The following is a 144,179-nucleotide window of genomic DNA, read 5'->3' as shown; positions in this document are numbered from 1 at the left end:
GTAATATTATGCCTTTTTACTCTTGGGTTCATTTAATGACGAATGATTTATAATATCAACAAGCTCATACAGTAGGAATTACTCAGGGAAGGTTTTGAAACAAGAATTAATTTTTACTTATAAAACTTAATAGTTTAGAATTTACTGAAAATTTTTCAAATTTTAATTATTATAAATTATTATGACAGAGCTTATTCACGAATCCAAATATCACAACATTATTATCAAATTAATGCAACCTAGAATAAATATAACTAATACGTATAAAAAACATAACCATAGACCATCTTTGCTCAATAATAGCCTATATAAAATGATAATTATTCTATAAATTTTCCTATTAATTACTATCTATTTATTTATTTATATATAGATAACAAAGGTAAGCAATTATGAGTTTTAGATTCTGAATGAAGTGAGGAATGTATTGACTTTACAATGATGCATGTTCTATGTAACTGTTATCACGATTAGGAATAGAAATAATGCTTTGCTTTTTTACTTCAGCCCCTCTTTGAAAAGGAAAATTAATTTGGTTGGTACTGTAGAGGGTCAAAAGTAAAAAATTTCTAGTTTTTTTTGAAAGTGTCTGGAAAAACTCTGAAAAAGTAACGAAAAAACAGTAAATTTTATGCATAACCACTATTCCACAAAAACAATTTTTTGATTTTACTGTAACTCAAAAACAAATCATGGTAAATACTTGAAATTTTCACAAAATATTTATATTAGCGTTATATATTTCAAAATATTTTAACCTTTTATAAGCTATTTATAAACCGCTGAATTTTTTGATTTTTTTCTAAATTTGTTTTCTTGAAATGACGTTAAAAAAAATTTGGCTTTCCAAATATCATTAAAATTTAATACAAGGTTTATTATAAGTTGTTATTATTGTAGTGAAAAAAAATCAAAATTCGTTAGTCACAATTTATGTTTCTAAGCATTAAAAGTTCAAATGTTTACTAAATATATCAAGATCGCGAAATATAAAAGGATTTTTGAAGATGAAAATTCATTAATGTTAGTAATTTATATCTACGGTTATAAAACCCAACACAAAGTTTTTCGTATATTTTTCTTCAAATAACTGTAAAAAAAAACTCCAGCGTCAATATAGAAACAATTTTATGAGCGTATGAAATTTAATTTTTACGAAATCCAGTAAAATAACGATATATTACAAATTTAAAATATAAGTAATAATATAATATATCCTGCTATTTATCCTAGACCGACAAATCATCTCCAGTAGTGAACTACTCTCCATCCCTACTAGACAGCAGAGCACTACCCACTTGACCAGCTTATTTAATTAATTTAATTATAAAAAACTACGGGCACTGAAGATATTCGGTATCAAAATTTATAAATTTTAAATTGCCAACAATATTTAGTTTTATATTCTGTCTCAAATGATGATATTATATTTGTTAATCGAAAACATGATGTTTAAATTGAATTAGAATACAAGAATTTTCTATATTGTGCAAATTATACTTTATATTTTTACATTCGTTAAAAGTTAAAACATAATTTACAATAAATATTAAATTTAATATGAAATAGAATATTATCATGTAAATTTGTAAATTGATCACTAATTAATTTATTAATTTCTATCTCATTAAAATTATAAGCAAACATAATTGCAGTTTTATATTATTCTATCATTATGTTATCAAAATAATTGTATTTCTAATTCTGTATAGCTGCAATGAGTAAGTTCATTTTCTTTCATTCTACTAATATATTTCATAAGTGCTATTCTAAATCAATGTTGAACTATAAGAATGAATTACTAATTCTAATTATTTATTTTATTTTATTTAGAAAAATTAAGAGGTACGTTGTTTTAAGTCAAAAAGTCTACTGCCTTTATTAATATTATTTTATTTATATATCAATTATATTTTTTTTTTCAAACCAATTTACTTAAAATAACTTACAATACTAAAGTACGTTTAGCTTCTTTGAATGCTACGTAAAATTGGTTTATCACAATAATTTTTGAAATAAGTTTCACATTATTCACTTTCCATGTATAGGTTTTTACAATATAAATGTTTATAACAATATTTATGTAATTATTAAGTAGTACCTATTTTTTTTTCCAGAAATTTTTCGTACGTATAATGTTGATGTTTTTGTTTTTTTGTTTAAATGAATATTCAGTTATATTTCAAATTTATTTCATAAGATGAATGATTTTATCTTTATTAACGATTGGCTATAATTATAAAATAAATTATGCAATAAATTTAATTTTAAACATAACACATTACTGTGTATAATTTAAAAATTAAAAATAATTCTATATTTCACTATATATTTTATGCAGATGAAATGAGTAAATATATTTTATATTTATTATATTTAGTATTTTTACTTATTCCTCTTCGGAACGACCAGATGGCAAATAAAAATAATATTTTTTATTAAAATGACTTTTTTGTAGAAAATACATTTTCATTATTCCAATTAACTGATTGGTCTAGTTGATATAGATTATTCGATGACATTTGTATCATTCTATCATGTCCTATTATGAATTGATAAAATATTAAATTCATTCTGCTGCAAATACTATTTTAAATAGCATTGTGACATCTTCAGAAGTGACGTTATAAATTGTTTCAGATTTATTTATTTTTACTATAGAATTTTTATTATAAATTATGCATTGATTATTTAATATTAGAATAACTAAACATTTAATGACAATCTAAAATACTTTATTTCCCAAAATGTAAATGTCTTACTTTAACTGTGATATAAAAAATACGCATAGCTATAATATGGTTTTAAAAATATCGTGTACTTAATAATATAGTTTTAAACTGACTAAAGCTCTCTGTTAAAGGATCAACAAGTATGTACTAATATTTTTTTTCCGAATGAAAACCTAATACTTTTATTATTTTATAGATAATGACATTATGTAATATGTGATCTTAATTTTACACCTTAGAACAGTCAGAATACTTAGAGACATCATTTAGACACAAATTTGACGATCATTACCAAAGCCAAAATAAAAATGTATAATAGAAAAATATTTATAAATATATACGCTGGTGAGCTGTATTAACAAGAAATTATAAAAATAAATTATCAATTTGAACTTTTTAAATGATACTTTATTATATATCTCCAACATTTAGAATATATTTTTTTAATTTAAATGGATTTTCAATGAATTCAATTTTTAAACATAAATTACAGTGATAACTGATAAGTCACAAACTTATAAAATTAATATCTCATAGAACACATAACAATTATTATAATTCAATATACAGTATACATTGTCCATAACATATTTTAAGTAATAAATTATGATGAATTTTTTTTTAGTAACTCGGAGTATGTATTCATTGTTGTTTTACTGAACATAGATAGTCTTATCATTTTAAATGTGTTGAATTTGAAATTAGTATAAAAAAGTAGGAAGATAAATTGTTTGCACAGTGCTTCAAATAAATATCATTATTTTACAACAAATTAATTATCACAATATATTTATCATTACATTTAAAACAATCTATATATTATAATATTATGATTGATGTACTCGTACATTACAACTATGATATAATCATTACTTATTGTTTTATTATTTTTTCCAGATGGTATGTATCAAATATTATTTACGTTTTTATTTATTAATATGTATAAAACTTCATTATTCTAGATAACTCATTAGATGTTATACAATAAAAATATTAGCTGATATTTTCCTTTTTTTTACTACATCTATATTAGTTCACCTATACTGTGACTTTATTATAATATTTTTTCGAATAAAGACTTAATAATGAACATTGTCTATATTTGTATCGTATCAATTTCTATTAAATTTAAAATTTGATCTTTTATTGAATATTTTATAATATATTTAAGAATTTATTACACAATTCCCTAAATTTTATTATTCAATATCATTTTAATATATTTTAATAAAACTAATAAATTACAACCGATTATAATTTTCCAGCTATCCCATTGACTTGTAAGATTTTTTTCTTTTTATTAATAAGTTTATTTTGTACATTTATATAATCTAAATGTTAAATTTTGTAAATTAAGTTTAAGTCTTCTATGCGTGTAGCCTGTATATGAATTTCATATTCTTGATCTTTGTAAATTGTTCAATGTATGTATTAAGTCTATTCTATAGTTATTTCATATCATGTTCCCTTCTATAATTATGTATTTTAAAAATCCTTCATTTTGTATTATGTATCCTATTTCTCCATTCCGTCTTCCTTCTATATTTATATCTCTAATATTCATAATAGCTTTACTATTTAATTTTTTAAGTACTTTTTTATCGACTATTTGTCTATCAGCCTTATCTTTTACATGTTCCAATACAATGGTGGTCAAACGGGTTGTTAGGGAGGATAGATCCTTCCATGACTTTTTTCTTTAATATTTATAACAATTACTTTTATGTATATTGTACTATAATGTCAATGTATTACATTTTGTTTTAATTTTTTCTCAAAATAACGCTTATGAACGTATATTATTATTATCTAGATTCTAGACTCATTCTAAGAACAAGGCTGTTATTATTATAAATATTTAGTAATTAGTTGCTTATACAAAATATACGGGAATCGCCCTGCTCGGTGAACGTTAATATTCAATTACAACCACTCCTCCCTTGACCGGTCCATCGGCCGAAACGTATTAAGTGTCGTTATAGATAAATTTACTCTAATTTTAAAGCTAACATCACAAAATGTGTTCTGCTGAAATAAAATTTACTATGATCTACATTAATAAGACAGAGACAACACATACAGGTAGAACGTCCTCTTAATACAATAGTACGTAGTCTGAAAAGCGCTCCATTACCGAAATACGAAGGGAGGCCCACCGGAAAGTGCCCGATTTCCTAGTAGGCCTATTTGTCCATGTATATAGTCTATTTTATAATGTCTAATAAAAGAAAAATTTCCACCTATTTTACTTGCTCTACTACAAAACACTTGGACACGGATGAAAAAAATATAGTATGGTCCCTAAGATCATTACAGAAAATGAAGTTGTGGACTTGCCGATAATATTTGTTTAACTAATTAGTGTAAAATGTTTGATTTATAATATAATTATCTTATATAATCTTAATGTTAAATTTTGTAAATTAAGTTTAAGTCTTCTATGCGTGTAGCCTGTATATGAATAATAATTCATTTCATATCCTTCATCTTTATTAATTGTTGAATGTATGTACTAAGTATATTCTATGGTTGTTTCATTTCTCGTTTTCTTCTATAATTACTTTAAAAGCTCTTAATTTTGTATTATGTATCCTATCTATCCATTCCGTCTTCTTACTATATTCATATCTACAATATTAATTCTAATAGCTTTACTTCTGAGTTTTTGAAGTTCTTCTTAATCAATTATTTTTTCTATCCGTTTTATCTTTTACATGCCTCTATAATACTAATATTTGAATGATCCAAGTATTTTATAATGTACTTCCACTGCAACCGTTCAAGTTTTGTAGGTAATCAAACGAAGCCCTTTTCTTTACTTCTGTTTCTCTATAGTTCTCAATACTAGTTTTTACACTAAATATGGTATTCATTATTTTTAAGCCACGGGTAGATAATCCTATTATTCCTATCCGTGATAATAATATTATAGTGAAAAATTTATAAGAATTGAATACTTACTGTTTTTTTAAACTTTTATTCCAGCTACAAATGGTGAGTAAATTGTACTAAGCCTTTTTATTTTTAAATGTATGTTGAATATAACATTTATAAATAAAAAGGCTTTCTGTAAATTTAAATTATAGTTTGTAAACCATAATTACTAAGTTGAAATAAATGACTCAATAATTGTTTATTATACTTTCTTAAAAGTAATTTTATTAAAAATGTCGATAGAAGTTTGTATGTGGTTCACTTCGTTGTCAACCAAAAAATAATGTGTTACATTATACTTATGATAGAAAAGTACGAATATTATTCAGAAAATGTAACATAAAAAATTTTGATAATTCCCTTATAAATTATAAAAAAAAATTGGTTATTAATAATTATTAAGTATTTGTTTGGCAAACAAATCGTCTACCATTGATAGATCGTTTAAAATATTACCTATTACAATATATTTTATGTGACAATCCTCAGTATTCTCCTAAGTGATCCTCATTCTTAAAGTGTATAATTAAATCATAATGTTTAATATAATATTGTTAATTAATAGTATACGTACCTATTGTTTTTTTTAGATAATATTTGTAGGTATAATTTAAATTATTAATATTTTTTTTTTATTAATAAATGTAACTTATTAATTTGTGAGATTGGTATCTGATAATTTTTGTATTGTTGATAATCTTCAATTGGTCAATTGATCTTTAAATTAATATGTATATGCCTGAGTGTATTTTATATTTTATGGTTGAATTTTCTAAAATTAGATCACATTGAATAACAAATTATATTCATATCTTATTTTAGTAAAAGCAGTTGAGAGTAAGTAGGTTCTTAGTAGAATATAATAAGTATATAATTTATATATAGCCATTTCCACGAAATGTTCAACGTATAATAATATTTTGAAAGTATGTTTTTAAAAATTATTAGACAATGATGCATTTAATCATTTATAATTTATTTAAACCTTATTAATTAGACAATAGAATTTAACAAAAATCTAAAAATTAAATAAACTTTGCATTATTGTTTTTCTAATATATTATAAAAGTAAAATAATTATTTTACTTTATATTTTTAGTAATATATTTTAATATTATTCTATGATTATCACAATTATAATAACTGTTGAAACACTGTTTTTAAATAACTAATATACTTCGTAAATTAAACATTATACATTAACACATTGCATAGGGATAAAATATGAGAAACAGCTTTATGACTAAAAGTATAAATAATGTTATTGTATTGAATCCTGATACTTTTGATATTAAAATTACATTTTAATTATATATTTTACACATAAAATAATTTTTTAATATACGTCTATTTTTTTAAAAATTAAAACTTCATCAATTAATATGAAAACGTTAAAATGTTTTCTCGATATTTTTTATATATTTGATAACCCTGTCAATGTAGTTCGTCAGATAACTAAAAAGGTAGACAATTAAAAATTCGTATAAATGGTATCTGAAGAATAAAAACACTTTTGAGTAAACTATAAATGTTAATAATATATAATTTCGATGGATATAGTACATTAGTTACATATAGTCTTTTTCTATTATTATTATAGAGCTTGCAGAAATTTACCAACTATGCATCAAAAATAATAGACGTATGTATTACTGTGCATTAAAATTTATAAATAAAATTTAATATTCAACATCAATTAAAGCGTGATTAATCGTATAATACGATTTTGGTGTTTGAATAGGTTTGAATACTTAAACAATACATTTTTTTATTGCTAAGTTTATTTTAAATACTTATTTAATAATTAAAAAAAATATAATTGGGTTAGTTTGGATGCCCGCCTTGTATAAGACTGGATGGTACTGTGAACTAGAATACTATCAGTGGGGATTGGCTGTAGGACAAGGTTAAAATAATTGTCTATAATCTTACCTAAAAAATAGGAATGCGGTGAAAATACGCTTACATTTTTTACAGCTTAAGTGAAGAGGTTACAACAATAGACAATCGCATAATATCGTGAGTCAGATACAAATTTTCGATGCCGAAGGGGAAAGTCCTTTGCTCCTTTCAACTAAAAATGACTATCCTCTTTTTACCAATGTCATCACTTCGATTAAATTATATTAAATAGATTGAAGTACTTTCCTATTTTTGTTTAAGCATAATATCAATTTTTTCGTTTAGAGTTGCACGTTGAACATTTTGTGAAGTACTGGTTTAAAATAAGTTTAATTAAACCATTTAACATAACCCATTGATCATTGTGCAAAAACGACTTGTAATACTCTTCAAAAATATAATATAATGTTTGTGAAGATGAAAATATTTTATATATTATTTAAAAATGTGTGTTTGTGAAGATACTCTAAAAATAATTATGGTATAATATAGTTATATTTATTTAATTTGTTGTTATAAGGTTGTCAAAAAAAAATTTTATTTTATTGTTATTTATCTATAAAACATGATTTTCTATAGTTGATTATCAAGATTTAATAAACTCATATCAACTTAAATCTCCTCTATTATATTGTATTGTTAGGATTAATTTTTTTTTTTATTAAAAATCTTTTACTTCCTGATCTTTAGGAAAGCTTTATAAATGAATAATATTTTATTTAACATATACATCAATTTAGATTTACATTATACAATTATTATTTGAATTTATTTATGGAAATATAATTTTTTAAATTATATGATTTTTAATTTTATTTATATAAACATCATATATTTTTAGAAACTAATAAAAGCTGCATCTTCTCAGTTCTCCTATTATTTTGGTAAATGACTTTATTAAGCTAATTGTGAGACAGTGCTTTCCATAATATGGAATGAGAAACCGTGACCGAACATAATCCATTGTTTTATGTAAAAGAGGAAATTACTTCATCATATATGGTAAAAAGAGGATGTGAAAATAAAAGTAGCACCCAATACCGTGGTTTTTTGTGTTGGACATTTTATATTGTTAGTATTTTAGACTACGAATTTAAGGTAAAACAATTTAAGGACATAAATAGATTAAATATTGCTGCAACTCATTTACGCATAGCGAAATCAGCTATTTACATATAATAAACGGATCACTCGTTTGCGCACAACGACACATACACACACTTGTATAAATCGTTACAGACTACAGTACAAATTATCAAATTTTTGCTAGCCATTAAATATAATTATATTACTTTATTTTTCAGAACTTCAAACCATTAATTCATTCTGTAGAGGGAAAATTAAATTCGCTAATTTAAAAGTTGTATTTGTAATATTGGGGTTGTTAGATGAAGCAAGTTCGACAAATGAATCAATTACGACAATTGAATCAATTATGACAGATGAATCATCAGATGAAGATTAAATTTTTGTAAAATTTTTCATGGTAAATATAATTTAAATTGTTTAATATGATAATATGTTAAATTTAACCTAGTTATGAAAAGCAATAATTTGAAGTTCATATCTAACGTATATCTGTACTTACATAATACTATTGTTATAACATTTACAACGTATAATTGACACAATAAATAACATGATATTCTACGATAAGAAAATTCTTATTTCTTTGTCATTGGGTGGTATAAAACGTCAGTGACAAGTGTTTAATTTATATTGCTGAGGGATCAATCAAATTTCTCAATATCATTTATAATAATGTATTATTACGTGAATAGCGAGCCCATGGTTCTCGAAACTCGTAAAATATATTTTATTAAAAGTGCTAGTGCGTGAACAAAGAAGTTCTTGCCATACATTGTATCGAAAATTCTCAAATAACAAAAATATAATAAATTGTTAGGCCCTTAATGATATATTTACATATATCATAGTAAGCCTCAACTAATGCGGAACGTGATCAAACTATGACAAATCCATGCTGGTTGGTGACAACAATTTTCGAAGGACGTAACTGCCAGGCCGTGGACAATCTTATGGACTTGCGATGTACTATAGCCGTTTAGTACTTTAGTACGCCGATCGTTGTTTCATTATTGTTTTATAAAGTACCTACTTTGTGAAGCGGTTAAATTTTTAATACGATCAATGTCAACGTTGAATATTAAATAATAAATTTATATATTATTAAATGTGATTTAAATAAAACAGTGAGCGGTCGGCGATCACTGCAGTAATACGGTTATATTTGATTATTCGATTTTTGTTGTATTATTTTTCGGTTATCATTTGTTCCACTGTGGTTGATAATATTATTACTATTTATATTATTTCTGAGGTGGAGTAAAATGATTTACATTACGTAGTAATTTTTATTTTGCATAGCAGTTGGACGACAAAATTACTATACCATGATATACAGTCCACTTATTTAATTATTCACAACACAATAATGTGTATAGATATAGGTGAAAGTGACATGTATTACTGAATATACATTAATTCAATTTCGTTAAGTTCCAAAAACCGTACAACTTGAACAGGAAAAAACTAGAAATAGTTATAAAATAAAAGTACTTTGACGACAAGACAAAAAACCGTCCAGTGGTATTTAAAATAATTATTTATTGCATGTATATATATCTTCTTCTTCTTCTTCTTCTTCTTCTTTCTTTATATAATAAAACGCTAAAAATGGTCACGTTCACAATAACCAGTATCGGGGTAGTCGCATAAAAAAAGGCCTATCATGTGCTATGTCATAGAGTAATATTTTTACTCTAGATACGGTCAATGTGCGGTCGATTATATTGATTATTATTATTGTTATATTATTATTTCGATTGACGCGATGTTTCGAATATTTTCCACTTTTCACAGGATTTTAAGACTGAGTTTTTCCAACCCGTTCTTTTCTCGTAGAATTCTCTCAATTTAAACATATATCCGCCGTTTGCGTTCGTAGCGGTCGCGATCGAGTACGACCGCCGATGACGGTCCTCCGGACGTTTTCCTTCGTTCTTTTTATTTTCGCCGATATTTTATTGTTTTTGCTTAAATTTACACCAACTATATTCTATTAAGTAGAGCACTTATGTTTGATTCGAAGCCCATTTATCGATATACAAATATACAATGCTGTTTTTTTTTTTTTATTCAATAAATTGCATTTTATCGTATTTATATTGTTTTGTTGTTCTCTGTAGCTTTAACGGGTTTTGATGTGTATCATAAAAGTGTTTCTCGACGAAGTTTGTGTCGCACAGTACTGTATTCTTGTATTTGGGTGTATATTTAATAACACATGATAGGTTTTTTTGTAGGAAAATGCATTTTTATTTACGGATGCATTTTGTAAGGGTAATGAAGTGCAGGTTTAGCTATTATATAAATATGTATGTGTATATATTAAGTCAACCGATTTTTTTGTGCACAGTTCATATTCACTATTCACACTTCACAATTTCACATTGCTCCGAAAATAACGATAGTGATTAGTAATCTGAGTGTCTTTAACACAAAGGTTGCTTATAAAATATTATCTATTCGTATGAATTAAATTATGATCGTGTAGTTCAGGTTTGGTGCATAGCAGAAGTCCTTGCTTGATGTGCTACAAGATTCTGTGCAAAAATCACGTAGAAAACACCAGGTTCACCCAATAAAAATTAAAAATTAAAAATTTAGACGATTTTATGTTAAAATGAACGTAGTTTTATTAATGTTTAGTATGTTTGTAATATTTTATGAATTAATCAAGAAAAATATTTTTAAACGATTTCGTTAGTTCTTTTCCGTTTTTAGAAATATTGAAGTCTATAGTAAAAAAAAACTAAGTTGTTATGAGTAAGATTATAAATATAATATAAATCCGTCGGATCTTTGTATGAAAATGCGTGCAGTTGAGCCATTTTTTCGTTGTTGTTATGCAATTTAGAAGTATCTCTCAGTACAAACAGGGATGGACAAGATACTCATCGATACTCGATACTTACATTTTAAATACCTATTTAGTTATTCGATATTCGACACATTTGAAAAAAATAGTCATAGACGCATAGAATTTTTTTTAAATTTTATTTATACACAATTACCTAGGTAAGTTGTGAATCTAGACAAATGCATTTAACTTTAAATATTAGTTAAGTATACATTTATTATAATAAGTCAATTATTAAATTAGATAAATAATAATAAAAATATCATATCATATTCTTATTTCCTTTTAAAAATACTAATTTTTCAAAAGTAATGTCTGATAATTTATTCCTGGTAGGATTATGAATAAATCCTGGATATAACTTAATAATATTATTATAGCTAATAGGTTGAAAAAGAATTGCATACAAGTTGTACTGCAGTTAAATTTATATTAATATTAAATTCACAAATTTAAATTTGCTGCGCATATTATTTTACACATATTAATATAGTATTATACAAATACATAGTCCACAGTTGCGGTTGGTATATATGCGCGTAAAAATAATCCTAAAAAATTGACTTTTCAAAGTATCGAGTATTATTCGATAAAATTATTTTATGAAATACTCGATACATTGACTAAAAATCAATCAATCAAGATACTCAACACTTCATATAATTGTATCGAGATACAAGATACATGATACAATTGTATCTAAGATACGTATCTTAGATACTTGTATCGAAGATACTGCCCAACCCTGAGTATAAACTATTTCACTGAAATGGATGTGTTATATTTTAAAATAAGAATAAAATATTGTATCTGATGAGAAATGATTCTAAATGTTTATCATACGCTTAAGTATAAAAAAAAATAATTTTGACGAATTAAACTTCAGTTGTTATAAAAAAGATATTGTGACTATATTTTTTAACATATTTAATTGATCTGAAAAAAACATGTGAAGTACTTATATTTATTTTAAATGTTCTATATATTTTAATATGTTTTTAAAAAGATAATAGGTTTTAATACAAAAATGTGTGTTCAAAATTTTACAACAGGGTATATAATATAAGATTTAACAAATGATCCAAATATAAAATAAAAACATGACGTAAATTTGTTTTTTAAATGCTATTATACAGCATTCATATTAAATGATAAATTCAAAAAAAAACTACTAGATTATATTAAAATAAAAATGTTTAAAAGACAAAATTAATGAAATAAAAATGCAGGAATAATTAATCAATTTGATTTTATAAAATTGTCTGATACATTTTTACTATCACGATTTTGATTTTGTTATACAATATTTTATTTTTATTTATATTATACGATATCTATTTTTATAATCGATTTATAAAAAAAATTAAGGACCCAACTAGTGTAGTACATAAAATAATCCGGGACCCAGCTAGTATAGTAATTTTTAAAATTCGGGACCCAAATCAGATTTAGCCATATATTTATAAATATAGAAACTATACCTAATATAGGTAATAATAATAGATAGCAAAAAAAAAAAGATTAAAGATGACAAAAATATAGAATATATTCATGACTTCATGAGTAAAAACTAAAAAAAAATTAATATAATTCATAACCTACTTAAATACATTTATCATAAGTTATTTATTGATACTTACGTCAGTAGCGCCTCGTGCGTAGTTGAAAAGGTGCAAGCGCACCTGCATAACCCATTTTATCAAAATTATATTTTATTTTTTTTAGAACTTAGTCGCTATAGACTGTTGTAAGAATATCGGGATTCTAAGAAAAGAAATTATTCAAAAATGTTTTTCGGTAAAGAATTACTATATTCACGAGACCATATTATTTCTCCTAAAGTAAAAAGAGTTATGAAATATGCACACACCAATTGGTGCGCAAAATTGTGATAGCACAATAAAATACGTATAAAATACGTGTAAAATACGTATGGTTGATGAGTGGAAGATCGCAAAATACAATGCAGCTTGGTGCGCAGTTACTACTGCAAACCAATTTTTAAAATAAACGTTATCTACGTTAATTTTGAGGTTTTTCAACCCTTTTTTTTTATTCATAATTAAGTTATTAATGTAACTATTAAATAAAAATATTGTAATATAGTTATATATTAATATAATTAAATGATTTACATATTAATAAGATACATTCATTTAAAACAGTAAAAACGTGTTACATTATAGTCAATATAATTGTTAATTTTTATTTAGCGCACCACTTATTTTTAACACCACGAGCCAAAAAAATCTATAATTTTTGTGGTTGTGTTAGTGTTTTCCTTTTCCACACGCATTAATATATTAAGTGGCGGATTTGACTTGTAATTCGAGATGGATTTTTTTTAAATAAAATACGTTTTTATATAAAGTATTAAGTTTAAAGTTTTTTGTGTTAAGTGTTACTCATCATAAGAAATACCAATGTCATCCGATTAGACTAACATCTTATAATAGTAGTCAAGATCGTAGCATCTGTTTTTTGTTTTGGTTCTAAGTTTCTAAGTCCGTATAGAACCTGAACAAATCAAAATGTTTGGAGTTTTACGTACAGTGCGTACACATATTTAAATAACGTTTTAGTCTAATCCTGATGAAGAATAGATTTTACTACTGTAAATCGATATATGGTTATACGAATTGGTCCATTACTCGTAAACTATTATAGTGCGTATTACAAGCCAAATCTACAAGACAAATCCAAAATGTATTTTGGAAGACTTAGATTTTTTCCATTTGTAACTACTATTTAATTATTATCTTACTATTATTAAAAACTAATAAGGAACTTGGCATATAACATGGTACAGGTTTTTCTTTTGGCGAGTATTGAGTAGCCGCAGGCACGGATTATTAAGACCTACGGGTTCGCAGACTGTAAACAATTTGGTACTCATATTTTCATAGGTGACTCCGGGGGGGGGGCTAGCGGTCCGCCACCCTACCAAGCCATATTTAAATTAAATATAGCAATGGTAACTTTTTTAATCCTGTTATGCACAAACGTAGGACAAATTGTTCAAACTGGATAACAAGTAATCTAAAAATATCGTTTATACATAACACGGACTAAGATATGATGGACTGGTATCGAATAGGCTGGGGGAGTATCTTAGTCCTTGATACATAGTAAGCAATATAAGATTCTATAATATAATATAAGATAATGTAGTCTTATTATTATGTATTATTTGACGTGCACGTGAATTTGTATACTAAAAACGATTATAAGTCTACCAATTATCATTACGTACTTTTCATAATATGTTTTTTTAATATTAAATTGTTTTCACTAGTATTTTACATTAGGTAGATTTTACTTTATGGAATACATAACGTTTATAAATATTTATATAATACAATAATCCTTCTGAACTATTTTACTCAGTCTTAAAAAATTGAAAATAGATTGGTGGTGCAAATTTAAACAAGTGGAGAAATTACATAGTATTGAGTTCGTGATGAAAGTGCATAAATTTAGAGTACTACAAGAGTCGACTTTTTCGTAGATTATAAAGGTTAAGTTACAGGGATCTGTCCCAATTATGCGCTATCTTATGTCCATTTATTGATGGAGAGTGTCCAAAGAACATTTATTTCGTTGACCTTCCTTCATTCTGACTATTCTGATTATGCACCAGTGAAACAAGAGCTGAGTTTATCTAGTCTTAAATATCACTGATTTGTGACTTACCATTAATTCCTTTCAAAATTGCTGTCTAATTATACTAATTACTCTTTCTGAAGTAAGTTTAAAAAATTCCACGCATTCTACTAGAAAAACTGCTACTAGTCATAATCGATGTATCATAATATTATTATCATATTATATGACTATCCTAAATCACGGTACCGTATTCTAGTATATATCTAACGTAGAATAAATAGAACCGTTAAGAGATATAATAGTCATCGTAAATTGGCGTGCTATTCTTAATACAAAGTCAATTATTTTCAATGATATTCATTAAATCTAGTGATTATGATGAATCTCAAAATGCCACAATGTTCGAACAGATCACTGTGAGAATTTAAACTTAAAAATATATATATCAATATCTATATATTTTTTTTTAAATGTTAATTTTATAAATACTATAGTATAACAATAATAATAATTTACTTACGCATAACATCATCTTTATTGTTAAATATGATATCATAGTATGTGTTAATCTATTAGTTTATACTGAATCAACAAAATTATGTAAACATTAATAATATGGTCTAAGAATGGATGGGTTAAGAACGAATCACTAATAAAAGAACTGGCAAAGTATAATTTTATTCAATTCATAGTATTTAACGTTCATATAATTTTTATTTTTTTATAATTAAGAAATAATTAGAAAATGGTCTTTCATAAGAAGAGTTTAATTCCTATGTCATTTATAGTTATTGCAATTTGTGCTATGCAAGTTTATTCATTACTGAATAATGCCGATATACAACTCCTACGAAGTAAATGCTTATATAATTAAATAACATAGAATAATTGTTGTAGTTTTTAATTATAGAATAATGTATACTAAAAAATCAAGAAGATGGTTTAATTATTGTAAGAAATAATAATGTAAAAATTATTGTTTTGTAATTTTTAATAATTTTGTAGATAACAAATAATGATTACATTATTTTTTTAGAACGTTGTATGGGTAATATTTCTAATTAATTATAAATATTTAACAAATATTAAAAATAGAGTAGTTATAATATAAAGAATGATTAAAAAAAAAGTTAAAAGATTGATATATCGTGGTTTTTAATTGAAATCAATTTAAGACTAAATTTAAGACCTATTTCATGAAAATAATAATGTCAAATATATTTATGATTGACATTATTTATGATTTTAAATTCTACTTCCGTATTAATAAATTATCTTATACAATATTATATGACTATATATCACTCATATATTATAAGCACTTATTAGGAAAGTATAATAGGTACTTAAAAAGGTATAAAATTAAATTTTCAAATTTTAATAGGCTCCAATTAATAATTAATAAAGTATTAGTTATACATTTCTTTTACATCCAAGAAACCACATGACAAATTTGTTTGATAGGTACCTACTAGATTGTTTGACCAATTACTAAACATTTAATGATCCAATAAGAATTTATGCTCCTTAAAACATATTTTAAAGCTCGAATCATATCTAGTTACATTATAATTAGCTAATGAACAATAAGTAATATATAATATTATAATATTTATAATTTTTATTTAATTGAATTTTAAAATTCAATAGCTCTACTAGATAATTATGCTGGATTTAAAAGTAAGAATTATAATTCACTGGATGTTATTTTATTTTAACGAACATTAACATACGAAGTATTTAAAATAAAACCAAATTTCGTTAATTATCGCAATTATACAATCTTTACGTAACCTTACAATATTCGTGAAAAGACGCTAGTTAAATTCTAAAAAGTTACTAAAGCAGCCACTGAAATTCAATAAATCACAAAATCAGTTGAGGTGCAAATTATGTTCAATATGATAATTAATTATTATAATATGATATTAAATTTCCAGAGTAATCATTGTCACTATCATATATAAATCTACAATATATTTTATAATTTATTATTGTCCACAACCACAGCTAACGTGTTAAACAAATTACATCAATTTTACTGTTTACTGAAATAAAAAACTTAACGTTTTTTTCAGGTGAAGGTGTTGACAAAATAATGGATTATGGAGGTAGTTGAATGATTAGTATTTTAAATATTACCCACTGTGGTTAAATACTAAAAATTTGCTTTGTTACGTATTTATAATTTTTAAAAGTCTCAAAAAAAGATCAATCACAAATTAATAATCACCAAAGATTCTTGGATGTGACGATAAGAAACTATGTTGAAACTATCTATATGAAATTAAATCATTATTTATTGTTCTAAGATTTTAATTGCACACATAGATATTAAATTATTGACTAAGCACCTTTTTTCAATTTGAATAATTTCTTAAATGTATTTATAAATTTAAATAATTGGTTATATTTATTTTTAGAAAATTTAAGTATGTATTTTCTATAGTTTTTTTGCCAATAATATTATTAAATTTCTCATTCAACAATTAACCGTATTATGATTCAGCTAAAAAAATTGGTTAGCACAACTGCCTATTAATACATGGACTTAAAAAATTATACTATAAAAATATAGAGTTTGTTATTGTTTAAATATACCATACTCTCCAAAGTACTGATTAATGTATATAAAATACAGTGGTCGCCGCTTATTGTAATCACGGTTAATGTTATCAATCGTTTATTGTTATCTAAAACAATAAGTACGGGTCGGATGTATACTATACTATACTTATATGTGTAAATTACGGTGGTTATTATAATCAATACGCCGCATAATGTTAACAGTTTGAGGTCATAAAATTAACATTATGTACGAGAAATTGTTTTAAACATGGAGGTTTTGCAGAAAGTATCGAGTAGGAGAAAGAAGAAGAATTGATGAAAATATACCTATTACATCAAAATTTACCGAAAAAGATATGCTTTAGTATGCATAATATGCTTTATTACAAACATATCAACTTGAAGAAATTGAGCTTTAGCCATAAATGGATACCTACGGACAAATCTCCAAGTTCTTTTGAAATAAAAGAGGCCTACGAGTATTACGAAGAGGAATGAAACATCACTCGTCAAATTTTAAATTAAATTATAAATATGAACATTTTATCAATAATATTTTAACGATACGAAAAAAAATAGACATAAATAAAAAAATATTATTCAAATTAGTAGTAGTTAATATAATATGTACATATGTATTTCATTTTATTTTTTTTTAACAATTTTAAATTTTGTATATCTACCCACATACTTTAAAGTAATAATCTTTAGAGTAGTAATAAATTATAATTATTTATAAATAATAATATTTGTTAATAACTATGTGTGTTTTAATTTGATACAAAATAACATGACTTTTTTTTTAATTTAAAGTATGTTTTATTTTTTTCAACTTCGTTTAGTGTTATCATTCGGATTATATTATCAATAATGTCCCTTACCACAGTGATTACATTAAGCGGCGACCACTGTAACTATATTTCAAATGTCTGTAATTGAATATCAAGTGTTCAATAACCTTATCAAATTCACTTATTGTGATATAAAGTAGTAAGATTCAAGCCGTAATAAATTTCTAGTTCTTTTACAAGTCAGACATCTGTAATTTGAATGTATTATATGTAACTTTATCCATGTTGACTATTGGTATGTTTTTAACTATAAATCATAATCAATTTTTAATTAATAGTAAATCCTATAGCTTTCAGACTTCAGTAGACACCTAATTTAAAATAATAGTTATTATTTTTATTATTTGAAAATTATACATTTATTTTATGAAATTGTTTAGCAAATATTATTTTCATTTTTAAAAGTATGTAGTACTGTAGTAGTGCATTAATATATGTCCATTATATATCATTTTATAGAAAATATTGAAAGTATGTATTTGTATTTTCATATACTTAGATTTTATTAAATGTCATGTCATACGCGTCAAATTAGATTTTTTTTCATATTAAAGTCATCTAATGATCACCAACCTTTTACCAAGTCATGATAGCCTCACACATCACACTTTTCAACCTTATTCAGTACATAATACAATCAGTATATCCATTATAAAATAAGAAAAGAAGTTTATGTTATTTGATACAGTAAAATAATAAAATCTTTTATTAATTCTAATATTTTCGATTTGATTTTATACAAATGAATGTAACTTATAATTACAATTATGATTATGATTATAATTTATAAAAAATATAAGATACATATAGTGTCTCTCATACATAAATTTAGTCTAAATTTCATCTCATAAATTAAGTGTAACATGCACATAACTACATTCAAAATATTATTCTAAATGTCTGGGACTAGCAAAAGTTATATTATATTAAAACATTCAAAATTGTTTATAAGCCATGTTAAGATTATTTTGGTAGTACTTAAGTATAGCTATCCTAAGAAAATTAGAAGCCCCTGAAAAAGTAAAGTACGATAATATATTATATAATAAAATACTATGCCTTTTTACTCTTGGGTTCATTTAATGACGAATGATTTATAATATCAACAATCTCATACAGTATAGGTATTACTCGGGGAAGGTTTTGAAACAAGAATTAATTTTTACTTATAAAACTTAATAATTTAGAATTTACTGAAAATTTTTCAAATTTTAATTATTTTAAATTATTAATACAGAGCTTATTCACGAATCCAAATATCACAACATTATTATCAAATTAATACAACCTAGAATAAATATAACGAGTACGAATAAAAAACATAACCATAGACCATCTTTGCTCAATAATAGCCTATATAAAATGATAATTATTCTATAAATCTTCCTATTAATTACTATCTATTTATTTATTTATATATAGATAACAATGGTAAGCAATTATGAGTTTTAGATTTTGAATGAAAAATGAGGAATGTATTGATATTCCAATTTGTGTCTTTCATCACGATTTGGAGTATAAATAATGCTTCCTAATCAGCCCCTCTTTGAAAAGGAAAATTCATTTGGTTACAATTGTAGATGGTCAAAAGTAAAAAGCGTCTGGTAAAACCCTGAAAAAGTAACGGAAAAGTGGTAATTTTTACGCACTTTTCCGTTTTATGATTTTGCTGTAATTCAATAACGAATCACTGTAAACACTTGAACATTTTTACAAACTGTTTATATAAGCATTATATATTTACGATTAAATTTTCAAAATATTTTGACCCTTTTAAAGATACTTATAGACCATTGAAATTTTTAATTTTTCTATATTCAGATATCGTTAGTCACAAATGTTGTTTATAAAAATTAAAAGTTCAAATGTTTACTAAATGTGTCAAAATCGCGAAATTGAAAAAGAATTATGAAGTTGAAAGCTCAATAAACTATAGTAACTTATATCTACGGTTTTAAAACCCAACACAAGGTTCTCCATAAATTTTAATTCAAATAACTGTAAAAAAAAACTCCATCGTCAATACGGAAAAAATTTTATGAACGTATGAAATTTAATTTTTACGAAATCCAGTAAAATAACGATATATTTCAATTTAAATATAATTAATAATATAATATATCCTACAATTTATCCTAAACTGACAAATAATCTCCGTGTTCGGAATTGTTTTTCGTATACAATGTTACCTGTCATTGCATCCAAATTTAACACGTCAATTATAGTGACCTACTCTCCATCTCTCCGTTATCATCTGGTGATACCCACTTGCCCAGATTTTTTAATTAATTTAATTATAAAAAACTACGGGCACTGAAGATATTCGGTATCAAAATTTATAAATTTTAAATTGCCAACAATATTTAGTTTTATATTCTGTCTCAAATGATGATATTATATTTGTTAATCGAAAACATGATGTTTAAATTGAATTAGAATACAAGAATTTTCTATATTGTGCAAATTATACTTTATATTTTTACATTCGTTAAAAGTTAAAACATAATTTACAATAAATATTAAATTTAATATGAAATAGAATATTATCATGTAAATTTGTAAATTGATCACTAATTAATTTATTAATTTCTATCTCATTAAAATTATAAGCAAACATAATTGCAGTTTTATATTATTCTATCATTATGTTATCAAAATAATTGTATTTCTAATTCTGTATAGCTGCAATGAGTAAGTTCATTTTCTTTCATTCTACTAATATATTTCATAAGTGCTATTCTAAATCAATATTGAACTATAAGAATGAATTACTAATTCTAATTATTTATTTTATTTTATTTAGAAGTATTAGGAGGTACGTTAATTTTAAGTCAAAAAGTCTACTGCCTTTATCAATATTATTTTATTTATTTATCAATTATATTTTTTTTCAAATCAATTTACTTAAAATAACGTTTAACTTCTTTGAATGTAAAATTGGTTTATCACAATAATTTTTGAAATAAGTTTCACATTATTCACTTTCCATGTATAGGTTTTTACAATATAAATGTTTATAACAATATTTATGTAATTATTAAGTAGTACCTATTTTTTTTTCCAGAAATTTTTCGTACGTATAATGTTGATGTTTTTGTTTTTTTGTTTAAATGAATATTCAGTAATATTTCAAATTTATTTCATAAGATGAATGATTTTATCTTTATTAACGATTGGCTATAATTATAAAATAAATTATGCAATTAATTTAATTTTAAACATAACACATTACTGTGTATAATTTAAAAATTAAAAATAATTCTATATTTCACTATATATTTTATGCAGATGAAATGAGTAAATATATTTTATGTTTATTATATTTAGTATTTTTACTTATTCCTCTTCGGAACGACCAGATGGCAAATAAAAATAATATATTTTATTAAAATGACTTTTTTGTAGAAAATACATTTTCATTATTCCAATTGACTGATTGGTCTAGTTGATATAGATTATTCGATGACATTTGTATCATTCTATCATGTCCTATTATGAATTGATAAAATATTAAATTCATTCTGCTGCAAATACTATTTTAAATAGCATTGTGACATCTTCAGAAGTGACGTTATAAATTGTTTCAGATTTATTTATTTTTACTATAGAATTTTTATTATAAATTATGCATTGATTATTTAATATTAGAATAACTAATCATTTTATGACAATCTAAAATACTTTATTTCTCAAAATGTAAATGTCTTACTTTAACTGTGATATAAAAAATACGCATAGCTATAATATGGTTTTAAAAATATCGTGTACTTAATAATATAGTTTTAAACTGACAAAAGCTCTCTGATAAAGGAAGAACAAGTATGTACTAATATTTTTTTTCCGAATGAAAACCTAATACTTTTATTATTTTTATAGATAATGTCATTATGTAATATGTGAGGTTAATTTTACACCTTAGAACAGTCAGAATACTTAGAGACATCATTTAGACACAAATTTGACGATCATCACCAAAGCCAAAATAAAAATGTATAATAGAAAAATATTTATAAATATATACGCTGGTGAGCTGTATTAGCAAGAAATTATAAAAATAAATTATCAATTCGAACTTTTTAAATGATACTTTATTATATATCTCCAACATTTAGAATATATTTTTTTAATTTAAATGGAGTTTCAATTAATTCAATTTTTAAACATAAATTACAGTGATAACTGATAAGTCACAAACTTATAAAATTAATATCTCATAGAACACATAACAATTATTATAATTCAATATACAGTATACATTGTCCATAACATATTTTAAGTAATAAATTATGATGAATTTTTTTTTAGTAACTCGGAGTATGTATTCATTGTTGTTTTACTGAACAGATAGTCTTATCATTTTAAATGTGTTGAATTTGAAATTAGTATAAAAAAGTAGGAAGATAAATTGTTTGCACAGTGCTTCAAATAAATATCATTATTTTACTACAAATTAATTATCACAATATATTTGTCATTACATTTAAAACAATCTATATATTATAATATTATGATTGATGTACTCGTACATTACAACTATGATATAATCATTACTTATTGTTTTATTATTTTTTCCAGATGGTATGTATCAAATATTATTTACGTTTTTATTTATTAATATGTATAAAACTTCATTATTCTAGATAACTCATTAGATGTTATACAATAAAAATATTAGCTGATATTTTCCTTTTTTTACTACATCTATATTAGTTCACCTATACTGTGACTTTATTATAATATTTTTTCGAATAAAGACTTAATAATGAACATTGTCTATATTTGTATCGTATCAATTTCTATTAAATTTAAAATTTGATCTTTTATTGAATATTTTATAATATATTTAAGAATTTATTACACAATTCCCTAAATTTTATTATTCAATATCATTTTAATATATTTTAATAAAACTAATAAATTACAACCGATTATAATTTTCCAGCTAGCCCATTGACTTGTAAGATTTTTTCTTTTTATTAATAAGTTTATTTTGTACATTTATATAATCTAAATGTTAAATTTTGTAAATTAAGTTTAAGTCTTCTATGCGTGTAGCCTGTATATGAATTTCATATTCTTGATCTTTGTAAATTGTTCAATGTATGTATTAAGTCTATTCTATAGTTATTTCATATCATGTTCCCTTCTATAATTATGTATTTTAAAAATCCTTTATTTTGTATTATGTATCCTATTTCTCCATTCCGTCTTCCTTCTATATTTATATCTCTAATATTCATAATAGCTTTACTATTTAATTTTTTAAGTAATTTTTTATCGACTATTTTGTCTATCAGCCTTATCTTTTACATGTTCCAATACAGTGGTGGTCAAACGGGTTGTCGAGGGGTGATAGATCCTCCCATGACTTTTTTCTTTAATATTTATAACAATTACTTTTATGTATATTGTACTATAATGTCAATGTATTACATTTTGTTTTAATTTTTTCTCAAAATAACGCTTATGAGCGTATATTATTATTATCTAGATTCTAGACTCATTCTAAGAACAAGGCTGTTATTATTATAAATATTTAGTAATTAGTTGCTTATACAAAATATACGGGAATCGCCCTGCTCGGTGAACGTTAATATTCAATTACAACCACTCCTCCCTTGACCGGTCCATCGGCCGAAACGTATTAAGTGTCGTTATAGATAAATTTACTCTAATTTTAAAGCTAACATCACAAAATGTGTTCTGCTGAACAAAAATTTACTATGATCTACATTAATAAGACAGAGACAACACATACAGGTAGAACGTCCTCTTAATACAATAGTACGTAGTCTGAAAAGCGCCCCATTACCAAAATACGAAGGGAGGCCCACCGGAAAGTGCCCGATTTCCTAGTAGGCCTATCCGTCCATGTCTATAGTCTATTTTTTAATGTCTAATAAAAGAAAAATTTCCACCTATTTTACTTGCTCTACTACAAAACACTTGGACACGGATGAAAAAAATATAGTATGGTCCCTAAGATCATTACAGAAAATGAAGTTGTGGACTTGCCGATAATATTTGTTTAACTAATTAGTGTAAAATGTTTGATTTATGTCGTCTCAATGGCTTATCCACTATGGCTGTTCATCGTGGGATTATAAATATAACCTCTAATGAAGTACTGGATGAATTGGCAAAAAACTAACAAAAAATTGATTTAATAATACAGTACAAATATTGTTAATATTACATTGTTATAAATAATGTACCAATTTACCTTAATTTAATAAAATTGATAATAGGTATAACCATAATTAAACGAAATACTTTTCTTTAGTTCTATTTCTCTATTGTTCTCAATACTAGTTTTTGCACTAAATATGGTATTCATTATTTTTAAGCCACGGTCGGATAATCCTATTATTCCTATCCGTGATAATATTATTATACTGAAGTATTTATAAGAATTATATGAATTACTAAATTTTTTTTTAAACTTTTATTCTAGGGTCAAATGGTAAGTAAAATGTTATGTTCAACATACATTTATAAATAAAAAGGCTTTCTGTAAATTTAAATTATAGTTTGTAAACTATAAATACTAAGTTGAATTATATCGTTAATTATACTTGATTAAAAGTGTAAAATTAATCAATCATTTTGATAGAAGTTGGTATACGGTGCACTTTGTGGGCAACCACCAAATATTGTGTTAGATAATACTTACCATAGAAAAGTACGAATATTACTCAAAAATGTTGATGATTCTCTTATAAATTATAAAAAAAAAAAATGGCAATTAATAATTATTAAGTATTGCTTTATTGGCAAACAAATCGTCTAACATTGATAGATCGATTAAAATATTACGTATTACAATATAATTTATTGATAATATTTAATCATCCTCATTATTAAATCATACTGTATATTATAATATTATTGTTAATTAATTAGTATACGTACACTTTTTTTTTTTTAGATAGAATGTGTGGGTATAATTTAAATTATTACTATTTTTTTTTTTTTTACAAATGTAATTTAACTTATTAATTTGTGAGATTTGCGTCTGATAATTGTTATACTATTGATAATCTTCAATTTGTAAATTTTACTGTAAATTAACATGTATATGCTTGAGTGTTATTTATTTTATGGTTGAATTTTCTAAAATTAGATCACTTTGAACAACAATTTATATTCATATAATATTTTAGTAATTGCAGTTGCGAGTAAGTATGTTCATAGTAGAATTATGTTTTTAAAATTTATTACTCAATAATGCATTTAATCATTTATAATTTATTTAAACCTAATTTAAACAATAGAATTTAACAGAAATCTAAAAATTAAATAAAATATGCATTATTATTTTTCTAATATATTATAAAAATAAAACAAATTATGTAGGTACAAGCACTCATTTATAAATTATAAAAATAAAATAATTATTTAATTTTTAATTTTTAGTACTAGATTTTACTATTATTCTATAATTATCACAACAATTATAACTGTTGTGACACTATTTTTGAATAACTAATATACTTCGTAAATTAAATATTATACATTGACACATTGAATAGGTATGAAATATGAGAAACAGCTTTATAACTAAAAGTAAAAATAATCTTATTGTATTGAATCCTCAAGCTTTGATATTAAAATTTCATTTTAATTATATATATTTTACCGACTAAAGAGGAAATGGTGCCGCAACCTACAACCTACTCCTTGACTAACTCATAAAAAAAAAAAAAAAAAGCCGGAGTGTCACCAGTGGGCGGCTTCTCCACTCAAGCCCTTATGTTAAATTTTGTAATTCTTTTTATAACCATCTATTATGCTTATTATACTAAACACTGTATAGATTGTATAAATAAAATAAATGTTAAAAAAAAATGTATATATATATATTTTAACCATAAAATAATTTCTTAACATACGCCTATTTTTTTCAAAATTAAAACTTCATCAATTAATATGAAAATGTTACTATGTATTCTCAATATTTTTTAATTATTTGACTCACAAATAATAATGTTGCCAATGTAGTTCGTCAGATAACAAAAAAGGTAGACTATTTAAAATGCCTATAAATGGTATCTGAAGAATAAAAACAGTATTAAGTAAACTATAAATATAAATAATATATAATTTCGATGGATATAGTACTTACGTTAAATATATTCATTTTCTATTATTATTTCAGAACTTGCAGAAATATACCAACAATGCATCAAAAACATTTTTGGTATGTATTACAGTGTATTAAAATTTAACAAAAATACTTAAATCATGTAATTCAACATCATTATAGCGTGATTAATCGTATTAATACGATTTTGGTTTTTGAATATGTTTGAATACTTAAACAATAATCTTTTTTATTAATAAATTTATTTTAAACACTTATTTAAAATTTAAACAATATATATGGATTAGTTTGATTGCCCATCTTGTCTAAAACTGGATGGTACTGTGATCTAGAATACTAACAGTGGGAAGTGCCTGTAGGACTAAGTAAAAATAATTGTCTATAATCTTATTGAAAAAAGAAATGCAATGCGGTGAAAATTTTAACAATTTAAGTGAATAGGTTATTTTAGTCTAAGCATAATATTATTTTTTTCGTTTAGAGTTGCATGTTGAACATTTGTAATTATTAGAGACTAATAAAAGCTGCCTCTTCTCATTTTTCCTTTAATTTTGGTAAATGGCTTTAATTAACTAATTGTGAGACAGCGCTTTCCATAATATGGAATGAGAAACTGTGGCCGAAAATAATCTATCGTTTTATGTAAAAGAGGAAACTACTTCATCATATTTTTAGTAAAAAAGAGGATGTGAAAATAAAAGTAGCACCCAAGACCGTGGTTTTATGTGTTGGACATTTTATATTGTTAGTCTTTTAGACTACGAATTTAAAGTAGAACAATTTAAGGACATAAATAGATTAAATATTTTTGCAACTCATTTGCACACATCGAAATCAGCCGTTTACCTGTAATAAACGGATCATTCGTTTGCGCATAACGACACATAGACACACATATGTATAAATCGTTACAGACTACAGTACAAATTATCATATATTTGATACCCTTTAAATATAATTATAATTTATTTTTCAGAATTTCCTATGCCATTGGTTGCACCATTCTGTATACAGAAAATTAATAAAAATACTATTGAAGTTTTAACGATAATGTTGAGCACGCTAGATGAATCAAGTTCTTCAAATTTATCAAGTTCGGCAAATTGAATAAATTGACGTTTAAATGTTTTGTAAAATTTTTTACGAAAAATGTAATTTGAATTGTCTATTACAATAATATGTTAACTTAAATCTAGTTATGATAAACAATAATAATTGCAAGTTTATATTTTCCGTTGATCTGTACTTACATAATACTATTGTTATAAAATTTATAGCGTATAATTAACACAATAAATAACTTGATATTCAACGATAAGAAAATTCTTATTTTATTGTCATTGGGTGGTATAAAATATTCTTTTCTGTTTAATTTCAACTTACGGTCCGCCCCCCTCCCAAGCTATATTTAAAAAAAATTGCATTTCGCGTAACTAAACATTCCAAGTAGTTATCCAACTGCTTAGGATCGCGGACAATGTGAACGCATATAGGTTAAATATTGTATATATGAAATATGTGACATGTGCACCGTACTGATGCTTAAATATTATTAAAAAGTTTAAAATTCACATTGATTTACAGAAATGCATATTATATATACACGAGAGTAAAGTTAAATATTTATCATGTTTAGTAGTTACTATTTAGTCGAATATATTTGGTGAAAAATTCAAAACTGCAGTAATTCGCTTTGGAATTACAACAAATAACAAAATCAATTTTGTCGATAACTCGTTTCGTATAAATATTCCCATAGTTTTTCCCGATAGAATAGTACGGCATTACTTTAAGTCTAAAAAAAAACAATTTGATTTTCGAGACGAGGTCCTTTACCTTATCACTTAATACTTACTAGTTATATCACTAACGTTTAACCAAGGTTATAAGCAATTAAGTTTTTTAAATTTTCAAGGTAGCTATTTTGTTGATTTAATTTTTTAAAACAGTTAAAAAAAACTGTATTAAAATTGAATAAAAATCGACCAAGTTAGAGCAAATTATGTTTTTGAATTTCTTAGAATAATAGTTATATTACCTAGGTACCTAAAAAAAACATGAATTGCATGATTTAATCAATCTCGATTGGAACGCTGATTTTTTATGAAAATCTGTAAACACCTAATAATTATTAGTGAGGCTTTCAGTTAAGATTTAAAAATTTTCAATTTTTGATAACCAGTATTTACCATTTTTTATACTGTAGTTTCATAATTCAAAAAAAAAATAATCATTTCGCATTTTACCTATCATACAATATACATTTAAATAATATATTATTATGTATATTGTTTTACATAATATACTTGGCCAGACATAAATTATTGCCGGCGTATACTATAGGCAAAATAGGTACATTACTGCCATGTTCAACAATATTGTCTAAAGTTACATTTTAACTCATCGCCAATTCATTAGCGCCCAAAACATTGTGTCCCACACAAGATACATACGTCGTAACCCACCGTAAATACATAAAACACCACTTATAATCACAAATAATATGCGTGGATTAACCAAAAATTTTCTCGGCGAACAAAGTGTAATATATGATATTTGTATCTGATATTGCGTACACGAACAAATACAAAAACGTGTGGACACATTTAAAACTTGATAAGACAATGTAAGGTAAGTCCATGCAATTTTCAAAACACATTTATGTAAATATATAATATATAAAAGTTTCATTTTAATAAGCCGAAGAACTTGGTTATTGGTATGTTTGAAGAAGTACAGTGTTATTATATAATATTGTTTTATAATGAATTAAGACAATTTATATAATATTAATGATAAAAAAATAAAATAATCGTTTATCATGTTGCATAGATAAAGGTAGGTATATTGCTATATTGGTTGGACACTGGTCATTTTGGTATACAATCTTAATAAGGATGGAAGGACGTCAAATATCTATGCGTCTACGTGTTGACCGTGACGGACAGCGAGCAGATAAACTATGCAATATTGTGTTGACGATAATATTATACAGTGGTATGTCGAACGTTTATTAACTATGATGCAAAACATATTTATTTCACCTATCCACCACTTTTTCAAAAGACACATTCATGCTATTTGTTTGAAAAAAAAAAGTGAAGAAAACTGAAAACTAATAAAGATTTAAATACCTCTAATCCGCCTATTTATATTTTACTAACTCTTACCTGGAAATACAAAATTCTAAAATGTTTTTCCTTATTTTATCAATTGGTTTACCAAAAATAACAATTTAACACTTGTTACCGGTTTTTCTTGTATCTATATAAAATGATTATAAATATAATATACATATAATATGTACAATTTTATTTTATATAAATTTGATGTTCAAACATTTCCAAAATCCTTCAAATTCACCAAAAACATCCAAACTATAATTATTTTAGATTTTAAAACTGAATATAAAGTTCTTTTATAAACAACTGATACTAAAACTAAAAATAAAAATAATTATTTGTTATATAATATATTTGTAATTTAAATCTGAACAAAATTAGGTAGGTACGTTTTTTATTAAGAATAATTCCAAAACATTATTCGTAAGGACATCAAATTGTTACTGTTTTATGAATTTTATCATACGTAATCACATTTCAAAATTTGTAGATTAATTTTAAGATAAGATTACGTATCTATTGATTTTATGAATCTAATCACATCGTTTTAGGATAAGTTTGTGTTTGCTCAAATTTAAAATAATTTACTATCATATAAATATATATTATAATAATAATTAAATGCTTATAATATGGACATATAAACCACGTAAAAAAGCATGTTGTTATTAGAAATTTGCTGTGGTTTATGTCAAATAAGAAGAATCTAACCGTGAAGCAATGTCAAGCAGAATAGTCATAATTAATAAAAATTGTATAGCCCTAAAAACTAATTCTAGATTTTATTTTCTAATTTTTTATTTAATACTTATACAAAATCAGCATACCCATTTATTTATAAACGTACATTCATTATTTTAAATATACCATTGGATGTAATATGCTTAAAATAATATATGACGAAATCCTATGTACACCTACTTTTATTTGTTTTGTTAAAAACACGATAAATATAACAATTGGTAAGTTTTTTTAATCCTATTTTGCACTAACGTACGACCAATTGTTCAAACTGGATGACGCGTAATCTAAAAATATCGTTTATACATTGTATGCAAATTTAAGATTCGGAATAGGGTTATTAATTTAATATTTATACAATGATCTATCTCTGTTTTTTTTTTTACATATGACGACGTTATTAAAGAAACATTTAGTATAAAGTATCACACATGTTTTTCTTACACTATTTAAAAAATAATAAATGTGAATAATCATAGTTTTTTTTATAAATATTTATGTTTAAATTTGTTAAGATTCTGGTTTTACATCAATGAGGGATATTCTACTCATGTGGCGTTCATATTATTAATATAAAATTGATTGCTATCTTACTTATCTATATAATATGAAAAAATAAAATGACACAATATTTAAATAATTTATTTTTAATAAAGTATACAGATAATGAGATAATGTAGTCTTATTATTATGTATTATTTGACGTGCACGTGAATTTGTATACTAAAAACGATTATAAGTCTACCAATTATCATTACGTACTTTTCATAATATGTTTTTTTAATATTAAATTGTTTTCACTAGTATTTTACATTAGGTAGATTTTACTTTATGGAATACATAACGTTTATAAATATTTATATAATACAATAATCCTTCTGAACTATTTTACTCAGTCTTAAAAAATTGAAAATAGATTGGTGGTGCAAATTTAAACAAGTGGAGAAATTACATAGTATTGAGTTCGTGATGAAAGTGCATAAATTTAGAGTACTACAAGAGTCGACTTTTTCGTAGATTATAAAGGTTAAGTTACAGGGATCTGTCCCAATTATGCGCTATCTTATGTCCATTTATTGATGAAGAGTATACAAAGAAAATTTCTTTCGTTGACCTTCCTTCGTTCTGAATATCCTGATTATGCACCAGTGAAACAAGAGCTGAGCTTATCTAGTCTTAAATATCGCTGATTTGTGATTTACCATTAATTCCTTTCAAAATTGCTGTCTAATTATACTAATTACTCTTTCTGAAGTAAGCTTAAAAATTCCACGCATTCAACTAGAAAAACTGTTACTATTCATATTACTCTATACTTAATAACCAAATTTACTAGTCTTTTGTTCAATAAATGTTGAACCAATGTATTTATTTTCTTAAAAAAATAACTGTATAATGGTTTCAGTCTCTCTAATTATTCTATGATCTATTATTCCACTATTATTACTTGGAAAATCTTACAGGTAGAAACCCATAGCAATTTCCTCAAAAGTCAACATCTTATTTGAGTCATTGGTTCTATTTTTTAATGATGAACAACATGGTATTTTTCGGGACGAGCAAAGAGTTTCCCTATCAAGTAAATTTACATAACCATAAAGCAAAATATAGTATAACAAAACAGCTTAACAAACATAGCTATTATTGTATCATCTTTAATTTTAAATTATATTAGTTTTTACAGAATCAACAAAATTATGTAAACATAGATAATATGTTCTAAGAATGGATGGGTTATGAACGATTCAATTATAAAAGAACTGGCAAAGTATAATTTCAATCAATTTATATTACTTAATGTTCATATAATTTTTATTTTTTTATAATCTCAAATCAAAATGGTCTAATATAAACAGAGTTTAATTCCTATTACTTTTATAGTTATTGCAATTTGTGCTAAGCAAATTTATTCACCTTACGTTGAAGATTTAAATAGATTAGGAGGTATGCTTAGATAATTAAATAACATAGAATAATTATTGTAATTTTTCAATTATTTAATAATGTATACAAAAAAATCAAGAAGATTTTTAATTTTTGTAAGAAATAATAATGTAAAAATTATCATTTTGTAATATTTAATAGTTAGATAACAAATACTGATATTTTTTTTTTAGAATTTTGTGAAGGTAATATTTCTAATTAATTATAAATATTTAACATACATTGAAAATAGAGTAGTTATTATATAAAGTATGATTAAATTAAAAATTAAAAGATTGATATATTGTGGTTTTTAATTAAAATCAATTTAAGACCTATTTCATGAAAATAATAATGTCAAAAATATTTATGATTGACATTAATTATCATTTTAAATTCTACTTTCCGTATTCATAAATTACTATTGTACGATTATCTGATTCTATATTACTCATATATAACCTCTAATTAGGAAAGTATAATACTTAAAAAAGTATAAAATGAAATTTTTGATTTTTAATAAATTCCAATTAATAATTAATAAAGTATTTGTTATACACTTATTTTATATCCAAAAAACCGGATGTGACATTGTATTAATTTGTTTGACAGGTACCTACTTGATTGTTTAACCAATTACTAAACATTTAATAAGTCAATAATGAATTATACTCCTTAAAACATGATATTTTATAACTTGAGTCTTATCTAGTTATATTCTTATTAGTTAGTTTACAATAAATGAATCATAAAATAACTAAACTATGTATGATTCTAAAGAATATAATAATAATAATGTAATAATAATAAATTGTTATAATAATTATAATGTTTTTACAATTTAATTTTAATTATTTTAAAATTTAATAGATCTACTAAAAAAGTATGCTGGATTTCAAAGTAAGTAATTGTAATTCACAGGAAGTTATTTTATTTTGATCATAATTCATTTTTAAGTAATTAAAAATAATATCACACAAAATTAGAAGCATTGATATTTTAGATCTTTAAGATAAATATATAGATTCAAATAAACATACATAAATTAAAAATGTTTTTGGTATTTTTATACGTTTTATATTTCGATGAGAAAACATTGTATTTATAGTAATACGTATTTGGATTCCAAAATGTTATTTTTATACTATTCTTGTAAGTCATTAGTAGATTATATTTTATCATTATTTTGAACTTTTGTTCTTATCTGGAATCAACCAAAATATTTTATTTAGCTAATTGATTTATGTTCCTCGATATAAAATTTATATTTTTTTAATATAATATTAAAGACTGCTTTACTACTGCAATATTTTAATTTTGTTTGTTAACAAGTTTAAAGGACCTCTAATGTAATAGTTGTTTTTATGAACTTTATTTACAATACAAGTATTTAATAAATTTAAAATAGTTTTATACTTATAGATAATACAATTTTATAGATTGCTGCATTCCATTATTCCGTTTATAAATACGTACCCATCAATTTTTTTTTTAACTGCACTGCCTCTCATGTTATATAATATAAAACAGTTAAGGATTCATGTTATGTTGCTTCTAGAATACACTTTTTTTAGATAACCGTTTTACATAGAAATTATTATGACTAATATTTATTAAAAGATCATTATGATATCTCAGTATTCATTTCAAAACTTCCAGTCCTAAAACCTTTATGGTTCATTTTATATGACAGCTTGTTTTTATTTCAATTGTTTTTATTATAATTTTTAACGAACATTTACATACGAAGTATTTAAAATAAAACCAAATTTCATTTATCGCAACTATACAATATTAACGTAACCTTACAATATTCGTGAAATTCCACTAGTTAAATTCCAAAAAGTTACAAAAGCAGCCTCTGAACTTGAATAAATCACAAAATCAGTTAAGGTGTACATAATACTATTGTTATAAAATTTATAGCGTATAATTAACACAATAAATAACTTGATATTCAACGATAAGAAAATTCTTATTTTATTGTCATTGGGCGGTATAAAATATTCTTTTCTGTTTAATTTCAACTTACGGTCCACCCCCCTCCCAAGCTATATTTAAAAAAAATTGCATTTCGCGTAATTAAACATTCCAAGTAGTTATCCAACTGCTTAGGATCGCGGACAATGTGAACGCATAGGTGAAATATTATATGTATGAAATATGTAACGTGTGCACCGTACTAATGCTTAAATATTATTAAAAAGTTTAAAATTCACATTGATTAACAGAAATACAAATTATATATACACGGGAGTAAAGTTGAATATTTATCAAGTCTAGTAGGTACTATTTAGTCGAATATATTTGGTGAAAAATTCAAAACTGCAGTTTTTCGCTTTGGAATTACAACAATTAATAACAAAATCAATTTTTTCAAAAACTCGTTTCATATAAAAATTCCCATAGTTTTTCCCGATAGAATAGTATGGCATTACTTTTAGTTAGAAGCACGTCATTAAGAAGTGGTTCTAAAGTTTAAATTCTCAAATAAGTGATATACCACCCGTCCTAACCGTATAAAAATATAAAATTGAATATTGTAAACCGTATACGACAGTGCTATCTAGGCACAAAAAGTTAAGTATTTTACTTAAATATTCTTTGGTATTATTTTTTTTTATCCATGTTTTGGCAGAATTCCATATTATCCGTATCATTTTATGATTAAGAGATTATCACTTATCAAATTCATCACGTGCGATGTGAAATAATAATAAAAATATTTTTTAATTTTACTGTTTGTAATCGAAAATTCAAATTTGTCTTGTCGGCCATTACACTTTGTTTCTTCGAACAATGAGCGATTGCGATTCTGAATCGTTACTGTCCGTTGACTCAGCTACGAAAACTCGGAAAAAAGGAATTGTGTACTTGTCGTCAATACCGAAGTACATGAATGTTACGAAATTACGGGAGTTGTTGGGCCAATACGGTGAAATAGGCAGAGTGTTTCTACAGCCAGCTGCCAATCGTAATACATTACAATTTTTATTATTAAAAATGCATTTTTATCAACTTTGTATACTTTTTCAGCGAACCTGAAAAAGAGACCAGCCAAACATTTCACGGAGGGTTGGGTAGAATTCGAACGGAAAAAGGTCGCCAAACAGGCCGCGGAACTACTGAATGGCAAGCGAATAGATACCCGAAAGCGCAGTAAATATTTTGACAGCGTGTGGAATTTAAAATACTTGCCCAGGTAAAGTGATAGTTATTTATAAACGTCGTGTAAATAAAATATAATATAATATAAAACCACGTTTTGTTTTTATCAAAAATTCATTCATTATATTTCATTGATCTATATTATATTTATGATGATAACTTTCAGATTCAAATGGGTTCATTTGAATGAACGTTTAGCTTATGAAAAAGCTGTACGCAAACATCGTCTACGAGCTGAAGTATCACAAGTAAAAAGGGAAGCAAATCACTTTTCCTCCAATATTGTTCGAAGTGAAAAGAACAAGATGTATCAACAATCAAATATCAATATTAATGTTCGGCAAAGGTTGCCAGAAGAAGAATTTTTACAAAACAAAAATAGTGTACCAGATATTGAATCAAGGACAGAATTTTTATCAAAACTTTTTTAATTTGTAATAACTTAATATAAGTACATAAGTAATACATGTAAATAAATCAAATTTAACATATTCTAATTGATTTTTAAAGCTAACCCAGCCAACTTATTAGCCATTAAAAATGTTGGTTCTTTTTTTCTATGTCTATTAGCCATTGAAACGATTCTTCCATTTTGTTGATGGACTTTAATAATATGTTTTTCTAAACAACTTTTGTACTTAAATTCCCAATCACATCCAGTTACACTGCATTTATACGTTCTCTCTCTGTGAATCAATCGAACATGATTGTCCATGTATCTAAACTCAGCAAATGTTTTACCACATCCCAACTGAGTACAAGTAAAACTGGGCATGTGTATTTTAACATGTTGCTTTATTTGAGACTTTATTAAAAACTGTTCGTTACAATGATGACACACAAAAGGTTCGGAGTGGTAAGTGGCCATGTGTTGTTGGTAAAACGACCAACTAAATTTGTGTTCAGAGAGTACACATGATGGTATGTTACATTTGAAACGTTCATGTTTGAGAGAATGGAGTTTGAGATCATCAATATTGTAAAACCGTCGACCACAAGTCTCACAGCGGTGCTGTCTGTCGCGTACTTTTGGCTCTTTTATTTTGACCTGATGTCTGCGGAGGCCCCATGCTGTGTTGAATCGTCGATCACAATGATCACAAAACAGCGGCTGTTCTATTCTTGGATGATTTTGATGAGCCTCGATCACATGTCTCTGCAAGTGCTGCCGTCTATGGTAACCGCGATCACATTGAGTGCATTGGAATTCTTTGATGCCCTGGTGTCGTTGAATATGAATTCGTAAACGGTATGGACGACTAAACGTAGAAGTGCAATTTTCGTATGGACATGGATGTTTGGCCATGATCCAATTGATTGTTAACCAGTTGAGAATGTTAAATTATCTCTTTGAACCAAAGAGCAAGTCCAGTCATCAAGTTAAACATAATTTTTTTTAAGGAACAAAATTGAATACATTTATAAGTCATTATACATGTGGCTATAGCTGAAATCAATAATTATTACAATTTCAACCACTATTTAATCGAATAAAACTTATCAAATAAATACCTACACACTACGACTCGTTTTTAACAATATTAAAATATACTAATTTGTAATTAGTATTACTAAATATATAAATTAAATCCAACCGGCAACCACGGACTAAGATGAAATGGATTAGAGTTATAGACACTGTATTATAATTTAACACTATATTAATGTAAACACTAAACAGTGTAAATACTGAAAGTGAAAACAATAAAACGAGTAACGACTAACGAGTAACGACTAAAAAAAAAAACAATTTGATTTTCGAGAAGAGGTCCTTTACCTTATCACTTAATACTTATCAGTTATCACTAACGTGATCGTTTAACCCAAGGTTTATAGCACGACTGGTTACACAACTAGAACAAAAATGGCCCTTCCCGTTCAGTCATGAAAATGCATGAAGACCATAATATTATACAGGACGTATATCTTTAATCGTGATTTATAGTGACTTAATAAAGTCCAAAGGGGAGGGGAATAACATAAACGTATAATATGTCTATGGGGAATAATTAAAGATAACATAATATAAGTATTAAGTGATAATAGACGAGATTCAACAGATTTTGTTCAACAAGACGATTTTAATGAAATTATATATATCATTGTCTTTATTTTCTTAAGTTCTGAGTTTCTAACATAAATAATAAGTAAAGCACCTACCTACTTAACTTGGGAGGATTTGAGATTTTTGAGAAAACCCTAAACCACTCATTCATTTACTTATAGAATAATTAGGCCAACTTATTCAAATAATAGGTACCTAATCACTAATAAGTATGAAAATCCTGATTGAATGGCATAGGATTTGAATTTTTTCAAAAATTCAAAAATAACCAAAACATTTTATATGCAATTATGTTTTTTAAATTTTCAAGGTAGCTATTTTGTTGATTATATCTTTTAAAACAGTTCAAAAAAAAAAGGACAAGTGGATATCTCGCTGTATAGTAGAGATGGAGAGTAAGTCACTATAATGGATGTGAAAATTTTAATGCAATAACAGGTATCATTGTATACGAAAAAAGATCCTGAACGGAGATTTGTCAGTAGGATAATTAGTAGGATAGATTATATTATTACCTATATTTAAATTGTAATATATCATAATTTTACTCGATTTCGTAAAAAAATAATTCCATACGCTCATAAAATTTTTTCTATATTGATACTGGACTACTGGAGTTCTTTTTTACAGTTATTTGAAGAAAACATTATGGAAAACCTTGTATTGGGTTTTATAACCGTAGATATAAATTACAAAAATTTTATGAATTTTCAACTTCAAAATTCCTAGCAAATTTTCGCGATTTTGACATTTTTTGTAAACATTGTAACTTTAAATGCTTATAAACAAAAATTGTGACTAATTTTTAATTTTTTTTACTACGATAATTATAACTTATAATTAACCTTGTATTAAATTTTAAAAATTTTTTGGACGGCCAATTTTTTTTTTATAGTCATATCAAAAAAAAAAAACTTAGAAAAATCGAAAATTTCAATTGTCTATAAATAGCTTTAAAAAGGTCTAAATATTTGGAAAATTTAATCGTAAATAGATAACGCTAATATAAACATTTGTTGAAAATTGCAAGTATTTACAATGGTTCGTTTTTGAGTTACAGCAAAATAAAAATATCAATTTTGTCAAAAACTGATTAGGCGTAAAAATTCCCATTTTCCTTCACTTTTTTAGGGTTTTCCTGACGCTTTAGAAAACTACTAAAAAAACGGTAATTTGCCATTATACTCGTATATATATACAAAAAATATGGTTATTTGGTAATTAAAACTAAATCAAAACATATTTTAATGCAATTTACACACTTAATACTTCAATATATATCAAACAAATTATTATTAACTATTTATTCTCTTTTGTTTCGAGTGATATATCGATATCAAAAAAAGCTAAAGCAACCGATTCAGGACTTAATACCATAAATTATTTTTAAGTTTATTAAATGAAATTCTTCATATACTTTCATCAATTGTTTTATAGTTATAAAGTGTTTATAGTAAAATTAAGATCAATAGATATAAGGTGCGGAGGTGCGGTCGAAGCTATAATGTTGCATCAAACCATGCTTCAATATACGAGTATACAATGAACAAAAATATTGAAATGTTACATAGCCCTTTCTCTTTTGTTTTTGTTAATTTGAATTTATAGCGAAATAAATTTAGTACATGTAGTATACATTTTTTTCCATAAGTCGTTCCAATAATATACACTTACCATTTAGTTGACCAGTATTTACCGCAATTGTATCGACACTTAATGCTTTTAAATTTTTATAGATTTTTGAATATTCCTATTTAATAATGTATCATAAATTGCAGATATACTCATATACAGAATAACCTGCATGTCTTTGTAATTCTCTTTATTAATACAAATGTTATCCGTTTTTGTTGGTATTCGTGCTTTCTCCCAAAATATGAACACTTCTTTAATTAGAAACTTTACACTATCTCTTACATTAAGTTTTACAACGTGTAGTATGCAGATTGAAAAATAAAGTTCTCAATATCTACTTGAATAGTGGATGGTAATTTGCTTCCAGTTATTTCATTGCTTCATTGGTATAATGGTCGACTAAATATATTTTATCACGTAATATCCTAATCATAGACGTAAATAAAGAGGATTTGGTTGGGCTTAGCCCACCCTTCAACCTCTCAAGCCCCCCTAAAATGAAATAGGAATTGAAAACAAGCAAGTTATTGAAATTGTATTTTTTTATTGAACATTTTGGTATTGATAATTGTTATATATTTTCTTGTTTATTAAGGGTAAAGGTGTAATCTCATAACCCATTATCTCTGTTAAACTACATTTTAACTATGGGCTTGAGTCCACTCAATTAAATGGCTTTAGTTACGTCTATGATCCTAGTAGTCATTATTAGTCTTAAAATGAATAGCAAATACAAATAAGTATTAAACTATTAAACATATAGAACGAAATTAGAGCTGTTCAAATTTAAACAACGTGACAACGACGGAACACTATTACTACACTATAATTTAGTAACATATAGCCATATAGGTACACTCTATACAATAACGGAGAAATATGTACATAATCAACTTATTTTATGATGTCTATATTTGTAGGCAGTTAAGATAAAATTATTATACACTCATAATATTTGTACCTAATCGTATCTAAAAAAAAGGTTTAATAATCGACTTTACTAAAATGAATACTACAAAATAATAATTTTCTTCAATAATATTAAAACATTATAATATTATTGTATAACAATAAAATGGTTAACTATATGAATTAAATGAACTTTTTATATACAACGTTTTTAATAAGAAATTTAATTTGACATAATTTTTATTATAATTCTATCCTAGCATTTTTTGATATATTATATAATGGTAAATTACCGTTTTTTTATCATAATATTTATATTTAATAAATGTGACTCCAACAATGAAATGAACATTTTACATATATACATTTTTTAAGGAAATATAGTTTTATATATTTTTTATTCAAACATTTTTTTTTAACTCTAGTTGTCCAACAAATATATTTGAATAACTAAAAATTATCAATTTGGTCAAAAAAATTAAAAATTTTGTTCTTTACTATTTTTCATTGAAAATAATAGACTTACATTTTTTATTGAAACTTTTACGTTCTACAATTTAAGATCTATACAATTTTTACGCTAAGTACTTATCATATTTATTTAGTTAGGTCAAAAAAATAACAAAATTACCCTTGTTGGCTATTTTTCAACCCCCCAGGAGCACGAGAAGGAAGTGAGTAATCACAATCAAAATTAACCAAAATTATTTTCTTATCACAATGAAAAAAGTGAGGGGGTCCTACATCATTAATTTCAAAGTTCAAAAATAAGGACCACCCTAATGTATACATATATAAACAAAACTCAAAAATTTGTATCATAGGTAATTTGTTTTATATACTCCATACGAATATTTTTGCTGAGTACACAAGTACGTATAACAGGCACGGATTCAGGGGGGGTGGTGTTATGGGTACTCGGGCACCCCCTTCGTCTAAGCCACCAACAGGGATATTAAAATTACTCCAAAAGAAGTTATTGGAGAATTATATGTGTAACAATATATGTAAGAAATTAATATTATTATATTAATATAATTTTTAAGTTAATATTTAATAAATACTGATGTTTGAAAAAAAGTTAGCTCTAATAAATTAAATAGAAAGTAAAAATTTGTACTTAATAAAATATTATTTTTTTCGAGCACCTCTTGTTAAAATTTACTGGATCCGTGTCTGACGTATAATATATAATTTCGATATAGAAATTATGTTCAATGTTTCAGTATTTTCGATATTATTAATATATATTATATTTTCGGTATTCTGTTTTATACACTTTAAATTTAAAAATACGATATACCGGTATACAGTGCTCGATAGTAATATTTACATCCTACATGTTACAGTAAAAAATAAAAAAAAATAATAAAAATCAACATGCAAAATTTATTTAATATAGGTACTAAAAAGATAACAAAATTAATAATTATTGTTTTTGATATAAAAAATTGTAAAATTCGTTACTTATTCAGTCATACTAGAGTCTCAGAGGAGCTCAAATTGGTATATCCATCGGTATTACCAATAGCAGTTAGAGAATTTACCTGTTCGTAAAACCTTTTTTCACGGGAGCCGTTTGGAATGCGCCGTTGTACATTTATCATTTGCGTAGGTACATTCATAATCAATAATCATAATAAATGCAATTATAAATCTCCAACTAGTAATGGGCTACTATTCTAAAAAATGGTTTAAGAGATAACTTTAGAATGTAATTATACCATAGGTGCGAGTAGATTTTAGTCGCAGAGTATGTGACTACAGACTAATACGTTAATGTTTCAGTTGTTTCAGTAAAGGATTTGATTTGTCTTTTAGGGGGGGAGGGGCAGTATTATTTTGGTCTGAAAATTCTACTTTCAACTTTCTACCCACTTACTGTAGACTCTAAGGGGGAGTATGGCCCCTATGGCTCCTCCCCCTAAACGCCGTGCCTGAAATATACTTACAATTTAAGATTTTTTTAAATAATAAATAGAGAATAAACGTTTTTTAAAATACAGTTTATTACATCGGTAATGTTTATGGTAAAAAAAAAAAACAGTAAAAAAAATATATAATTATGTATAAATTATTACACTAGTTGCAAGTCAAATTTAATCTACTCATCCGATAAGCCAATCTTAACTAAATTATTTAGTAATATTAACATAACCTTTTTTACTTTGTATTAAAAGACAATTAACAATTATATTTTTAAAACTATTTTAAAATTCAGAATACCATATCATGAAATAATAATGTATTATATTGAAGATTCTATAAATAAATACTACAGTATTTTCACATTTATTTAAAAAATGAGAACAGTATGGCTTAAAATTATAGGTTTTTAAGTAATTATAAATGGCAAATAAATACACTTAAGAATACATAAATACAATGAATTATTAATGTTCATTATGATTCATAACATTTGAAATTCCAGATGGATCCAAAGTATATAATACCTTATTATTTTCATTTTTTTTTATTTTTTGCAACATTTTCCTGGCTTCATTTACTCTTAATTTCCTTTCAGAGATCTATAAAAATATATATAAGTAAAACATAATTTTATTAATAAGCAATTATTATATACACTTACCTTGTTTTCAAGACTTGCAATAGTTTTTGATTTATTCGCAATTATTGTTGTAATTTTTTGCATATCTTGATTTTTAATAATATTTTGACAGACAGAACACAAATCAATATCGGTTAGATGAGGTTCAAAATAACCAATACATTCATCATGATTACATCCATCATTACCAGAACATTGTTGAAAGTTATCAATTTTTTTTAAAAGTGTTTCCAGCTGAATCTTTGTTTTAATAGGAATATTGTGTTGGTATATCTTGCCATACATTAGTATAGTTGGCACCAAGCTGTTAGAAAAATTAACTTTTTTCACAGTTTCCTTTAAATCATTTAATTGACAAAAAACTGTTGAGTTTTGTTTATTATTATGTATACTCGTCCAAGATACAGGTAGTGTAACAGTTTTAGAAACTTCGTAAATAAATCCATTATCTTTTTCTTCAACTCTACAATCATCTTCAGAGTTGTTTTCATCAATTAAACATTCTGAGATATTTGTACTATAATTTGAATTAAAATCATTTGGCATTGACTTTAATGAATAATATGTATCAATGACTGGATTTCTTATTTCATGAGATTTAGATAATTCTAATAAATTAGGCTTATATATGGGAGAGATAGCTTTTATCATTTGATTGTTAATGAATTTTGGATAAATTAAATTATTGGAAGACAGTTGATTCGGTATACTTGAGGTTGAAGCTGATTTCTGTTCATATTGTGTTGAATTATGTTGTGATATATTATACATGGCACTACTTGTGGATGGAATATTAGGTATTAAAGAAACAGACGGATAACTATTATTTGTAGTTAAAGAAGGGTTATGTTTAAGTTTTGGTTGTAATGTAATCGACATAGAACTTTTAACAGAAGTTTTTGAATATAAACTAACTGATGGTTCTATTGCTCTATTACTCTCCAATGGTTCCAAAGTAATGGACAGCGAACTGTTAGCTGTAATCTTCTTAAGTTTTTGATTGAGATTTGACATTTCAATGGATAAAGAATCATCAATAGAAGTTGGTGAAAGAGGTAAATCATCATTATTTTCAACTAGTTCAGGTTTTATTTTTAGTTCTGTAGTAGGAAAAGCACTAAATTCTGGGTTTACTGTACTTTGTTTTGGTGTTGTATCCCAGTTCTGTTCATACTGTATCAAGCTCGATTGTAGATTATTATGCATAGAATTATGAGTTTCAGTTATTTGTTCAAAATTTGTTTCTAATGAGTCAGACATATTATCATTTGGTTCCATTTTTACCATTGAAAAATCAACAACAGGTTTTACAGGTTTTTCACTAATAGTCAGAGACGTATCAGACACATTAATGGGACATGTTTTTCCTGAACTTGAATTAATAATAGAACTGTTATCTGAAGTTGTTGGATACATACTATAAACGTTAGACATATTTTCAGTTAGTATTTTTTTTAATATTGGCTTATAGGATTTAACAACTTCTTTACTATTATCAATTGCTGAGATCTCTTTATTCGTGTACTGCTCATCATTAGATTGTAAACGAAAAGATAGAGAACTATTGGCTAAAATTTTTGGAAGTACTTCTATGAAGGATGACTTGAAAGTATTTGATGTAGAAACGTTATCAATATTCTTCGGAAGATTATTAGTTTTTACAGTATTTGATTCTAATGTTGGATTTAAATCACAAGTTGAAACATAATTATGGGTGCCATTTGTAGCAGATGTATACACATTATCTTCATTTCCAGAAATATACATTGCCTCGGTAGTTGTATTTGATTTATCTATAAAACATTGATATATTAATAAATAGAATTATAGAATTATGAAAATAACTTTTAAACAATTTATAATATTAATTTTAACTAATTTTTGTAAGAATATTTTACATACTTATTAAATTTTTTCTGATTTTTTTTGTTGACAAATGTTTTTTATTATTATTAGCCCTTGGTCTTTTTTTTCTACCTTCATATGTTTTCAATGGTAGATCGTTAATTTCTAATTGCTTAGTAGTAGTTGTTGACTGCATAGAATTAAAATGCATTGGTAATGGCATAGCATCACCTAGTAGTACATTTACTAATTTTCTTATACCATTAATATTCAATTCGGTAGAAATTATGTCTTCGGGTCTGAAATGATTTGCACAAATAGGGCTGTTCCCAACTAACTTTAAGCCTAATATTGAACTCCAATCATCTAAAGAACCCTACAAAATTAACAATAAACATTACAAATTATTTTAAAATATTATTTATGATTAATTATAAAAATTACCTGGTTTGGGCTGAAATATTGAACATCAGGATTTTCAGAATTGTTTGTATTTGCATTAGCCATGCATCCTGGTACACAACACACAAGTTTATTAGTGTTCTAAATTAACAAAATAAAAATTAGATTAATTTATAAATAAATATAATACAATATTAAAATAACAAATCATTAATCCAAAATAACTAAAACTAATTCTGTTCACAATAGTTATTTTTCAAAACTGAAACTTAATAATATTTCAACTTTTTGTTTATAAATATTGCAAACAATTACTATGCTTAGTCAAAAACTTGAAAATTGTATATAAGGTTAATAAAACATAATGGAAAGTCACTATTTTGTAGTTGAATGCACACTGTCATCGAATAGGGTACTATAATGAATGTGTTAAATTTAATTTCAATGATAAATCACAAGAAAAACATTTCAGAGTGAAGATTGTCAGTCAGCCTATATTAATAGGTAATTAATTTGACAATTGATTTCAATATTAGTAATATGGTCAGCATAATAGGGATTAATAAGTAATAGTTTAAAATTAAACTAAATATCTTGAAATGTTGTTGCGGATTGAAAAATATAATCATTTACTTGAAAATTTTAAGTCTCTACAAATTATAAAAAAACGAGTTATAAGGAATCTTGTACTATATTTTTAATCGTTTCATTATCTATAAAAATGAAACATTTTATAAACTTTATCAATTTTATCAACTACAAATTCTTGCAATTTTGACAAACTGTGCCAGAATTTAACTTAAAATGTTAAAAAAAAAATTGTGGCAAAGTAATTTTATTAATTATAAATAGCTAGAAGAACAACTCTTTAGTATTGTACTTCTTTGTATTGAATTTAGTATAAACACATAAAAAAACACATTGTAAAACCAATATATTCATCGCTCTATTCAGAATCTAAAAATTAAAAATCTAAAGTACTACAAATTATTAACTATTATGCTGTTTCCATTATTGTAGTTTTTTAAAACAAAAACGAAAATTAAATATTATTGATAATTGTATTTATTGCAACACAGTAACAGAAGTAAGACAAAAGACAATTATAAGGATGAAGTAGCTCAAGATATAAAGATGTGGAAAGAAATTTGCTGGAGAAGAAAATAAAAATGTATTTTTTTTATAATTTAATATGATATTATTAATGTATAATTAATTAAATGTTATACCGTAATGGAACAACCAACTTCGTACGTAACATATTCATTAGGAAGTTGGTTAGTTTCTTCATTTTCACTATAATTTGAAGACAGAAAAGGTGGTTTATCCATAAAAATAAACCCATTATTGCTAGATGAACTTGTTGATGGAATATTTTTTTCATCTATTAAACTTGTATCTGTTAAAAGTATACATCATATTTTAGATATTTAACTAAACTAATATTTATTTACATTTTTTCAGTTATAGTCAGTATGAGGTGGTTAAAGATCCAAAATAATTATACATATTTAATAAAAGGCACTACAAAATTAAAATGTATCTGTTTTTATACTTCCTATTAGTTATCGACATTGTCGATATCTGAAAATATGGCCTAAACATTTCAATATAAAAAAAAATTGACTATACTATTATATTAATTGGAAAAAGCAAGAAGGACTAAACAGCATGGTTTTTGACTAATTAACAGCATAATACAGTGGATTCTGCTTAATGTGGGCACCGGTTAATATGGGCATCCGCTTAATATGGTCAAAATGGTCTGGTCCCAATATAAATGTATATTAACAAGGTTAAAAAAAGCCGCGTAATATGGGCACTCGATTCGGTTTATGTAGGCAATTTTTATTTTATCATAGTGTTAGAATATACACATATGTATTTAAAAACGACTAATTTAATCGGGTTTCGTCATATCTGTGAGATTGTGTTTGTCGAAAGTAATAAAAAGCACTAGGTGCCATTTAAATTTTAAAACCCTTTTCTGCATATTGTACTAAAAATGGCACAAATTAGTTTTTCGTAGTTTCTATTGTTGAAAATAAAGTTACAACATTACTATATATACGGCCAGTTACATCTACCTAGCAGTAAAATTGTGAACTTCAGATGAAAAATAAACGACTGAAAATATTATTGTTGTGCAAAGTGAAAAACTACCCACTTTATGTTACAACAATAACAATTTGATACTAATGATACTACCGCTTTGGTAAAAAAAAATCTATTTTGTAGTACTTTTTGTCTAGAATATTTTAAAAATAAGTATAGATTTTTAAGTATAAAACTTATTGAAATATTGAAATATATTTCATAACCTAATTATGTGCCACAAAAATTAATTCTTAATCAACTTTTAAGGGTACTTTCACTTGAATATTTTTTAAATATTTTTCCCATCCTCCCAGTGTTTTTTACATTTTTATCGGGAAAAATAAAAATTCATGCAGAAAAGGATTTTGTTGACTTTTTAATATTATAATTTTTTTTTTTTAATCAATTTCGGTTTTTATGGGCAACCGCTTAATGTGGGCAAACAGGGTTAGTCCCAACGTGCCCACATTAAGCGGAATCCACTGTATTTAATTTTTTAATTTTTAGGACAAAAATATCAAAAGTTAGGGGCTAATTATCTTTTTTTGGAGGTTACAAGTGACATGTAAAAACCTTAAAAGTTAACTAATAACCAACAAACACATGTCTTTGTATCCTATATTATTAATGTCTATGAAGAAAAAAAAACTCTGCTACTATGGCTATTAGTCATAATAATGTATCGAACACACATAGAGAATATACTAAAATTATATTTTTATTGTGTTAAGTTTGGTATCTTGTAGATCCCATGTATTAAAACCATTTGTTGTTGGTGATTTTTTTTTTTTTGTTGTATTTTAGGGCTAGTTTTTCTTTAATATCCATCTATCCAGGAATCCATATGAAAATTATTATTATTTTATATATATATAAATATACTATTGAGGCTATTCAGGAAGTCATGTCACTGAGTATAATGTATTTTGAGTGTTCTTCATCTGTAATAGTGTTGCCTACATTATTGTTGTTTAAATTTTAAAATTTTGTTATTGATGATAAAATTTAAACTTTATTGTTTCTTTTCATTTAGTTATTTCTAGATATTTGCTGAAGATATACACAATGAGGTTTGTTTAAAACTTTTGTTCGGTTTTCATTTCGTGATGGTCAATAAAAGTTGGTCTTCTGTTCTCCAGACGTGTCCGGCCAATCTTATTCTTTGGCTCTTAAGTGTGGCAGTTATATTGGACTTGTTAAATAAAATATTCAGTTCTCTGTTTGATCTTATTTCATAACCACCTTCTTCATTTCTCTTTGGTCTAAATATTCTACGAAGGATTTTTCTTTCCAATATCATTAATTTATATTCGTCAGATTTGGTAGACACTCATGCTCCACAGGCATACAGTACAATTGGTCTGACGAGGGTCTTATAAAATAACCTTATTTTTGTTCTTCTTGATAATTTTTTAGATTTAAATAGTTGGACGAATGAGTAATAGCATTTGTTGCCAGCTGTGACTCTTCTGTTTATTTCTTTGAGGCTATTTGCCTGCGAGTTTATATCTACTCCTAGGTACTTAAATTTTGAAACTGTTTCAAATGACATGTCTTTTATTGTTATAGAGTTTTGTGGGTATTCTCTTCTAGATACAATCATGAATTTGGTTTTGTTTTCATTAATTATAAGTCCAATCTTTCTAGCTTCCTCACTTAAAATTTTGGTTGTTCTATTCAGACTGTCCTCTGTCTTTACTCTTTCCTACTGTGACTATGTCATATGCGTATGCGGCCAATACGATCTGTTTCTATACTCAGACCTTGTGGCTCTCTTTCCAGAATTCTTCTAACTACCAACGCAATATTGAATAAGACGGAAGACAAAGCATCACCCTGTCTTACCCCTGTATTCACTGTAAACTCCTCTGATATTGTCGATTTAAACTTCACTTTGTACTATGAGTTTAGCATACATGCTTTCACCATTCTAATGAGTTTTGCTGGTATTTCTAGTTGGATCATTACGTTCTATATCGTACTTCTTACTATCCAGTCGTAGGATTGTTTGAAGTCTATAAATAGAAGGTACACGTCTTTATCAAATTCATGACTCTTCTCCGTTATTTGTTTAATACCATGTATTTGATCAGTGGTGGATTTTTCAGCCGTAAAAACCTGCTTGATAATTTCTTATTATCTCTTTAGCATACAGTTTTAGTCTATTTAAAATTATGTTCAAGAGAACTTTATACGATGTGTTGAGTAGGGATATACCCATGTAGTTTTTACAATCTATTACATCTCCATTTTTATAAATTGGGCACAGTACTGAGACCTACCATGGTTTTGGTATTGTTTCTTCTTTCCCTATTTTATTTATCAGTTGTTTTAGGTTCATAATTATAGTACTTTCTCCTTTCTTTAAAAGTTCCGGCATTATTGAATCTTTTCCAGGTGCCTTTCCTTCCTTAAGCATTTCGACTGCCATTTTAACCTCTTCCGATGAGGGTTCTTCTAAGTATTGCTCTACTATGACAACATTATCATCACTCGTTTCTGTTCGGGTTGATACATTCAACATTTCCTCGAAGTCCTTTTTGAATTCTTTTGTTACTTCTTCTTTATTGGTAATTAAAGTTCCCTCGTCATCTTTTATTATTGTTGATCTTGGTTTAAATCCGTTTTTAATCTCGTTTGCCTTTTCAAAGAATAGTTTTGTATTATTTTTGTAGCTATTTTCAATGGTTTTTATTCTTGCTTTTTTCCACATTCTTTTGTTTTTTCTAATTATCTGTTTTGTTTTTCTTTGTTTTAAGGCTAGATCCCATTTATTGGCTTCACTTGGATCTCTTAGTACTATTGTTCTTGCATTGTCTCTTTCTAACATGGCAAACTTACATTTTTCATTAAACCGTTTATTTATTAGTCGTTTTCCTTGAAATCCCAGAACTTCCTCTGCTATTCTCTTGACTGACTTCTCTGTTTTTTCCCACATCTTATCTATACTGCTCTCCTCTTCTGCTGATCGCAGTATATTATTTAGCTTATTTTTGTATTGTTCTGCTGTATAGGGGTTCTTTAGTGGTTCAATGTTTCAATTTTTGACAGATGCTGCTTTTCGCTCTTTCCATTTTGTTGATAGCCTAAGTCTGACTTTGGTTTTCACAATGAAATGATCTGATATTCCATACTACTAGAAACTAACTTATGATTTTAAAAAAATTTAAATTTGTTTACTATTGTATACTACACTCTGTTTACAATAAGAAGGAACCTTGACAGCGACTAGTTTTCATCACTAGTGGTCAGGTAAAGCTCGTCAAATTTCTTTTTTTTTACATCAAAACATAAGAAGTTTTAAGTTTTGAAAAAAAAATAAAAAGTTTAAACATTACTACACTTTAAAACATAATATAACTTTGTATTTAAATAAATTTGATACCTGATCTATTCTTATAGAATATTAATTAATACATAAAACAATTAAAACAAAATAAAATAACAAATTATTTATTTATTTCTTACCATTATCTAAAAATAATGTTGGAACAGCATCATATCTTAATCTGTTCTGCTTTTCTGAATTCACGAAACAATCATTTTTAAAATGTTGGCCGCATACTTTTAAAGTACTTTTTACTTTTTTAGTAGGATCTAAGCCTTTTAATCCACATTTTTCAAACCAAAGTTTTCTCATGTTGACATCACTAGGGTAGCCAAAGAAACTGAGATTTTTTGAAGATCTGTTTCTACAATTTTTAATAGAACAGCGTATTCCACTTCCCAAACTGTGATCCTTTAAAATTTAAACATATTATTCAATAAAAAAAAAAAAATATTAATTAATATTAGAAACAGTTTAGATTCATTGACAATTGCTTTGAAGCAATTTGAAAAAGAAGATAATGATGTTTCTAACTACCATCTAATAGTTTTGTTTAGTTATAGTTTAAACTTTTTAATTAACAAGCTGGGTTCAAAGAGAAGTATTCACTTTGCAAGTAAGTGTTGGATTTGACTTCATACATAAAATCTAAATTCCATGAATACCTTAAAATTGGTTACTGTCTTTGTAGACGTATAATCTGCCTGTAATATCATTGTCCATTGAGGATATCATATTGCGAAAAGGATTATTCTAAAATTATGTCAAGACATTTCAAACAGGAAGTTAATAAATCTTATTAACAATATGTTGATAAATAGGAACTTGGTAGCTAGTCTAGAGTCTAGGTCAATAAAAAGTAAATGGAAAACAACACTAAATGATAGATTACAAGAAGGTTCGGAACCAGCCAAATTACCATTCAACCTCTATGTACACAATATGCTGGAAATTACATAATCTGTTATAAATTTAAAAAGCTAATAATTATTACATAATATTTTGTCAGCTTCATTTATAAAAGTTTACTTTTTATTTAAAACTAATTAATATTTTAAAACAAACTTAAGGGTTACTATATTTTTTTTGAATAATTTTTACAGGAAAAATCCCAGGGTCAGTTACTAGTTTTACTATCCTATAACTGAAATATGGTACACAAAGGTCAGCAATCTACGAAATACTTTTATAAAGCAAAAATTTATGTTTAAACTAAATATTATAAATTAAGAGTAACCAAATAAATTATTGATGAACGTGATCATCAATATTAGTAATAATCTATCTAGGAAAATAATTTAAAAATAGATGTTGACAGATCAGTAATGTTCATGTTATCTAATCAGTGATTTTATTTGTACAAATGTACGGTTGACCGACAATTTAGTCAAATCAAAACTTGACGTCAGTTGTAGACATACTTGTGGGCAGTGACAATTGATAATAATAAAATAGTTCATAACAATATTCATCAATAATTGCATTTTCCCATAATATTATCTAACTATTAACATTTTTCCAATTTAGTAGTACCTATATATTTATATATAATATGATACTTTATCATTTGGTTTTCCTGTGAATGGTAGAACACAGTAATTTATTGCTTGATAGTTGCCATTACTGTATTGTTAATTGACAACTAAGAAACATTGGTGTGGAGTCTTATTTAATATTAATAAATAATATACCAATAATATTGTCTTCATTAAATTAATTACTGTAATATAGTAGGTAGTGTTCAAATAAAAAGTAATAAATAAAAAATATGTTTGTAATATTGTTGATAACAATTCTAAGCATGGGTTCATACATGCTCATGAGTGTGTTGAGATATTTGATAAGCAAACTACATACTTTTAAAAATAATAATTATATTCAAGTAAAATCAGGTGTACCAATATTAAATTATTAATCGTGTCTTATTTCAACAGAACATAGTAAATAATATTAAAATTGTATTGTAATCAGATGTGCAGAATATTGAACTACAAATTCTACAATGTGTAGGTATTTATAACATTTCTGGGCATGAATTGTGTACAAGACAATAAGTTAATACTTTATAGCACAATATTTTTTATTTTTCATAGATTAAAATGAGCTGTAATAAGACATAAGGAGAACTTATGATTCAGCTGCTAAAAAAAAAAAATACAAGAAGAATTTTTGAAGAAACAGTGTGCTGCTTTAAAGAAGTTTCCTGGTTTTAATTTAAAATCAGCTACTTCTTCAGAGCATAATAGTTAGCATTATGATGTTAATATAAATGATGATAATTCGAGTTTTCCAATTATATCGTTTACTTCAACCTTTTGAGGTACGGTTGAAAGAGATTAACTTGGTGTAAAACATTAAGAATTTGCATAGGTAACATAAAAACCTCAGCAGGGTTGGGCCAAAATACTTATAAAAAAGTATTATGATGCAGTGAAACCTCTATATAGTGGACGGCCATGGGGAATTAAAAAATATCCACAATTTTTGCACATCACTACTTAGGCTATCAAATTCAAGATGTGTTAATACAAATTATAACTGAAAAACATAAAACATACTGAGTAAAATTAAACAGTTAAAATATTATTCGACCATAAAAGATTCAACACCCATTATAAATCAAGAAGTTTCAATAGGTATTAGTATAGTTCTTATGAATTTAGAAAAAAGTGAGGATATAATATCCATACAAAAATATTTCTTAACCTTTATCGATATACACTCAACAACAGATCTTAATCTTTCAAATACTTTAAAAAATCAACTAGATGAATATGGTTTAAAATTGTCAAATTGTAGAGAGCCAAGTTATGACAATGGATCAAACATGATTGGTCTCTATAAAGGTGTTCAGTTCAGAATATTACAAAATAACCCAAGAGCTTTTTTTTTATCATGTACTGCTGCTCACAGTCTAAATTTATTTTTAAGGAGTTATACCTTAGTGATTACATTTTTTTGGATACTTTGGTAGAATATAACATTTTTTTTCAGCATCTACTCATAGATTAGATATATTTAAATATCACTGCAATTTATACACTGTAAAACAATAGTTAAAGACAAGATGGAAAAGCCAGAATAATAGTGTCAAAGCCATGTTTTCAAGTAAAAAATGTGATGTATGCATTAAGTGCAATTTTAGACTTCTCATGAACCAATTACTAAAACTGAAGCATTATCATTGTTGAAAAAGGTTGGAAGTCCGACTATTTGGTATGAAAAGCTTACAGAAGTAAATATTGTAAGTAATAATTTTCCTTTGAATTTTAAAAATCCTGATATGCAATTAGATATTTTTAACTAACATGCAAAAGGTCTTATTGTATTTCTTGAAAAATACCGAGACACCGGATTTGAAGAAGCAATAGAAAACGGTTAAACAACTGGCAATTGCTATTAAGGTTGAACCTTCATCAAAGAAGTAGGTACAGAAAAAAAAACATGTAACTAAGAAAGTGTTGATAAAAGTGTTTCAAGAATAGATCTATGGGAAAATTTTTTAGTTATTTTGGATTCAACAATAGCGTCTCATTGTCAAAGTAATTTAACCAAATAAATAATTTAAATTTAAATTTATTATACAATATAAGCAAGTTAAAAACTATGCCTGACAAAGAAATTTGAAAACACTGTCAAGATCTTCAAATAATTTTAACAGATGGCAAAGATAAAGATTGATTGATTTACTTCTAATTCTTCGAGAGATGGTAGATAACATCATGACCACTTTACAGACATTGGTATGGTACATTGGTTAAAAAGTCATAGGGGTCATTATCAAACGATGAAGTTTCCCAAAAAATTTAATTAAAAATTCTAATAGCTTATTTAGCAGCAGTAGAAAGAAGATTTTCAAAATTAAAATTAATAAAAAATTTTCCAAGAAATAGTTTGTCATAATTCAAATTAGCTGGTTTAGCATTAATTGACAGTGAAATTGGGGATAGTTTAAGCTTAGAAAATATTACTTTTGATACTTTTGCAGTACAGAAAGTTAAAACATTTTTTTTTTATTTTAACAATTATTATTTATCACCCTTATTGGTTATTGTAATTTTTTTTATTCATTAATCAGTTTTTAGTTTTCATTTTTATCCAATAACCTATTAAGTATAGATTTAGACTATGTAATATATTATGTTAATTTGTATACATAATAAAAAATTTACAGTAATGGAAATATAAAATATTTAATGAACAGTATTTAAAAAAATGTTTAGTTATAAATTATACAATTATTACAATTATATAAAATCTTGGCTAAAATATTTTTATTAAGTATTTGCGAATAAAATATGGTAATTTGGATTTAGATCAGAGTTCCGTGTTTATAATTTGCACGGGGCCTCGCAGATAATAGCGCTGGCATTAAATAACAATACAATAAATCACATAATAAACTGTAGTTTAACAAATGGTATAGTACCTGATGAACTTAAAGTAGCAAGAATTGTACCAATTCATAAAAATGGGGATAAGACAGATTTTATTAATTATAGACCTATATCAATAGTAGGAATTTTAGCTAAAATCCTTGAAAAAATAATTAAAAATCAACTATTAAATTACTTGGAGAAAAATAAAATAATATATCATGGGCATTGGGCAATACGGCTTTAGAAAAAAAAAATTCTAATTACGTTCTTGGACTTAGAAAAAGCATTCGACTCAATTAGTAGACAATTATTACTCAACAAGTTAAAAAAATTAGGCAAATATACATGGCATTATGTAATTCAATACTACTATACGGTATAACATGTTGGGGAGGCTCTAATAGAACAGACATAAATACATTACATATAACCCAAAAAAAGATAATAAAAGTAGCGTACTCCTTGCCATTAAAATACCCATCAGGTGAATTATTCAAACATACAAATATATTACCTATCTATAAATTATACATTCTACAAATTTTAATAAAATCTATACAAAACAACACACTAAATGCTATAGAAATAATGGACAGAAGAACAGGTAAATACATTAAACTGTCATAATATACGTTTTTAACAAATTCAATAAATTCCCCCTATCACATGGGGAAAACTATATTCAACAATTTAAGTAACGGTGCAAAGAGTCTAATAACAAGTTTATGTGAAAACCCATCAAATAATACCAATGATACAGTTAATAAAAATCAAATAAAAAAGGCTATAAATAAAATAGTTAATGAACTAGATGAGAATGTGTGTAGGTATAAATGAAATTTTAAAAAGTAATAATTATAGTAAGTATAACTATAATATCTTATCAGAATATGTATATGTTAAATGTGTTACTAAAATATATTCCACTAAATTTTTTTACTACTGTATAATATTAATTAATTAAGTCATATTTTTAATTGTATAAGTATCTTTTTTAAAATTGTTTTACTATTATAAGAACTCCGTATACCAGATACGAGCTTAGCTCAGTTGGTATACGTATCACTGTATCAGCTATTGTTAATGTATTCTTAATATAATAATTTACTTATTGTATCATATAATTGTAATTAATTTCGGTTGAAAAAAAAAATAAATTTACGTGACTAAGCACTTATATTAGAATGTATAGAAACCCTAACACAATAATAACTTATAATTAATATCAAACCTTAAGGTAATTATTTAAAATATCTGCAACTTATTTGTACTAAAACAATATTTTACAAAATAAGCTACAGTGGTGCGCTTGAAAATATTCTAATTATATTTTAAGAACTCACAAAACATCCGACTATAAGACTCTTTAAAATTATTATATTAATTATACCTGATAAACTGGTACTTGAACTGATTGATTGTTTTCATTAGCTATATCGTTAGTTATATATGTAGGAACTTTTCTCTCAAATCGTTCAGTTTGAAGTCTCGGCATATTTTCATAGCTCATGTCCTCATTAGTTGTAGTAAGTTTAATTTTTCTAGATGACCGTCTTGGCGATTCAAAATTATTTATAACAATTTCTTCAATTTGTTCATCTCTATAAATTTTAAAAAAATAACTATAGAAACATAATCTTCTGAAACAAGACTTCCATTAACTCACATTACAAGATTTTGATTCATTGGTAAACATTCATTACTGCTAATTTGCCCATCATCATTTAGAGTACTAGAACATCCAAAAATAAAAATATAGAAAATAAAAAAAATAAACTATAGAAATCACAAAGCATTACTTATTGGAAAAATTATCATCATTGTAATTTTGATCAAAAGGTTGGGGAATAGTGTTAGGCAATAAGAATCGTTTTGCTCCAGGCCTATAGTCTTCTTCTAAAAAATGATCACTACATACACGATGCCAATCATTACACTGTTCAAATCCAAAAACTTTAAGCCACCTTCTCCTCTTATATTCATTCTTAGGGAATCTATGTTAAAGTTAATATCAATTAATATAATTATTGTAGAGTACTTGAGAAAAAAATGAATATAAACAATAGATACTTACGTATGATAAATAACCTCAGGACGTGTGTACCTAGTATTATGAGAAATATTACCACACACAATACACTTATGCATTATTAAAATGTAGTGTTAGACAATAAATATAAAGTAACAATCATAAAGTGCAACAACCAAGACCAAGTTGACTAATCGGATATTCAACAGTCAGTCATATCAATAGACAGTAATCTGTATCCTATGCAATTAACTTAATCAGAACTCGATCACAAAGGACTGCTGTAATTCTATGCGTTTGGGGTATAAATTTTCTCTTAGAGGGCGTGGTAGTCGACTTATTTATCCTTAGAGTTGCTGAGTACTGAGTAGACGCGAGACGCCAGTGGCCAGTCGCCAGACGGCCAGACGGGTCAAACGAGTCCATTTCAATCACAAAAGCATTATTAAATTATCAGGAAGTGAAACCATTTGTAATATTTATATTCACATTCACAAATTTGCCGAGATGGTACTTTTATTGAAAGTCACAAAATATTACTATTTAGCCACACATTCTGTACAAAAAAAATGATTCATTATTTAGTAAAATTAGTTAAATAACTATAAAATTACACAAAAGACAAATAGCTTCAACCACATTCAGCGTTACTGGCTTACTGTGTTAGCGTTAGCGGCTTAGCGCTTGGGACCTGGAGCTTGTAGTCAGTTTATATTATTACCGCGGTCTTGTTTTATTACTCTATGGTATACCTGATTGCATACCACGGCTCAGTGTGACCGCTTTGGAAGTGTTGGCAATATCCACGTGATACAACTATTACATATATTTTACTTTTTACCAGGTGAACCACGAGTTGTCTAGTGTTCACGAACCACTAACCAGTAACCATTATCGAGTATTGACTAAAATCATGACAAAATTTATTTGTTATTTTGTCATGACTAAAATGAGTATTGGCTATTAATTTATTGCTGAATAGCGAATGCTGAATGCTGATAATTCGGAAATAGGAATCGGGAATTTCATCGATAATAATGTTATGTTAATAATTATTACTTTTGCTTACAAAATATACATAATTACGTAATATATATTATGATTGGCAATTGGCATGCATAATAATTATAAACTTCAACTGTCTTGACCATTCCAATCATAATATAAATATTTAAATTGTAGATTAATAAAAAAATATACCCAATCTTAGAATATAATAAATAGGTAATAATTATCAACATAATAAATATTAATATTATGATTTATAATAAAAATATTGATCTGGTATTCTGGTGTGCTAGTCGTTCAGCAGTGTTGTATTAGTTGTTATATTCTGTGTTAGTAGTCTGTAGATTGTAGCACAGAATATAACAATTTTTTTAATTAAGATATCTTAATTCGTGGGCTGTACTGCAATAGGTGACTCTATATTATATAAGATTATGTTCTATGTATGTCTATAGTCATTGATTCGGCGCATGCCGAATGTCTACGCATTACCGTAATGGGTATTCTACCTAAAAGTCCGGTAAAAAAAGACCCGCGAAAAAAAGTCCGGTTTATTTATTATCAGTTTAGTTTATCGCTTGTAGGCGACTTTATTAAGTTGGGTCACCTAATACTATTATCTTTCAGTATTAGCCAATTAGCCATTATATCTTACAAAATCGCATATGGGGTTATTTTTTCGGGGGTTATTATTTCGCGGTACCAGGTTAAGGATATAGATTTTTCATTCTGAATTCAAATGTAATAATTGTATTATAAATTATTGCTATTATTTTTAATAACATCAATGTTTTCTTGTACGACATGAAATTTTATTTTTATTTAAAAGTAACAATCAATCTGACCAAAAAATTATAATGTCATATTTTATGTAATATTTTAATTTTTATATTACCTATCTATAATATTGATTTAAGTTGAAAAATGTGTACTTATAAATAAATATGTATAATAAATAAACCGGACTTTTTTTACCGGACTTTTGTTTGTAGATTCACCGTAATGTATATTGTATAATAATTAATGATAATATTAAAATATATCGCGAGACGATTGGCAATAATTGCCGGTTTTTTTTAACAATTTTCAACAGTTTGGATTGATAAAAGTACAGATTATAACCTGCAGGGCTGCAGCAAGTTGCTAGCAGCTGCTGGTGTTGCGTATTTTATTTTAATCTTTAGATAAGCAGAATAACTTCATAGATTGTGTGCGGCTGCGCCACTGCGACTGTGGTACGATATCGACAGGCGACAATTATTATTGACAAGAATACAGGACGATAACTACTGTTAAGTAGGTTGTAAGTTGTAACTCGTAATCACCAATTCAAGAATTAAAATATTAATTAAATTAAAGATTAAACGCGTTTTGCACTACTGCATTAATAATAACTATGCGTTTACCTAAACATAATGGATTGAATGATTAATATTTAATAGTATCGAACGTGGAACAATATGGTGAGTATGTGCGACACGTACCTGTATTATAACATGAATCATATAATAGTATTAAGTGGATAATTTTTAAATACGTGTACCTAGGAATTGGCATATTAATAAAATAACTAATATCTACCAACTTAATGTAACACTATTATGACCTTACTCTATTGAATTATTTATTTATCGCTTTCGTTTCAATACGGATGAGTGATAAAAACGTTATATGGACACGATCGTGTACGCGGCGATCACATACTCACATCTCTCAATCTCTAAAGGATGTGACGTATTATGTGTGTGATCTACTGTCCATTGTGAAAAATATGCATATGACCTTAGATATCGAAATACTATTAACGATTGACCCATGATTTGTTTTTCTTAATGTGCTTGTTGTGTATTGTGCTCCACCCATAAATAGTAAATTTATATCTAATCAACTTTATCGGATAGATCGTACTTTATAAAGTAAATAATTATCATTACTTTGTATCAGTTATTTTATTTTAAATTTAATAGGTAATACAAAACTAACAAAAACAGTTATCGTTAGTCGTTACTAAAGTTTATTTGTAAACATATTTTTGGTTTATTAGTTAGAAATAAGAATTATTAAAATACGATTATACAATTATTACTTAAAACGTTCATCAGTTATCATCTAATATATTTTTTATTTCAATGTATTATAACAAGTGTTCTTTATAAATATTTTTTTTATATACCATATTAATTATAAATTATAATTATTGTTTAGATGCATTTCATGTTACTATTCAGTCGCCAAGGCAAGCTTCGGCTTCAAAAATGGTATGTTGCTCATCCCGACAAGGTGAAAAAGAAAATTACTAGAGAACTTATAACCACTATTTTAGCCAGAAAACCTAAAATGTGTAGTTTTCTTGAATGGAAAGAATTAAAAATTGTTTACAAAAGGTAAGTTGTTGAAAAATTTAAATTAAAATATTTTATTTTAAGATTTATTTTTAGGTATGCAAGTCTGTATTTTTGTTGTGCTATTGAACAAAATGACAATGAACTCCTTACTTTGGAAATCATTCACCGTTATGTTGAATTATTAGACAAGTATTTTGGCAGTGTAAGTTTCATAGTCTTTTATTTTATTTTTTTAATGCCAATATTACTGAAATACTTTGTTTTAGGTCTGTGAGCTGGATATAATATTCAACTTCGAAAAGGCATATTTTATACTGGATGAGTTATTATTGGGTGGGGAGATACAAGAGACTAGTAAGAAAAATGTACTCAAGGCTATTTCTGCTCAGGATCTTTTGCAAGAGGTTAGTTATGGAAACACTCCATTAGAACTTTAATTAATTTCATTAACTACAATTACTTTTGTCATTAGACGAAATATAGTACATATTTACATATTTTACTTAATATCGGTACATAATAGGACTATAATATTATAATCAATAATAATACATCTTGCCAATTCATTAGAAAACTAATTTGCTCACATTATTAAAAAACTAAAACCATTATTCCATTATAATTTGTAATTTAATTAAAATTCATCTTATTATCTATAACTTACATGGATTACATTTTCATTTAGAATACTGATGTATTTAAAAGTTGTATATATACTTATTATGATGAGTATGTATATATATATTTATTAAGTTCAGTCTAGTCAAACTAAAATGATAGTCAATTTTGAATGTGCTTTAATATTTTAAATTATATAAGTATCATTTATTTAATTACCAAAAAACGTTGGCCAAATTTATTATTTAGATGATTGAATCTTTATTTTTTTTATTAACCTGTAGAGTACAAAATCTTGAACATTATTTTAAGTATACTTATATTGTAAAATGTATTTATTTATCCAAAGAACTTGCCTTCCATAATGCCTTTATTATGCTACTAATGATTAATTTTTTTATTTTATTATAATCTGTAGAATCCTGTATCTTACCATTATTATATAACTAATTAAACCTATATTTTTTTTATTGTTATAACCCAACTGCTGTTATTTTAGTAATATTTTTAGCTAATTATTTTAACACACTATAAACCTAATCTTAAAATTTATGCTTTTTTATGTATTCAATTGTTTAATCCCCTATGGTTAGCAATTTAACTCTTTAAAATGACGTATAGTATGTGTAAACTTATTGTTTTATGGTTTATTTTTGAATTTTATTAAAATAATTATATTAATGCTATTTCTTCTGCTTTTATAACTTTAATCATATAGTTAATATAACCATTGTTTAAATGGATATAAATTATTTAAAAAATATTTTTAAATGTTATTCCAAGTAAAAAAAAAACATTAAACAGTTAAATTAATCCATCAGTATTAAATTAAACAATACATTTTAAATAGAATATTATATTATTTAGATTTCAAATATTTTATATATTTATGTATAATATAAATTAATATATAATAATTATTTATAATTAAAGAAATTGCGAAAAAAAATTATTTAAAATTTTAATGTGTTTTTTCTGTTTTAGACTGTTAACTTAAGAAAAATAGAAATTTTATTTATTTAACTTAAAGTAATATTGTATTAAATAATATTGTTAAAAGACTTAATTCCTCAACTAGTTTTCTATCAACTTTTAAGAATTTAAAATGTTGTTATCTATTTAACTATTTTACCTATTTAATTTAAATTTTTATCCAAAATAATAACAAAGGTGCTACCTGTAACCTATATACTGAATGTAGGTTATCTTTTTCAATACAGTTTTTTAACATAACAGAAAATTTATCTATTAAAAAATTTAAAATCAATATTATCTATGGAATTTTGTGTATTTTCTCAATATATACATTTTTTAGTGACTTAGTAGATAAAATATAGCAATATCTTTAAACTTACAATATTATTCTAAATTTAAAATATCTAGTAAGATCAGAAAGATAATATATATAATATTAATATTTTTAAGTTTAATAATAGATAAATGTACTCTAATAATAATAATAATGATAATAAAAATATTTACATGTGATACATATATTTAAAAATATTTTGTATCTATCTGACAAATATAACAAATTTATGTAGTTACCTATTAACAAAATTTATATTTAAACACTTTTTTATCTATGAAATTAAATGTAAGCATTTTTTTTCCAAATCGTATTATTAATTAACATATAATATATAATATTTTAAAACATTTTTTAACTTTCCTATAAAAAATACTTGTACTACAGTTCATTATATCATGATATTTTATATTTTCATCACAGAGTTAAATTGCTAAGTATAACTAAATATAATTATAGTTATTCAAATGCACGTCTTATCTAATAATTGATTGTAACAAGTATCTAGTCCAATATTTAAATATTAATGTTTAATATTATCATACTAACATGTTTATTATTGTTCATTACAATATTAATATTAGTTAATAAAATGAATGCAATTTTAATACATAATTATTCATACATTCATTAAAATTCAAAAATGTTGTAATAGTAATTAAGAAAATCTAAATAAGCTGATATTTATATTCTTCATCATCACATTTTATGTTAATAATAACCAATTTTTATTTGTGATATTGTTTATTATTATTATTTTTTTAAGTGACTAAATATGTTTTACCTAATGAATAATAAAATAACTTTTTTATTATTATTAAAAACAAAATTATTATTATTATTATTATTATTATTATTATTATTATTATTATATGATTGATACCTAACACATTTTATCTTTGGTCATTATACATTATTCAAACATGCATTTAATAGTTATATAATTTTTAAATTAAACTTAATTTTTACCACTTATATTATTACTAAAAAAAAATTGTTAAAAATTAATAATTTTTAAAATGTTTTTCTTTTGTGTTAATATATTTACAATTTAGTTTCATAAATAATTTAATCAAAATATAGGTATATAGAATATATTATTTAAGTACAGCGGGGTTCATGTATTTAGTTTTTTAAGTATATTTTATTAATCAACATTGTTTGAATTCCTTGGGTTTATTATTAGTACAATGGGTTTTGTTTTGTTTGTTTTGTTTTGTTTTTTTTTTTTTTTTTGATTGATCAATATAAATAAATATATATAGTAAACTTTTATTTTATTTTTGTAGCTTTAATTTTGAAAAAAATAATTTAATAGCTATCCATATTATTACCTTACTTGATTTCTGTCATAAATATATTATTACCTGCATGATTATCAGTTATTAGTTGCTTTTCAATTTCAATTTTTCAATTTTGGGATATTAATATTAATGTGTTTCTATGTAGGAGGAGGCAGTCGAAGGCGCTCTGAAAGAGATTGGCCTGTTATGAAAGTATTCAATATAATTAACATTTCATATAATTTTATTACTTGCAATTATAATTGTAATGTTTTTTTTTTACATAATATATTTATATAAATTCAAACAATGTGTCTTTCAAAAATTATTAGTCTTGGATTTTATGTAAAGAGTCTTTGCTGAATGCAATGTTATTAATTAATAACTTATCAAAATATCAGGTTTCTACCATTGACGTCCTAACATAATATTAAAAGAAATAAGTTTAATAAATCTTTTATTATCTGTAAACATTCGTGTATACTATTAGTTTTTTTTTAATTCTAATAAATTTTTGTTTTATATTGTTGCGTTTTCTCATAAAATACACTTTTATTAATGTATTAACTAACATAATATTGAAAAAATAAAAATAAATTTTCATGCTTAAGCTGTATGCGCTTTATACTGACTTGGTTTTAACTGATATTAGTTACTTTTTTTACCAAACAGGTGTGTTCAACCATATCATGGATGTTATGTTGTAAGGTTTGAGGGTTAATTGGTTTTTTTTTTAACAGTTCTGTTCTTATTTTAATATAGTTATTTAATTTTATGCTAATACAATAAATGTGGCGTTTCAAGAAATGTCTGCAAACATTTTGGTGCTACGGTATGTTTATAAGAGCACACTGTGTTTATATATTAAAACTATTGCCCTATCCATTACCTCTTCAGTTATTTACTAATTGTTTTTTTTATAAAACCCTTTTCTACATATTTTTATTTTTGCACCCGGTTTTATCTAACTTTACATTTTATGTGTTACTTTTTATAATTATTTTTATTACTTTATTTTTCAGGAAGAAACACCTCAAACCTTTTTCGAAGACCATGGCCTCGGTTAACAAATGTCAATTGAACACATTCCATAGACATTCCAAACTAATTGATAAATAAATATAACAAAAATGAAATAAGTATTAGACACAATTTATTATACTTACGCATAATTATTATTATCACTTTTTATTATAATATGTATACAACTATAGGTGACAGTGCTATATGTCCGTCCAATTTTATTACAATTTATTTTGTGTCCATAGGCAATAAAAATAAAAAATAAAATTTTTTCGTTTTATGCTCCTATATATTACAGTAGTATTCGTCTAAAAATAACGTTTGTCCGATAGGAACGTGTGCCAAGCAACAGTTTTCAGTGGTCCCTGTATTATATGTATGTGTTCAGAAACCACACAACAAATGTGTTTGTTACAACATTTCAGCGAATAGTACCGTTAAAATATGGTTCACATTATAACGGCGTCATGCAGCTTGACGTTGATTTGCGATTGTGTCCAGTTGTGCGTTGAATATAGTAGTTATTTAATAATGCCACGAACAAACACCGCGATATATTTCTTAAATGCGAATTTGTATATTTTATCATTTAAACGTTTATTCATCTAAAAATGCACAGTATCATTAGTAGGTATCGTAAAAATAATGTACATAATAATATTATAAATTATATATATTTATATTATAGCGGGTTGTCGTAACGAATAACTCACGTCTATAATATAGACTACCTAAGTACAATGAGTACATGATGATTATTATAGTATATTGGTAGATATCTTTAAAATCAAACGTCACTACAATTTTGTATTGTTTTGTATCTTATATTTAAGACATTACATATTATATATTATATTATATATCTACATCTATAAGACGAATTTTAATAACAATAATAATTTTAAAAAAAATTAAAGAATTCACTTTTATAATTTAATGAAATAAGTAACTTTTTTTGGATATGATTATATTAGGTATATAATAGTATTTATAAATTACAATAATTTATGACTATCTAATCATAGTGTAATTAATGTATTGGATAAAGATACCAATTTAGTATTATAACCTATTATGTATGGCAGGTCATGAGGTATATTAGTATGTTAATTATTTATAATAAAGCTGGTCAGAGCACATCGCAAAAAATAATATTATTTACCGATGTGCGAACTTCGATATTTATAATATTATAATAATTTTTAAATTGGATGGGTTTCGACAGTCCGCGAGAATGGCATGCGGTATCGAGGCGGAAATAAATCGGTCGCAGTACACACTGACCTGTCGGTATATAGGTACCTACTTAACGTTTGCGTCAAGTGTGTAAAAATAGCGAACGGTAAATGGCAAACGGAAAACGTCGTGTATGGATTTTGTTGCCAGATATTAAAATTAAAATTTAGTTCACGCGCACGCCATTCCTCCAGTCACCTATTTAAGTCAAGTACGACAACGGTGATTATGATTATTTTATTACACGCATTGTGTATTTGTGTAGTGTTGTAGTGTATATGGTATACTAAGTGTGACAAAAGCGGAGAGGAACCACCGAAACTCATTTATATTCGTACATTAATTGAGAAACGGGGAGTGAGAAGATTTTTTCTGTTTTGTTTTTTATCCACTACGTGTAGTAATAGAGTACCTAACTATAATATAAATTTAAGGGTTGGTGAGGACATATCTACATATAGGGGATGAGGTAACCGTAATCATAATATAATAGTGGATGCTATACACCGTAAAATAGTAATAACGATAATGACAATAATGATAATACGAGACCACAAACTACGATATGCATATAATATGCATGCAGGATAGATTGGCGCTTTGGTCGACGTTATTTAAAGGTAACATTTTAAACGGACTTGGTCGTGGTGGCTTTATCACTCGGGAAAAATGTATGTAAATGTAATTTAAAAACGCACACATTCACACACGATAATCGTTTTTAAACGAGAAGAAGTATAATTAAGTTAATTTCTTATTTACATTTACGTATAGGTACCTATATATTTTGTGGTGGTGCTGTGGCTGGTTAAAGAAACTACGACAATTATAATAATATAATATTACGACATTACGTGCTATAATGTACTCAAACCTTAACGAATAGTAACACAAACCATAAATACTTATAACTTTATTATATCTACCTGTAATAATAATAATAATAATGTATTATGCGCGTAACGATGAGAATTGAGAATAATGTAAATATAATATTATATACGTCATGTAAGTTAATAGGTATGGTGTAATTACTTATAGGTTTTTTTTATTCATCAATGATATCCGATTCATAAATTATGCATACTGGGATATTAAACGGTATCGGTCACAATGCTTGTACCTACACAGGGAATTTCAATACGTAGTTATGTCTAATTATTTTGAAATATTCGTAGGTATATATTATTTCAGTTTATTAAAAGAAACTCAGGAACATAATTTATTATTTATCAATTTATTATGTTTGAATTATCTACTCTGCTTTATAAAAAACTGACTAAAATATAATGTGTAATTATGGGTACCTATACTATTTGTACATAATATATAATATTATTAATACTTAGCAAATGAAATTGCCTTACGTATTAGATACACCTACTTAGGTAAGTACTAAAATATATTTTATAGTATAAACAGATAAATTAATAATGCATTAATGCTAACAAATCATTAACAATGTTGTTTTATACAATTACTGCTTTATCAGATAGGTAGTAATACTACAATAGACGTAGTATAACATTTTTATTTTATAATATCAGCTCATGTTTTTTTGCCCCCAAAAATGTTAACATAATTAATCGGTTTATTGTTACTATACATTGGATATCAGTAAAAAAAGTATTATTGGTGCAATGGGCCATCCCTATTATTTATTCAAGTACTGGGCAGGTTGCAGCACAAAAAAAACTGTAATTATGACTATTTAATAGACACAATTATCGTGCTGCCTTACGCATATTATTATATACCTATAATATTATTAATTTTCGTATACAGTACACTAGTGTACCTACTACCTAGTAGGTTCCCGATTGATGTAATCGAACACGCGTTTCAACTTTCAAGCCGGCTGATTAATCGAATTCTGATTTCCCGATTTTCGAGGAAATTATATTTTAACATCATCGTATTAATAGGTCTTCTGACGCGGTGGTATAAGACGATTAGACGTTTTTTGTTCAACCCAATTATTTTTCCTGACATTTCCGACATGAATACGAAAAAACATTAAAATAAATGCACGAACAACGACTCCTGAACGATATCAGTGCGGAGACAATAGATTGCATAATACCTACAATATTATCTGCGTTGATTCGGACTCTTGTTTTTATGTCAAGCATTTAAACGCCCGAGGGAGTAACACTTTTCATCTCATTTAAATTTATTTTTTATACTTGTATAAAGCGTCATATAAATTATAATTTTTCTTGATATTTTTTCGAAGGAATGTCCCTCTAACGGGTTAAATCATGACGCCCGATTATTACACACTGTCGATCTTTAAATTTAAATTTACCTAATATTATTATGCTTATTTTATGTACTATACCTAACAAAACTCAATAATATATTATATAGTTATATAGTATTAATTGTCTAAGTACCTATCTATACACACAAAAAAAAGTTAAACGTATAACGAGCAAGAACGAACCTTTATTTTACAATATATATATATATATATATAGCACGTGTGAGTCTGCATCAGCTCAAGAATTGGGAGATGGTAATTAGCGTCACTATATTAAACATATATTATATATAGCTACCAAGTAACAGCTAATAATAATTACTGCTTTTGGCGCCGGCAGTAATCGTTTTTAGCGTTGCTTTCACAGGCGGATAAAAGGATAAAATATAATATAGATACCTATACGCAGGACTGCTCTACTGAAATTATATATAATCTACAGCTGCTGTGCCGTGAAATTATTTTAATGTTTTTAAAATCCTTTTTGAATTGGAAATATAAATATTATTGTGAATGAGTTTTAATCATTTATTATAACGCACTGAGCCACATTGTAAGACCGGTTATAGCAACACAGGTTCGGAATTTCGGTGATGAGAGGTGTGTGAAGAATGTTTTCCCAGAAAATTGCTCTTAAGTCTAAAACGAGTGGGCATGTGATAAATTGTATTAATACAAAAAATATTGTTATGTTAGTTTTTTGCTGTAAAATAATTATTTACAAAATATAAGACATGTAAATCCATATTTTGGGTGGGTAGGTACTTAATTCTTTGTTTTACCTGAAATTTAAAAAATCGTTCAGCCATCTAGCTACCATTGCTTAATGTCAGCAGACCTGTGCGAGTATATGATTGTGTGATACATTTTATTGACGCGTATTGGCATATTGTACCTACATACATTATACGCCCATGATGGTTAATTTTCACCGTACTGCACATAGATCCGTGGACAAAAAATTGGCTCAGAAAACAACACTAATACCTTTATACATAATGTTATGTACTGCACGTTTTGGAAATAATTTTGAAAACGAAACGTAACGTGGATTTTCGAAATCGATGTTTTCCGGTGTGACACAAATATGATATATTCTTAATTACAGTTACTGTTACGCATAGGAATAGGTTACCTAGCTGAAGAAAATAGATTTATATATACTAGAAATGTATATTTAGTCATTTTCAATGTAGATCGTGATCATTTTACATTTTTACTCGAATCGAAAGCGCATTGTCGATTAGTGAACGGGTGATTATATAATAATAGGTAGATACCTAAACATATAGATGCGCAACAACAGGGACGGCCGTGTCATATAATATGAATTGTGGTAAAAAAAAGTCCGGTGTCTTCATTATTTTTTATAGTGAAATGAGAAGTTATTTTTGTATACATAAAAAGACATCGATTAGGACTTGTGTAAAAAAAATCAAATTAATTGAAATTCGACAAACCCACAAAAGTCGAGTAGTCCAAAAATAAAGTAGTAGGTACCTAGTTAGTTATAAGATTATAATATGGTTGTTAATTTCGTCAGGTAAGTAGGTAAAAATCGTTTAATTAAAATCTATGTACAGGATCTTTTTACTATGGATTTTTTACCATTTACTTTTTTTCTTGGGACTTTTTGGATAGTCTACCGTATGATAAATACATGTCATATTATTATCAATATGGATAAACACGTCGCACGTCAGTCGTGATTCGCGAGTGCGTACAATAATATATTATACCTATAGATATAATTATAGTAACGATAAACGATAATGATATATAATATTAATAATAATCGTGTGGTGGGACGGGTGTCGAATAGATGTATAATATAGTGATAGTCGGACATCAGCATAGCAGTTGTACCTATATAATATTAATGTTATTATTATTATTGTGATAAAGCCCGCGGGTTCACTGCAGCTGCAGCCGCTACTCTACGTATTGTCGCCAGTCGTGTCGGCGCGGCAAAAGTCGAGCTCGGCCCAACTCTGCGGGATCTGCGGCCGACAGACCGTGGTCGGCACGACGGACGACGCGACGGCGAACTCGCGGCTCATCGTCGGCGTACAGCTCAGAGGACGGCCGTGGCGGTCAGCTGCTGCTGCTGCTGCTGCGGCTTGTTGTTGTTGGCGGCGTGTCTGCCGTGGTTGGTGCCGGCCCGGACGAGCAGTTCGCGTTTGCCGGCGGACGCGACGCCCACAATGTCGGTCATCTGCGTGACTTCGGTGTTGCGCCGGACTATGGTGCCGGACCGCGGGTAGCTGACCGACGACCGGAGCGTGGCGTTGCGCGCGTGCCGGGCCGCCAGGAACGGCATGAACGTGATCATGAGCGTGCGCCGGTACTTGCGGCTCATCGCGCAGTACAGCATGAAGTTGGACGCGGCGTTCACCACCATCAGGAAGTTGAAAATGGTGTGCAGGCCGCGGTTCACGTAGTACGCGGGCGTTTTCTCGGGCGGCTCGTACACGGACGCGGTCAGCATCATCACGGCCGTCGGCGTCTGACACACGCAGAACATGATCACCACGGCGATCAGCGTCATGGTCATTTTGTTCTCCTGCCGTTGCCTGTTCCACACCATGTTTCCCTGCGAACAACACACACACGCGCGCGCGCCGATAAATTAGACGATCGCAACGATGACGATATAATAATAGTACAATGATATTTGACGGGCGTGTGATGGCCTGCAGGTAGCTTCGTCGTGCTAGGGCTGGCGGTATTTGAAATATTTCGATACCGCGGTTATGTCTGCATGGATGCATTCTATTTATGTCTCGATTTAGTTCGTAGGTATATATAGTGAGTATTATAGGTACGGGGCGCGGCATTTTGAACGAATTTTCTAAAACCGAGGACGGATATACGTTAAAAATATGTCATATTATATTATAATATGATTGTTATAGCGATTTCTCTGCTACAGTGGACAAAAATCAATCAAACAACGCGTAGTGTTTTATGTTTTATTATTATTGTATTGACTATTGACTATGTACATTATGACCATATAATATAACTTAAATGTTTAAATCTTTTAAAATATGTCAGTCCCGAGACAAAGTAAGAAGATAAGTACTTTTATATATATTAAATTGTATATTGTTGTTAATATTGTTTTTGATATTAATAAATATTATAGTATATTATTATAAGTATTGTAGTTACATTATTGTAGTATGTAGGCATAGGAGGTATTATAGCTGTCCATGCATAATATGTGTATAATGTCGTGTAAAGTCATTTTGTCTATCCGAAGACGGACCAAAACGTTTTTTATATTGACATTATTTTGTAAACTCGTTATACTATAGGTTTATTAACTATTTGAATAAATTGAATAATAAATTAAAAACTGTCTATGCAGTAGGTTTACCTATGTAGAGCTATGTACAAATTGATGGATTTTGAGAAGCGGTGAGCTAAATCAGTGCTTCTCAAACCGGGGACCGCGAAATATATAATATAAATCTAACTTAATCCTGGTAGTCCAAAAAATAATTAATGGTTTTGATTAAGGGGGCCTTAAGTCTTGACAGTTTCACATTAAATTTAGGGGGCCCCACGAAAAAAAAGTTTGAGAAGCACTGAGCTAAATTACTCACTGCGCAAGGGCCCGGGGTATATCTATATACTGTTATCCTCTTATTCGCACGCCTCTGTCACTGTAGTATATAAACTGTAGATTATTGATAATATTTCAACGATGATTTTGTTATTAATTTCATAATAATATAGTATGTACTGTTATTATAGTATTAGTATTAATAGATCGTATACCAATTGAGCGACGCAAGACTAATGAGATTATAGCGCGGTATATTATTGATGGTACACCGATTGGTTACGTTATGTTTAAGTATTGTATTATAATCGACATAAAACATGGGACTTATATCATATCTTACATATATAGGTTAAATATATAAAAACAAAAATAACATTTATTAATTTGTATACATATTATACATAATATATTAATATTATAAGATGTATAATATAATGATTATAATGTTCATATAATCATATGAGTGAGTAGCGAGTGCACACGTACTGTGTATGCAAAGGTAATTAATTTATAATGAAAGCGATTGAAAATTGAATACGACAGAAATAGTTAGTATGACAGTTAAAAAAATTAACCCACTTGATAGTAACTGCCTTGTTCGAATTAGATATACTTATCTTATTTATTCATCTCGTATATACCTGCGCACTGAAATGATGCGCAGTACAGAAAGCTAGCCTATACGCGTAGGTTGTAACATATAAATGTAATAAATATATAGTAATCTAACTGTACAAGGTAGATCGTGTACATTTTACCATTTTTTCCTGGTTTATATTATTATTAAAAAAAAAAAACGAATTACTGGAAGTGATTCTTTTATCCGCTAAAATAAGCTTTTTCCCTCTTCCACCGAACTATAGATATCATCGCAACATTATTTTTTCCACGCCAAAACAAACGTTTTCTCTTTTGTGCGGAAAAAAAACAATTTCCTTTTCCGCCACAAAATGCAATACAATGGACAAGTAAATAGGTATCTTAAAAAGATATATGTCTTAATTGCTTTAATTTTTATAGCAGATGATATTATTTTTGTTTTTTTTTTCATATAGCGTAATATTGGTGAAACAAATTGAAGGGCGGAAAACTATAATTAACATAATGGAAATATAATTTTAAAATTGTAGAAAAACTAAAAAATACAAAACTGAAAATATAACAAGTAATAATATAATAAAGAATCTATATCTAAAGCCGGACATCAAGATTACACAGTCAATCTGTTAGCCTTCATCATTGCCCTTGTGTGGTCCATTTAGCTTCCTTTATATTTTATTAGAGGTAATTAAATTTACCCGGCTTTGTTTGAACCTAACCACCTGTTCTATTTAAATAAGGCAATTTGGCTTTTAGAAAATCATAACCGAGACTCTATAAGTGAGTGGCTCAACTGAAACTGTACTATAATGCTAAAACCCTTGAAAAACGTCGGTAAAACATCAATCATGCTCGCTATTTTGTCATTTTTAAGAGTTTTAAAGTGACTTACATCAGTCACCACACCGAAATTTTTCATATTTTTATTCAGCTCATATTTAAAGTTCTTCCTTATATTCGGCTTTTATTTTTAGATTTTCTTACTTTTTTGGTTTTATAATTGAGGCCTTATAAAGTATATTTGAGACGGAGTTTGGTAATATTTTGCACCCTTTCCGTGATTGTTGATTTACTTATTGTTACCTCAAAAGTGAACAGCTTTCTTTACTCGAGTGGGTGAGGTCTAATTCATTCATATTTTCTTCTGTTTTTCATTTAGTAGGCTTATGCATTTATTGGCATTGATCTAATTTATATCTCTTTATGTTTCGCATTTCTTTATCCAGTATGGGTATAAGTTTGATAAACATATCATAGTTATCCGGTTAAGTTTAATTTGGCTGATATTTTCTTTAATATATATTTTGTATAGGAGTTTAGGATCAATCGGTTTACGTTGGATCTATAGCTAAGTACAAAAGAATTATCTTTGGTTGGGATTATATGACCGATACTTACATTATTTTCGTAGATTTATAAATAAGTAATTTTTTTCAGTTGCTTTATTGAGCATATATTTGTAACTCTGTATTCTGTAAGAAATATCTTAGCAATTTTAGTAAGATCAGATTATACCTAAGTATTCTAGTATTCCGCTTTGTTGCATTTTTTAATTGCTGAGAATTATAACCGACTCGAACGCGAATATACCTTTATATGTTTTTAATTATTTCGACCGTATACTGTAGTCGTGTCTCGAAATGTTGTTGACTAATTAATTCTATTGCTTCGTCACTTAATTTCTTCGGAAAAACTCGACAGGTCCATAAAAAAAATTTTAAAATAGGTCTGTAAAGAAAAATGCAGCTTCGTCGTATAAATTAATCACGCTCTATATATATATATATATAACACAGGAGAGCGTAGGTAACTGCAGCAAGTATATATAATAAGGAATATATAAACCCTGCGACCATCGCAGGCCTCCTCGCAGTTTTATGACTCGTTAATGTCTCGACAACGGGCGTATAAGGTATATTATATGATATTATAAATTATAATATATAATAACAACTTCCCCTCGCTACTAGCCCGTCATGGGCATCATTATTATTATGACAAGACCGCGGTTAATGAGTTCACTTTATCCCCGCAACTACAGCGGAGGATAACGGTTTGCCACAAAATAATATGATCGCCCACGGGTTTCTAATGATTTTTTTTTAATTCATCGATAAAAAATGTTTTCGCCACTGCGCCTCTTTATTATTATCGTCTGCACAACGAATCTTGTTCGCATTCTCTCTCTTTTTCAGTATCAATATAAATGTACGTGTGTTTTTAATAATAAATGTGTATAAGGTCGCCATTTCCATAACACCACAATCTTTACGAAAAAAGCCTTTTTTTTTAAATTTAAAGTACCTACTACTGCGGAGTACACCTACTCATCCGACCGACATCCATATAATATGTGTTTGTAAAAGGGGAAGCTGTATTGGCTGGCAATTTTATTTATTCCTTTCCATATCTAACAAAATGTATATTGTAACGTATAACTTATGGTAATAGTTGTTTTCGATAGTATAACATATAAATATATTTATATACCTATTTATAAGTTATACTATTATCGAGTGTCTGAAGAGAGCGTGTGCTCATATGAGATTTTAAAAGGTGTATAATAAGTACCTATGTGATGTACACCCTATAATACTAGTAGTCGAGTGTTTGATAAACATTTTAAAGTTTGTGATTTTAAGATGGTTGAAAATTGTTAACGATTATCGCGTTATTTAGTCCAACTAGTCGTCGAACTCGCGTATTTTTGCCTTTTGTTGGTTTTTTTTCTTTTTTTAGATGTGAATAATATATACAAAAACTAAAAACGCCATACAGCTGTATTGTGTTAAATCGCGTACTACTAGTCAACTAGTCAACTGTAGTTAAGAATAGAAACATTATATTTTATTAATAGCTTTTCGCATTTTCATATTCAGTTTTTCGTCACTACTTTCTTTTATATATTATTATTAACGCGGTAGAGGAAAATAATACTGTACGCGTCATAATTTCTGATTAAATAATATAATAATCGTATGATATATACTATAATATTTGCATGTTAAAGATAATAAGTATAAAGTAAATATTGATTCTAGTGATTGTATATATTATAAATTCGAAAAATGTTTATGTTATTATCTATACCGTGGTGATTAAATAATTTAAACGAGAACAAACAAATGTTTATTTAAAAATGAATATAGTTTTCAACCATTTTTTCTTATTATTATTATTATAGCCGATAGGTATAAATTATTTATTTTATAATTCAACAAGTATATCAACAGTTATTTAGCTATAGGCACTAGGCAGCAGCAGATTATGAAAATAATTCAGGACGGGAAAACTATTTAATCGGCCATAAAATTTTTTACATTCTGTATATTATATTAAATTTAGAGATATTTTTGTAATAAATTCTTAGTTATTTTGAAGTTTACTAAACTCATTGCCCTCAAATTTATAAAGTTTACTAAACAAAATAAATCATATTTTGCACTTTATAAAAACAGAATATAATATTAAATTAAAAAAATTGACAGCTTTTACTCAATAAATCATCTTCATTTTTAATAGTGTCAATAACGTTTTTAACATCAATATTATTCAATGTATTTTTCTTTATAGCCATAAGCAGGATTGCAGGATTGCAGGAATGCCTCTAATTATGATTTGAATGAACAGACCATCTCTGCCCATTACCAGAGGCAGTCCATTAGGAAAATTCCGGATTTCCCGTCAGTATAAGTCTGCCTCTAATTATAAGGAATACAATAATATGTATATAAGTTATTTAGAGTTAGGATGCTATTTCTTGAAAACACTTGTATAACTTTGAACTGTTACATTTACATGATGCTATAATATTATAGTAATGTTTGATTAATATAAATTTATTTTTAAGTGTTGTGTGTATTTATATATATATATATATAATCTTGTATGTTAAAACATTTCAGCACCAAGAATATTTTAAGCGCCGACAAAAGTTGCCAGATATTTCTTCAGAAGTCAGATTAGCGATAATTAGAGGATTAGTATGGTTTATTTATGACTTATATGAGTGATGAGTTTGCTGTGGATTTTTGAACATGAAGTTTATTTCATCGGTGATGGTATTCATCCAATGTTCAGTGTATCTGGTGCCCGAATACACATTCAATATTTTCTCTAGTATAATATGTGTAGTAATATCGATTCAAATACTTATAGTGTCTTAGTTTACGGGTGAAAGATTTAACATATTCATTTCTATAGGTTTTGATCCACTACACCCTTAGGTATGACCATTGAAAGTCTTGTAGGTACCGGCCTAGTCGTAATCATAATAATTATTTGTAACTATTTGCTTACGATCATCTAAATTAATTATCGATTAAATGTTTTAAATTACTTCAAATTAAATTCCAATTTGGCAATTTGTAAAACAAAACAAAATGTAATTTGGTTTCTTTTGAATTTAGAAACCTATTAAATATAACTGAAACGGTGCGGCGCTACCATCTGTTGATATGTTAGATATTAAACTACATTAATTTAATATTTTTAACCGAAATGATAACATCTGAGAAATATGGTAACTAAAACTATTGTTATAAAATATGCGTTTTATGCTCCAAAAAAAATCTCGAAAAATACTACCTCTATATAATATAGGTACGTCATAGTCAGTTAAAGTAGCAATAGCTTTATAATTATTTATAATATATTATATTATTATTTATATATTAATTATTTAATATGAGTTTCAATGTTTTTTGTAAAATTATTAATTTTAATTTTTCTTTCTGCTGCAAAACGTATTTAAGCTTAGGTATAATAATGATTATGCAAAGCTTTATCGGTTCTAAAATTTATGGATTTTTCTGAATTGCAAAAATATAATAATTTTTACAGATAATATATTTTGGGCACAACGTACGATTATGGGGACAATTTATTACCTACTTCACTTTACACATAATTCGAAAAATATTTTGGTGTATTTACATTCAATGAACGTAGAAAACATTTATTTTATCACAAACCGTTTAAATAACACACAATATATTCAAATGTAGTTATACATAGTAATAAAAATAATAAACAGTTTTTATATGAGTTTTTTTTTACAGACTGGTATGTAGTTAAATTATATCTGTTTATTTATACACACGCGTGCCCCATGAGAAGAATAAAAGCCGTTTTTGATGTGCTTTGCTAGGCACTTTTTTTTTGAAATAAGTAATTTAATATGGTATGGTATATTATATAGTATATACAAAATAATTTAACTGTGAAACTGATAAAAATATGTAAATACCATAAAAAATTTCATTCAGACTACAGCATACGATTTCAATCTTACAAGTATGTGAATTAATTATAGGTAATATTAGTGGCACTAATAAATTAGTAAACAACGATTATTAATCTGTACTTGAGAATAAGTGTCATTAAAACCTTAGGGACATATCATAAAGTAGAACCTCTGAGATTATAATAATCAGCCGACAAAAAAAAAAAAATAATTGAGAACTTGAAATATTATTAATACTTCATCGAGATAACAACACATATTTTAATTTAGTTGATAATCAACTAAATCAACAATGATAAACTCATTGAAAATAGGCTTATTAAAAACTAATAATAAAAGCATAATATAAGAGAACTTTAATATTTATTATTTAATATACAATATATAAGATATCTTGTAAAGTTCTAAAAGCATAATAAAATTGGATAGATAGGTACCTAATGAATATATACATATAAAAACTATTAAAATTTCATAATAGGTATACGGGTAAGTATACTATATTGATAAATATGAGTAAAATAATAATAATAAAAGTAAAGAAAAAATAATCATTACTTATTACACTAATGTTCAGTTTCATAAAATATAAATTTAACTTAAAGTTTAAAAGTAAAATCGTGTATTGTTATGTACCTATATATATATATTAAATTTAAAAAACTTCTTGCAACTAGGTTTATTCTAATTCACTGTTTAATAGGATAAATAAAGATGATATTAATATTGTATTACATGTTTAAATTCTTTATAAATAATTAAATGGGTAGGTAGTGAGCAGAATATATTGTGTATTTACGTATATATAATAGTGGTGAAATACTATTATATGTTCATTTTAAAATTTTAATTATGTGTTGATAATAGATATTTTAATTTAAAATAACGTTTTATCCTGCTTAATACTTTTTTTGAATGTTTGCAGTTCATAAAAAATATGCTTTCATACAAATGATTGCTCATTTACATTTTGCTACAGCTTCTATTAGTCATTATAAACAAGGCGATTCATTAAGAACGTCTAGTTGTTAAATATTGCAGTAGTAGAGTACAATTTTTAATTTTGTTTAATTTTCTTGGTCTAGAGTATAAATATTTTTTTTAGATATCCTTTTAATTTTTGTCTGTAGACTCCAATTTTAAAGGTCAGTTTCTATATAACTTTGGATCTATTTAATTTTTTAACTTTTTATAACCTTATCTATATCTAAACTCTATAATTAGAATAGATAAAATCTCATATACCTGTCCTTTTTTTAATTTAATAATATCGTGGGTCATACATTTTTTTGAATTCCACTTAAATTTATGTTAATAAAAAAAAAAACAATTTTAGTTTTACATTTTAAAATTTCTTTTTAATTTTCAGCTTTTTTTTAATACAAAAAATAATAAACACAGATACATGTTGGATATTATATATTAAGTATAAAACTTATACATAATACAATTATTTTCAATAATACTTAATTGGCTATCAGTGGCTATTTATTATTAATTATTGTCAAGAAAAATTTATTTAATTTTTTTCTGTGAAAAATTATACTTTCAAATAAAATAATATTTTTTCTTTTACATAATTTTGTCATCAATCATTGTCATTCATGCATTACCTAACCAATAGAATAATTAGATATAATATTGTATAGTTATATTAATACAAACAATATATAAGTATTGTAATTATTTAGTAAATATAAAATATTATTTTTTTAAATAATTGAATAGTACAAAAAAATTGCAAATCATATTTAAACAATAAATTAATAAAATAAGAGTGTATTATGTTTCAATACATTTTAAATTAAAATTTGATTAATTAAAAAAAAAAAAATCTTACTCTAAAAAATATATCTCATTTACAGGTCATAGCAGATTTAGCACACATGTCATGTTTGGGCCAACAATATTTTGTCTTTATTTTATACCTCTTCCTCAACTCCTAAGAGAACTGACCTATATAATATATTGTTATTAATATCAGATAAAATATATTTTATCTACCTACTAACTTTTATGTAGTTTATTTTGAAACTGTTTAAAAAAAAAGTTAATAACATTTATAACACCCTACGCAAATAAAGTAAAGTTGTATTTGACATGATTTGGTTGATGTGGATGCTATATGCTTTCACTTTTAAACTTATAATAACTGCTGAAATTATTTATTATCTAGTGTATTCGATATATAGTGTATTATTAATTTTTGATTTAACCAAAACAATTGTATAGTTCACTACATATGTTAATGCGTAAACAACAAGTGCATGGCTCAAGGATATTAATTCAAACCGTACACTAAAATGTATCGTTTAGAACTTAGGTTATTACTACAAGTGCAATACTACAATTTAAGTATAGAAAGCACCTGATGTGTAGATAATACTTAGTAAGTATACCTACATACAGACTTTTTGATGTGGTCGTTTTTATAGTTAAGAATTCATTAACGAGCGGTAGGTACTTCTTACTCCCCCCCACTCCATTTATAAGTATACATACACATTTTTGCAGGTCTCATTGTCTATTTAAAACAATTCTCAATATATGGATAGATAGATTTCTTTTATGGTCATCTATATAAATATATATATATTATTATATTATACATAATCCACTTTCATATCTATATGTACACAATGCACATAAATTCATATTATTGTATACTTATATAATGTATTTAAAATACAAACAGAAAAATACTCCTATGCTGATAACAATCTGGATTCATACCAAACGTACAAATTACTTTAAATGTGTCTATACAAAAAAAATCGGGAAATGTTCCAACCATTTTTTATACACAAAATAAACGGCAACGGTCAGTAGATGTTTTCTTGAAAACCACCCGCGTGAGCATATTATATAACAAGTACCTACGCTTTTTTTATTATAGTACTTTCCTCACAGACCATTTAAGTACGTTTATAAACATTTTTTTATGTGCACGGACGATAAGTTTTACCTTTAATTAGTATACATTAGCCATTTAATATAATTTATATTATATATAACGACTAAAGGGTATTAAACATATATAATGCGTAAATACGTTTGATTTATTTATTTCATTAAAATGTAATTGCCCTAAAGAGGTTATTATTGTTATTTTGGATATTATTAAAAAATTTTAGTTAAGCATAGTTTATTCCATGTCCATTTGTGTAATTTATGAATCATATATAACAAATATTAAATTTTTAATATTTTATAATATTATATTCAAACGATATTATATAACTTTATTATGATTTTCCCGGAGAATAATGTTTTGAAATATTATAATTATCTAGTGAGAATTTATGTATATTATATTATAATAGTATATGTAGTATATACCTACTTAAAGACTTTTAAAAACAGTACCTAGAATAAGAGATGGTACAATGAATTTAAATATTTTACTTTTGTTATACCACAGTAAGTTATACATTTTCTACATTTATTTTTAAAACTTATTCAATTCGAGATACTTACGTTAGTAGTTTTTAACTCATTTGCATCGTAAAAATGTTTCTTATGTAATTAATAATTAAAATAACTTATAATTTATTTTAATTAATAGTTACCTATAACATTTGTGTGGTTATATTTTGATGATGAGTAAATAAAATAAAAATTGTATTCTCATATTAATATTTAGTCGTAACTATATAATTTTAAGAACAATACACACACACACACATTATATATAGTGTAGACTGTAGGTATAATATATAACATGTCCATCTATAAAAGATTTTTATCAATCATTAGACGACTTTTATTTATTTTTTTATTATCTATGGGATTTTATTTAATTATTAGTTTTACTTCTATCTCACGCGCATTTCTGGCTACTGGCTAGTTCAATATGACCACTTAAAGTGATTGAAGATTGTAGGACGCACACGATCGTGGTAATTTAGAAGGTAGAAAGTAGAAATTAAATAAAGTCTATACTCCATTTGGTTCAGTCATCTTAAACCACTAATGCTTATATTTTTTTCTTCAATTCGTTATAGTCAAAATGAATTATCTAAAACAACATTTAAAAAATAATAATAAATAAAGTAGAAAATCTCATTAAAAATCGATGTTATTTGTAAATGTTGTTATCACTAGGGATTAGAAAAAGACGCAATTGCAATCAATTGTGGTTGCTATGGTGAATATTTGGAATCGAATGATTGAGCACGTTTTTGGCTTTTGAATACCAACACAATTGGGTGCTAAATTGTCTACACAAAATGTCATAATAAAATTCAACATATGATATAAATTCGTGTTTAAGTTTAAAAAAAAAAATAAACTATGTATGTTTTGAGTGTCCTATAAAAAAAAAAAAAAATACAAATGGCTGAAAGTTTAAAAGCAAGATACTACCTACTCCTACGAGTTGAACTATTGTATCGCATAATACTATAGGTACGTAAATAATATATTACACACTATTTGTTATGCTTTTAAATATTTCACATATTTACAGAGTGATTCCTCAAGCATACTCACCCTCATTTTCTACTAACAATGAATATTATATTCAAATTCTAATTTTTGTTATTTTTAAGTATATACTACTTATAAAGGCCGTATGTTTTTAAAAACAATCTTTTTATACTATTTACGGATTGTTTTGTGTCGATAATATAAACTTCTCCTTTTCAAAAAAAAAATACTTATTATTACTGGGTGCTTATTGTCTACCCACGTTTAATATAAATTGATTAACAAATTATTTATTTTTAAATTTTTCAAATACAATTAGGTTTATAAATTAAACTTTAATCGTGTAGTGTAACTTTATGTAGGTTCTCAATATAATAATTACTAATAGCTCATGATATATTTAAATATGATTGCTATAATGATGTATTGAAAATAATTTTAGTACTTAAAATATTAGTATTGTGTAAAACTATTATTAAAAATGATTATTTTTAGCAGTTAGCACATAAGATTTAGTAATCGGTAAACTAACTAATCGTTCATATTTTGCTTTAGGATACATCAACATTCAAAAGAAAATTGGTGCCTGATATTTTACGATGGTTTTTACTTGAAAAAAAATTGATATCGTCACTGAACACTCTTTAAATAGTATTTAAATTTAAACAATACTTGAAAATATGTTATGTAATTATCTATACTTAGACATTTTATGACTAAAACTGTGATAAATGCATTGTCAAAGGAAAAAAGGGTGATTTTAGCTTGCTTATAAATATAATAAAAGATGTGATCAGAAATTCATATTACAGAAATCTTACGATTTGTAACACGCGCGAAAACTTCGTATAACATATGTTTTACTATCAGAGTATAATTGTATAGGTATAATATAACCTACAACCTAGGTATTAGGTATATTGGAATTCTGAATTAGTGTTTTATTTATTACCACTGTAAATTTAAAAATACAGGTATTCGGATAGGTATAGATTGTTAAATAATAATGAAAGGATTATGTTTTACATCTGTATATTGTTTTTTTGTTCATGAATGAAAAAATGTGATATAGTATTATATACATTTGCATAGGGTATGAGGGTTAGTGTGTGCATATATACTACGTAAAATATAGACAGTATATACATAGAAATTTCGTAAAAAAAAATCCCTATCTCGTTTATGTGGAAAATAATAAATAGTAGCTTGCGGTATCAATTACTTGTATAAATGCATGTATAAACATTGTACGGAATATTTGCTTTGTTTCATCAATTCTATCGACATACTTCATGAAAATAAAAACTTTCTGTATGGTGAATTATCTTCAATCACATTTATTATGTTTAAACAAACATTTGTATGGCAATTTTTACGAACAATTACTCGTATAAATTGTTAATATTAAAAACATTTTATATTACAGAACACTGCACCGCGCATTATAATTATATTGTTATGCATTATTATATTATTTTTAAACGAGATGCGTAAAGACTTGATGTTTTTTCTAATTAAAACTTGGATAATAATTTTATGTTTAAACAGCTTATAATGTTGAAATCGGTGTATGCGTACACAGTGATTATTTTTGATATTATTAATTAATTAATGTATGTGTATCTTTTTTTCAATGTTTGCGCTGTTAAACTAATTTTAATTTGCATACATTTATATTAAATATACCAACAACCTACCTACCGCAGTACTTATGTGAACGTCTCTCGTCAGTGTAATCTAGGCAATCGAAAAATCTATTTATACTTTGTAAAAATAATAATTTCATAGTGAATTATAGTTACGTTATGGTTTATTCGTCTGAACGTTCCGATCCCCAAAATCTATATTTGGGGGTGAGATTTAACATTATATTTAATGTTATTGTCAGAAAATGTATGAGTTCTATTATTTAGGATCGCAGACATCGTTAATCGTAATTGTACTTACATACATTTCGAAAAATTAAATTTAGATACATCAATTATAATTTGAAACTATCAATTACACCCAGAACGCCTACACTGTATTTTAAAATAAGGAAATAGAACAAATACATATTATACATATATGATTTTGGTACCTATATGGGTACGACTAAATGTAGGTAAGCACACAGTTTCAAAAAAGTAGTAGCATGTTATTCATACATTTTAAAAATGCTCCTAAATTGGTAGACTATTTGTATAAACATACAATTAAAATCGTTTTATAACATATTATAATTTTACAATTTTCTTTGGATTCTTAAAACTTATCCATATTATATGATATTATGAAATAGTAATATAAGATTGAAAATATAATTTTTAGAGATACAATTGAAAACGTTCAATTTATTTTTTTTCACAACGTTGTCATACTTTATAACTTTTATCGATTAAATATGGCAGGTATTTGGAGCTGGTCCAGATATATAGCGAGAATCAATTTTAAAATGAATACAAAAGGTTTGGTTATCCATACAAGTGGCTTAAGTCGATTTGGTCTACATTTTTTAAGTCATTATGAAAAAGTTGAAGACGCGTTTTTATAGATAATGAGCTACAGTAAAAAAAGGTTAGAAAAAAAATTAACTACCGAAGACATAAAAAGACATTATGTTCACGTAAAGACGTGATTTATATTGGTAAAAAGAAATTCTGAAAAAGTTTATTTGTAGGTACTAATATCAAGGAAAAAGAAAATTACCAGACCCATCTTAGCGGCTTTACTTGTATTTTTTATTTTACGTCGTTTTGCGGTAGAATGATAGGATTGTTGGAAAAATTTAAAAACTCAGCTTATATGTTAACGGGTGTGGTGTACTTTATAATCTTAAAAATGTTTTCGAAGAACTTTATACTTAAAATTTTTGCTATCTTTATTTTTAAAATGTTTACTCACTTAGAAATACGTTTTTCTAATCGCATAATAAGGTTTTGATTGTTGGCAGAAAGGAGGTATTAAGTACAGTGAGTTCCGTTTAATATGATCACGTTGGTTCAGATCATTTTGATTCTATTAACCGGTTGATTCCATAAAACATTTTTTTTTATTGACGAGTTTATATTTATATATATGTATATGTTTAAAATTAAATTAAAATAAAATCCATTTAAAATAAGGTAAAAAATCTATCTATTTTTGATTGTACTTGAAAATCTACTAATTTCATTTTCATATTAGCCTGAATTTAAAATCCATATTCAATTAATATAATATATATATGATTTTTAATTATATAAAATTAAATAAATAATAATGCACGTACAATGTGCATTGTACCTATAACTTTTGGAACAACTAAAAAGTATCGTTTTCGATATATTTTTGAATAGCTTCTTTTAACTTTTTCAAAACAATTCTTGTTTATTTTTAGTGAAAGTTTGAAATACCATTAAAACGATAAGAATGTTCTTAAAAATAATTCAATTATCCGGTACTTGGTGATTCTAATAAAAAGTTAATTTAACATTAGTAACATAAGATCTGGTTTGGGATTTTCAATTTTGATTGTAACAAACGGTCGATTCTATAAACCAGTGGTCATATTAAGAGGAAACGGACATTGACGTATTTAGGCGTACAGGGTACTTGTGCACTACATACTTTAAAATGTGTCTCTCAAAACTAAAAATATTTTTCTATTAAAATTTAACTATTTTGAAACAAATATTATCATTAGGTATTTAAAATATATATTGCAGTATGCTGAGAAATATAAGTAGGTACCTATTATATGTTTCCATCAATTATATTAAATATTGACAGGGATATAACCATATAACAAATAGTTTGAAAATTAAAATAAATTTTAAATAAATATAATTTGCATCCAAGATAAATTGTGTTAAAAATAGTTTTGATCGTTTTATTTTGTTAACCGGATAAAATATCAATATTAAAATAAGGTACAATTATTACATAAATAAAAATTTGAAACGATTGTTATTATAAGTATACTAAAAAGAGTGAGTATTAAAGTGGTAGGGGTGTGGGGCAAATCTCACTCGTGAGTTCTTCGATTGTTATGCGCATCGATAAATATTGGTCTAGTTTTGCCTATACGCATACGACATAATATTCATCATAATATTATTCGACAATAAAATATGTGTTATCCGATGACGAGCGCTAAAGTTATCGTGCTATAACAATATTATTTAATTATATTACATTTTTAGTAAAGGCGATGGAGGTGCAGGTGTACCTGCCGTTCGAGTGAACTATACCGTTGTAAATATTAATTTTACGGACAAATACAATCGTCGCGAATAAAGAGGTTTTATGCATTTCGTTGGACGATCGAACGGTACATGGATTATCGGCGATTTTGAATATTTTGAAATGGACGGTTTCGGATCGATATCGGAGCAAACGACGAAGGTTGAGTTTTTTGTTTTTTTTTTTTATCATTGTCATATTATTATGTTAATCGCGATTTTTTATTGGCCGCTTTTATTATACGCTGTGTACCTGGCAGGTGAGCCGCGTCCGGTTCCGGCGGCTTTGATTGACCGCGTTGATCAGGAACCAATTGAGCACGGTGAGCACCAGCAGCGGTACGCATATGAACGTGACGATGCAAAACCAGTTGTACGCCTTCTTGTAGATGTCGTTCCGGCCCAGTTCCGTGCTGCTCTTCTGGAACTTGCCGGTGGCCGCGTTGATGGCTATGTGCCACTCGTACGGCGTGGAGGCAGTGCACGCGATGCAGAACAGCGCCACTATCAGGATGACGCGCTTGGCCCGGGACTCGGTGCACAGCATGCGGCCGCGCAGCGGATGGCACACGGCTATGTACCGTTCGACGGTGAACGAGACCGTCAACAGCACCGACGTGTTGCCTGCAAAGAAAATCACGCGATATAAGGCACGGCGGTCAAAGAAAATGTCCACAGATCCCCGCAATAGATGCCTATTACAATTTCCCCACAATATATATAATATGTACATTACATATTATAGAGTTGAAATCTTGCGGGTTGCGGCTGCTATTATTGTATTCCTGAACGAAATTTGCGAATGAGACCTTTTCAAAAATTGTTATTTTAAGAGTACCCATTTTATTTTTATTTAATTTTTTTTTTTACAAACTTAAGAGAAACCTTGTATTTAATTTTCAAGATTTTTGACCCAGTAAAAATTAAAATGTCTTTATAACAGCTCAAAGACTAAACATATTTTGAAAATTTATCAATGTATATGAATTTCTAATATAAACAGGTGGTAAAATTTTTAAGTATCAAAAGTTTTTCATTTTTTGAGTTACACAATAAAAAAAACAAAATTTATTGTTTTTGTCAAATACTGGTTGTGAGTAAAAAAACTTAAAAAACTCAATTTTTTTCGGGTTTATTGAAATGTACCTACTTGGAATTTTTTATTTATGACCCCTCAAAGTATTAATTAAATTCAATTTTTTACCAGAAACCCCTCCAAAAATGAAAATCGATGATCTTTACTGCCCCGAAAGATGACGATAGATAAAAAAAAAAAATCACATTGTAAAATCAATACATTTATATACTCCACTCAGAATCTAAAATTATAGTTAGAGAATGCACACGATGAAGTAGTTAGTACCGTCATAGTATGTGTACGTCTAACCTAATATATTAAGCTTTATTTTGTTGGCAGCGCTAATGACACATAATATCAAAGTGAAAAAATAGCTTTTGGATTCTGAGTATATAAGCGATATAACTATTAACGAATTATAACTGGGTAATATAATTAAGGGTCTATTTAATATCAATTTAGAAACTATAATTGTATAAACTGAATTCATAACTATCAAAGTATATTATATTGAAACCAGACCGTAGCAGAAATCTGTGAATATTATAACAAATTTCTGTAATATACAGAATAATCAAACAAGTAATTCCTCCATTACATTACATTTAACGTTGTATTTATTAGAATTATTTTGTCTTTTTATCTTTCTTGAAGCTGATTCTTTTTCGAAATTATTTTTTCACTACATTTAAACAAATAAATATGTATATATATATATTGAAGATTAAAAATGAAAAATAACTAGCACACTTAAAAATAACATTCAAATTTTGACGGTATCAAAATTACAAAACAAAAAACAATATTACATTTTTTGTGATTTTATACAATTCTATTTTTTATAGATCTTTTCGATAACTTAATTTGAATTTAACAATTACTATCTTAGCTATAAGATACTAACGCTAAATAATTATAAAATAATATTGACCGTGTTTTAATTTTTTCCTTAAATTCTGGTACCAAAATATTGATAAAACCCATATTTAAACATCGATGAAATATGTAATTCATTTATTCAAAAATAATACTTATTTAAATTTCTGTTAATAATTTAAAATCATTATAATGACGTTAGTTATATGTACATGTTTTAGAATTAAAGATAAAAAAAGGATGATAGATAATGATAATGATATATTATGCCATTTTTCAGTAAGTATTCATTTTAATATTTATTTTTTCCACCATGTAGAAAGTATATATAATAAATACTAATGATCATGAAATATTGAATGGCATTAGATTTATAAAAATAAACAGTGGCTCATTATATAATTTACTAAATCATTTTATCTTCTTTAATTCTACACTATTTATCAAATATTAAATGTATAATCAATTTAACAAAGAATGGCATTCAGCATGATAAGCGTTGATAGTTAAAGTCGTATTTACTAAGGGAGCTATAACTTTGGCGTAGGTATTACATTTATAATGATTTTTAAAAGTTAAAGTACGCCACGTTTAATAATAACAAAATTATACACTTGTATTGTGTTTTTTTTATTAAAGACTATAAAATCAATAATTTTTTGAATTACAACACTGCAACAGTGTAATTAAAATTAGTAAAAAATAATTAGGTATATACAAGTGTAGATATATAATATATATAATACCAATGTCAACTATATTTATTGTTAATTGTATAATATATATACAAAAAATAGTTTTTATCTTATATAGGTAGGTAAATACTTACAACTTTTCCGACTCCAAGTTACGTAATAATTAACAAATAATAACGTAAAGATTTGTAAATTAAAAACGAGCACGAACCTTACAAGTTTTAATTTCTTCACTGTAATACCATCAAAGCTTACAGCAGTTTCATCTTTAAAGTCAATTATAATTGACAAACATCATGTTAATTTAAATGTTTTTATTAAAAAAAAAAACCGTTAAAAGTTATTGCAGAAATGTTTTCCTCGCGTATTAATGTTTATTTTTCAATATTATATATGAGATAGTCATAGTATAGAATAGTTACCAATATATATATATTTTTAATTTATGTGAAATATTGAGTGAATCATTAATAACATTAAAAAGTGTTATTGTTTATTTTAATAATTTTTTTAATCGCATTGTGATAATAATTCATATCTATAAACTCTCTAATTTAATCTTCCATCTAAGTTTTGAACTAAACGATATTTCATTAAATTGGTTTTTATATTAATTAGCATCTTTGCAGCTCGCATAATAGTTGTTAATTCATTTTTATACTTATTAATTATTATAATACGAAGCAACTATTAATCCTGAACCATTGCTGTAGTCATCAGCCATATTTGTGTACATTTGAAGGTGATCGAGTTATATACATTTAGGACAACTATAATATTTAACCTATGTAGGATTGTTAAAAATTACAATCAATGCCAGAAAAAAAGAAGAGAGTAGGTAGGTAACCACTCTGCTATAAAGTATCTCGTCACTGAGTAAGTCATTTTAATTAGCTAGGTACTGTAATGTTTGTGTTAAATTTAAATTCAATGATAAAATGTTGGATATGAAAACGATTTGGATCAAAGACGGTCAATCTGTATTTTACTGTTAATATTACGGTAAGTTGATTTAATTTTTGTAAAAAAATATTATATTATATTTAAATATAAAATAATTAATTCATATATATTTTAATCTTAGGAAAAATTCTAACCCAGAATTCTAGTCACAATTTTATTTTTTAATGTTCTATTGCAAAGCACCAATTATAATAACACACACGTATACAATACAAATTATTTACAGAGCACTTTCAAATATAAAAAGCACGATAACTTTTTTTCGTGCACTTTTGCACCCACGGTACAAGACATTGTACACTGGTGAGAAAAGATTACATTTTTTGTAAAAGTAATTATTATAGTTCATAAGGAACTTATGTATTTAAGTGGTTTTCGTCGTTTTCGACACGTTGCTGTAACCGCGCTCGCATTGTGGTATGTGCACTGCGCAAGATAACCAACACTGAACCTAGAAAATGTTACTTGGGGTACTAATTTTTTGCTGTGTTAGGTATATTAAATAATGAACCTATTAGTTAGACGGTTAGTACACATCTATGTGAAACATTTCGCTGTCTAGTTCACATTTACACAGCAAACAATAATTTAACTGAGCATTATTCTGAAGAGGCAATTCAAATAACCCTTTCACTGCTATGGATGTACTATTATGTTGTGCGTAAATATTCCGCTGAACTGTTCCCTGCTGCAGATCATAGATAACACATATAACGGACGTAGTACGTACTAATATATTCCTTTGTCCATAAAAAAAAAAACTATACGTGAGATTATTAGCTTGGTAAATGGTGATTACTGATTATACTAAAATATATAGAAAAAATTTACAAATTTAACGGTACAAAAAATGTTTCTATGTTTATTTTGGCAGCATTGATATACATAATACATTAAACATTTTAACTTATCGTCATGCGTAATGCTTATAATTATTTATCAGTGGTTACTGTAATATGTATTTTATTTTATGGTATCATTAATCAGTTAATAATATTGAAATTTAGTAAGTACTGATTAGTATGAAGTCCTTGTGCACTAAATTTATACGTAACTTTGAAATACATTTTTATAAAATGCTGCCTGACGACGATATATATTAGAACATTTGAATGTGACTTTAATTGATTGTGATTCAAATGATAAGTTCATTACTAAAATTGAATTATTTGATTAAAACAACCACAAATGTTGATACGTATTTTTTTTTTAGTTAATTAAATTATTTTGAAAAGACTTTGATTTGTGATCATTAGCCTTCACGAATTCACATACCATTTATAAGTAATAGTATTGAATACATAAAATCAATGTATAAAATAAAATTGTACTATAAGTAATAGTTTTGTGCAAATGAATAAACGGTCAACGAAATATATAGATAATTTAGCTGAGCCTTATTCTGAAGAGAAAATTCAAATTTAACTATAAAACCGATACGAAATAAACTCATGATATTATAGAACATTTGCAACCTTTAGCTTTATCAATATGTTTATATTTAGGGGAATGCTTCGATACGATAATTAAACTATATAGAAACATACCAGATTACAAAAGATTAAAAAAAAAATTAAATATATACCGTGTGTTCAATTTTAAAGGTAACAGGAAATATTTCGAACGCATGAATTTGAGTTTGATTCGGAGTATTTTTACTGTGTACAGCACATATAAATGCATCTGTTTTTGATCAATTCAAATTTTTAAACTATTTTTATCTGTGCGATTGCGCATGCTATTTTAATTTCAGTCGAAAGTTTTAAATTAGGTATAATTTGTAATTAATCTTAATTACGCATTTATAAGTATAATATTTATCGATAAATTTCAATGATATTTTTTTTATAAAGTCGATGTAATAATAAATACACCTTGTAGTTTTAATCAAAATAAATTATTATAATAATACCTATAATAACGAATTACTACTTTATTTAAAACTTTCAACTGCCCTAAAAATGTCGATTTTGAAGATATAAAAAAACTGTAAACATCAAAGCCGTTAAGAAATAAATAAAACAATCCAAATCCAGTATCAAAAATAGTGGTTCCTATTTAAAAACATTTATTTCACTTCGCATGCGCATATGAAAATAGTTACAAATTCGGATTTATCAAAAACAGATGTATTTATATGTCCTGTACGCAGTAAAAAACTCCAAATCAAACTCAAAGTCATGCGTTCGAAATATTTCCTGTTACCTTTACAACTGAACATACGGTATATTATGACCTATATGTTTTTATAAACGAGAAACAAATTAACACACAGGAAAATAAGTTAAAATGGACAAGTTTAAAAGACAACAAAATATGTAAATAATATAACTATAATTTATTATTTCAGAAATATTAACCCTAACTTCGTAATCATGTAATCATGAATTTCGAGTTAATCGACTTAGGAAAAAAAAAATATGTTTTCATATCAGGAGCTCTGGAAATAAAAATATGGATACGATTACCAAAATTAAAAAGAAGTATCTCTAGTACTCCAGGAAAATAGGCCAATAACGAAACCGGCACAGTTTGAGTAGGAAGATGGTGGTATAAATTGTACGATTTTTTACATAAATGTCACTGACTCGTTCAAAATATACGACTTGGACCATAAAAATTTACATTTTCTAAATGCCAATTATATTAACCACAGACTTTTCTCCAACGAACGTACATACATTTATAGTCCCGTTAGGTAACATATTTTATAACGTACAACGGCAATAACAATTTATGATCTACACCAACGATGGTTAAATGCACGCAAGTTATGATAAATAAATGATAACTTATGATAATGTTCTAAGTACTTATCTGATATGAAACGATTATATCGCCGTTGTATGTTATTATAAAACATGAACGATTATGTTCGTCGAACGCCTAAGGTCCGTACGGAATCCAAATTAAACCCTTATTTTTCCAAAAAAAAAAAAAACCAATAAATGTTACTAAAGGACAAAAACGAATAAAAAATTAGGTTTTTTTTTTTAAAAAATCATCATTGTCCGAATATTATTTTATAAAGCCGCGTACAATAAATTTTTAATATTTACATTTAAAATTTGTTTTTATACAATTTTGAAAAAACAAAGAATTTCACCTGAAGACTATCGCGACGGTGACCGCTGTTACTCTGTCTCAAACGCCGCAAACGTAAACCATCATTATACACATATGTTTTTAACAGTCATATTTTGGATGATGGTTTTGACCAATTATAAAATGTATCTGAAATGTATCGTATTCAGTTGTAACTATTTTTTTTTCCGTAACCGGTGGCGAAGAAGTTACCCTATACAAACAAAACAATATTTGTTTTTCATAAGCCAACAAATCTCCGCGTGATCCCCTCTTTAAAATGCGAATTTTGAAAAATCCTTTCTAATTGCACCCTTACCATGAAATATTGGAGTCTTTAGCTACACACATCATATACCTATATCTACCTTTAAGAATATTTGTAAACTAAGATGACCTCGGACCTCCACACGAGTTTTTCTCAGTGAGGCGCCGTAATCTTCTTGATATTAATTTAAATAAAATAATTAAATAAATAGTATTGATGTAGGTATTTTGATTATGAATCAGTGAATCGGGACTTTTTTTATGTATAGGTAAACTAGGTACAGATATATTATATATATTTTTTTGATATATTATGCTTTAACCGACACGGATTTTATTAATAATACGTCATGCAATTTTGATTTCTTTTGAATATTATATTTTTATATTACATTAATTGTGATAACTATTTTTTAAATTTAAATTTCTGTAACCAGTGGAAACGCTATATAAACACAAAATAATATTTGTTTTTCATGCGCCAATAAATCCCTGCATGAGTCTCTCTTTAAATTGCAAAATTCGAGTTGCACATCATTGCGTTAGGATTACCGTGTATAATGTACACTGTACATGTTTCAAAACCATGAGTGCAATAGACTTAATTGTGGATCGCTTACGCACACACAAATATTGCTTTTTAATAACATAGATTACCATGATATGAATCTGATGTATACCTCTGTATTTTTTAAAAAACATTTTATTATGTGATTATTAAGCCTTTATAATATTATTTTTTATTTATCCTTCTCAACCGATGTATTTCCAAATGTTTAGAAAAAAGTCTTCTATTTCTCCAATGTAAAAAACTGCTGAAAATATTGCTAAAAAAAAGTATGAGAAATAATTAGCCATTTTCTAAATTTTCAATTGTACCAAGGTTATTAACCTTATTATTTCCAACGTATTGATTAATAATATATATCCCTTACGAGCTACAGTGTTGTTTTTTTTCGAACGAACAATTTAATTTCTACTAATTTATTATTTATGATCTAGTTATTTGATAAATGCGTTTGGGTTTTAAAGTTTAGAACACTGGTATCAATTTTATGATATCTATACATACTTATTGAATGCTTTTGATGTAGACCTAGTTTATTTCTCTATGGCGCGTCGGTCTTAAATCTGTACTGCTTTAACGAATTTATAAAATATACCGTTTTGATTAAATTTTACAGAGGGTCGTGTATCGTTTGAGCGAGAACACCATTTCGTTCGAGCAACATTCGACTAGACTATATTACATTGTATAATTTTGACAAGAAGCAAGGAGAGTGATGCTGTCCATAACCCAAACATAACAGTTGATACAAGTGGAAGTTCACATATTCCTTCTGTCTTTCAAGATTACAATTCCCATGTGTGGCCTGAGTGTGAAACTGACGTTATTACGTGAATAATAAATTGACCGAGTTGAATAAACACATTACTCAATTCTATATAATACATAAATTATATATTATTATTATGAGGCATTTACGTTATTATATTATTTTGATTTAATAACAGTTTAATTTTAATCTTTCAGAAAAAAAATGACTGAAAAAAGTTTATCACCGCACAAAAAAAATATATTCTAAGTATGTAGTATAATAGTTTATTTTTATATTTATTTAATGCTACAAACCTATTATACCATAGTCATTTATTTGTTTAAATGTGTTACTTACATTTTAGAATAAATACGAGTAATAGCTATAGGATACAAATACGTTTTGGTGAAATTTTTGTTGACAAATTTTAAGCACAGTATTTGAGTTTGTTAAAGTTACCAGAAGATACTATTGTAAGAAAAAATAGTGTTGTTGAATATTATAATTTGGTTTATATTATTAAAATGACAATTTTTAAATATCAGCATAGTTTAATTTAACATTTTAAAATGTAAAAGAAGATTTTATCGTTTTTAAATGCTAAGCATTTAACTTAAACATTTATAATCGTATAGCGTAATAATTTAAAAATAATATATATATATATATATATATATGAGATATTTAATCCTTAATATCTACTAAAACTATATTTATTGTCTTTCTAAAAAAATGTACTTATTCACTCCTAAATTTTCTATTTCTTTAGTTCTGTGTATGCATATTATATAAAAAAAATTGTTTCGATATATTATATTATATTATATAAGGTGTACTACCAGAATACTTTAAGGGCATATTTTTTTTTTTTTTGATTTCTTAACAAGATTATTCAACCATGTTGTTGCTTGATATTTTGTGCCAATTCCATTTAAGCTTCATCGAGTGTAACTACTGTTCATACAAAACACTTCAGTCTTTTAAAAAAAAATATACAGCGTTGGGAAAACATTTGAAAAAGTAAATTCGTCTTTAGTTTATTTACACAGTTATTTTTACAAGATTACGATTTTTGTAAAATCGGTTCAAAAAGTTTTTAAATCGTATTCATATAGCCACAGTGTGTGTTATTGGAGCTTGTCTTAAAAGTTTTCGATAAAAAGGTTTCGATTTTGATTGATATTGATGTGTAGTTTACTAGTGCGTATAACCATCAGTACAAAATTAATTGAATTATGGTAATCACTTTAGTTTTATAAAGTTCACATTATTTAAAAGAAATAAAAGATAAATAATAGTATTATTGCCTCTAGTGAGTGTGTTAATTTTCTTTAAAATTTTCCGAAATTTAAATATATTATGAAATAGGTAAGTTCTATTATCAGTCGATAGTCTATATATATATACATTTATATCTATATTATATGGATAAGCTCTTCATTATTATTTTTTAACGACTGGAGCAAAAAACGATATTATTTCAACTTAAGTTTTGGTATATTGCCAATTCAGACATCTGACGATAAGTCTTTATTTTTATAAAAAAAAGAAAAGAATAACATTTTCATGCCGTTGCCGTAAATTCATCGATTCTTGTCGGACAACAAACGTTATACTTATGAGACTTTGTACAAACATTCCAATTTTGACGTGGACGTATTGATATATATATTATTATTGTATTTGTTTATGGGTGCCCGCTGAGAGATCTGAACGTAAACTCTTGGACGACGGAGAAAAGATGAAATTATAATGAAAAATACACACTTGTATTTATTATTACATAATATAATATAATACCTACTCGCGGGACGAATGTGCTTGGAGAGACACAATTAGTACGTACACATTTTATAACACAATATACAACTTCGAGACTCCCTACCGGGTACATGCAGAGGTCCACGGCTTATACATATACGCGCACAAACACACACACACACACACATCTAACCTATAACCTACCTAAATGCCTAACGAACGTTCTTCCAAGTAAAGTTTAAAGTTAACAAACTCGAAAAAGGTAATTTATGAAAAGTCAACGCAGTGAGATTGTTAACATAGAGAAAAAAAATAATAACACGAGAAGGCGTTAAGCCGAAACGCGTACAATATACAAGGTGATCTATTTAAGTGTTTGCATAAGAATTTAACTTTATTGTAAATACTTTTTTACATAATTTTATGTCATTGAAAAACAATAACTCTATCGTTGTTATTTTGAACGGTTTTACTTATTCGAATGAAAAAAATGTATTTTTAATTTCATATTACGGTTTATTTTTACGATTAGTTAATTACGGTGAGTTGTAAGTTTACAAATTAGAACTAAAGTTTAGATAAACACAGATTTACCTTACAGAATGTTGATTCACTATTAATTTAAACTCTAAACGCACGTAAAACTATGGCTTAAATATTCGTTTGAAATATAATATTCTACTTCGGGATTTATGTTATTAAAAAATGTGGTGTTTTAGTTTAAAAAATCGTAAAAACGTGTTTTTTAACGACATCGATTTATGTAACAATAATAACAACTTTTGAATTAATGACTATATAGTGTAAACATTGAAATGCATGTAATCACTAATCGCCCTGTACTTTGCATCCATTGCTGCTGCTGCATCCTGTCGGTGCGCGCAAGCCTATATATATATATTATATACTCATATTATATATTTTAGTAAACGTAAGTATGTATCTACCTATATGACGGTGAGCATCGTTTTCGTTTTCTCCGACTACCCCGTATAGCTCGTGCGTTTAGACCGATATGTGCATATCAAGAAAATAGTTTTATGCTAAACTTTAAACCGCGCTGAAGAGATGTCACGGAAACTTGCGACATGTGCCATGTATAATAATAGCTGTTGACGGGCCGAACAATGAAGTATGTATAATATTGTATAAGTACCTTGTGCGGAGGAGGAAATCACAATGCGATTTTGTGTATGCGCGCGCGCGCGTGTGTGTGTTTGTGTGTAGCAGGAAACTAAATAACATGATATTGCAGGCTTCGGCGCGGAATTAATATATCACCATATTACCTAGCTACTATACGTTTCCGAAACACCAACCATACGTCGGTGCCAACGTTTTAACTAAATCCGTCTAGTGTGCTTGTGTGTGTGCATACGCAACGTTCCATATGACCGGTTTTTCATTTTACATAGTGTATTATTATATCGACTACTGTGTAAAACAACATATTAAACGACTCGAGGACTAGTTTTCGTAAAGCTCGACTCGGCCGACTTCGGTTTACACGGCACTGTATAGATTTTGAAGTGGATTCGGGTGGTAATACGTCTCGATACGCGTAGGTACTTCGTACATTTTAATATAATGTATCCGACATACATTAGCATTATAGATACGTACGATAGACCAACAAAGCGCCGTGACGAGATTTAATTATACTTGCTTCTTTTCGATTTGTTTGCGATGAGATGAACAAAAAATCCGAAATTCAAATTGAAGAGGTATACTACACATATTTTACACGACCGATAAAATCAAAAAACGTCAGGACGATTATTTTAAATTAAAAAAATGCGGGCAATTCGGTAACGCTCGGTCGTCCAGTAGTTGTCGAATAAGTTACTGTACAATTAAATTTAATGATTTATCAATTTATACGAAAAACAATAAATTCTGATCCGAGACTGTAAGTAAGCCTTCGATATGTTATCTAATATTCATACTGCTGTTAGATAAATTTATTTTGATATATTTGTGTTATTATAATATTACGTTAGATTGATTTAATTTTGTCGAAAACAATAATTCATTTATTATAATATTATAATATATATATTTATATAGTTTATTGTTGTTATTAACTTTTGAGTTATACCGAATTACACTGGAACGGCGTCAATACGTCGGTTGTATAAATAGACAATAACTTAAAATTAATCTAAATGTATTGAAAATGTCACTGTGACTTTGTGTATAAAAATATACTGATGTACTTACGTACAAGTTACTAAACAACCCTATAAATAATATTTTTGGATTACAAAATAAAAAAAAAAAAAAATAGTTTAAATTATATCTAATTCTTCGTTTAAATATCAAATTCTGTCAAATTAATATATCCATAAAAATGTATACATATATTTTTTAAATTTAATTATGAACTAATAATAAGGAATTTCAATTATCTTTTCAAGCCTTTAATTAAAAGTTTTAAATTTTAAATTGAAAACAATTTGCAAATTTTCGTGATTTCGATGGGATTTTGTCAAAATGTTGGTAAACTTACTTATAAAAATAAATTTAGGATATGCATTTTAAATTATTATATATATATTTATAAGAAAAACTTATGTGGGATCTTGAGCTAGAAATTTTCAAAATTTTTGACCAAACAACATTTTTTTATAGAAACATAACTAAGAAATTTTAAAATATCAAACATCTATAAATTTAATAACTTTAAAAAAATGGTAAAAATATTTTAATAATGATATACACATACAATATTATATTATAATTTTTTCATGTATAAAAAATAATAATATAAACAATTGGTAAGATTTCAAGTATTTTCAGTTATTTATTTTTGAATTACAATAAAATATCAAAAACCGTTTGAGGAGCAATAGTTATAATAACGGGTGAATATCCAATAACACTAAAATTAGAACTTCAAATAGCCATAAAAAACTTATGAATTTCTTCAAAATTCAAAATTTGAATATGTATACAATTTATATAACTATTTATTTCTCTATATTTTTTTAAAAGGCTAATGAACAATTCATAAGGAATTTCGTATTATATTTCCAAATATTTTGACCCAGCGAAATATTTTCATCGAAATTTAAATGAAATAAAATAAATGTTTCAACTATTTATAAATATCCCATAAAGAGTCCACATTTTGTCAACATAAACATTTGGTGAAAAATACATGTATCTATGGTTATTTGTTTTTGAGTTCCACAAAAAAAAAAAAAAAAATGAAATTGATTTTGTCAAAAACTAGTTTCGCGTAACAATATCTGTAGATTTTCATTTAATTTCCAATTAATTTTACCTCACAAATGTACAAACTATAGATTCAATTTGTTACCAGAAATACACACCGGTTACACACCCACATACGCACACACACACACACACACACATACATACATACACATAATTCTAAAATCAATTCAATTATCGCTCTACTCAAACGACTATAAAATGCACATATATTCTATAAACGCTAGGTAAATAATTATGGTAATTGGTGATGGTATAGTACATTGGTACATATATTTGATAAAGGAATATTTATATTTTATATATTTTAGTCATGTTATTTCTATCTATTTAACTTACAGGTATTATATAGTTAACTTTCTATTGTATTCTCTATATTTTCTGGTAACTAATAAAGTAATAACTATGTTTTTAGTTAAATTAAGTAAAATATAAGTATGAAAAATATATTAGGATGCATTATTGTAAATTATAATTTGTACCTAACATTCAATAAATTAAATTTATAAATGTACAATATCTAATCTAATATATAGTATAATAATATATGTTAAGATTGTGTGTCATTTACATTTATTCCAGTAAATCTATTTATTGATAAAAAATGACTTAATTAGAACGAAAGTAATGAAATAACTATATTTATTTAATCCAAATAATAATTACCTACCAGCTTTAGTAGACTCTCTAGGATTTCTGGTATAAACCTAAAATTTTACCTCTATTTTTATTTTTTATACCATAAGTATAGACACTAGACAGTAGACAATAACATATTATAATATAGTTACATAATGTAACTTACATTTAAAAACAATAAAATTATTTATTTAATTTATTCTGTGGTTATGTAGTAATATTATCTAATAATATATTATTTGATTGTCTGTAAGTGATAATAAAATTCAGATATTCTAAATATACTTAATAAGTAATAGTGTTTATATAATTTAATCGTGAGTATAGTTAGTATAATGGTATTAGTTAGTTATTAAATATTATTTAATATTAAATATAATATATTAATAAAGCTCTACAGATATAGCCTTAATGCCTAATATATAGGTAACAATTGAATATATACACAGATTGAATTTAATCTGTGTTATTTGTATAGCTATAAAGCTGTGAACCAACTAAAACATATTATATTATCATATTATTATGAATAGGTATTTTATTAATATATATATATATATATATAATATACTAGCATACCCGTCTCGGCTCCACCAAAGATTTTAATTAATAATAACTAATTATTTATTAACTTTATCGCACTAAATTTATGTCTAAAACCTTCTCTGTGATGTCTTCTTTAATTTAAAAAAACTGCACGACGATTGAATAAATAGTTTTGGAGTTTATCCCGAATATATAAACAAACGCTAATATTTTACATATTAGTATAGATTAATTAAATATGTAACTAATTCCATACTAACATTTAAGTATAAGCGAAACATTATACAGTGCCGGTCAAAGATATTATGGCGCCCTTAAAAATATAGCTTAAATATATAACAATTTATTATTATAAATAAATGGAATTATTACACACCGTTATTATTAAAAAATTTTTTTTACTAAAACATCATAAGTTTTTACAATTTTTTGAGCACCTACAAATGCGCTTCCGGCGCCACAATTCTGGAGGCGTCCAGTGCGACCGCCCAGTTCGCCCGTGCCTTGGGCCGCCGCTGACATAATGTACCAACGAACTTGTCTCTTCGAGTGATAAATGCTAACTAAACAGACACGCTAGTATAATATATAACAATATTAGTACCTAATATATAAACCTATGATAAGAAAATTGTTGAAATAACATGGTACGGAAAGCATTTTACTTATCGGAACAATTATTCATACCTACTCGCCGATAAAACACATACAAAAGAAAAAAGGTCAGGTTACAGGTAGCTGGAAACCCGCGGGCCACCGTAATAATATATATAGGTATACAATTTATACGTTTATTTTAATTAATAATAACTAATTATTTATTAATTTTAACGGACTAAATTTATGCCTATGTCATTCTCTGTGATGTCTTCTTTAATTTCAAAAAATTGCACGACGATTGAATAAATAGTTTTGGAGTTTATCCCGAATATATAAACAAACGCTATCATTTTATATATTAGTATAGATAATATACTATAATAGTTATAAAGATAATAGTTGTTTTATGTTTAAATAATACTTATAAATAAAAAAAGAAATAAAGAAATTTATTTATATAAAAATAAAACACATGGTGGAATCATTATTTTTCATTATTTTAACAATAATATTTTAAATATTTTTTGTTATACAGTTACACAGTACTAAGAGCCAACTATATGTGTAAATAAATCATTTTTGATTTATTGATACAAATGCACAATTATACCTAATATATTGTCTACCCAAAAAACAACTAGTTCATATATTATTAATATAATTTACTATAACAATAATTGTATTATATTCTTAATAATTATAGAAGTTAGTTGACTCAATATTTTTACCTATCTAATGTTTCTACAAATATTTTCAACGTAAATGTTATTGATGTTATTCCTACAATATTCTCTTAAGGACGTGAACAACATATTATTACAATATGTTTTAAATGTTATTTTTAAATATACGTTTGTTCATAAAATATAAGCATATTATTGCCAAAATATATTTAAACTAAATATTTCCAAGAACACAAGGAAAACATATGTCTACAATATAAATATTTTCTAATTGCTAGCTGACCATCTGGGTATGACTAGTGCAATCGATATTTACAATAAAAATAATTCACATTTCTAAATAAAATATGTAACTAAAACCTATATTTGATAAATACATTTAACTATATTTTTATTGTTTATTACCACTCTACTTTTTAAATTAGAAATTTAAATATATATTTTACTATTTTAAACTTATTTTGAATTAATAATTTTAATTTAACCTGTCGAAAGTCAAACTTTACATTAATATTGTATTCATAAGTAAAAATAATAAATTTTTAATAGTTTATAACTTAAGAATGTTTGATACAATTTTGTACTTATAAGTTTCTATACAATATAATATATATAAGTAAGTACCTCATTCTCGTTTTATTTTAAAATCCTATTAAATTTGTTTTTAGTCTTCAAAGGCTTTACTAAATCTTTTAGTGTAAAATAACATTTTAAAGTATGGGAAAAATAGGATGATATTATAAAAAAAAATATATAGAAAAGCTTTTAAAATTTAAGATTTTGAGTAAATAAATCTATTATAGCAATTAGTTGTATAATGTGATATTCATTACTTGTGATCTTTTCATGAATAACTAGTAAACTTAAACTCCGTTATATTATTACATCTCTCAGAATATGCTAATATAGTTTTGTAGTAGTAATTGAAGTCGAAATCTCAACGTTTCCAATCATGGACACAATCTCGGGACTATCGCGAAGAATAAATTTAAGTCATTGTATTTTTTTATAATAATATTATATATATTTCATCTTATATAATCACATTTTAATTTAATGTAAATCGTTATTCCATGATGTTGTGACAATAAACGAATAAAAGAAAAAATTCAATTAAGATTAAAACAATTTGATATTTGGTTTTTATTATTATTTTTAGTATACATTTTGTTGTTGTTTAAGACAATGCATAATGATAATATTTATATTTTAATACAAAATATAAATGTTTAGTTATTTACTTTAATATTGAAATTTGTTTGAAAATAAAGCAGGTACTGCTCTATAAAAATGACCTTTCATAAATAATACAACAATCTTGTTGATATTTAAAAAAATACCAAGTAAATAATATATATGTAATTTTAATAAACTAGTTATAGCTTATATTAAAGTACCATATTGTATAAATTTGAAAATTTGAACTTCATCATAAGTGTAAAAAAAACTTTTTGGTTTCATAATATTTCACTGTCTATATATTTAAAGTAACTTCAGACAAACTGTGGAGAAGCTCGACAAAAGGAATGGTTTTAAGTACGACTATGTTTAAACAATTAAACTATTTCGATTAATCTTACAAGTTACAATTTAATAATAAATTAACGGGATCTTTCTTCGTGTGTGTCAACAAAATCAATAAATTGTAGTTTTGTTTAATGGAACTAATACAAAGTTGTCTGTGTTTAAAATTAAATATATTTTCAAAAATGACATCTTATAAATGCTTATTAAAAATAAAGTTTTTAAGCGCTTGCTAACATTATTATTTTTTAAATTTTAGCATTTTAAAAACAAATACTTCAAAAATAATTATAAATCATAATACAACACTAAACATGTTATTATTTTTGAAAAGTAATCATTTTTATAATAACAATAATATATCATTAGATCTAAAAAAATGTCTAATTTACCATCAAATAAAATGTGATAAATATTTTTTAATACTGATCGTATAATTAAATGTTTAAATTAAATAATATTATGAATAATTATGTTAATGTATTAAATTACTTTATTAACATTATCCAAATTTAAAATATTTTTAGTAGTCGTTGAAGTTAATTAATTGTTATCGTATAAAAATTCCCATCAACATTTTAAAAATAATATTTAATTTATTACAGTGAAATTACAATGCAATAATCAAAAATAAAAGATCAAATTAATAGGAGTTACTTCGGCAATAATAATAATAATTATGTTATGGTCGTGTGGTCGTATGTAAGAATTTAAATTATGTAATATGATATTACCAAGTTCGTGCTAATGCTTATAGTATGCGTATTTTCAGTTTATAATGTTTTTATTTCACATTGAAATATATAAATATTTCTATTTCATATGAAATTATGAACCTCACACTATATACAATTTTTATATTTTATTACATTCATGTCGTGTACAAAGCATACAGTACGTTTCTATTTCAGAGAAAGTAATTTTAGTACTTCGAGATGTTTCTCTTTATAAATACTATTTACTGGCATTTCCCTTGAGGATACTTCAAAACGCCAGAATATTGCTAGTGTTAATTGTTTCACAGTCGGCTTTAGCGAAATAGCGGAATCACTGTATAAAAGCACATTGATACTTCTGTTGAGTCGTCCACGTACAGACATTTTCACTGCGTGTGTTACAATAAGATGTGTCCATTTATTTTCACACCTTTATTGCTTACGACTTACACGATTTATTGTACTCAACGACTTGCATCTCCATTAGAGAAGTCTCTTAAAAGGGTATGCGGTTGTTCCCTCGAGTCCATATGCCAAGGCCTATTCATTTTGTTTTTCCATATAAAAAAAAATCACGAAGGGTCAAGTCTTTATTCAAGATTCATCGTCAATAGACGTGTTGATTAAGCGCGTGACTGGTACCGAAATATCGACAAATATGTCTCTTTTCTACTACGGTCTGCACATACAAAAGAGGTGTGTTACTGGAAAAAAATTAATAATATTTATTTTATTTCATTTTTTTTTTGATGGTTTGGGTCTTTTGTTGAATATTATTCGAAACCTCGATCCAAAAGAACCCAATCGAACTTTCCATAGTATACCCGCGACAGAAAATAATGAGCTTACGAACTTTTTGAACGAAAGTTTCAGTTTGTCCGGCTTCCAATTTTTCGGTAAATTAAACAATGCGCAGAAATCATCTCTTCTATCCTCTTATCCATACAGACCATACGTCATACAATTTATCCATGATACTCATATTATAATGTAATGTAGTAAGCGCTTTAGGCAACTTCATCCCAAGAGACCATACGGTATTGAAAATAATATTCCTTTTGTATATCCCCATTCGTGGATAAAGTACACGAATTCATTTAACGGTTAAGATAACATTTAATAATTAAATTTCCACCTTACTTACTATACTATACGTATATTATTCTACACTTTTTATTACCTACGCTGCGGATCATGATACCGAATACTAATTATTTTAAATGTACACACACAGTTTATTATACATAATTTAATATTAAATTTATATTATATACTAACTTCACCGGGTAGATAATAATTGCTTAGAAATAAAAAAATTAATCATAAAAAACTTAACAGATAGCACCAACACTTTTAACCGCTTAGCTTTAGAGAAAATGATTTAGGTCAGTAGTATACATAGTCTATATATTCTCATTTGAAAAATTATCTACAATGTATAATAAAACCGCATGGAAATCGAGTCTGTAGTTTTGGTAATTATTCAAGCTCTACATACATATATAAAACGATTGCCTCACAGTGTTTGTTCTCGTAAATATAACCTCTGGTCAACCATATATATAGATACATTCTACATAATATACCCGCCTTCAGCCTTAATTTTAAAGTTTACCTAACTATTTGAATACTTAATGTTAATTAGTAATTCAATTAAAATTAGTCCTGTAAATTACCTAAGCGTTTTTTTAAGAAATACGAAAGCACATATTTTAAATAATTAATTTTTAGTTTTTGATTGACTTAATGAATAGTTAGGTTGAGTATACTGTACCAAGTTTACTAACTGTACCAAATTTATTAGAAAACTATTTCTAAACTTTAACTTTAGAGGAGAACAATATAAAAATTATATTTTACGTATATTTTATGTAGGAAGTATTTAAGGATAATACAATATAATAATATAATAATAATAAATGCTCAATGAATATAATGTATACGGTACAGTAAAAACATATTAGAAAACAAGAATGTTCCTTAGTGAACGCTCTGATATACATATAAGTATAAAATAAGTGATTTGATTTTCAGTTATTTCATAAAATAATTTATAGGAAGAGTATATACTTACTTGCAGCGTCGGTAAGCCACAGTCCGTAAGGATACCATTTCCAATAAATGTAGTAATCGGCTTCAACGATCCACGGATAGTTCTCAAAAGATATGGTAAACACAAATAGCAAGTAAAACAAGTCGGATACAGCCAGGGCAGTCAGATACGTGCTGGTAGAGCTTTTCATCGGTTCTCTGGTAAGTACAACTACGGATAGCATGTTACCCACCACGCCCACAGCCACAACGGCTGGCAGCAGTGCCTGTTGCGCCCAAAAGTGAACTGCTTTCCGGAAGTAACAATACTTCTGATCTTGAACGATTAATTCCGCGCAATTCTCCATAGTCATTGGGGTCTGAAAAAGAAAATTATAGTATCATACAATTTTTAAATCCTGGAATCGGCAATATTTAAAGGAAAATTTTTTTATAACAATATTAATATCATATTACACTTTTTATCACACGGCGTCATAGATAGGCAATTAAGGTACATTTATTCATTTTTTCAGTATTTTATCAACACAATAATCGTATTATTATAGATTATTGAATAAAAAAAAAAACGCGTTCGCATAAAAATGGATGCATTTATTACATAAATGTATTCAGAGTAAATAGATAAAAAAAAATAATGCTGTATTAAATTATCGACAGTATACATGTAATTTATCAATCTAAATAGAAATACTGGAATCGTCAATATAAAATTATTAATAGAAGATATCAAACGATTGATGAGTATGACAACCATTTACAAATATTCCATTAAATGTAGTTAAGTCTTAGATTAGTATTTTAATTAATTATTTTTAAAGTGTTACTTTTTATGATTTTACAATATAATTTTATTTTCAAAAACAATTATTCTATTTTGTAGTTATTATTGTGATCTCCATATACTGAATATTAAGCTATTTACAACATATCATATATCCGATAAAATGTTTTCTAATAGATACTATAATAGTATTTAAGTATTTAAAATGTTTATAAATATACTTCAAATAATATATTTTCTACGACTTTATTTTTAGTTATATTTATTATACAATCACTATCGAAAATACACCAGAAAATTGTGTATCATTTATGTCTTTATATAATGCTTTGTCTTGTTCGAAATCTTCTAGATATACATTTGTTGGTGCTTACTACGTTCAGGTACCGAATCGTTTTCATCAAATGCCGTCAGAAGGAATTTGGATATTGTGACAATAGATATTTTACATACCGAAAATAGGGTCGATTTGATGCTTTAGCTAAAACTTGTTTAGGGGTTAAAGGGTTAGCGATAAAAAATATGAGATCTAAAAGATGTTTATTCTTGTCAAAAGGAATAAACTTTAAGGTGCGTGCCACTTTTGTAACCATCACTTTAAACGGATTATCGAGCATCTGACGGAATTTCAATCGATTTTATTTTCTTTGGTCTTCGAAGAATAGACTAAACCTAACATCTGAGACACTAAGCCTAACATCATTTTCTAGGATAAAAGCCTATTCATATTATGTATACAAGATGTAACATATTATATTAATATAATTCATTGGTCAATGTTTTTTTTTACACATTACACTAAAGTTTGATTTTTATAATGCAATTATTTTTATTAGAGCATTATTGTATACATGTTTAAAAACGGTTTATAAATATTTTATTTTTAAGTTAAATATAAAAATAAAATTATTATTAATTAATAAAATTAATTCAATACGCTTCTTATAATAGTTAAAAAAAATAATCACTTATATTATTCGTAGTATAAACAAATTAAAAATTATTGGTGTGTTATTTTTGTATTTATTAGATTTATTTTAGTAAGATAATCTGAAAATTCATTACTACCATTCCTAATCACATACTTATGTAAAATCGGATTTCCTGCGTTAGTAGTCATTAAAACAGAGTATATAAATCGCCTTGACGCTCAAAATTATATGCGATGTACACATTCAATGAATATACATCCAAACGTATAAGAACTTTTGGAGAGTGTTCCGCACCAAGGCTGTTATTAATTATATTAATTTTAAAACAAATAATAAATACATTTTTGTTATACCTATTGTAAATTATGTATATTGATCAGTTTTATATTTTTATTTTTTTTTAAATTTATTTTATTTAGGTATTCAAGAATAGATAAATTTACCTAGCTACCAATTTGTTATTAATAAATGAAAGTTGTGTTTACATTTAAAATTTTTTTTCTTTTTTTTTTGGTGGGGGGGGGGGGGGTGGTTGCCAAAAGTTAAATTTAAAATTTTGACCTGTTAGATTCACGCTCATAAAATGTTGGGAACCGCTGTGATACACCATTTCAGCTCATAATCGTTTTTGATATTCAATTATTTACTATCGGAAACATATTATTTAACACATAGATACAATACAACAGTAAACTTAAAGGCGAGTTATTAAGTTACTAGTTATTCAAAGGTTACTACTATTCAGTAGAGTAATTTCTCTGGTTGTTTTAATCATATTTTCTATTAATTGAGAAAATTATGAAAACTATCGAGAAATTCGAAAAATCACCATCCATAAAAATACCATAGTAAAAAATCATATTTTTATTATCACTTAATAATTATAAATAAATAATAAGTACATGAACGATTATTAATTCCAACAATAATAACTTGAAATAAATATTAATATTATACTATTGATTTTATTTTAATATTGCGGTTGCTTGAACAAGAATACGTTTATTAATTGTTTATCAATCGTATGTGGCGTACCTAATACTCAGGTTTAGAAGATAATCACGCGTTTAATTATAGTTTGGGTTTGAAAGCACTGGAATACATTAGAGCATTATTCGTGTTGAAGTTGTGAGTTGTCGCAATAACATAGGTACTCCAATATAACTCTGACCAATGAATCCGCAGTATACGCCTTTCTTAGTGTTCGAGTCCAACAGACCATTAAGAATAGACAAATTTAATTCTAAGATTGTAGATGTTCGAGTAAATTAATTTCCTTAACGATTGACGTCCGTGGTTATTATTTTTTTTTTAATTAAATGCTACGTTATTTCCGTGACTAATTGAGAAATCTCAAAATTGTGTCATCCTAGATAAAACCGAGAAAATCTATCACTATTATCGTGTTTTTTAATATCCCTATACACGGCATACACTTAAATTTAATTTGGGCTAAAGATAATTTTTTTTATCACATTTAATTTATGACTATGTATAATGTAATTTTTATATTTCCGTACTATGCGTGGTATTCTATGATTATGCGTAATATCGTTGATATAACTAAATAAGTAATTGTTTTTTTAAAGATAATATGTTATCATTACCTTACTGTAGATTATACCTACGTCCTATATATATATTACTATTTACTATATAATATTATATTATTGAACATTGGATAGTGTATATTCCTGAAAAATCTTCATAATTTCGTAACGTAACGTCCAACGAATATGAAATTATGATGTGCATGTTTTAGATACAAAAACACGAGCATTTTGAATGTGGTAGTTGTATTATATCTTGTTTTAATATTAATAAACCACAATCAACGTGAATGTAAGACATATAACTCAATTTTGGAATATATTTAGTTAATGAGATTATAATATGACCTCGGGATACAAAAAACACAGTATAATATTTATTATTTAAATACAAACAAATAAACTATGGTTGACAACGTGCTCTCGTATCATGCTTTTAATACACATAGCATATAATTAAATATTATTATATTATATTGTATTCAGTGATATTTATATTTAAATGTATGCAAAATATTCATTATATTTTAGATGATATAAAATACACTAACTGTGTAAGTCTATGTGATAAAAATGTTAATTCAATGATTAGTTTCGGTTAAAAACAATAATAATATCATTGTATAAAAGTTAACTATAGAAAATATATTATACAATTTGAAAGTTTGAGAGTATTTATGAACTCTGAACGTTTCAAAATGAGATTGATACCAATTTGAGATTTTGGGTCTTTGAAAATATAATATGGTGGGATTAAATTAACGCTACCCATCAGTGATAATGAGTTTGGAGTATAAACTTTTAATATGAATAATTACATAATAATATAGAATAAAATGGAATAATACAAACAATGTATGAAAGTGATGTTTTTTGTAATTTATGATTAGTTTTAATTAATGGGTATATAGTCAAAAAAATTAAATTAAGATATGTTAAAAGACAATTTTGAATAATATATGACTTTTTAATATATTTTATACTTGCCTATTATAAATAATTAATATTCTACTTTTTATAAGTTTAAATGTGATAAATTAATTTCTCGTTATCACCCGCCACTGTTATACTGGCAATTAAATATTTTATAATTGTTTTTGATGTTATTAAATATTAAAGATAATTATTGAAAGTTAATTGGAATAACTAAAATATATATAAATAATCGCATAATGTTATTAAATAATAAAAGTTATTAGAAGTATTATAAAAAAATTACAATCCGTATACAAATAGAATACAGTTAGTAATTGTGTTGAAATTTTTTTTAAATTTAATGTACAGCATAAGGGAGGGAGTGTCTATTGACACTATTTCCAATACAAACTCAATTTAGTAATAAAATCACGTAACCTTTTCCGTTTGAGGTGATAGCACTGATAGCGAGGGTTGTCAGGTAGTGTGGTAGATAGGTTGGCAATAATAGTATAAGAGTGATTTAAGACGTTTTTGTTGAATTTATTATAATTATAGGATTCCAGTGTGAATATCGTGGGACGTTGAGATCATGATGCGATGATCTGTTACTGACATGCCGTGTGGCATTAGTGTGGATATTAAAAATAATAGTGATCGATATTACTGTGGAATCTTTAAAATTTAAAACAAACAACATTGTAAGGATTAAGTAAATAGTAATGGTAATATTTATTCATATTATGGAATAATTAATAGGAAAGTATAAAAACACAGTGGTATAATACACGCATCTATTAAAAATTAAATATCGATGTTCTCATGTTCTTGGTGTTTAAACGAATACCTAGGCACTATTATTTTGCGTTCTTAGTCTTACAAATTCACGCAATTCACGCAGTAACTTCTAGAGTTACAAAAGTTTACACAAGGAAAACTCATTTTAAGCTTTTGTTAGTGCATATTGTTTCTATACGCACTCAAAAAGTTGTCTTTATTGACATTGTATGTAATGGTTTTTGTTAGTAATCTTAGCCTAGAATCTAATATTGATAAGACAGAATAAATAAAAAATTTTTAAGAAATTCAATAGGTAGATAATATTATAGTAATATATGGAACAGAAAACAATTTAAAGTATAAGTATTTAGTTCAGAACAAACAAATATTATCTATGATCCATTACCAAAATATTGATACTTATATAATATCATATTATATTTTATATTAAACTGATTTTATCGAAAAGAAAAATTATGTAATATTGACCTTTAATTGGTGAATATTTCCTGTATATCTCTCGAAAAGAAAAACTCTATGCTTACTATATGCACCGCTGTATAGCATAAATCGTAATTAAAATGTAATACTACCACCTTTTTATTTTCAAACAATTTAATTATTAATATATTATAGTAATAAGTGCTATGTTTATGACACTGACACACTGTAACTAATTATCTTATTATAATTGCTATTTAGATATTTTAAAGTGCAACGTCAGGATTTTTAGCTGTTAAATTTTATCAAAATGGTTCTTTTTTTTATATTCTTTAACATGTTATAAATAATTTGACTCTAGATAATTTATATTATACACTGTTATTGTTCTATTTATAGTTATTAAATATTTAAATGTGTATGTCACAAGTTTTATTTATAGTACAATAATATATTATGAATTATATATTGTATTTTTATCAAAGATTAATGGCAATGGTTTGGAAAAGTTGTTATTAACAATATTATATGACTTTTTTAATGACATAAAAATAACATTAACAATTACATTTTATGTTATTTTTTTTTTATTTTTAGTTAGTGATTTAAATAAGATTTAATATAGATATATATTATATATACATATATCTGTATATCAAAACTTATTTTAATATAAATTGCAGTTGTTGATTATTTACTGAAATAATATACCATTTAAATTTGTAACTTTTAATGTATTAAATAATAATTAAAAATGCAATTATTTATTTTTAGTTACGTTTATTTTTTTATTTTTTTTTTTAAACATTATTGTAGTTTTTGTGAACAGTAAATGTGAAACTAACCCAATTCTACAACTTTAATACCGTACCATTATATTATTCTGATTTTTGTTTTGCACGTCATGTAAAACTATACCGTGTAAAGAAACTAAATCTATAAAAAAAAATAAAAAACAAACCAAAGCCGATATATTCAAAATCATAATGACTTACGCTCGACTTAGCATTGAAATGCATAAAGGAAAAATTGATTGAAAAAATTTACATATTTTTCCAGTGGAAGGAACACGACTATTTTGGTTTTGGATATTGGAATGTTGTTATATAGAATTAAGATCTACAGTATGACCATGACAAAAACGATTGGTTGAAAAACATATACTCGTTAAGTTTTGTTCATTGCAAGTTATCATTACATTGTACCTGTTAAATTATTCATTTAATATATATAAAAATACACTTTATTACACTATTAATAGTGAAGATATGATACATGTACAGTAAGACTATTGTTAACCAAAAATAGACTAAAAATATTAATTAAAAACCGTTCACATCATTGTAATAACTAACGAACAGCTTTTCCATTATATGTAATTTGTGATGTGAATACATTATTAAGTTATTTAAAATTAGCGTACTTAACTATACAATATGCATATTATTATTTAAAAGTTATTATGTTATTATCAAAGAATAATATTTATAATGATTCATCTAATATTTTTATCTCATTTTTCTTTTAATAATTAATTTATTTAAACCTTAAATTTTAATGTTTTTAAATACACTTGAAATTGAAAATTATAAAATTATTGATATTTCTGTACTACATAAGAAGTGTTTGTGAAAACTTATGTTTTTTCAATGGGAACTTTTATTCATGATAAATACTTTAGTAATGCCTAATTCTAAATTCAAATAAGTAGTTTTTTAGTCATTAAAATGTCTATTTTAAATATAATAGTCTTTAATAATGGTTTTCTTAAAATATTAAATAAAGAGTAATACAAGATATAGTATTTATTATATTTTTAAACATCAAACGATGAATAACTGTATTTTAATGATTGATTAATAAGAATAAAAAAAAAAAAAAATTTATTTTAAAACATTTCAACCATTGAATGACAAATAATTTCATATAAAATCAATTTACAAATATATAGTCGTAATTTACGCATTAACCTGATTTGTTACTCTGTGACCACTATGTTTATTCACTAGTTAAAATGAGACAGAAATGACAGCAATTTAACAAACCAAACAAATATTTCAATGGTAATTCAAAGCTATTATTTAACAAAACATAGTTACAAAAGTAGCATACGCATATGACTGAAAGTCTGTAAAAACCAATTAATAAATACAATGAATAATGAAATATTTGTATAATCTACAAATAATGATAATAATACTTCAATACGTGTGTTTTTAATATATCTATACAGTTTAGTAATTGCTATACTTTATGAATACACTCAATTTTGCACAAAGGTAGAAACAGTATTGTAATAATATACATATGATTACTATAAGAACTAATTATACTCTTTAATTTAACTACATTTTTCAATTAAAGATTAAAAATTAAATTCATACAAAATAATAAAAGTCCACTAATTAAAAATTACAAGGCTATACATACAATAATAAATATGTATTTATACCTTTAATTATATAATGAAATTAGATATAAAAGTAAAATACATTCAAACGAAAATTTGTACTAAAAATATTAGAAATAAGGTTTGACATACATAGAAAATTCGATTAAATTCAAGTATAACGCTTCAAATATTTTTTTTAATAATATAATCTCGGGCAGGACTACATATAATGAAATTCGTTTAAGAATTTTTTTTTTTAAAATTCAGTTTGAAAGTATCGTTTTATATTTTTAGTTAAAGCATAAATATATTAAAGAAATTAAGAAAACCACTAACAAATTGATTAATATTTCTTTAATATGTTTAAATACAAGCAATAATAAATATGTGTCTTTAAAAAACATTGGAAAAATTGACCTTATTTTGTTGTAAAATACTGAACTTTATATATAAATAGCTCAACTGAAGTATATAAAGTATATGAGTAAATAGTATATATTATATAGATCAAAGTTTAAACTTATAAAAGTTCAAAAATAATGATAGAGTAACTTATATAGTAGGTATATAGATACTATTTCAATTTTTAAAAATGTTTTCCTTTGTTGTATAACCATTAATAGGTGCCGAGAAAAAAAAAACGATTATTTACCAATTTCTTTGTATTTTTTAGTTTTTCTCTATTTATTGTCTAGATAATTTTTTAGTATTAATAATATTTATTTGTTATTGACAATATTTATACCATGACCAATTTTAAAAAAACTTCTTAGACGGTATTAAAAATATACTTAAAATATGTTATTTGCGGGTATTACACATTTTATTTGTATATTTTTTGTATATGTACATCACATTAGTTCCCAATGATTTGTTTAAGATTTAAATAAACAATTTTTTCGGAGAGAAAAATAGGAGAAAAACATTAGATATAGTTTTTAAATTTATGAAAATATTATTCTTTGATTAATTATAAAAACTATCACCAAAAAATAATAATAGATATGTATTCATTGATACGGAAAAAAAATTCTTATTTAAATGGATGAATGAATGAATTTTCAAGAAAGAATGTGAAAAAAAATCGTATAATGTACATTCAATAAATATTTTTGTTCGAGAGACAAATTGATGGTAAGAGACTGTGTAATCTTTCCGCAAAACGATGCTGCTATGAATATACATTAAATTCTTTGAGAAATACTATGGTTATACGTTCCTCGGTAAAATGTATGTCTTAGTAAAATATTCTACCTTGCAATTTAGAAATCTCCCTATAAACTCCCTATAAAAAGGTGTTGTGAGCAAACAAATATATACTACTTATTTTAATTGTGTATAATTAAATTGGTGATTAAAAACCAACGAAAATAAATCAGGTCTAATACATTTTGTTCTACATCCAATGCAATTTCCCAAACTTATACAATACCATACTATATATTTCGGTTTGGAACAAAAGTAAATATTTTTGAATAACTGAATATACGGTTTACACAGTTAAATCATGTTTGTTACAATATTATATTCCACATTAATCTCCAAAAATACATTTTCAATAAATAAAATATGTCTTCTGTTTCGATTTCTGAAAACCATAGCCTGTTACAGGCTAAAACATAATTGGATTATTGAAATAGTGATTTATTAAACTAATTATAAATAAATAACCAAATGAGGTTTTACCAATGGGTAACCTCTTATTTATGCCACTCACGACTATTCTAATTATACTTGTTTATAATCATTATTATTATACTTATTATACTAAATAATTATACAGATTGTGTTATTTTAATAATAAAAAAGTATTATACATTCATAACATAAAACTGTTATTCAAATAATATCACCTTATACATAATATATTATGTAGACATAATATGACGTGGAGGCTTGATATCCACCATCACACCACAATCACACCATTTAAATATCAACAAATATATGATACCTTTAAACTTTAAATACTATTTTTATCTTCCTCGAAAACTATAAGATAATAAATAGATTTAATAATAGATGCTATTGACTGTACCTGAAAATGGTATATCCTTATTTTTGTCATCATTAATTTATGATCCAGTAAATGTTGTTAAAAATAATATTATAGTTTATAGGTGATAATATCGTTTAAAATTAAACACATTTGCGTAATAATAATTTTATTTGTTATATAGACTTTTAATAATTGTCCAAAATAAAAGAAGAAATGTATTATATTTTTGAGTTAAAATTTCAAAATGCTTTGACCAACACGCAAATACACGAATAAAACACGAAAAAGTTTTGTCGAAAATGAGTGCAACAAATAAGTAGGGGTGTATAGTAAGTAGTAACAGATGTGAAAACATACTAATATGAACGAGGTTAATTACTATTTTAAATTGTAATAGTTTCTAGTAGAGAGTATGTACAAAGTTCAAATGAATCATTCTAAATCTATCATAATATTGTATGTTTAATGTGTTTAATATAAATATATCTACAATTTGCACAATATTATAATTATAGATATTTTTAAGTATAGTTGTGAATAAAAATAATAATCAATTTATGGTGGTAAGTTAATTCGGCGTATTTCCTTTAAATTGCTTTTCGTTTATTAATTGTGTTATTTTATGGTAAATTATTCTGTTAATTCGATAAAACATGATTTTTTTACTATTTTTTTTTAAGATTTAATTTGTTCATAAATTAAAATAATGTATTTTATCTTAAAAAACAGATAGTGGAAATTTTAATATATATCCATGTATTTATACAAAGATATACTTTACTATGAGAACATATACTGGTATATTAAGCAAGATACAGTTGCTTTATAAAGGTAGTATAAAGTTACTTGTATAAAAAATGTTCATTAAAACTGTATATTATATTATTTTCAATAAGCTTATGTCACATTTTTAATTAAAAACTATGTTAATGCTTAAGATTTCTTATTTCTAATAATACGTACAACTTTACTAGTTTAAACCCAATTTCTAATAACATTTACTAGAAGGTACTTAGTATTTGTATGAAGCAAAAGTCACTTTTGATGTATCATGAAAGGAAAATAAGTAATGTTTTGTGTTTTTTGGTGATAAAAACCTTTTGGACTTCACCGATGACAAATTGCTTAACCTTAAAATGTCCTTCTAAAACGTGTTCTTTTTTTACTGTCTTATTTTTTGTTCAGCGTTGTTAGCAAGGATTTCAGAATTGTTTCAAAGAGATAAATTTGAAAAGATTTTCTCAATTTTTTTTCATAATGAAACGCATTTTAAATCATAAACTTCAGTAAATTGGATGCTAGTACTATAAATACTATATAAAATATATATTTTTGTTATTTTTTATTATTATTATTTCACTAAATGTCTTATATATTAAACCATAATCTATTGTGATAATAACAAAATAAAATTATATCTAATTTAATACAGTAAATTAATAATTAATAAGTAGGTAATTATCTATATAGTATATAACTATAAACATTATATAAAGGCTCATGAGTCATGAGTAACGTAAACATTAATATAGGTAATAGTTAAAAGAAATCTCGTAGGTATATCATATGTTTGATAATATGATTTTCAAGTATATGAAAATGTAGATAAAAATACATATAAATCTTTCGAACGTAAAAATTAAATTTACTCTTATAGTACGGTAAATATTAATGAATAAACAAAAAATATGATTAAGGCCTTAAGAACTTATATATATTTATTAAAACTAAGTGCGGTTTTAAATGTTTACATTGGTATATAAGCTTAATTAAATACTGTTGGGTTGAAACGCGTATAAACAATAACATTTTAACATTTAAATTTTTTGTAAAAGTTATAAAAAGATTTGGAGTTACTTAACAGAATACTTTAATAAGCTATCTTCGGTACGTATTTTGAATTCAATTTTAGATTATCAGCGATTAAAGTTATTTTGTTTAACACTTAGGTATCAGAGCAGTAAGAATTTTATCTATAGTAAACATCATCTTATTAGGTCTTACTAGGTCGTAAGTATGCAATGTACATTGAACACGTTGAAGAATTGTTTAAATCAATTTTTTATTCTGAGAAAATAGCAATTGTTACAGTAATATTGAGAAATATCCTCAATATGACTGTAGCAAGTACCACACTTAACAAAGACTTGATATGTTTTATTTGGTGTTGGACTTTGTGTATATAGTCTATACAACTATATTATATTATAATTTATAATTTCACTAAATATTGTATGCAAACAATCTAAATACATTATTTAGTTTTGATTAATTATTGTTTAAAATCAAATAAAAACTAATTCCAATATTTGTTCTCTTGGCAATTGTTTTATATTCATCTCATAATAACGCGAAAATATAATTTAGGTACCGTTTATTATCATTTGTATGTATACTATCTATAATCAATTAACTGTAATTGCAATTGTGTAATTATGTTACGGTAATGGGCGTTATCATCAAGCTAAAACCAAATTGCTCACCTAATTATAATTTATACAGTCATACTGTCTTCTTCTAAGCTATGAAAATGTAATTATTTTATAAATAATTCTAAATCAATTATAGTTTATAGTTTATACTAAAACAATATTTTTTATATTATTAAAAATAACTGTACTTTTGATAAATATCTGATTTAACTTTAGCATTTTATCAACAAATTTAATATTTAATACTGTACTTTTTGACAGCAAAATACAAATTACCATAATGCAATTGAATACGAGTTAAATAATTCCAATGATGATTTTAACTCACAATTTTAACAATTGTAAAATAATATTTAAAATTTAAATGAATATATAATTGCATCATAAATACAACATCACTTCACATGAAATACTTTATACATTTCGTACATTATTATTAAAATAATGTCTTATTTTTTATAAATAATAATATTATAATCTATTATAGGTACTTGGTAAAATCGCAAATATAAAAATAATAATATTATACATTTTATTTTCAATATTTTTTGTGGATATATTTATTATTCGGTTATTATCATTATTTAATTTATAGAACTTATTTATTTAGATATTATGAAAAGGTTGATATCTTCAAGAATTTCAAACTATTGTTTTAGCTGTTTAACACGTTACAAAGCTATAAAATTACTATCTATATGCCTACCGTTATTTGTAATAAATGCTAAATGATCCGATAAGTAAAAGTTATAAGTACGTAAAATAGTGCAATAACTTAATATAAAGTTACCAATCGAATTATTTACAGGTACTAAACACGTAACATAGATAATGCGAATTCAATTTTACTCAAATGGCAAATGACTCGAGAACATTCGAAAAATCTAAATATAGCCAAATTACTTGTTCACTGAAAAGGCTCAATAGAGTGATCGCTTTACAAATATCATGACACAAAATATTTGTGCTATGAACTATAACAGTTTGATAACAATACTGATAGAAAATATCAATGGAATTAAAAAAGACTATACATAAATACGTTATTTTAAATCAAAGATAACCGTATAAATATCGTTTATATATTTTATGATCTTGAGATAACTTTGAAAGCTAAGAAAGACATTTGTATAAAATATATCGAAACATAACCGCTATAATAACTGGGCAACAAACATTTTGAAAGCATTTATATTTTTCAATACAATTTACCATCAATTTAATGGCTTTTAACTTTAAATATAGGTATTTTAGTTTTAATTTTTCTCTAAGTATAATAAATTGTTTAGTAGTATTACGTGACATTTTCGGGTTAGCGTTTATTTTACTTTACATGTGTATGGTGTATGTATATCGAGTTATATTAAATAGTTTAAAATAACTACAAGTAAAAAAATATATATTTGCGCCGCAGCTATGTGTTAACTAAATACCTATGTAAGAGAATGTCAAGAACGGGATCTTCATTATCGTGAAGAAATGAAAAATTACACACTTTAAAACACTACAAGACAAATGTTCGTTATTGAATGTCTATTTGTTTTAACATGTTGTGCTTTTATTGAAAACAACAAACACGAATTATTCACCATAATGTATGGTAGGTACGTACATTATTGCTATCCATTCGATTTTATTTTTAAATGTTCAATGAGAGTATTAGACGATAACATTAATGACCAATTTTAATGTGTTAAATAATAAACTATGGATGTGAATAGAACAGGTTAAGTATGGGTACCATAAATACTATAGGTACATATTATCTACAAAACAGTAGTTAAAGTGTGACATTTTTAACTTATTTATTTGTTTTTTGAAAATAATAGTTTATCTACTTATCAATAAAAATAGGTTATAGTGATAAACTTATATAACATATTATACTGTTTACATTTTAATAAAATTTAGTATGTTGAATTCTTGAACTTCAGCAGTTCAGCTTACGTGAAAATGTTACATTAAAATAAAAAAAATATGTATCACGATGTTAGACGGTATTTATATTTCATTTTAAATTAGTACCTACATAGTTTGCATTATGAATACAAATATTAGATACTATAATAAGTATAAACTAAACAAAATCATACTATTGATACTAAGGTGTACGTATCACACATAAATTTATTATTATTATAAAATCGTGTATCGTTGAAATATTGAGCAACCGTATCGCAAGATTAAATGGAAAATTATTAATAAAACAACTTTTTCATAACTTTAATAAAATGTTTTTTAATTACTAACCTACTAAAATTATGAAATATGAAACGAAGTCTACACCCTTTGTAACTTCTTGTGCAGTCGATTTTATTAAAAATCATTTTATTATTCTAGGTAGCCGTCAATCAATTTTTAAATAAATCGGTGAAGTGTAAAATAAATAATACTATATAGAATGGTAAATAATAGTGAATTTCAATAACACTGCTATAGTTAATACTCAAGGTGACAGCTTAAGATTTAAGAACAATTACTACTAAAACTCAAAAGTAAATACAAATCTACAAAGTGGAGAGTTCTGACTTCTAGGTTTGTTTTAATGGAGGCGCACATTTTTAATTAATTTTACAAAAAAAAATCAAATACGTGCAGGATATTTCATTTCAAATTATGAGTTTATTTAATGGATTTAGAAATACGAACTGTACTAAAGTCATTATTCCATACAATGTTTATCTCGAAAATATAAACGCGGCTCTGCTCCGCCAGTGGCGGTCTGGCACGCGGCAACCCGATGATTTCAGAGGGACCTTTTGTTTTCTATTTAGACGTTACGTAAGTATTAAGTATACCACCTTGGCCGCCGTGGTATAAAATCTGCTGCCTCGACCGCGATTTAAATTCAGCTACCGCGACCCACGTTATTCTGTATACAATATTATGTGCGACGATTATTACAATATATTATCGATATGTAATCAATACGCTCAATCAAAATGTGGTCCGTCTTTAAGTCATTCACTCTACGCGTGTTGTGCCATTTGATTGTCGGCCTAACGGTCAACAGTTACGACGCGTCATCATAGCCGAGTGTGTATTTTTAGTGCAGGACGTACAGTGTGGCGAAATTCTATAGCGGAACAATGATAATAGTTATAAATTATAATCAATAACTCCGGACCCTGGCATCGGAAATAAAAATAGTTATAAATTATGATCAATATCATCTCCGGACCCCGGCGCGACGGAATGTGTCATCCGTTTCTCGAGGATTACGATTTATGAGCCTATGGCGGGAAGTCGGGATTAGTTTAGGTTAGGTTAGGTTAAGACATACATTGTGTTATCTTTATTAACACAAATTCCATACATAGCGATAGGCAGAGTTGTTCATAAACTCTTACTACCGTTGTATTGGCATTATTTTGGAATTTATTGTACTTGAATATAAATTAATTTGCATGTATTCCTAGTTTAATGTGTGAATGCTCAGCTGTGACCCAGTAAAATAGTAACGCGGTGTATAATATTTTTTTTAATGTGATGTATTATTAAATTGTAAAATGTATTATTAAATATGATGATGGACTATCATCGTTTCGTTTATTGTATTTACGTAATTTGAATGTGTGTGCGCGTGTTTGTAAAACACAAATTTAAGCGATTTTAATATTATATTCAATGCCACTCTGTCCCGAATGCATTTATTTCAATTTCTTATGAAGTAGAAATCGATTTGACAATTTTAAACATAATATCCATATGATACACATTAATAATTAACAACCAATAAAAATAAATGACATAAAAACGGTCGTTAATGTGAAATAATTTAATAACTGCATAACATTTTCTGTAAATGTGTCGCTCCCTGCAAAGTTGCAACTAATTTTCGGTACGTTTGATGTATCAGTGGATGATTATATTATTAAAATCTGTGCTATGATCACACTCGGCACACTTCATTACGCTCTACGATAGGTTTGCTCTAGTCCGAATTTCTTCACTCTTAAATATAAATTGTATAAGGTGAAAAATTAATAACGCCTCATAAATAAAAACCCTCTACTGTACCTATTATATACTTAAGCATTTATAACGTAAAATATTATAATATAATATGCATTGTACAGGCTCATAGCTATAAAGCAAATTACCACAATTTTAAAAAGGTTAGTCTGAAAATAATTTCCCATTTATTTACAACAAATTATATATTTTAATTCAAACCAGACATTAAAAATATATTAATTCAAACGTTGTTTTCAATTTATGATTAGTATTTCCGGTATTTCGAGGAAACTCGATATTTCTAAAACTAGGTATTGTACATTAAAACTTATATACCTATACATTTTCAGTAGACAAACAATTGAAATCCCATTACGGATTTCAAACAATGTATAGGGTGATTCACTTACTTCCATTTTTCCTTTTGTAACTAATGTATTTTTATACATAACTAAAGATTCGCTATTTTTGTATGTACATTTTTAAGCAGATTTCCAACTTTGACCTAAATCAAATAATTAGTTTTTGAGTTCTTTAACATTGTGTTACCTACAAAGAATAATAATAAGAAAATGTGTCACGAAAATGTATTTGCAAGATATGGAAGCTCTAATGTTTTGATATGACCTAACTGGTCTTATGGAAGATGATGAACATTTATCTATTAGATATATATAACATTTTTTATAATTTATAAAAAATGGTATTGAAGTATTATACATCGTATCGATTAAACATAAAATATATTTTATATTTTTTTGTTAAACAATTTTTAAGAAATATTATCCTCAGTACATACTGTATAAAAGTATTTTTGATAGACTAATCAAAATGTTCATAAAGTTATTGGGTTACCAATTTACAGAAAAAAAAGGTTGGTTCTTATTTGAAAAAGAAACTAACGTCACAACAGGTCACCCCTTAAATGGTAAAAATTTTAAAACATGGTGCTTAAGTTTACTTAAAATTTAAAAATAAAATAGAATTTGAATAAATTCATTATTAAAAGAAAAAAGGGGTGCTAATTATGCATACTGAATCATCCTGTATTTTAAATTCAACACCCTTGTGGAATTAAAATTTGATATTATATTCTGTACAGTGTACATCACACGATTTCCGACCAACTTCAATGGTCCGATATCAATCGAGTTTTACGACAGAGGCAGATAATTACCTATTAATTATTATAGTTATAAATAACCTTCAAACATATAATATGTTATGTTGTTACTCTTATATTTATCTAACATTTACTTCTTTACTATCTGCTAATTATATTTAGTCAAGATTTTAAGTTCTTATATTTTATTTTAATTTATAAATTATATACAAATGTATTCTATTATCTATTAAATGGTAATAATTTATATTATATTTTACACATTTTAAAATTTATTTGGCTTAATTTGATTAAATATTGAAATTAGGTTAGGTATTATTGGACTTTTCAAACAACCTATTAAACGTAATTAATAAAAAAATAAGGAAACTATTTCTCGTTTTAGAAATGTTTTCTTGATAGATATACATTTTTTAAATATAAAAAACTTTAATTCGTTCTACTCATACTCGCATTCGTGTATTCTATTATAAATGTATATTCCATTTCTATTGTCGGGTTTAAAAGCAAGTAATATTATGGTTACTATGGGAGGTGTATGGTCACGTAGGAAAACATTCGAAGCAGTGATTAAGTTAGATTGCCCATCGGGTATATAAATAAATAATAACAGTGGATGCTATTACAATAACTGACCAGCGCTCAAATAAGTGATATTTTCACATTTTAAAACTTAATTTGTATGATACAAAATTCTTAGTTTTTCTTTGGAAGATGAGATTAATTCTTTGTACAGAAAATTAAAATTATATCTGCTTAAAATATTTTTACTTATTTTTACTTTAAAGCCTTGAGACTGTTGAAAAATTTTAGTTCTTAAAACTTATTTAAAACTTCATAATTTGTATTATAAAAAGTTTAAGATAAACCCTTTTATTAAAAAGATTATCAAAATCATCAATAAACTTACTAGATCGTATAATTTTAACAGTATATAAAACGGTTAATTAATTATAAATTTTGACTATTCGGCTTAAATCTTCGAATCTTAATCATGACTCCCGGTTTGTTTAATACAATATAATATCTGAAGTTCATAAAATATATAAAAATCTCATAGACTCAATATATGATTCACTTATATATTTGTACTATTGCTCACTCTCTGTTTTCATTTATCAAATTCTGATTTAAGGAATTTTCAAGTATAGTTAAAAATTTATTAACCTCCGTGTATATAGATAATATATTATTATATCAGATAAAACACAAATAAACACAAATTTATTTTTGTAGTTTACTCTCATTTTCGTCATTTATATTTCTAAAATGTGATAGCTAATCATTGTAGGTAATGAAAATAATAAAAATGTACACACTATAAATTTGAAATCGAGATTCATTTACCACCTAATAAATTATTCAAACTTTCCACCTTGATGTTCCAAACACGATTCCAAACGTTCTAAAAATTATATTAATATGACAGCGTTTATTAGGTCTTCTCTCAAATTATGAATTAGTTAGTGTTTATTTATTTACTAACAATTATTTAAAAATATCAGAGATATTATTTTTTGTATGATATGATTTTTGAATATGAGTTGAACATAGTTAAAAAGAGGTTATTCGTAAGTATTGAATTTTGACGTTAAATTTTATTTGTCAATTTTGTAATAAGAAAAAAGTTATTATACAGAAATTGTTTTTGAAAAATATACTCTAACTGAATCTATATTGAAAAAATAGTATTTCTATTTAAAAAAAGTAAGTTATATTGTGCGTGAACGTATCAATAGGGTTCAAAATTTAAAAATTGTTTTAAAGTGTGTATATCAGTATTCCTTTTCATTCTCTAAAAACCCCATTTCAATAGAAAGTCATCCAATTGAAATATTTAATGGTATCCCTTAGCGTGAAAATACTATATATGCACAATTTCAATATTAATTATTTTTGGGTTGTATGTTGATAATAACTCTTACAAGATATATATAGAATGAATAAAAATAAATTTGTGTTCGCGGATCAGACTAAAATTTACAAATAAAAATGTCATTAAATGTACTTAAAATAAACTTAAAATAATTAAAGAGAAATGAAATATTTTTTTTACTATGCTAGTGTGAGAGCAATTCATTTTTAAATCTTATGAAAAGTAAACGTATGTAAACGTATATATATATATATATAAATTTTATATACCTTTATATAAAAGTGTGTGTATATATATTTTTTAAATACAGGTAGATATTATCAAATATTTGCCACAAACAACCAAAAAACCGTTTTGTAATAATGGATTATTTTTTAAACAATGTTGAAAATATTATTTGTATTTTTAATTTTCTTTGTATATTTAAAAAGCAAAGGAGTACCTATAATAATAAGTATATAGATATACATTGTTATATTATTTTATCAATACTTTGTATTCTAAACATTTACATTTTTTTTTTTATTTTAATAAAAGCTTTTAATAATACGAATAGTGTATAAATTTTATTTATGTGTATGAAATATTTTTTTTCCACTCATAAATTATAAATTATGAAATTTTACGCGGACAGTAGATTAAATAGATCACAATATTAAATTGGTTTTAATAAAATATGGTCAATATAACTTTATATTATATAATATCATATGTTTTATAAATATCGACGGGTATATGTTAAATACATAAGACAAAGGGTACGTAACACGTGGTTCTGTTAATTATATGTAGTAATTGGTTTAAAGTTTGAACACACTAGCCGTTATATTTGTATAATAAATTACAATTTTTTTTTATTATACATCATCAAAATAAAAATGTTTGAAATCCAAATATTTATCCTGAGCCTATGGCTATATTAGATACTTTGTACTTGCCAGGCTCTTGCAATTTAGTGATTATTTTCTTTTTCATGTTTAAAAGTATAACAGTTATTTTTCACGTGTCAGTGCCCTTGAAGACGAAAACGAACAACCACAGTATGTCTAACCGTTATAACTCTATAAATACTTGTAGAGTTCAGAATTATATGAGTTTTATATGTTTTTCAAAAAAAAACCCAACCTTAGTAATATTCATGTATATCATTGTTTATCTCAAGTACCTACGCATGAAAAAATATTAAAAAATTTAAGAATTCTATACAGTTATACAGTTAAATAAAGAATAAACTAATAATTCATCAGATTTTCTTACATGATATAAATATCAATTATCAATACTCATCAATCATCATATAATAATTTATACAAAATTAACTTTGCACAAAAATACAAAATTCGTTTTCAGATAAATTTTAATACTATTTTAAGAATTTAAATATTCATTCACATATTAAAGCTACTATTTTACAATGTCATATTAATATATTATAGCGAATAAAACTACATAATTAAAAAATAAACTAACATAACGCATAAAATTGAAAATATTTCGATCATTTCATTTACAAAATATATTTATTTTTTTTACATTTTTTTTAAGTTACGAATACATTTTTCCTTAAACGATGTCGTTTTAATATCGATATTTTAAAACTAAGATATAAGTAACTTAATTTATAAAAAAAGTTAAAAGTATATAATATACATACATGATACATATATTATGTATTTTGTTTTATGGATCTAATGCATTACATTAATTGTAAATTTTATTTACAAGGTGACTATTGAACTACTTTTTTTATATTTAATTATTAATAATAAGATCTAATTTTGGATATTCACTATATATAATAATATATAATATACTTAATCATAATATATAGATATTAAAAACGTATACAAACCTACAAAACAGATACATTTTCTTTATATTTTACCAAATTTAGAATTTGAAAATTCAATTATCTAATATCACAAAATGTATTTTTGTTCATTTCTTCCACGTCAAATAGCAAGTTCACGCATGTTACCCAAAGGTATTATATTATTTTTACTATAGTCAGAGGCGTAAAAAATTAGACGGGGTCATCATAAGATTCGGTCCACTAATACAAAAACAAGTTTTAATAAAAATATATAGAACATGACTTATGCAATGTCTCAAAATCTCATAAACAAATCTATTCTTGTCTACCTATATATTAAAATCCCCTCGTATATAAAATTATTCTTTGTTCGTTTCATCTTTGTAGAAACTAGATACTGATTAATGTAATTCTTCTTTTTCGTTATACCTACTTAAGATGATTTTATACTATAATTTAAAAACAAAAGGTATACGTGTTTTTCAAATCACTATCAGATTATTTTGGATCACTACTAAGTACCATACTTGATATTTTGATTGGTAAGTGCACACAAACTATTACGTCTTGCTTTTATAGATATTACGCAGAAGTTCTTGTAGCCGTTTAAAAATAAAAACGTAACAATTCTTTAGGTGACTTTGTTTAACCTTAATGCCGTCAATTTAAATTTAAGAAAATTCCGATTGGTACACATAATTATAAAATTTGTAACATACCGCACGAATGAATATTACCTATAACAGTTATATAATATGTTAATTCAAATCATATCCTAAAATTGCATCATCTCTAAAAACCAATTGTCTTATAATTCGTTTTTATAGTAATTTAGTACATATTAGAACTGATTTAACACTTTTAATTTGTATAATGTATAATATGCATGGTGATTTGGTGGCGTAGAGTGGTTGAACTCGAAAGTGTGTACGAACGTAACGCTTTTCAACTGTAACTATTAGGTACGACGATGAACGTTTATACCGTATCTGTAATGAAGTATATACCTATAATAATATATTGTCTTTGCTATTAAATTTATACAAATGCTGTAAATCCTTGTGTTTAACAATCAAGGCGCAACGAAAAGGCTTCGTATTTACTTAACGCCATTCTATTGAGTGCATCGACAGCGACACTAATGACTATAATGATTCCGACTGCCTACTATATATTAAAGTTTGTCGACCGACTTGGTGACTTCGTGGTATAATGATCAGTTATGGTATATCCCTCTTATCGATCGTTTTCGTGGTTTCGATTTCAGTAACACACATATATGTATTTTTCGTGTGTATAAAAGTGTAAGTACAGAAAAGTTTGAAAACTCTTAAATTTATGTGATCCCAAATTAATAATTTTCAATTTCAACGATGATTAAACGTTACACAACAATAATAACAGAATAAATATTAAAATCATAAATTAAAAATATTTTGACTTATTTCATTATAATACGCGAATTATGATACTCAAACAGCCTACATAAATTGTTTTCATGATTTCAATACTTAAGTATAACATTACCATCGATCACATTTAATAATAATATCATGTTAATTTTATCGATTACCAAAGAATAATTTACTCAAACGGAGGTTACAATATGTATACCTTTTTTATATTCCTAATGAAATAAAAATAAGATTATATTACGTTAATCAATGTATATACTATATATAGTATATTATAATTATACGAACTAATATATATGTAATTATTTTGTTTTACTTTACTTTACTTTCTTTTGACACGTGTAATTTCTAAATCAATGACTGATTTTATTTGGAGATATTTACATTTTTATAGGAATGCCTTGAAAAATGTCTATTTTATAGTAACACGTAGAGTATAGATCCTAGACCATATTATAATACACCTATTGATATATAATTTTATAATATATTTATATACTTTTAAGATTAATTTATAATTATAATATGTGCACCTACTATAATTACTATAATACATTACTATCATTGTCGTGTATATACTTCACGGGCACGGTATACAAAATAAAAAAACTTAGGTTCTACCATCTAAAAATAAAAGACGTTAATAAAATGTTATTGTCACCAAAATATAAAATGTTTAGGTTATTCTTTGCAAAAATAAATTTATACTATTTTGAACTTGATTGTTACTCATTTAATATCTATTTCCGTCTTCCTAATTTTTTTTTTAATGTTATTATATATATATACATTTATAAATGCTGAGTTCATTAAAAAAGGAACGTCGAGGTGAAATAAATGAACCCCTTTGTTGAAGTTGCAGATTATGCAGAGACATACCCTGCTACCTTGTGCATACGTCTATGGATATACGATTTTAACTATTATACTTTTAATATACATTTAATATTGAAAAGTAATGTAATATTTTATTATTATTTAGTACATGTATTTTATTTTCTTGGTTAAATGCTTATATTACATGGTTTACGGTCTGTCGACGCACAATGTGTAAGCTTTATTTTATTTACAAAGTATAGAAGTAAAATTTAAATATTTTATATCTTAAATTATAAGATTGTGATGTGAATGATGTGATGCGGAATCAAGTAGTAGATATTTAAATTTAAATATGTTTATATGTTCAATGTATGACATCGTGTTCTTTATAGTTTAAAAATGTTTCGATTGAATACTGTAAAACTTTTAGTTTTCTAGGTTAAGTATTATTTAATAAAATATCAATCATTTTTTAATCTTTTGATAAAATAATAAATATAAAAAAAATATTAATAAAAATATATTGTAAAGAGTACCTAATCATTATTATTAACATATTTAATTTTAAATTCAGCAATCCAAGTTCATAAAATAATTATTTAAAAAAAAGAACATGAATATAAATTTTACAGTAAATATAGTATATACAGTATGATAATATTGATAAACAAGCATGTATAATTTTTATTTTTATTATTTTATAGTAATTATTATAACTAACAGTTCAGACGACTTTTGGGTCTAAAATCGTAGTGATAAAATATGCGAAAGATTTTATATCAAGAAAGTTACTAATTACTAATCTTACTAATGCTTGTGAACAACAATCAACTTATGAATACTGATTAATAAACAATAATTATTAATATCAATGATTAAAAATTAATAACGTAGTAATTACTCGTGTATTGTAAAAATTTACCTGAAAAATATGTATGACACTTCATATTCCGACAGATAATAGAAAATATTTTTTAGAGTACTTCAATGTATAAAAATCGAATTTCGAATGGGTAGTTAATTAGTTATAAATGTTAAAACTTTTTAAGTATTTAAAGTTATAATGAGCAGAGTAATGAACTAGCATTCTGAAGGGTCCCCTGTGCAATATACTCATCTCATCGAAACTTTAATTTTAATTTCTAAACTTATATCAGTTATAAGTGTTATAACTAATTAACTACGTGTACGATATTTGATTAATACTTATCAAATTTTTACGGAAAAAAATATATTCTACTTAAGAATATGAAATTTAAAATTTAAAAAAGTTAAAACTTATAAAATTATAATGATAAAAATAATTTCAAAAAAGTTAAATATTCAAAATAACATCACTTAAATGGGTCACCTTGTATATTTGTATAGATACGTAATTAAAAAATAAACTTGTACTCAAAAAATTAAAAATTAACAATTTAAATAATTTATATGAAATTTAAAATACTACTGTATAATATCGAAATGCTTTTATTATTAACCATAATCACAAAAATAACATTTGATGGATAAATTGTATCCATTATGTATATATATATATTATATTGTAATATATTTTATTCGTATTATAAGAATATTCTAATATGTAATGGAATTTTTTTTTTTTTTTTAATCCCTATGAGAATGTTATCTTTAGTATTTTTCTTATTTATTATTCGAATTGATTTTTGGTTTATTTCAAATACTCACTAGTAAGCGCTGTATATTATAGTAACTACAGATGGCCCGCTATGATCAAAATGCACTTTTCTCTCTTTTTCTATAAATTTTCAAAATTTTCTTTATCTTTTATTTTATTATGCTAGTATGTATATTATTTGTATTTTTTAAAGTTACATGTTCTATAAAACCATCTCAACATAAAATATTAAAATATCCAACAGTATAAAAAAAAATTGTTTGGTATTTCTTTTGATTTTCCCTAGTATAGTGCATAAATATTTGATATTTTACGATCTTATTATATAGAAAATATAAAAATAACATAAAATTCGTATACCGAATTTTACCCTGCCATTTCTGCCTTGTATTATTTATTCGATTCAAGTTATCTTTTTGACGAATTTTTCAGATGACCTACTGTAACTTAAATTTTCTTACCTGGAATGAATCAGTACATGCACTTTATTGTTTTCATCTTATAATTTATTTTTTTTGGATTAATCTCGATTTTTTTTTTCAATTTTATTTAAATATTTGATTGCGGATACTAACGATATTACTCGGTTAAAAAATTATGTGAATACGGTACTGAATACAAATTCTACTTCATTTAAAATATTTAATAATATTCAATTTTATAATAACTTCCTTCGTAATATTAGTTTTTGATAAATGTATGTGTCTCTTCAAGAAATTCATACTATATAGTATAGAATATTTGACGTTAATAATATAGTCTCAACTGTAACTTAAACCGCTTTGTGCCATTATCATTTTCTTTAATCATTGTCAGTCAGAAAATATTTAAATATACCCTTTATATATTAACTATAATAGCGATTTCGATGAATGTCTTCTAATAGTATAGTTCTGGGTAACCTATTTAACATTTATAATTAATTTGAAATCATATTTATTTGTGGAAATAATTATTGTAAAAAAATGTGCGTTGGAAGTTAAAAAAAAACCATACGTTTTTTAATTGTAGAGCTATAATACATTCTTGAGAAATAAATATTTAAAATATATTATGTATTACTTATATACAGTATATATATATTTATATGGTGTTATAAAAATGCAATACTTTAAGCATATAAAAAAGTAAGTTATATCGTTAAAAATTATGGTTTCTTTAGATTATTTTTTTTTCATTTTAGTCAAAAGTAGTAACAATATATTGAAATACACTACATTGAATCTACTTTTTAAAATTCACTTTGAAAATAAATAATTCAAACTTCGAGATTCGTACACAGCATATTACACATATATATTCAAAACGATATGTAATAATATAGTAAAATTACCGTAATATATCAAATTTAGAAAAGCATATGGTACATTCACAAGGGATAATATTCACTACTACACATGTGTTTACTAAAACAATTAACGCATGTTTCAGTTATTGACCGCAAATAACGAAATTTTGATTTGTGCACTTCGTAATCATTTTCATAGCAACCAAGCGTATTTAGATGAATCGCAATTAATAAGGGTCACACGTATTGCAATGATCACGGCTAGCATCACGAGAAGTACTTGTAATAACCACTACACCTATATCCACACAAATCTAAAAGATATTTCTGAGTTTTAATTCTCTAATATTTTATTAGGTGTGTTTTCACATCGTAATACTTATACTGTTTGAGTGTACATTTACAGAGACAATTTATTATTACTCACTCTTTAATCATCGCACTTACCTACGTATTGGTGTAGATATAATATAGTATATAGCAAAATAAATCACGAACAAACAGTAAATACATATTATGGCTGATAGGTACCTCATAAAGGTAGGTATATGTTTTTCACTCACTGCACGAATGCATTATATATATATATATAATGTGCAATGTGTCATGTGTGGCGGTAACTTTGTAAAACAGATTTCGCCAAATTTCGGACACAGATTTCTAGAGACAGATATTATAAATAAAGGGAAATTGAACTGTTGATGACGCTTGGATGTGCGAATGGACGTGAATATGCTTTTCCCATGGGAATATTATTGTCATCAAACGCAGTACAGCTATAGGTATATCGCTCACCTATAAATATATATATATACATTTTCGGATACAAATTGAACTGACGTATATAATTTACCGCTTATTATAGTTTTCGACGAGGACGCACCGCGTGCGTATAAAATGCGATGGGCAGTGTGGGCGGTGCGTTAGGGCTGTATACGACCATCCGAAATTTAATATACTCAATGCGAATAAAACGCCATGGTCGGATTCCGAAGATTTTTCCGCACATTCCAGTTGAAGACGAACCGCTATATATCATATGATTTTATAGCGGTCGTGGTCACTGTCACCGCCGTTACCAGCAGTTATTATATTATCCAGTTTTGTGAAAAACCGCCAATGGCCATTCCTCAAAAATATTTATAGGTTGGTCCAATAACCAATAATTACCTGTGCTGCGGCTACGCAGAGTTAGATTAGATTAGGTAGTGGATCGCCAAGATCCAGTACGTACGAGTAATACTTCACTGTATAGTTTTAATAAATCGTGTACAATTTATATTATAAATATATCATGTATAATATAACTAATCCTTTGTATCGTATTGCCGAGAATGTAACGCATTAAAATACTAATAGATTTACACCCGATAAGCCAAGTTTCCCTAATAATTTATCGACATTTGCTTAAATATATCGGTATTGTTATGCTAATTGGTATTATTATTATAATTATTATAATTATTGTTTTATTAATTTACTATTTTCTGTATAATTAAGTATTTTATTGTAAATTTACTGTACATACATACCGAACCTTCACAGGCATTTATAATAATAACTAAATAAATATATATTATTATTATGTACATAGTACATAAATACGCATAAACACATAATAAATATACATATAATATAATAAAAATAAAAATTATATTATAATTTGTACGCATCTATAGAAAACTTATAATGGTTCAGGGACGTGTTAGAAAGGGATAAGATTTCATATAATAACCTACATTGATTATTTATTTAAAACAAATATTTAAAAAAAATATAAAATATAAAATATTTACGGCGATGCAGAAAGGGACTTTATTATTTTTTAAATGAATATTATTAAAAGTAACAATTTTTGTATTCGCGAATTGATTCTAAACGGAACTTTGCTAACCAAAAATGATAAAATAATATGATAAAATTACTGGTCTTTGTTTAATTGTTTAATTGTCATTATACATCAAACTTGTATTCATAGAGATAGAACAATGTATTAATAAAAGTAAATTAACCGTCTGAATTACATTATAGTATAAGCAATATCACAAAGGACAATGGGATAAGTCACAGCAGGTATTACTTCAATAAATGGTTATAAAATGTTCATTACTTAAATTTATTCAGCATAATTAACTACTAAATCATTTAAGATTAATATAAATTAATTTACTTTTTCGGTTAAAATTTTGTTTGAACTAAAAATAAATATTATACAAAAAACTAAATTATAATTTTCAACCCTAAGACCTCAAATTTTAATGAAAACCTTATAACATCAAAGTACAAATCAAGTATAAACTCCAGGTGTAAATTTCATATGGCGATTATTCATTCATCTTATTTTTTCAAAATCAAACTTTTTCTGAAAAATATTTTGCACAAACATTTTTCTTGTATCATTCAGGAACTATTGTTTTAATTATAATAGAAAAATATATATATTTTTTTTAATGAAAAAGTTGCTCTACTGTATAGTAGATATTGAGTGACTTTCGTCATCGAACAAGTTACTATAATTTATGTGCTTAATTTGAATTCAATGAAAAATCATCGCATATGAAATACAATGCTTAGAAGACAGTGTGTAGCAGTTTTTATTTCTAAAAGTATTTTATAATTTACATTTATACTACTTTTACGGAAGTTGGACTAATTTATACCAAAAAAATCGCCTACATAATAATTATTATGATATTATAAATATTGTTTTGTAAGTCAATACCAGCTAATGTACAGTAAAACGGTGTAAAAAAATGTATTTTTGATGGAGAATAAAATTTTTTATCAAAAATTATTATTATAGCCAAAAACTTAAAGAGTTGAAAATGTAAAATGCATATAAGCTTAATAATAACCGAAATATTTAACCACATATTTAATAGAACTTATAGTCCACATCACTTGGCCAATATTGAAACCAACACATCACTATAAATCTATAAATAACATAATACAAATATATAATGTTTTAATATTTAATAAATATATTTCAATATAGCTTTAAATCTTCACAATTCAACTGTTAAGTATTGATAAGACTATTGAAAATATTTAAATATTATAACTTTAAATTTAGTAACTTTAAGATATTTGTAAGTAAATACTTTGGTAAAACAAACTGGAAAAATTATGTAAATCCTAAGAATTAATATTATTTTATGCAAAAACTAGGGGATATATCTCATCAATGTATAATCATTTAATATCTATTCATAAACTATAATTAAAATTCTAATGAAGCATTCTGGAGTTTATAATAACTATAATAACAGTAACTAAATACTGATAATATGAAAATAAAAATAATAATGTACAACTTTATTGCATATAATTTATAATTCACAGAGTGATAAATATGAGTGTTTATTTATTTTTAATATTTAAAAAAATATTAATAAAACTTTAAGTAGGTTGTGAAAAAAGAATATAATGTCTCTCATATGTTGGTTATTAATCTGATATAATACAATAAACTCAAAGGAAATTAGATGCCTGAAAATTTTTAAATATATAACACTAAAAGAACACTAAAATAACAAAGATTATTATAAAATATATATTATGTGTCGGAAACGCAAGATATATTTTCATCCATAATTAGTTGAATAATACAAATAATGGTAGGTACTTATATTACTATAATAGTCATTATATAAACGCAATCAATAATACTTTACAAGTTTAAGCTTTTAGCGAAAACGAATTACAATGACAAGTTAGGTAGGTATATATTAAACAAGTACCTATATAAATACATATATTTAAACTTAAAAACGCTGCACTCTTAGGTATAGGTATCTACCTATAATTAATAGTATCAATCATATTAGTCCATGGTAAATTATTTATTATAAAAATAATAAAGAAAAATTTACAAATAACTCTTTAATATGCACACACATGGTAATAATATTATTTCGTATTTATTTATAACATATTAAGTCAATAATATTATTTTGTGAGATTCTGGATAACACTAAAAATCAGAAATATTGTAAGTAATTACGATTTATAATTTGAATTTTATGAAAGCCAAAATATGTCATTTAAATGTGTATTATTTAAAAGTTATTAAAATTATCAAATACAAACTGTAAAAATATATATAAGAAGCTTTTAATACTTGGAAAGTTTCATTAAGATACAGACAATTGTATTATTATAACTTAAGCGTTCTCTTATCTGTACACATGATTCATCCATGTGTAATCCTTATTATTACATTGTTTTGAAAAAGATCAACTCCAGAAAGCGTTGAAATTTCTCTTTCATTTAGAGTTAATACCTAGTATTATTATTTCAGTGACCTTTTATAATTTTGGTTAGACATGTGTGAATAATTCTTCTGAAGCATAATACTAACTGTTAATTAATATTCTTATTAAATATATATTCATAATATGTTTAATTATTTTTATTTTTATGAATATATATATATGAACTATAATATTATAAAAAAAAAATATAATTTAATGACTTATAAGCAGGTGTTTTTTTAATAACTGTTATACAATACTAATATGATTTAATTATCTGTAAGATTCAACTAAAAATAATTTAATATTTAAAATATAAAATTAATTAGATAGAAATTACTAATATCATTATGTTTTAAATTATTGTGGTATTTTGTTTAATTTAGTAATTTTTATCTTAATTGTATAGTATATATTTTACATAATAAAGCAGTAAAAAAGCTCAAACAATTTTTCATGTGGAACCTCTGTAATAAGTTGAAAGCATAAACTTAACTTTAAAGAGATAATTTGCTTAATATTTTAAATAAAATAGCAAAAAGCCACATAAAGAAGTTAAAAAGTATATCTTTTACCATTAATGATATGAAAATTTTGAGTTGACCAAACTTTTTTAAAATTTAAATTCAAATACTACAGAATGGCACCAAATTTCCGAGTCTCTAAAATACTCTTTTTTTTTTATCTAACGGGATTGATTATTTTTCTTATTTTTAACATAAATAATAATAGTATTAGTATGTTTATTACCCACAAAACTCAATTCGTTTATAAGTTTACAAAATAGAAAAATGCAATATTAACTTTAAGTATCATAAAACCAAAATAATTAATTTATGAAACTGGTAAGAATTTTTTGCGTGGACATTTTTTAATTTGGGGGATTTAAAATATCTAGTAAAGAAGATTAAATAATATTTCTTTAATAATTCAATATGACATTTTATTGGATAATTTAGAAGCGACAATTAAATTAAAACTTTACAATTGAATAAAAATGGATTATTACTATCAAGATCTTGATAAAAAAAAAAAAAAGTGTACTATGAAATTATTGTTATTGTGTTATTATTTACACATATAGTTACCACGCGGAAAAAAATTAGAACATAAATGACAAACTTACATAAATCGTGTTGAAATATATACAATATTTAATAACAATATGATATGTAATACTAAATATTAAATCCATACAGATTAAAAAAATAATTGTATTGGCAAATAAAAGTGTATAACACCTATATCAAATTTTATATCGAGGAGATCATCAAATATTTGAGTTATCAAGGATTCGTTATTTTAAAATAAAAAAAAAAAATAATAAAAAAAAATTATACATGATTACTTTTAAAAAAACAGGATATACAAATACAATGTAATATTTCCTTAAGTACAATAACTAATAATAATAAAATAAATCTATTTAAATTTTAGTATTAAATAACTAATAAAATAAATATTATGAGTATTATATTATTTAATTAAATAATTAAATGCTACTTTTAAGAAGTGTTAAAATATTTCATAATTAAATAAATATTGTGTGATTACACATCCTTATAAATAAAATACGTAAGTACTTATAATTTGAAATTAACAAATAATAAAAAATACTACCTCATACCTAGTTAATAATTCAATGTATGTGTACTTATCTATACCTAATCAATGATATATTGATATTATAGATGTATGAATAAATAAATCTATCTTAATGCTTCACGTACTTTACAATACAATTGTAAATTAATAATACATTTATATTTTATATGTATTGTAAAACAAGTTAAGCTAGCTTACTGGGATAGGTATTGTGAATACCTTTTGTAAAAAAAATAAAGAAAAATATGATGCCATTTTTCGTGGGATCATTCAAGTCATTAGTTGCTTGTTCACAAAGGTCTATAGATATACAAAAATAATATAATATTATTTTATATCTTATTGACAGTTTTTCAATAAATGCGCTAAAAGGCATGGTTAATACTTTTCCAACATTTCAAAATTGTATATTATGAACTCAAAAATATAACAATTGATATGATTGTTTTTTGTAATATAAAATAAATAATATATTTTATGATCGAAAAAAATGTAACTCCTTTTAGTTAAACTCTTTTATTATTATTATTGTTATTTAATTATAATTATAATTGTATAAGTTATGAAAATTTCAAACAATAATAGTAAAATATAATAAAAATTAATTTTTTTCCATTATATTTTATCATTTTTTTTTGACAAGAGCATATACTTAAATATAGCATTACGTAAAATAATATGAATTTATATAACGTATTATAAAATTCGTGTTTTTTTTTACCCGGCAGTAAGACATTATAGTTGATTTTTTTACACGATTAATACTTGTTATCATTGGAAAATGTCCAATTTAAAGAAATCTGTGTTTAAAAATTCTAATCGTGTTAAATAAAATAAGAAAAATGTGTCATACCCTGTTACATATAACAGGTACACACAAGCACTCAAGCACAAGTGTATTCAATTTATTTACACATCTTTTAAAAATTTAATTATTTGTCCAGGAATTTTTAAGAAACCACGAATAATTTTTTATAATATTAAGCTTATCACCGAACAAATTTCATACCAATATAGGCAATATTATGCTGTAATAACACCTAAAATTATTATTACATTTTTCAATATAGAATATGGTTTCTAAACTACTAAACATATTGTTTTACTTTGCTAGTTTCATGTAACTCAGATAGTAATATGCCCTCTAAGATATACATTTCAGTTACTTTATGTAAGTTGGTTTGTACACTGTGTGCACTTCGTCAACATGTTCTTCTAAAATTAGATGTACTATAGTAGCATAGACATCGGGAAAATATTATGATATAATGTAGATTACAATATAATACAGACACCACTAAAAATATAAAATGTATATAATATTATGATTGATTAATAATTATGAATAATTATATGTTTATTATATTAAATATTAATAGCCAATGTAATATAATATCGTGCATAATATGTTATTTAATATTTTATTTTATACTGTACATTTAAAGTCTAACGCGTTATTGCAAGTTTTTTAGCAATCTTATAAAATTACCATCATTTCTATTGATCAGTGCATAATGATAAGATTAACGAAGGTAATTTACATATTTGAAACAAATCCTTTGATATACATAATCCCTAATCGATGTTTTCCTAAGTTATAAACAGAATCTGATTTGAAAATACGCAGGACTGCTGATGGCGGGAGAAGTAAGTTATTGTTTAATAAAAAATACAATTTTAATTAATTGTGAATTTGTATTAAAAAATCTACACACATATTATAATATTATTATACATGACTGCAATTCTGATGAATAAATTATTTTTTTGTACTTACTTTTATATGTTTACAATACTATAATAAGTAATATACTAATATAATATTATGTATGTTCAGAATTTATACATTTAGTACAATAATTATTACTTATTAATTTATTGCTGTTATTAGTTTCTATATCATATTATATCTAGTAAAATTAATTATTTTCCATGTACTTCCTTTAATTTTACAATGTCAATAGAAACTCGTGTTAAATCATTATTATTGTTGTTGTTCAAGTTACGTAAGCAATTACTAATTTATTTTTATCTTAACACAGCATTCAACGACTTGTCTAGTACAATCAGAAGTCTATTGACAAGTTTATTATTAGTTTTTTTTAATTAAAATCTCATTAAAAAATAATTCATAACTATTTTAATATAACCCTAAAAAACCAAATATTCTTAAGTTTTTACTTTTGTTATTAGTATAATATTATCTAGATCATTGAATTTTGAGAAAAAAAAAGTACGATTTGTAATTTGCTTTCAAAAACCAAACACTCAATTAAATTATTAATTAAACGGGATCAACAATAACAATATTATCCATCATTACTATAGTGCTATAACGCCTTATAATTTTAATATGTATACAAATTGCACTACTAATAAATCGGTTAAATTTTATTAACATATCATAAAGAAAAAATATTCAAATTGTTGAATTATAAAAAGTATAAAATATGTTATTTCTTTTTTCCGATAACTCAAAAAAATACGTAATAATATAATATATATATTACATAAGTTATTCTCGTGAGATAAAATAAGTTTATATAACATTGTAATTTATAAAGCAATGCCTTACAATGCCCAAGTGACATTGACATAGGTACATTGATAAATTGAGATTTGAAAAGTTGAAAGTTAAAAAATAAAAAACAATGACAAACCGCGCGCGTTCGTCCCCTACAAAATACGAACCATACAATATTATAACACGTTATAACTATGTAAGTTTAATATAAGGTACCACGTCGAGCAAAAGAAAAAAATCCTCTCGTCTCTCTAATATCCACACTAATTATTCCAGCTGCAAATCCCGTAGAAGACGAAAAAAGAATCGGCAAATAGATGCCCCAGCCGACGTAATACAATTTACAAATAACTTCTGGAGAAAAAAATACGTAAGTACACTATATAGTATATATACCCAAGGCGCTATACTAACGGGTAACCCCCCCCCTTATCTCACACGTCTCCGCGTAAATTGTTTTCTCTCCGTTATGCCCACATGTCTAATTATTGCGCTTATTTGTCATTATAGTTATAGTACATATTATTATAAAGATTGAAAACACACAAGTAATATTATATTTTTAGAAAAAATGTGACACCACTTACCTGTCCAACATTTTAACGAAACATATCATGTAATATTCAAATATAACGCGTGTACGACGCGCGGCGTGGTTTGAGGTAACGAGTCGAGGGGGCTAGGGGGAACCGGATCCGATCCGGGGGGAAGAAGGGGGGGTGGTGGGGAGTCGGATGTAGGAAAACCGAATGATACAATCGGCGCGCGTTATACACGTCGCGAGCGGTATAATATTATATTATACGAGTGGATAGAGGACGGCGGACGAACGTGTAAACGTTTGTATTATTATACTATTCCAAATATTAGTGCGATGTGACAATTAATTTAATATCGTGCGAGTACATTATAATATATTTTATTAATAATATGATACTGTCGTGTGTCTGACGGTGATGTTTTGTGGGCAGCGGCAGCGGCGGCGGCGACGACGACGATCAAATCACCGCGTGTCGTCGGCGCGGACGACGAACGCGCGAGTGTCCGCGGCGTGCGCGTAGTATTATATTATTATTCAAATGTGTATTACGCGGCGGCGGCGCGTCCGTGGCGGCGGCGACACACGACGACGCGACTGCTGGCGGCGGCGGACTCGTCGGTCGGACGGCCGGCGCGAGTACGTGTGCGTGTGCTTTACGCCGGCGGACGGAGGCGCGCGCGTGTGTCCACGTCGAGCTTGCCAAGCGAGCGCCTCGTACTATGTGTGCGGCTCCGACGTCGCGCACCCCCCCGCGGTCTTATGAAATTATGTTTTGTTTATCGATAATTATATAACTATATACCTATACCTAATATTAATACGACGATTTTGAAACATCCAAGTACAATCGTTCACCAAATGTATAGTACGATTTTATAAATTTGATCGAATCGAAATTTACCATAATTATTTGTCACATGACTCATAAAGCTAACTAAAAATTATGATGTGAAAAAAAAAAAGAAAAAAAACATAACACAGTAAAAAAGGTGTATATTATTATAATAAATCAGCGTTAAGCTCAAAAATAAGCCGTCTAGTAAAATTACTTTTAATATAATATGTGACGGTAATTTGTTTTAATGTTTTGCAGGTGTTAACTTAAGTATAATTATACCAATTATATTGTTATATTATATGGAGTAATCCGTAACAGCACTGGCAACACTTAGATACGATATCATTTGAATACGTCTGTCAGTGTTTGCGTTATTTATGTATGTTTATACTGTATGGGGGGTAGGTATAATAATAATAATAATAAATAGGCATGGTTTTGTTTTGAAGTATTTAAAACTCGAATATCTACATTGTTACGAGTTGATCTTACACATATTATATTTTTTAATTTCATAATTACAAGTAGAATACTTTACTAAATGTGTTGACATGCGGTTCACATATACTTGTCTCTTCGACAAAGTATTATACATATCTAGTCAATATTGAAATTGGTTTATTGACAGTCTCACAACACTTGTCATTTCAATATACTTTAGGCAAATACTTAACAAAATTGAGCTTACCAGAAAAACTCAATAAACAATAATTACTGATAATTACCAAAAGAACGTTAAGTATCAATTTTTGATATTTATTTATTTACATTTTAAATACAAAGTACATACCTAATAAAGTGTGTTTAGGTCATAATTATTTAATATTTAATTAATTTTATATATTGAAATATTCGAAATTAATAAGCCACATTCGTTGATATATTTTTAACCGATAATTTCGAAAATTGCATTTTATTGGAAAAAATGTAGTGTATTTGATTTTCCTTGTATTACGTATAACTATAATTAGGTACTATTTTGAAAAATAAAAAAATTAATCTTTCTAATTTGATCGATTTTTAATCGACTTGAATTCGTTTATTAAAACAAAACTAAACAACTACAGCAACCGCAAATCAATGATTTAAAAATAAAGTTTTAGATATTTTTTTTTATTCGCCGCCCAAAATTAAAATATAAATAAGAACGATGCTCTGGTAAAATGTACATAGCCTAAGGGCTTTGCGCGCGGTGTCGTATATAGTTGTGCAAAAGCGTATTATGATATTTTACAAAGAATACACATTTGTTTACGCTCTGCTCCGCATAGTTCGGCGGGCTCTCGGGATCGCCGATAATATGTTCGTATAATGTTATTTTGTATATACACATGACATCGCATACGAGTCGTATACAAACCGACGCACGACCTCGTTTGGCGGCCAATAATAATATTATAATGTGTATAATAATTGAAAGCGCACGTGCGTCATATTATTGTTATTATGTTAAAGAATATAATATATTTTAACGACACGAAATATCATTATAATATTGTTGTGCCGTTCAAGAACAAAACATAGCAATTATAATATAATATTATAATCGAGAGAGGCGCCGCGGAAGTTCTCGTCGGCCGCGGCCTGTGACGATCAGAACGATCTGTAGTCCTGTCGGTGACGCGTGCCGTCCGACCGATTTTCTTACGCGCGAGTCCGGATACGCCCACTTTTTCCCGGTATTGCCGTGTAATAATAGTAATGATATATATATTTCTTACACTGCGCCCGAGGCATTATACTCACGCATATCGTCGTACAACCGTAATAATTATAGCCGAGCGATTTGGCACCTCGCGACGTTTCGTATAATATGTTCTTCTTCTCCGTACGCTCACGGATATCATCATATTATAATATTATTTCGTGGCCATTTCGTGAAGTGAATTGGCTTTTTCGCATACTCGACGATGTAAGAAAAAATATTTCACAAAACAGCCACTAATATATACCTACGACTCGACACCCCGTGTAACACAATGACGTGATCATTCGGTTTTTTTAAATAAAGTGTTTATTGCACATGATTATTGTTTTGAATTAGTGTGTTTTTTTTTTTGTTATTTTGCTGGAATGTTTGTAAACTATTCTAAAAAAAATATAACAATTTTTTTCTTCGGGAAAATTTCAATTAAATTCAAAGCCCGATTGCATATTTTCGCTTATTTAAAGTCATGCGTATTATTAGAAAATCTGTTATTATAATTTATAATTTTAAATATGAGTATAATTTT

General features: G+C 25.8%; 5 protein-coding genes across 10 annotated transcripts; 2 read left to right on the top strand and 3 right to left on the bottom strand.

Moving 5' to 3' along the window:
- The first annotated feature begins 35,111 nt into the window (after positions 1 to 35,111).
- Positions 35,112 to 36,085, top strand: LOC132930304 (uncharacterized). The gene is made up of 3 exons (XM_060996095.1): positions 35,112 to 35,400; positions 35,463 to 35,628; positions 35,761 to 36,085. Exons 1-3 carry the CDS (start codon positions 35,226 to 35,228, stop codon positions 36,023 to 36,025), a joined length of 606 nt encoding a protein of 201 aa, XP_060852078.1. The 5' UTR covers positions 35,112 to 35,225; the 3' UTR covers positions 36,026 to 36,085.
- Positions 36,005 to 37,366, bottom strand: LOC132930303 (zinc finger protein 555-like). Of its 2 annotated transcripts, none has more exons than XM_060996094.1 (2): positions 37,107 to 37,366; positions 36,005 to 37,041 (listed from the first exon to the last, which is right to left on the bottom strand). In XM_060996094.1, the coding sequence occupies exon 2, from the start codon at positions 36,898 to 36,900 to the stop codon at positions 36,088 to 36,090; it is 813 nt and encodes a 270-aa protein (XP_060852077.1). In that variant the 5' UTR covers positions 36,901 to 37,041; positions 37,107 to 37,366; the 3' UTR covers positions 36,005 to 36,087. The 2 variants fall into 2 exon arrangements, with proteins under 2 accessions (XP_060852077.1, XP_060852076.1); XM_060996093.1 differs by having other exon boundaries at positions 37,111 to 37,366.
- A 4,822-nt stretch (positions 37,367 to 42,188) lies between these two features.
- On the bottom strand, positions 42,189 to 57,522 carry LOC132928740 (uncharacterized). Its single transcript, XM_060993604.1, has 10 exons — positions 56,898 to 57,522; positions 56,623 to 56,817; positions 56,490 to 56,555; positions 56,214 to 56,424; positions 50,585 to 50,855; positions 46,249 to 46,418; positions 45,062 to 45,160; positions 44,675 to 44,993; positions 42,794 to 44,565; positions 42,189 to 42,731 (listed from the first exon to the last, which is right to left on the bottom strand). Exons 1-10 carry the CDS (start codon positions 56,969 to 56,971, stop codon positions 42,597 to 42,599), a joined length of 3,312 nt encoding a protein of 1,103 aa, XP_060849587.1. The 5' UTR covers positions 56,972 to 57,522; the 3' UTR covers positions 42,189 to 42,596.
- A 1,465-nt stretch (positions 57,523 to 58,987) lies between these two features.
- On the top strand, positions 58,988 to 64,728 carry LOC132930786 (AP-1 complex subunit sigma-2). 5 transcript variants are annotated; one of them, XM_060996832.1, is made up of 5 exons: positions 58,988 to 59,323; positions 60,066 to 60,244; positions 60,299 to 60,407; positions 60,472 to 60,609; positions 63,582 to 64,031. In XM_060996832.1, the coding sequence occupies exons 1-5, from the start codon at positions 59,321 to 59,323 to the stop codon at positions 63,624 to 63,626; spliced, it is 474 nt and encodes a 157-aa protein (XP_060852815.1). In that variant the 5' UTR covers positions 58,988 to 59,320; the 3' UTR covers positions 63,627 to 64,031. The 5 variants fall into 5 exon arrangements, with proteins under 5 accessions (XP_060852815.1, XP_060852817.1, XP_060852814.1 ...); XM_060996834.1 differs by lacking the exon at positions 63,582 to 64,031 and adding an exon at positions 64,438 to 64,728 and having other exon boundaries at positions 58,992 to 59,163; XM_060996831.1 differs by lacking the exon at positions 63,582 to 64,031 and adding an exon at positions 64,438 to 64,728 and having other exon boundaries at positions 58,996 to 59,323.
- Positions 64,729 to 69,871: 5,143 nt separating this feature from the next.
- On the bottom strand, positions 69,872 to 141,719 carry LOC132930785 (FMRFamide receptor-like). Its single transcript, XM_060996830.1, has 4 exons — positions 141,154 to 141,719; positions 106,049 to 106,385; positions 86,240 to 86,610; positions 69,872 to 70,530 (listed from the first exon to the last, which is right to left on the bottom strand). The coding sequence occupies exons 2-4, from the start codon at positions 106,377 to 106,379 to the stop codon at positions 70,012 to 70,014; spliced, it is 1,221 nt and encodes a 406-aa protein (XP_060852813.1). The 5' UTR covers positions 106,380 to 106,385; positions 141,154 to 141,719; the 3' UTR covers positions 69,872 to 70,011.
- Positions 141,720 to 144,179: the final 2,460 nt, after the last annotated feature.

This window comes from Rhopalosiphum padi, chromosome 4 (genome assembly GCF_020882245.1).
Source record: "Rhopalosiphum padi isolate XX-2018 chromosome 4, ASM2088224v1, whole genome shotgun sequence".
NCBI lineage: Eukaryota > Metazoa > Arthropoda > Insecta > Hemiptera > Aphididae > Rhopalosiphum > Rhopalosiphum padi.
Note: the sequence above shows the minus strand (reverse complement) of the source record. Positions and strands in the feature narration are given on the sequence as shown.

What these genes read in the sequence shown, in the direction of transcription:
- LOC132930304 (XM_060996095.1), top strand. Translation starts at nt 35,226, where the DNA reads ATGAGCGATTGCGATTCTGAATCGTTACTGTCCGTTGACTCAGCTACG. An exon ending in TCTACAGCCAGCTGCCAATC is followed by an intron (nt 35,401 to 35,462) that starts GTAATACATTAC and finishes ATACTTTTTCAG; the next exon opens with CGAACCTGAAAAAGAGACCA. An exon ending in AATTTAAAATACTTGCCCAG is followed by an intron (nt 35,629 to 35,760) that starts GTAAAGTGATAG and finishes GATAACTTTCAG; the next exon opens with ATTCAAATGGGTTCATTTGA.
- LOC132930303 (XM_060996094.1), bottom strand. Translation starts at nt 36,900, where the DNA reads ATGGCCAAACATCCATGTCCATACGAAAATTGCACTTCTACGTTTAGT.
- LOC132928740 (XM_060993604.1), bottom strand. Translation starts at nt 56,971, where the DNA reads ATGCATAAGTGTATTGTGTGTGGTAATATTTCTCATAATACTAGGTAC. An exon ending in AATATTTCAGCCCAAACCAG is followed by an intron (nt 44,994 to 45,061) that starts GTAATTTTTATA and finishes TTAATTTTGTAG; the next exon opens with GGTTCTTTAGATGATTGGAG. An exon ending in AATCAGAAAAAATTTAATAA is followed by an intron (nt 44,566 to 44,674) that starts GTATGTAAAATA and finishes AATGTTTTATAG; the next exon opens with ATAAATCAAATACAACTACC.
- LOC132930786 (XM_060996831.1), top strand. An exon ending in TTAAAAATTGTTTACAAAAG is followed by an intron (nt 60,245 to 60,298) that starts GTAAGTTGTTGA and finishes ATTTATTTTTAG; the next exon opens with GTATGCAAGTCTGTATTTTT. An exon ending in CTCAGGATCTTTTGCAAGAG is followed by an intron (nt 60,610 to 64,437) that starts GTTAGTTATGGA and finishes TTTATTTTTCAG; the next exon opens with GAAGAAACACCTCAAACCTT.
- LOC132930785 (XM_060996830.1), bottom strand. Translation starts at nt 106,379, where the DNA reads ATGACTATGGAGAATTGCGCGGAATTAATCGTTCAAGATCAGAAGTAT. An exon ending in GTGGCTTACCGACGCTGCAA is followed by an intron (nt 86,611 to 106,048) that starts GTAAGTATATAC and finishes TTTTCTTTGCAG; the next exon opens with GCAACACGTCGGTGCTGTTG. An exon ending in GGACGCGGCTCACCTGCCAG is followed by an intron (nt 70,531 to 86,239) that starts GTACACAGCGTA and finishes TGTTGTTCGCAG; the next exon opens with GGAAACATGGTGTGGAACAG.